General features: G+C 37.7%; 8 protein-coding genes, 2 long non-coding RNA genes and 1 other non-coding gene across 11 annotated transcripts; 5 read left to right on the top strand and 6 right to left on the bottom strand.

Annotated features, from left to right (window-relative positions):
* Nucleotides 1–173: 173 nt before the first annotated feature.
* Nucleotides 174–3,011, bottom strand: LOC110922300 (zinc finger CCCH domain-containing protein 34). Its single transcript, XM_022166619.2, has 7 exons — nt 2,612–3,011; nt 2,362–2,510; nt 2,116–2,181; nt 1,888–2,010; nt 1,317–1,616; nt 950–1,234; nt 174–881 (listed from the first exon to the last, which is right to left on the bottom strand). Exons 1-7 carry the CDS (start codon nt 2,634–2,636, stop codon nt 579–581), a joined length of 1,251 nt encoding a protein of 416 aa, XP_022022311.1. The 5' UTR covers nt 2,637–3,011; the 3' UTR covers nt 174–578.
* Nucleotides 3,012–34,774: 31,763 nt separating this feature from the next.
* Nucleotides 34,775–34,880, top strand: LOC118489580. Its single transcript, XR_004887602.1, has one exon. It is a non-coding gene; the product is annotated as a U6 spliceosomal RNA (small nuclear RNA).
* Nucleotides 34,881–41,057: 6,177 nt separating this feature from the next.
* Nucleotides 41,058–44,436, bottom strand: LOC110922471 (dynein light chain 1, cytoplasmic). Its single transcript, XM_022166764.2, has 3 exons — nt 44,191–44,436; nt 43,960–44,065; nt 41,058–41,282 (listed from the first exon to the last, which is right to left on the bottom strand). The coding sequence occupies exons 1-3, from the start codon at nt 44,368–44,370 to the stop codon at nt 41,200–41,202; spliced, it is 369 nt and encodes a 122-aa protein (XP_022022456.1). The 5' UTR covers nt 44,371–44,436; the 3' UTR covers nt 41,058–41,199.
* Nucleotides 44,437–57,310: 12,874 nt separating this feature from the next.
* On the top strand, nt 57,311–63,099 carry LOC110925672 (lipoamide acyltransferase component of branched-chain alpha-keto acid dehydrogenase complex, mitochondrial). Its single transcript, XM_022169557.2, has 9 exons — nt 57,311–57,402; nt 57,539–57,703; nt 58,874–59,020; nt 59,139–59,264; nt 59,769–60,151; nt 60,822–61,069; nt 61,876–61,964; nt 62,049–62,276; nt 62,761–63,099. The coding sequence occupies exons 2-9, from the start codon at nt 57,551–57,553 to the stop codon at nt 62,872–62,874; spliced, it is 1,488 nt and encodes a 495-aa protein (XP_022025249.1). The 5' UTR covers nt 57,311–57,402; nt 57,539–57,550; the 3' UTR covers nt 62,875–63,099.
* A 2,766-nt stretch (nt 63,100–65,865) lies between these two features.
* LOC110921971 (epoxide hydrolase A) lies at nt 65,866–68,422 on the top strand. Its single transcript, XM_022166294.2, has 3 exons — nt 65,866–66,427; nt 67,229–67,470; nt 68,075–68,422. The coding sequence occupies exons 1-3, from the start codon at nt 65,957–65,959 to the stop codon at nt 68,319–68,321; spliced, it is 960 nt and encodes a 319-aa protein (XP_022021986.1). The 5' UTR covers nt 65,866–65,956; the 3' UTR covers nt 68,322–68,422.
* A 597-nt stretch (nt 68,423–69,019) lies between these two features.
* On the bottom strand, nt 69,020–71,003 carry LOC110922520 (epoxide hydrolase A). Its single transcript, XM_022166810.2, has 3 exons — nt 70,466–71,003; nt 69,467–69,711; nt 69,020–69,374 (listed from the first exon to the last, which is right to left on the bottom strand). Exons 1-3 carry the CDS (start codon nt 70,988–70,990, stop codon nt 69,128–69,130), a joined length of 1,017 nt encoding a protein of 338 aa, XP_022022502.1. The 5' UTR covers nt 70,991–71,003; the 3' UTR covers nt 69,020–69,127.
* A 6,025-nt stretch (nt 71,004–77,028) lies between these two features.
* Nucleotides 77,029–79,150, bottom strand: LOC110921195 (epoxide hydrolase A). Its single transcript, XM_022165481.2, has 3 exons — nt 78,564–79,150; nt 77,566–77,807; nt 77,029–77,493 (listed from the first exon to the last, which is right to left on the bottom strand). The coding sequence occupies exons 1-3, from the start codon at nt 79,110–79,112 to the stop codon at nt 77,247–77,249; spliced, it is 1,038 nt and encodes a 345-aa protein (XP_022021173.1). The 5' UTR covers nt 79,113–79,150; the 3' UTR covers nt 77,029–77,246.
* A 4,190-nt stretch (nt 79,151–83,340) lies between these two features.
* LOC110926181 lies at nt 83,341–83,731 on the top strand. The gene is made up of 2 exons (XR_002585024.2): nt 83,341–83,425; nt 83,560–83,731. It is a non-coding gene; the product is annotated as an uncharacterized LOC110926181 (long non-coding RNA).
* A 12,686-nt stretch (nt 83,732–96,417) lies between these two features.
* Nucleotides 96,418–101,203, bottom strand: LOC110922919. Its single transcript, XM_035986126.1, has 4 exons — nt 100,269–101,203; nt 98,189–99,245; nt 97,666–98,106; nt 96,418–97,583 (listed from the first exon to the last, which is right to left on the bottom strand). Exons 1-4 carry the CDS (start codon nt 100,893–100,895, stop codon nt 96,418–96,420), a joined length of 3,291 nt encoding a protein of 1,096 aa, XP_035842019.1. The 5' UTR covers nt 100,896–101,203.
* Nucleotides 101,204–109,544: 8,341 nt separating this feature from the next.
* Nucleotides 109,545–111,453, bottom strand: LOC110922368. Its single transcript, XM_022166689.2, has 2 exons — nt 110,319–111,453; nt 109,545–110,239 (listed from the first exon to the last, which is right to left on the bottom strand). The coding sequence occupies exons 1-2, from the start codon at nt 110,406–110,408 to the stop codon at nt 109,787–109,789; spliced, it is 543 nt and encodes a 180-aa protein (XP_022022381.1). The 5' UTR covers nt 110,409–111,453; the 3' UTR covers nt 109,545–109,786.
* A 1,510-nt stretch (nt 111,454–112,963) lies between these two features.
* Nucleotides 112,964–114,761, top strand: LOC110926098. Its single transcript, XR_002584978.2, has 3 exons — nt 112,964–113,110; nt 113,735–113,821; nt 114,529–114,761. It is a non-coding gene; the product is annotated as an uncharacterized LOC110926098 (long non-coding RNA).
* Nucleotides 114,762–123,131: the final 8,370 nt, after the last annotated feature.

A 123,131-nucleotide genomic window follows, 5' to 3' on the forward strand; every position in this document is an offset into this window, starting at 1 on the left:
AAGAGCCTCGTTAAGAGGTAAACAGCCCCTAAATGTGTTACAATGTGTTCTATGATCATATATGATATTCGAGTAGAAAACGGCTATAACACCATAAACACTTTTTAATGATATCATTTGTCACACAAGAGAAGTAATAGAAACAAAAGGTAATAAATAATAATGGACAAAGGAGAGAAAATCCAATGTGTAGTATTCATTGTTTTGTTGTAATGTATGTGTAATGTATATGGTAGACAAAATTATTCAAATAATCCTTACAAATCATATCATATCTACCACTTTTTGATTGTAAGACAAAATTATTCAAATTCCATTCCATTCCTTTCAGTTTCTCCACTTGACACACCCCCATATAAAAAACAGGGATGAGAATATGGGATCAACACTTTCACTTTGTACTAGGAACCACAACATAAACAAAAACAAAAGAGGCAACGCGACAAACACGTGGCGGTTTCCCATTTGTCTTTTTTTTTTCCTTCAAAGCTAACGCGAGTAAAAATAATGGATGCCGTGTAAAAAAGATTGCTTGTTAGGTTTCATAAAATGTGACGTTTGAGAATCGGTAGCACTCGCTATGTGGAGTGACCACGTGTGGTGCTAGTGCCGCCAGTCGAGTCAGAAACCGGCATGTTTTTGGACGAACTTGAACCATCTTTGTTGGCTGTAGAAATAAGGTCGGGCCTTAAGTTGGACGAAGAAGATGACGGTGCTAGGGTGGCGATAGATAAGCCAACCGGATACGGTGCAACTGGCATTTCAGCTAGTGAAGATGCAGATGAACTGTAGCTTAACATGCCCATTGGGTGATCGAATTTGCATGATGGCCCGAACCTACACGCCCCTTTTTGACTATAATGTGTACAAACAGGTGCACCCTGAAATGTAGAAACAAATGGTAAACTTAAACGAGAACAATAAAAAAGCGATGTGTAAAGATGCTTACGGGGCGGAGGGGAAGGCCCATTGGGCTTAGTACAAAGTTCGGACTCGGTGCAGTCCACTCTGGCGGATGATGGTATCTACACGAAGAACCAAATTTACAATCCCCTGTTTTCAAGTAATATTGGCATTCGGGTTCACCGGGTCTTTGAGGAAGCGAATGTTCATTTTTACTAGAAGAAGACGGCACAGAGAGGTACGATCCAGTGTAGGAAGGAACAGGGGGAGACAAGTGAGGAGCTATCGCGTAAAACGGGCCCGCTCCAATGGTATTAGGAGAGGCTGGTGCCTGAATCAAAACTATTTAGCAATTTCATAAAAATACAACTTTAAATTCATTAAAAAAAAAAAATAAAGAAGAATTGTTTTACCTGATAAGGATTCCAATTTGGAAATGGGACCATTGCTGGTGGTGGAAGTAGCAACGGACCGTAAGGCCCGGGAAAATACGGGCCGGGAGGAAGAGACGGTCTTGCAAATACTCCATATGGTTGGGAAGAGGCAACTGGAGATGGGTATAGAGCGGAAGGCAAAGATTCGGGTGGCAGTCGTGGTGCCTGTTGTGGTGGCGGCGGCGGCATTATGATCGTAGGCCGGGGATGATGATATTTACAGGTGGGCCCGAACTTACACTGCCCGGTTTTGACGTAGTATGAACACTCCTTTTCCCCCTGTGAGGAAGGATTTTACATTATGTGACAATGTGCCAAAACTTACAATATGAAGTATGTGGCAATTTCAGCTCATGTCGATTTGGGTTACATTATATCGCTAATCTTTATCAAAGAAAAGTGCGTTATTTTTCGATAACATAATCTAATCATATTTAGCACACCCCATTAAATAATTTTCGATAAAAAGTGTTTCTTGGTCTCACCAACCCGTTTTGACCTGTTACCCAACCGACCAATGTTGCCACCTCTAGAAAGAACAAGAACTCACAGGACGGAGAGGGTATCCCGATACATTCAGTGGCACCGTGCTCGACGATCCAACAACACCATGTCTCGGATGATGATACTTGCAAGAAGCACCAAATTTACACATCCCGGTTCGCATATAATACTACCAACAAAAAAAGATACACATAAATTAACACAAGATACATTAAAAACAGAATCACTGAACAGACACAATCTATAACCAAAATCCCCAAATTAAAACAAGTACCTGACACACGGGTTCGCCGATACGTTCCGGGTACTCCCCTCCACCAGACCTCACACCTCCAAAAACCTGGGAAAACTCATCAAAGGTTCAAAACTACCTTAATCTAACTCAATGCATGTCGTTTCAACAAATCATACAAACCCAAACCCAAACCCAAACCCAAACCCGGATCCAATTATTCATCAAATAATAACCAAACCAATTATTGATCAACAAACATAATGTAAAATCTGGAAAAATATTTACCGAACCACCACGATCAACCGGATGGTTAAACCGACAGCGAGAACCGTACCCACAAAACCCGGTTCGAAGATAATAAATACAGTCAGCTTCATCTGGCCGTTGAGGTAATGAATCCGAACCACCTCCCAACCCTAACTGCCACGTAGGCTCTGCATTAACAAAACCATTAACAACAATCAATAAACAGAAACCCCAATTTACATATGAATCGGAATCGAAATGTGTTTAAGGTAAAGTGTAAATTACAAACCTGTTTGGTCACCTGGTGACGACATCTTAATTATTATAAGATTATATGTATGAATGATGTTTAATAACTATACACACTATATACTGAAACCCTCAAAAAGATTGTGTGATGTTTGAAAAACAGAACAAATGTTGATGATCAAGAAGAGGTTTTTTGAGGGTTTCTCCTCCTCCTCACTCACACTCACACACACACAAGGTGTGTTTCTCTCTCTACATATATATGTGTATGTATGTATCTTTCTTGAAAAAAACACCCTCAGTGTGTGTGTGTGTGTTTCTGGGATAATTTTTTTTTTCTCTCTCTTGTTGGCTTGGCTTTTTGTTGATGGGTTCGTAATCTGTGCTTAATGTATGTTAGTTTACCAACGCGCAATACATAGTTTCTCTCTCTTGAGTGTTGTACAAGAGAGTTGTTGTTACGTTTCTCTCTCTCTATAAACTAGGGTGATAGTGTTCGGGTTTGAGACGGGTTTTGGTAATTATAGGTTCTTGATTATGATCTTAGGACAAATCTGTTTTTAGGGTGTGAGGTGAGGGGCGGTCCACTTGAGGGCGAGTAGTCCCCTTATCACCCCAACCAATTATTATACGTGTCTCTGTTAACTCCTCTCTTAACTTCTTATTTTACACTCAAATATAAGGGTTGTTTCACGCAAACAATTTTTTCTTTAAAAAAAACAAAAAAAAATAAATAAATATAAAGTATGATTGGTTGGAAGAGAATGGGGCCACCATTTACCCCCCCCCCCCCCCCCAATCCTTGCATAGTGACTAGTCCCCGATTGTATCCATTTACCACGTGGTGAAACGTGTACGTCCCTTTACCGAGTACACCACTCACACCCTTAATTGTATTTGGTTAAAGTCAACGAGTCAATATTCGGTGTTGATTGGAACCGCTTTAGGTATGAAACCGGTTTTGGTGAGAGAAGTGATTGGTTTGGTTTCAGGGTGGTTTTTTTTTTTTTTTTTTTTTTTTTTTTTTTGAGTTTTGACTAATTCGGGTGGAGTATGGAACTGGTTTCTAATCATGGGATACGACACTGATGAATAACTGACGAGTAGGCTCAAGTATGGATTGGTTCCTAGCAATACCAGGATTTTGGTTTTTTTGTGTTCTGGTTACGGAGCCGCCTACTTTTTTTTTTCATGCCTCTATACATCACGTATAAAAATCTCATCATAAAAACCAACTTGATATTCATAAATAATAATATATAAGAATAACTGTTCATTCAGTTTTCTTATTATCATATATGAATATGAATTATATCAATTTTTAATATATTTTTGTATATAGAATTTTCAACAAACTTAATATAGTTTTAAATATAAAAAATAAATACCACATAAATATCATTATCTTTCTTCAGTTTGTATATAATATAGGGTTTTCAACAAATTTAATAAAGTTTATAGTAGAATAAATACCACATAAATATAATGTTTCTTCAATAGTTTGTCCATACTTTTAAAATATAGAGTTTACAACAAATTTTAAAAATATAGAGTTTACAACAAATTAAATATAAGCTTTAAAGTATAATAAAGACCACATAAATATCATTTATCTTCATTCAGTTTGTCATAAAAGTATAAATAACAATACAGTGATTATAGCCATACTTAGAGTGTATATTATTTAAAATCATATGATACATTACAATAAATAAAATAAATAAATTGAGACGCCGACGCAAATAAACAAGTTTGGTACCCATTTTTGAGGATTTCTTCATACTTGAACTCATACCCAAACTCATACCCATCAAAATATTTGTGATTTTATCACATGTCATGTTACATCCAAAAACTTGGAGTAGACCCGATCTGTTGGTTTGTATTGTCTGATTCAGTTTTTTTTCATCACTAAATCCGGTCGAAATTAAACAAACTAGTCGAAAATAATTAAACAAATAGATACCAAAATCGATAATTCGGTTTAAGTTTTGATTACTGAACTTAATGATTCGGTTACAATTGACCATAATTAGCAAACTAGACCAGTTTTTTATTTAAAATATTATATTAACAAAGTAATATACAATACTATATTGATCTATGTTTCAATTATTCTTGTGAGCCCCTTTTTTCTTCATTTTTACACCTAACCCGTCATGCTTTAATGGAATATGTGGTTTCTGTGTTGAAATGGTGTGTATGGTTGGGTGTGAACTTGGGTACATATGCTTGAACATAGCAGGGCATGACCATTATTTAATGGCTAAAAAACACAAACTTGGGCCATGCCCATAGACCGTGGTTAACCGATGATTTATTGAACGAGGGTTTTATTTAAAGTAAACTGCCATTTTGGTCCCTGTGATTTGGGCACTTTTGCCATTTTAGTCCAAATCTCAAACTTTTTACATCTGGGTCCCTGTGGTTTGCCTTTTGTTGTCATTTTAGTCCAAAACTCAAAATCTCTGATTTTTTACTGTTTTAATGTCCCTTTTTTGTCATTATCTGAAGGGGTAGTTTGGTCATTTAATTTTCATTAAAGCAATTCATTTATTAAAAAACCCCAAATATAAAAACCCACTCATCATCATCATCTTCAACTTCACCCCCCTGATCATCATCATCTTCAACCTCATCATCTTCAACCTCTGCACCTCAAAAAACTCAAACACCACCAACTCCTCCACCATCACAACCCACCACAACCTGCAACTACCTCCACCACCATGAGCTTCCAACAGATTCAACAGTGTCGAGTCAACATTCAGCGACAAACCTTGTTGTGTCGATTGCCAAGCACCACCACCTGCCACCACCACCACCCCTCTCTCGCCGCCAAGCACCACCACCTGCCACCACCTACTCGCACCCCATGCAACCACCGCCCAACTACCAAACCCCACCCCCACCCCTTTTCTTAACAGTTTCCATCATTATTCAAACAGTTTCAAGAATTTAAACCACGCGAAATCTAACCTGGATTGAGGGTCGTATCAGAGTAGATCGAAGCGGTGTTTCTAGTACCGGAGACGCGAGCTGCCGTTAAGTGAACGGAGTGGGGATGAGGTCGCCAGAGACTCGTTCGGAAAGAAGAGAGGTAATCGGAGGTGTAGTCGGAGTGTCATCGGAGGTTTCTATGAATCGGAGCTGGTGAGTTGCAGGGTCTTGGAGAGAAGGGTTATGGTTTTTATAATACGCCCATGTTGGATCGCACAATTGACTGATCAAGCATTCCTCCACTGTGCGATTAAGGGTAATATGGAGAGGGGCTTGGGTTGGACAAAAGAACTCAGGTGCGACCAGAGGTGTGGTGGATGTGGTTTCCAGAGAAAACAAAGGGGTTAGGGTTATATATGATGTGAGAGAGAGTTATATATATATATACATATATATATATATATATATATGTCACACCCCTATTTTCCACGTGTCACCGGTGGGCCCGCTGGGGAGTATCGTGACGTCATTGATATCATCATAGTCAAACAACACAACATATAAAATGCACAGCGGAAGCAAAAGATATAGATTTATTTCAACTTAACAAAATGTAATGTTTAAGTATTACAACACAGTTGAAACAGATCCACAGGCGGATCAAAATAAAAAGGAAAATTGTTCAACAGACTTTGACATCTAAAGCTTGCGAGACTTGAGTAATGATGCCTGGAGTAGCCAGCCTATTTCGTCTAGTACCTGCACTTAGCCTTTTTGGAAAATACGTCAGTTTGCACTGGTAAATACAACTTAACTGGCTCATTTTGAAAAGAGTTTGAAAATTGATTTAAATGCACTTCGGCAAAATATTTTATAACTTGGGACAATTATTCAAAATAATCTTGTATACAGTTTTACTCATTTGTCGTCCATTAGGGCCGGTTTGTAGGGCCGGACTTAAGTTAACTGACACGCCACAGGTATAATGCCCACAAGGTCAATTCCTTATAGTGGGATACCAGTTTTTACATAATGCAACTGTCAGGTGTACGCCTACACCCCGTGCTTAGGTCGTGGCCATTTCATGAATGATGCCAAGGATATCCGGGACATGGTCATTTAACCCCCAAGGGCCATACACCAAATAATACATATCAAACAGGTTATGTAAATACATCAATCACAATACGATTTAAATGACTACATACACCCGACCAAGCGGTACTTTTATAGTACCGTATCCCAAGCCCGTATAGGGAAAATAAGTTAAGGGTATTTACCTGAGCAATAGTATAATTCAAATACAGCAAGTGCACGTAGCTTTTACTGGGCTCCTAATCTGGAACGAAGGTTTTAATAACCTATTAGAATCCTAACGGGTCTTTAATTAAGTTTATACTTAGACCGGTTAGTTTTCAAAAGGAAAACACGGTTCAAACGCACGATAAGGCGAAGACCGGTTTAGAATGTGGTTTTGACCCGACAAGCTTGTAAGCTCGGTTAACATGGGTAACTTAAACACATTCTGGGTTTTGAGACAAAAACGATATGGTTTGACCCATTTCGGCTAATATATGTAAACTAGTTACATAGACCGATCCGAACGCGAAACATGCGTAACGGGTAACCATAAGAGTCATGAACATGTTCCACAAGTTAATATGCCTTAAATATATTGTGACATCAGTAGGATGTCTTCTATTATGCCCAACACGAATTTAAAACCAATTTATGCCTCGCAGGGGCATTTTGGTCATTTAAAAGGTTATAAAAGGGTTTAAATATGTTTCTGAGTTTCGGGTCTGATGTAATCAGTAAAAATACTCATTTTACTAAGTTATATCAGTAAGGTATAACTTATATGTGAAATCTATCCTTTATAACCAAACTATGCATCTTAAGGGCATCTTGGTAATTTCACATAAGCCTAAAAGGTCAAAATCGGAAATCTGAGCTTAAGACCTTTGCTTACTGTTAGAATGTAAATATTTACTAAGAATATCAGTAAGCATCAAACCTTATATTTATAAAATGGTTTTAACACATACTATGCGTTAAAAACGCTTAAAAAGACGATTTGGAGCCATTTCCGGGTTTTCAAAGGAAGGCCGATAATTTTATTATTCCAGAAGGCTCAAAATACTTTATTTATCATATTAGATTAGTAGAAAAAGGTTTGGGGTCAAAAGAATTTGTAAAACCCATTTTATAGCCCAAAAGGGCAAAACCGGCAATTACCGAGTCAAGCTTAGAACTCTAAGTTATGTTCAGCCTAAAAATAAATAAAAATCTCTAAAAATCTCAAAATATTATATTACATCAGTGGGTAAAAAGTTTGGTATCAAAATTGGGTTTAGATAGGCTATATGCTAATCATACGGTTTATTTACCAAAAAGCTTCTTAATTACGCTAATGAGCATAACTCCTAATCTAGACCTCAAACTGATGCGAAATTTTATGGACATGCTTATAGATCAGTAATAAAGGTTTTAGTCCTTTCACATCTTCAAAAATCTTGTTTTAACACTAAAGGGCGTTATGGTCACATTTAGGCATTATGGAAACATGCGATGGTCTTTAATTCTAAAGAACCAAGTAGTATAACTTTGGGAGGTTATACTATCCTATAACATGATCACAAAGGACCCTAAGGCATAAATAAACTCAAGCTAATTCGGGTCAGAACTGAAAGTCAAAGCAAAGGTCAAACTTTGCGACTTTCGGTTGCGAACCGAGCCTATACTTAGAATTGTCGGGTTGAATCATGCTTAGACATGTTCAACTAATATTTACCAAGTCATTAAGTGACAAAACTGATTTTTATAACTTTTATATCATTAGTTATGAATTTTATTTGAACTAACCCATTTGACTTTAATTTGACCCGACAATTAAACTAAGTAAACGTGGTAATTAGGAGGTGCCCTTTAGAGGGTTAAATACCTACCTAATTACGATCACGTAGCCATGTTTGATGCGAACAATGGCTCAACCGATTAAAAGTCAAAGTGTTTATCGATAACGCTTGACTTTTCGGTTTAAACGCTAAACAAATAACTAAGCATGAAAGGAATCACTTACAAAAGTCCAAAGGACTTGAAAGAGGTTCTCAAGAAGCTCAAGACCCTCAAGAATGCAGAGAATTCAGAAAGGAATGAATGGTGCAAGTGAAACCCAAAACAAGGGGGGTATATATAGGTTTTCGAGAGCCGTTAGGATCGTTCATCGATAATCGTGCTTCAATCTCAGCCCTACACTTCATACCCATGGTATACAAAACAATGGGCAGCCCCTAGATTCGAATATGAGAGCGTGAGAGCAAAACCAAAGCTGGTTTCAAAAATCTGGTTGCTGGCACCCCTATACGGACCGTAAGGTCCTTCATACGGTCCGTAAGGACCTGACCTGCACATGGGGTCTTTCAACAATTGACAGTTTTGGCCCCTGCACTCCCAACTGACATTTCTGGCACGATTAAGGCCCGTTAAACCATTTTTAAGGCTCTACAATGATGCCTAAGCATAGGGAACATGAAACATGCTCAAAAATATGCCGGATGTCGGTTCGTTTGGTCGTAGGTCCCGTTGTTCGGCTAATTACGACGAAACACGGACGGACGCTAAAAACGAACCAAATTGCGCGACGAATGGAATTTTATCAAGCCAAACACTAAAATAAAATATTTTAGTGCTTACATAAATTTTTGGGTGTCCGGGGATATTCAGAATGCAAGATATGCGCGGAAATGCAAACTTGTGCACTTTTTTGACACTTTTAGTCCCTGCATGACATAAAAGTTTATTTTTGCGCACCAAACACCTCTAAGCCTATATCTAAGCTATATTAAGGTTAAATCGAGTATTCTAAACTCATGGTCATATTCCGGAAGGTCCGATACCTTACGAATTGACATACTTTTGCGGTTTGACGCTTTTAACCCCTCGCATACGAATATTGTCATAACTTTCTCATACTTCATCGAAACCTTGTGAAATTTTTATCACACATTCTTGTGAGTATAGTTAACCATTACAAAGCTTTGGGTTTGCTAAAAGATTACTCAGAGGTATACTTTAAACATGTTGACACATTTAGCCCCTGTAGTTTGTAATTCCTCACTTTCTTTTACAATTAGCTTCGTATGATCCATGATTTATTCGTTTAAGGGTCTAAACATCATGTAGGGTTAGTGAAAGATATATTTACTCATTGTTGACATTTTGAATCTCTTTACGCACATAGATTTCTTGTTTGTCAACTTTCGTCCTTCTAAATCAACCCTTTGCACGTTTTAAGTCCATGACACGTGTCGATACATTATTAGACATAAATTTTCGAGTTGTTACATCCTCACCCCCTTAAAAGAAATCTCGACCTCGAGATTTACTGAAATAAATGAGGGTACTTTTCCTTCATTGTGGATTCTACCTCCTACGTGTACTCGGGACCTCTACGGGCATCCCATTTAACCTTTACAATAGGCACATGCTTCCTCCGAAGCTTCTTAACCTGTCGATCCTCAATCGACAAAGGTTTCTCCACAAATTTCAAGCTCTCATCTATATGCACATCTGTATGTGGGATGACTAGTGATTCATCAGCTAGGCATTTCTTTAGATTGCAGATGTGGAATACATTATGAATACCACTGAGCTCTTCAGGTAAGTTTAACTTGTAAGCCACTGACCCAACACATTCGATGATCTCGAATGGTCCTATATACCTCGGGCTTAGCTTACCTTTCTTACCAAATCGTATCACTCCCTTCCAGGGTGATACTTTAAGTAGGACCTTATCACCAACCTCAAACTTGAGAGGTTTTCGCCTCTTATCAGCATAACTTTTCTGCCTATCCCTGGCAGCTTTCAGGCGATCACGAATCTGGACAATCTTGTCCGTCGTCTCGAAAACTATTTCAGGTCCTGATAATTGAGTGTCTCCTATTTCTGCCCAACAGATGGGCATTCTGCATTTCCTACCATATAATGCCTCAAAAGGCGCAGCCTGAATGCTTGTATGGTAGCTATTATTGTAGGAGAACTCGACCAATGGCAGGTGCTTATCCTAGCTACTGCCTAAATCAATCACACACGCACGTAGCATGTCTTCCAGTGTTTGAATGGTACGCTCACTTTGCCCATCCGTCTGAGGATGGTAAGCCGTACTGAAATTTAAATGCGTGCCCAAAGACTGTTGGAAACTTTTCCAAAAATGTGACGTGTATCTGGTATCTCTGTCAGAGATAATAGCCACTGGTACTCCATGCAGAGATACAATCTTATCAACATACAACTGGGCTAACATGTCAGAACTGTAGGTTTCCTTAATGGGTAGGAAATGTGCTGACTTAGTCAGTCTATCTACTATCACCCAAATAGTATCATTTCCTTTATTAGTCCTTGGCAACTTGGTGATGAAATCCATTGTCACCATTTCCCATTTCCAAGTGGGAATTTCAGGCTGTTGTAGCAAACCTGACGGTTTCTGATGTTCAGCTTTGACTTGAGCACACGTCAAGCATTTAGCTACGTAGGCAGCTATAGACTTCTTCAAGCCTATCCACCAATAATTCGCCTTTAAATCCTGGTATATCTTATCAGCTCCAGGATGAACGGAATATTTGGAACTATGGGCTTCCTGGAGGATAACATCCCGAAGTCCTCCATAAATTGGAACCCATATTCGTCCATTCAACCTTAGGATTCCGTCCTTGCCGTAGGATAACTGCTCCTCAGTTACTCCTAGCTTCTCATCAGGATAGTTAGCTTCCAGCACTGCTTCCTTCTGTGCTGCTAACAATCTTTCATTCAAATTATTCTTTATCTCAATGCTCTTGGCATTGATTCTTATAGGCCTTATCCTTTCCTTTCGACTTAAAGCATCAGCAACCACATTTGCCTTGCCTGGATGGTATCTTATTTCACAATCATAGTCATTTAAAGTTTCCATCCAACGTCGCTGCCTCATATTTAAGTCCTTCTGATTAAACAAATGTTGAAGGCTCTTGTGATCAGAGTAGATTACACACTTCGTTCCATACAGGTAATGCCTCCAAAGCTTTAGTGCAAATACAACGGCACCTAGCTCCAAGTCATGGGTGGTGTAATTCCTTTCGTGCACCTTTAACTGACGTGAAGCATAGGCAATGACCTTGCCTTTCTGCATAAGCACACACCCCATCCTGGTGTGTGATGCATCACAATATACTACAAACTCATCAATTCCATCAGGCAACGTCAAAACAGGAGCGTTGCTCAACTTTTGCTTCACTATATCGAAGGATTCTTGCTGCTTAGGCCCCCAATTGAACTTACTATTCTTGCGAGTTAGCAAAGTCAGGGGTGCTGCAATTCTTGAGAAGTTCTCGATAAATCGTCTGTAGTACCCGGCCAATCCTAAGAAACTGCGAATCTCCGTGGGCGTCTTTGGCTCTTGCCAGTTCATGACAGCTTCAACTTTAGCTGGATCTACTTGGATACCACGCTCACTCACAACATGTCCAAGGAATTGGATTTCGCGAAGCCAAAATTCACATTTTGAAAATTTGGCATAGAGCTTTTCCTGTTGAAGCAGTTTCAAAATACAACGGAGATGCTTCTCGTGGTCAGCTTGACTCTTTGAGTAGATGAGGATGTCATCGATGAAAACAATGACAAATTTGTCTAAATAAGGCTTGCATACATGATTCATGAGATCCATGAATGAGGCTGGTGCGTTAGTGAGCCCAAAAGGCATCACTAAGAACTTATAATGACCGTAGCGAGTCCTAAACGCAGTCTTGTGTACGTCTTCATCTTTAACCTTCAATTGATGGTAGCCTGACCTCAAATCAATCTTGGAGAAGTAGCTTGCCCCTTGAAGCTGATCGAATAGATCATCGATCCTGGGCAAAGGGTACCTATTCTTGATAGTAACCTTATTAAGCTCACGGTAATCAATGCATAGACGCATTGATCCATCCTTCTTCTTGACGAATAAAATTGGCGCTCCCCATGGAGACGAACTAGGTCTTATAAAACCCTTGGCTAGCAATTCATCTAGCTGCGTCCTTAATTCCTTCATCTCTATTGGTGCCAACATATAAGGTGCTCTCGCAACAGGCGCTGCTCCGGGGATGATATCAATTCTGAATTCCACTTGCCTATCCGGTGGCAAGCCAGGTAGTTCCTCAGGGAAAACTTCAGGGTATTCAGAAATGACTGGAATATCTTCAACCTTGGGCTTCTGCTCATCAATAGTCACTTGTGCCATGTAAATGACACAACCTTTCTTCAAGCATCTAGATGCCTTGAGCATAGACACTTGCCCAGGTAATCCATACCGGGTATCTCCCTGAATGGTAAGTGACTCACCAGACGGAGTCTTAACCACCACTTGCTTCTTGTTGCAGATGATCTGGGCTTGGTTATGCGATAACCAATCCATGCCCAATACTATATCAAATCCGGCTAACTTCAAAGGAAGCAAAGACATAGGAAAAGAGTGGTTCCTAATGGATATAAAACATCCATCTAAAATGGTTGAGGCGGTTTCTAAGGTACCATCAGCTAATTCTACCTCATATTTCACACTTAAGGTTTTAACAGGTAAATTCAGCAACTTACAAAACTTATTATCTATGAACGACTTATCAGCGCCAGAATCAAACAGTACTCTAGCATATACATCATTTATGAGGAAGGTACCTGTAATCACATTGTCGTCCTGAATAGCCTCATGTGCATTCATCTGGAAGACCCTAGCATTGGTCTTCTTGGCTTCCTCAGGCTTCTTGGCATATTTAGGGCAGTTAGTCTTAATGTGCCCTTTCTCGTTACAGCCGTAGCAGGTAGCATCTTTGATCCTTTTGCAATCAATAGTCTTATGCTCCTTAGACTTGCATAACCCACATGCAGGTGATCCTGATTGAGACTTGGTCTCAAGCCTGCATTTTCCAAAGTGGCGTTTTTGGCAAGTTGAGCACTTTGGCTTTTCCTCTGCTCGCTGACTACCTTTCCCAGACCCAAACTTCTTGGACTCAGGGTTTCCCTTGTGCTTCTTCTCCGACCCTCGTGAGTTATCCTCCTCACGCTTCCTCTTACTCTCTTCAGAGTTCTTGAGCGATCTTAACCTGACCGCATCCAAGGTGAGGGATAGAGATAGATCAGCAACTGATCTAAAAGTAGCAGGTCTCGAAGCCTTAACACTGGCTTTGATTTCTGGGGCTAATCCCCCAATGAAGCGAGCAATCCTCTTGGGCTCTGGTGTCACAAGGTAAGGGACCAGTCTAGACATGGTGTTGAAACTTGTGAGATAAGCTTGGCAATCTAAATTTTGCATCACCAATGATAAGAAATCTGATTCAATCCTTTCCACCTCATGTTGTGGACAATAGTTCTCCTTAATGAGAACAACAAACTGCTCCCATGACATATTATAGAGTGGGATCTTCCCAGCAGCTTGAATGAGAGACTTCCACCATGCCAGTGCCTCTCCCTTGAATGATTGGGATACATACTTCACTATATCCCTTTCAGCACAACCGCTGATATCAACAACAGTGTCCATTTCATCTAACCAGGTCATACAATCAATTGCTCCTTTCTCCCAAGTGAAATCCCGGGGTTTGCAGGAAACAAAGTACTTATAAGTACAAGACTTGGTACGTGGCTCATCATCGAACACTATTCTCTTGGATGGAACACTATGTTGGTTTGAGGAATGTTCGACATCCTCTTTCTTAGGTCCATCCTTCTTCGAGGGTGGCTTGCTATGAGCTTCTGAATGGGTTTTAGGAACAGATTTAGAGTGGGGTACCGAAGAGGTTCTACTATGAGTTCCACTATACTCCTTGAATTGCTCCTCTACAGCTTTAGATACAGCTGTATTAACTAGGTTACGAAGCTCCCCCTTGGTTATATTAATCCTATCATCATCATCATCATCGTGATTTTCCAGGGAATGACTGTTCACTTCCTCTGACCTCGCCATGTAGCTTTAATTGCTACATAAAAGAAAACAAGGGCAAGGTTTATATAGAAGCTTATACAGTTTCTATTGTTTTAAACGATTTATTAACTATGGTTTATAATACCCATTTTAGTTAATTATCCAGGATAACCCTAAATTATATATAATAGCACAAAAGGCCTAGTCACGTAGACAGATTTAATTATTAAACCAGGATTTTACAGAATCGAGGTATTAAGGTTGGAATCAAAGTTCATTACCTTTTCTTGACAGGGAGTTGCAGACTACCACTGTCTTTAGTCCCAGAGGACGTTAATTATAGCCCGTGGGCACTTCATCCTTAAGGGATGATTATATAAATAAGGAAATTCAGAATAACCCTTTTTAATAATGACTTATGTGATTTTATCGGATCACACTTTGTCAAGCATATTAACATGCTTTCTGATGTTAACAAGGTTTGAATCTTTTGAATAGGTTGTACCATCTTGGCCATGTCTGCAATGACATTTAGGCTAGGTTTTACCTTTAAGATTGTTTTAATATTAATCGCAGAGCAATCCTAATTTGAGATGTTAACAAGGATCTGAATCTAATTGAGGAACTACCATCTTGGCCCTGTCTTAAGGTGACACATGGCTAGGTCTTGTCCTTTTAGATTTTGCCATTTTATCATAATGGTAGATCTTATAAAAGAAAAATATTATAATAGGAATGGTTGCCCTAAATGGGACTTCTAACTGAAATGACTTGCCCATGCAAGGACTAATCAGAAAAAAATAAGAAAGGAAACAAATAAGGAGAAATAAAACGAATTAGGATTATTCCTATGTTCTTGTCTAGACTCGAGAATGTGCAATTGTGTAACTGAGATTAAACACAAAAGGCTAGTGTTTAATTCACTCAGTGTTGGCTCTGATACCAACCTGTCACACCCCTATTTTCCACGTGTCACCGGTGGGCCCGGTGGGGAGTATCGTGACGTCATTGATATCATCATAGTCAAACAACACAACATATAAAATGCACAGCGGAAGCAAAAGATATAGATTTATTTCAACTTAACAAAATGTAATGTTTAAGTATTACAACACAGTTGAAACAGATCCACAGGCGGATCAAAATAAAAAGGAAAATTGTTCAACAGACTTTGACATCTAAAGCTTGCGAGACTTGAGTAATGATGCCTGGAGTAGCCAGCCTATTTCGTCTAGTACCTGCACTTAGCCTTTTTGGAAAATACGTCAGTTTGCACTGGTAAATACAACTTAACTGACTCATTTTGAAAAGAGTTTGAAAATTGATTTAAATGCACTTCGGCAAAATATTTTATAACTTTGGACAATTATTCAAAATAATCTTGTATACAGTTTTACTCATTTGTCGTCCATTAGGGCCGGTTTGTAGGGCCGGACTTAAGTTAACTGACACGCCACAGGTATAATGCCCACAAGGTCAATTCCTTATAGTGGGATACCAGTTTTTACATAATGCAACTGTCAGGTGTACGCCTACACCCCGTGCTTAGGTCGTGGCCATTTCATGAATGATGCCAAGGATATCCGGGACATGGTCATTTAACCCCCAAGGGCCATACACCAAATATATATATCAAACAGGTTATGTAAATACATCAATCACAATACGATTTAAATGACTACATACACCCGACCAAGCGGTACTTTTATAGTACCGTATCCCAAGCCCGTATAGGGAAAATAAGTTAAGGGTATTTACCTGAGCAATAGTATAATTCAAATACAGCAAGTGCACGTAGCTTTTACTGGGCTCCTAATCTGGAACGAAGGTTTTAATAACCTATTAGAATCCTAACGGGTCTTTAATTAAGTTTATACTTAGACCGGTTAGTTTTCAAAAGGAAAACACGGTTCAAACGCACGATAAGGCGAAGACCGGTTTAGAATGTGGTTTTGACCCGACAAGCTTGTAAGCTTGGTTAACATGGGTAACTTAAACACATTCTGGGTTGTGAGACAAAAACGATATGGTTTGACCCATTTCGGCTAATATATGTAAACTAGTTACATAGACCGATCCGAACGCGAAACATGCGTAACGGGTAACCATAAGATTCATGAACATGTTCCACAAGTTAATATGCCTTAAATATATTGTGACATCAGTAGGATGTCTTCTATTATGCCCAACACGAATTTAAAACCAATTTATGCCTCGCAGGGGCATTTTGGTCATTTAAAAGGTTATAAAAGGGTTTAAATATGTTTCTGAGTTTCGGGTCTGATGTAATCAGTAAAAATACTCATTTTACTAAGTTATATCAGTAAGATATAACTTATATGTGAAATCTATCCTTTATAACCAAACTATGCATCTTAAGGGCATCTTGGTAATTTCACATAAGCCTAAAAGGTCAAAATCGGAAATCTGAGCTTAAGACCTTTGCTTACTGTTAGAATGTAAATATTTACTAAGAATATCAGTAAGCATCAAACCTTATATTTATAAAATGGTTTTAACACATACTATGCGAAAAACGCTTAAAAAGACGATTTGGAGCCATTTCCGGGTTTTCAAAGGAAGGCCGATAATTTTATTATTCCAGAAGGCTCAAAATACTTTATTTATCATATTAGATTTGTAGAAAAAGGTTTGGGGTCAAAAGAATTTGTAAAACCCATTTTATAGCCCAAAAGGGCAAAACCGGCAATTACCGAGTCAAGCTTAGAACTCTAAGTTATGCTCAGCCTAAATATAAATAAAAATCTCTAAAAATCTCAAAATATTATATTACATCAGTGGGTAAAAAGTTTGGTATCAAAATTGGGTTTAGATAGGCTATATGCTAATCATACGGTTTATTTACCAAAAAGCTTCTTAATTACGCTAATGAGCATAACTCCTAATCTAGACCTCAAACTGATGCGAAATTTTATGGACATGCTTATAGATCAGTAATAAAGGTTTTAGTCCTTTCACATCTTCAAAAATCTTGTCTTAACACTAAAGGGCATTATGGTCACATTTAGGCATTATGGAAACATGCGATAGTCTTTAATTCTAAAGAACCAAGTAGTATAACTTTGGGAAGTTATACTATGATATAACATGATCACAAAGGACCCTAAGGCATAAATAAACTCAAGCTAATTCGGGTCAGAACTGAAAGTCAAAGCAAAGGCGACTTTCGGTTGCGAACCGAGCCTATACTTAGAATTGTCGGGTTGAATCATGCTTAGACATGTTCAACTAATATTTACCAAGTCATTAAGTGACAAAACTGATTTTTATAACTTTTATATCATTAGTTATGAATTTTATTTGAACTAACCCATTTGACTTTAATTTGACCCGACAATTAAACTAAGTAAACGTGGTAATTAGGAGGTGCCCTTTAGAGGGTTAAATACCTTCCTAATTATGATCACGTAGCCATGTTTGATGCGAACAATGGCTCAACCGATTAAAAGTCAAAGTGTTTATCGATAACGCTTGACTTTTCGGTTTAAACGCTAAACAAATAACTAAGCATGAAAGGAATCACTTACAAAAGTCTAAAGGACTTGAAAGAGGTTCTCAAGAAGCTCAAGACCCTCAAGAATGCAGAGAATTCAGAAAGGAATGAATGGTGCAAGTGAAACCCAAAACAAGGGGGGTATATATAGGTTTTCGAGAGCCGTTAGGATCGTTCATCGATAATCGTGCTTCAATCTCAGCCCTACACTTCATACCCATGGTATACAAAACAATGGGCAGCCCCTAGATTCGAATATGAGAGCGTGAGAGCAAAACCAAAGCTGGTTTCAAAAATCTGGTTGCTGGCACCCCTATACGGACCGTAAGGTCCTTCATACGGTCCGTAAGGACCTGACCTGCACATGGGGTCTTTCAACAATTGACAGTTTTGGCCCCTGCACTCCCAAATGACATTTCTGGCACGATTAAGGCCCGTTAAACCATTTTTAAGGCTCTACAATGATGCCTAAGCATAGGGAACATGAAACATGCTCAAAAATATGCTGGATGTCGGTTCGTTTGGTCGTACGGTCCCGTTGTTCGGCTAATTACGACGAAACACGGACGGACGCTAAAAACGAACCAAATTGCGCGACGAATGGAATTTTATCAAGCCAAACACTAAAATAAAATATTTTAGTGCTTACATAAATTTTTGGGTGTCCGGGGATATTCAGAATGCAAGATATGCGCGGAAATGCAAATTTGTGCACTTTTTTGACACTTTTAGTCCCTGCATGACATAAAAGTTTATTTTTGCGCACCAAACACCTCTAAGCCTATATCTAAGCTATATTAAGGTTAAATCGAGTATTCTAAACTCATGGTCATATTCCGGAAGGTCCGATACCTTACGAATTGACATACTTTTGCGGTTTGACGCTTTTAACCCCTCGCATACGAATATTGTCATAACTTTCTCATACTTCATCGAAACCTTGTGAAATTTTTATCACACATTCTTGTGAGTATAATTAACCATCACAAAGCTTTGGGTTTGCTAAAAGATCACTCAGAGGTATACTTTAAACATGTTGACACATTTAGCCCCTGTAGTTTGTAATTCCTCACTTTCTTTTACAATTAGCTTCGTATGATCCATGATTTATTCGTTTAAGGGTGTAAACATCATGTAGGGTTATTGAAAGATATATTACTCATTGTTGACATTTTGAATCCTTTTACGCACATAGATTTCTTATTTTTTTTGGCTTCGAAAAGTAGCGATTTTTATATAGAAAAATATTAAAAAAAATTGTGTGATTTTTAGCTATTTTTAGGCATTTTTGGTTGTGTTCACATTGGTTCTCGCAATAAGAGGTGGTTCTCGCATGATCTTCTCTTTCTCTCTCTCTCTATATATATATAAGTAATTTTGTTTTAATTTATTAGAAGAGTAAATCAGAATTACCAAAATGTCCCTGCACAAAAGGACAAAACAATCACCTTTCAATAGTTAAAATAGTGAGTTTTTGGATTTTGGACTAAAATGACAATAAAAGTGAAACCACAGAGATCCAGATGTAAAAAGTTTAAGATTTGAACTAAAATGGCAAAAATGACCAAACCACAAAGACCAAAATGACAGTTTACTCTATATTTAATTAATTAACCTATAAACTATAACTCATCCCAACCCTAACTAATTTGTGTCATCATGCTAATTTAAGTATATAGAGTGTACTCATCCCAAAATCGAATAAATTCGCAACAAGGAGATGCACTAACTTGATATTTTATTAATGTTATTTTATTTGACTTTTAACTGAGTTCAAATTATACGTATTTATTTATTATATTTATATATTATATACAAATATAACTTTAAATTAGGCTAATATATAAATTTTAATCTATAAAATTTATTTAAGTCCAGGGTAAGATCAAATAAAAAAATTATTTTGCCCAAATAGGATGCGAAGTAATCTTAATCATGCATTTTTCAAATCAATGGTTAAAGTGTAGAAGAAAGAAGGTGTGCAACGGTATCTTGAGAAAATTCTTTTTATGAACTTTCTCTTTACACATGCAAGGCACAAGCATATTTCACCCCCTATTTTTTAAACGTTCATAACTTTTTATACTACATTATTTTTTCATAAAAAATTCACCGTAAAATCGAGCGTTTTTTATCTTTAATTTGAATACAATATTCCTATATAAAATATGAAGATTAAAAAACCCACTAAAATGTGTTGTATTTTTATGTTGTATAACATTTTTTTTTTGCTCAATTTTTGTACTATATTTTTTTGCTAAATTTTTTGTGCTGAAATTTTTTGTCTTAATTTTTTTTATCAAGTTTTTGTGCTAGATTTTTTTTGTACTACATTTTTTTGTGCTATATTTTTTTGTAATACATTTTTTGTGCTATATTTTTTGTGCTATATTTTTTTGTACTACATTTTTTTATGCTACCTTTTTTTGTGCTATATTTTTTTGTGCTAGATTTTTTTGTTGTATTTTTAAAAAACAAAAGGGGTGTCAAATGTCATTTTCACTCCTATTTATAAGGACCAAAACGTTCTGCATTCCTACTTATTAGGAGTGGCACATGTTATCATCACAATCATTTTTAGGCTACTTAGAAAAAATCTACTTTTTAGTGGATCCTTCCCCTTTAAGTCCAAATAGCCCATAACTTAAACATATCTTCAATATATCACTTCTCATTTTGATTTTTTTACTATTGGTACTTTGTTTGAAACTTTTTAATGTGATATTGTGATATGTGGCTACTTTAAATCTATGTTTGGTGTTAAAGTTATGATTTTGATAGTTTTTATATATTCTAAAGGAATTTGAATCAAAACAAATTTATCCGAATTCAATTCAAATTCAAGTCGAATTGACTAGTTTTTAATCGAATTCGAATTGAATTCAAATTCAAGCAAAAAAAAATATTCAAAAGTTTTCTTTCGGGTAATTCAAAAAATCATTATTTGATTCGATGAACATCCCAAAGTACCCAACTTTGAAAGACGTCTTCACAATTCACATGATAAATTCAGTTTAACCCGTCCTAACTTTGCATATGTTCTCTGTAATCTTTTTTATTCCTCAAAATTTATACTTTATGCCCATCAATCACACATTGATATCACATTGATGATAAGTATCATGCAAATTTATTTATATTATTTTGTAGATATAGTTAAGAAACTTATAACATCTCAAATTCTTTAAAACTCAAATATATTTTTTAAATAGTCACAAAATTTCATAAATAATATGCTTAAAGAAAAATCTGGATTTACATTTACAACAAACCTAATATATTTAGTAACCCTTAAATGGTATTTAGTTATAAAAACATAAATAATAAATGTAAATTTAAAGTATTACAAATAAGATAGTACTTAATGTAGTGAATATAATAATTATGTACATTTACAACAAGCCTTACAATTTTACTTTTAATTTATTTAAAAATAATTTTATTATCATTATCCTTATTATTATTTACTATAAGTTATCACAATTTTAATTTTTTAATCTTTCCGTCTAACTTTAATTAATCTTATATATTAAAACATCTTCCTAATATTATAAAATGATATTAGAAAATTATGATTTATTTAACCTCTTATAAAGAAAAATAAGAGTTAAATGCCATTTTAGTATATGTGGTTTGGGTCATTTTGGCAGTTTAGTCCAAATGTTTCCTTTCTCGTCTATGGGTCCAAAAAAGATTTCACTGTTGACATTTTAGTCCACTTGGTTAATTTCATCCATTTTTTTTGTTAATGAGAAGGACAAGTCAGTCATTTTATATGACTGAGTTGCCCTTCTAGTTAACAGAATTACATATAAAATGACTGAATTGTCTTTCTCGTTAACATAAAAATGGATGAAATTAACCTAGTGGACTAAAATGACAACGGTAAAACCTTTTTGGACCTACAGACGAAAAAGAGAAACCTTTGTACTAAACTAGCAAAATGGCTCAAACCACATGGACTAAAATGGCATTTAACTCTAAAAATAATTAAGCTTTTCACTAACATTGAAAGTCTTTTGATAAATGGTGAATTTTGATTATGTATGCTTACTCATAGTCAAGTATGGTTATGTTTGACGAATTTCAGTTGTGTCTAATTAATTGAGGCTATTACTGATCAAGTATCGTTATGTGATCAATTATAACTAATCAATAATATATAAAGATTAAGAAATAAGAAATCTTTATAAATATGTTACGTGAAATATACATATAATATATAGAGACTAAAAAACAAGATGTTTTAAAACTAAAATCATAAATTATTTTTAACTTTATAATATTATTACATTTAGAGTTTACATTTATTAACGCTATTACACAGTTTTATAATTAGTTTATATTCCTTCAACATGTGTGATAAAAATCAATGTTTTAAAAACCGGGTTTTAAACCAAACCGGATTAAACTAAAAAATGGTTCAACCGGTTGAACCAGGTTGTACTGAGCGGTTCAACCGGGTTGACTAGGTAACTCTATAATTTCATAAATTATAACATCAACGCAAAAGTTAATTCAAAAATGTATGATTACATATTAAAAGATGATCTAAAAGTAAATCTATAATAAAAAATAATCCAAAAGATATGTCACACGCCGATTTCCACACGTCTCACCGGTGGGCCCGGTGGGGGATTACCGTGACGTGGTTGGCAACAATATAGTCAAACAACACAATATTTACATGCACAGCGGAAGCATAAAGATAGATATATTTCAACCAACAAAATGTAATATCCAAGTATCACAAGTAGTCGAAATAATCCACAGGGGATCAGAATAAAATAGGAAAAATGTTCAACAGATAGTGGCATCCAAGCTTGCGAGACTCGATGCTAAGGAGTGGCCAGCCTATTTCGTGTAGAACCTGCATTTAATCTTTTTGGGAAAATACGTCAGTTTACACTGGTAAATACATTCAACCGACACATCTTGAAAAATAGTTTAATAAACATTGATTTGAATGCACGTGGCACAAACTTTTATAACTTGGGATAATTAATCAAATCAAATCTTGTAAAATAATTACATGCTCGTTATGCGTTCAGTAGCCCGGTTCGTGTCGGGTTTAAGATTAATTGACACACCACATAGTATAAAACCGCGGCGGGAAAACCAACGGTTATACCTTATTATATATGGACACATTGTCGGGTGTACGCCTACACCCGCGTGTCAAGGTCGTGGCCATTTCGTAAAATGATGCCAACGATATCCGGGACATGGTCATTAAACTCCCAAAGGCGTAAAACAAACAAAACCAATTTTTTAAACAGGTCACATTGATAATACTCAACTACTAATGAGTTCAGGTCAATTTCCCGACCAAGCGGTATTTTATATACCATACCCCAAGCCCGTATAAGGGAAAATAAGTTAAAGGTATTTACCTGAGCAAGTAATAACCACAAGAAGCAAATGCAAGTATCTTTTACTGGTCTCCTATTCTGGAACGAAGGTTTATAATAACCTATTAGAATCCTAACGGGTCTTTAATTTAGCCTAAGCTTAGACCAGTCAGTTTCAAAGGATAAATACGGTTTAATCGCATGAAAGGCGAAAACCGGAAATGGAATGTGATTTAGACCCAACAAGTTCGGAGACTTGTATAAGGTAAACTAAACACATTCTGGATTTTGAGATAGAAACGACAAGGTTTGACCCGTTTCGGCTAATTTATGTAAACTAGTTACATAAACCGGACCGAACGCGTAAAAGGCGTAACGGGTAACCGTAAGAGTCCTACATAGGTTTCCTAAGTCAATATGCTCTAAAGAGGTTGTGATATCAGTGGGATATCTTCCATTATGCCCACAACAAGTTTAATCCCAATATACGCCCCGTAGGGGTACTTTAGTCATTTTAAAGATTTATAAAAGTGATTTCCGGGTTATACAAGAAATATGAGTTTTCTGACCAGGTTATAAAGTTCAAAATACTTTATTTATTATTTAAAATCAGTAGCAACTGGATTCGTGTCAAAATACCATGTAGAACTCATTTTATATCCGAAAAGGGTATATTTGGTATTTACCGAATCAAGGCCATAACCGCAGGTTATGAGCAGGTTAAAAATAATTAAAATCTTTAAAAATCTCAAAATATTATATTACATCAGTGTGAAAAAGGTTTGGTGTCGAATTTGGGTTTAGATAGGCTTTATGCTAATTGCGCCGTTTTAATTTTAAAAGTTTTCTTAATTGCGCTATTTAGTATAACTCCTATTCTGGACCTCGGATTGACATGAAATTTTAGGGACATGTTTATAAATCAGTAACTAAGGTTTCTGTCCTTTCACATATCCAAAATTCTTGTTTTAAGACCAAGAGGGCATTATGGTTAACATTTAAGCATATAACGGAAATGTGCAAAAGACACGGACAAACAACGAACCAGTCACAGAGGTTATACCATCATGTGACCTGGTCCTAAGAGAGTCCTAAGGCATATCTAAAACATACCAAATCGGGTCAGAACTTAAGTCAAAGCAAAAGTCAAAGTTTTGCGACTTTCGGTTCCGAACCGGGTCAAAACAGTAAATGGTCGGATCAAACAAGCTTAGACCAGTTATAATACTTATTATTAAGTTATATGAGTGATAAAACAGGTTATACGCCATCTACATTGTTAATTATGCGTTAAATCGAAAATTAGCATTCTGTTGACTTTTTCTAAGCAACTTTGACCCGACATTTGGACTAGTTAGAGTGGGAATCAGAGGGTGCCTTTTTAAGGGTTTAATGCCCACATAATTACCAACATATACTGGACCATTAGTGACTAATCGTTAAGTCAACCGTTAATTACGACGGTTTGACTTCTAAGCTATAACTAAGCAAAAACTTAACTAAGAAAGGCTAAGCATACTTACAGAAGTCTAGTACACGACCAGAGATGCTAAGAGAGAATTCTTGTGCTCCAGAAGTGATCAAGAATGCTGAATGAAGGTGTAGTTACAATGGTTGCATCTCATGGCCTTTTATAGTGAACTTGGATGCATTAGATCATGACAACAAGGTCTACAAGTGTAACCAGATCACCAACAAGTGTCCCTGGGTCCTAGGGGTTGTTTAGGGGGCGCCCATGCTGATAATAATGGCTGAGAGTCGGTTAAAACAGCAAACAGTGCTTCTGTCCACGCTTTCTGCATCTGGGCGTTTGACGCGGCCCGCGTAAAAGTCCTCTAACTTTTACGTGGCCCGTCTGAACCGTCGCGGCCCACGTAAATGTTCTCCTCAACTTTTACGCGGCCCGCCTGAGACCTGCTGTAAGATTTTTCAAATATTTTTCAATAATTGCAGTTGGCTCTTGGATTTACGGAGGGGTAACTTTGCATTTTGGGCCTTTCTTATTTACGTATGAGGGCCTCGTGACATTTACCCAGCTTATTAATCCTTGGTTAGTTTATTACCACCCGAAAAGTCATAACTTTCAATGTTTGACGCTTTTAACCCTTCTTAAACGAATTTGGTCATAACCTTCTCATTTTATAACGGAACTTGGTGAAATTTATATTGTGCATTCTGGTGAGCATATCTTTACCGTTACAAAGCCTCGGGTTTGATAAAGGGTCACTCAGAGGTATAACTTAAACATGTTGACACATTTGACCCCTGTAGCTTGTAATCTCTCACTTTCTCCCACATTTCGTTCCGTATGATCCATGATTCATTCGTTTGAAGGTACGAGCATCATGCCGGGTTACTGTAAAGTACATTTATCCCTTGTTGACGTTTTGAACCCTTGAATTCACATACTTTATATGTTTGTCAACTTTAGTCCCTCCATAGTATTCTTTAACACGTCCAAGCTTATGACACGTGTCAATACATTATAGGACGCAAATTTCCGAGGTGTTACATCCTCACCCCTTAAAAGAAATCTCGACCTCGAGATTTATTGAAACAAATGAGGGTACTTTTCTTTCATTGTGGATTCCACCTCCCACGTGTACTCGGGACCTCTACGGGCATCCCATTTTACCTTTACAATCGGTATATACTTCCTTCGATGCTTTTTGACCTGTCGATCCTCGATCGACACTGGTTTTTCAACAAACTTTAAGCTCTCGTCGATGTGTACATCTATATGTGATATAACTAGTGATTCATCAGCGAAACACTTCTTTAGATTGCAGATGTGGAACACATTGTGGATACCACTTAGCTCTTCCGGTAAGTTTAACTTATAGGCAACCGATCCGACACGTTCGATTATCTCGAAGGGTCCAACGTATCACGGGCTTAACTTGCCTTTTTTTCCGAATCGCATCACTCCCTTCCAGGGTGATACTTTTAGCAATACCTTGTCACCTACTTCGAAGTTAAAAGGTTTACGCTTCAAATCTGCGTAGCTTTTCTGCCTATCTCGGGCAGCTTTCAATCGGTCATGAATCTGGGCAATCTTGTCCGTCGTTTCAAAAATTATTTCAGGTCCTGTCATCTGGACATCTCCAACTTCTGCCCAACAAACGGGCGTTCTACACTTTCTACCATACAAGGCTTCGAAAGGAGCAACCTTAATGCTCATATGATAGCTATTGTTATATGAGAACTCGACTAGTGGTAGGTGGTTATCCCAATTACCACCTAAATCGATCACACATGCACGAAGCATGTCTTCCAACGTTTGGATTGTACGCTCACTCTGTCCGTCCGTCTGAGGGTGGTAAGCCGTACTGAAGTTTAAGCGCGTGCCCAAAGATTGTTGGAAACTTTTCCAAAATTGTGACGTGTATCTGGTATCTCTTTCAGAGATAATAGACACAGGCACGCCATGAAGAGATACAATCTTATCTACGAACAACTGGGCTAACATATCGGAGCTATAAGTCTCCTTAATGGGTAGGAAATGGGCTGACTTAGTCAGTCTATCAACTATTACCCATATCGTATCGTTTCCCTTCCTTGTCTTTCGCAACTTGGTGATAAAATCCATCGTCACCATTTCCCACTTCCACTCGGGAAGTTCAGGCTGTTGCAGCAAGCCTGACGGCTTTTGATGTTCAGCTTTTACTTGCGCACAAGTCAAACATTTTGCTACATAGGTGGCTATAGACTTCTTCAAGCCTATCCACCAAAAGTTTGCCTTCACATCCTGGTACATCTTATCCACTCCAGGATGAACGGAATATCTGGAACTGTGGGCTTCCTGAAGGATAACGTCCCGAAGACCTCCATAAACAGGAACCCATATCCTTCCATTTAATCTCAGAATTCCGTCTTTGCCATAGGATAACTGTTCTTCAGTTACTCCCAGCTTTTCGTTAGGGTAGTTAGCTTCTGACACAGCTTCCTTCTGTGCAGCTAACAATCTTTCATTCAGACTGTTCTTGATTTCAATGCTATTGGCATTGATCCTTATTGGTTTTACTCTTTCCTTTCTGCTCAAGGCATCTGCGACTACGTTGGCCTTGCCTGGATGGTATCTTATTTCACAGTCATAATCGTTCAGAGTTTCCATCCAGCGTCGCTGCCTCATATTCAAATCTTTCTGATTGAACAGATGCTGAAGGCTTTTGTGATCAGAATAGATCACACACTTAGTTCCATATAAATAATGCCTCCATAGCTTTAGTGCAAATACAACGGCACCCAACTCCAAGTCATGGGTGGTGTAGTTCTTCTCGTGCACCTTTAGTTGTCGCGAAGCGTAGGCAATGACCTTCCCTTTTGCATTAACACACAACCCATCCCAGTGTGTGATGCAGCACACACTGGCTACGAATTCATCAATTCATTCAGGTAATATCAACACTGGGGCGTTACACAACTTTTGCTTTAAAGTATCGAATGACTCTTGCTGTTTAGGTCCCCAATTGAACTTGCTATTCTTGCGAGTCAGCAAAGTTAAGGGTGCTGCAATTCTTGAGAAATTTTCGATGAAGCGCCTGTAGTATCCTGCTAGACCTAGGAAACTGCGAATTTCCGTAGGCGTCTTCGGCTCCTGCCAATTCATGACGGCTTCAACCTTGGCGGGATCCACTTGAATACCACGCTCACTGACTACATGTCCAAGGAATTGGACTTCTCATAGCCAAAATTCACATTTAGAAAATTTGGCATAAAGCTTTTCTTGATGAAGCAGTTGGAGAATACATCGAAGATGCTTCTCGTGGTCAGCTTGGCTTTTTGAGTATATGAGGATGTCATCGATGAAGACAATGACAAATTTATCAAAATAAGGCTTACAAACGCGATTCATGAGATCCATGAATGCGGCAGGTGCATTAGTGAGCCCAAAAGGCATCACTAGGAACTCGAAATGACCATAACGAGTCCTGAATGCAGTCTTGTGCACATCTTCGTCTTTGACCTTCAACTGATGGTAGCCTGACCTTAGATCAATCTTGGAAAAGTAGCTTACTCCTTGCAACTGATCGAACAGATCGTCAATCCTGGGCAGAGGATACCTATTTTTGATAGTAACCTTATTAAGCTCACGGTAATCGATGCATAGATGCATCGAGCCATCTTTCTTTTTGACAAACAAGATTGGTGCTCCCCATGGAGATGAACTAGGTCTAACAAAACCTTTGGCTAGCAGATCATCTAACTGCGTTCTTAATTCCTTCATTTCTATTGGTGCCAATCTATAAGGTGCTCTTGCGATAGGCGCTGCTCCTGGAATGATGTCGATACTGAATTCCACTTGCCTATCTGGTGGCAAACCAGGTAGTTCTTCCGGGAAAACTTCAGGGTAGTCAGAGATGACTGGGATGTCTGCAATCTTGGGTTTCTCCTCACCAATGGTCACCTGTGCCATATAAATGACACATCCCTTCTTCAAACATCTGGATGCCTTTAGCATAGACACTTGCGCAGGCAATCCGTGCCGAGTGTCTCCCTGAATGGTAAGTGGTTCTCCAGACGGAGTCTTGATCACCACTTGTTTCTTGCTGCACACAATCTGAGCTTGGTTATGCGATAACCAATCCATACCCAACACTATGTCGAAACCAGCTAGCTTAAAGGGTAACAGGGATAAAGGAAATGAGTGGTTCCTAATGGATATGACACATCCATCTAACACAGTGGAGACTGTTTCCATAGTCCCATCAGCTAACTCTACCTCGTAATTCACACTCAAAGCTTTAATAGGTAATTTTAACAACTCACAAAACTTACTATCCACAAAGGATTTATCTGCTCCAGAATCAAATAATACTCTTGCGAATACATCATTAATGAGAAACGTACCGGTTATGACGTTGTCGTTCTGGATAGCCTCTTGAACATTCATCTGAAAGACCCTGGCATTGGTCTTTTTCCCTTCTTCAGCCTTCTTCACCAGCTTTGGGCAGTTAGTCTTCATGTGCCCTTTTTCATTGCAACTATAACAAGTTGCATCCTTTAGTTTCTTGCACTCAAGAGTCCTATGCTCAGAGGACTTACAGATCCCACATGCCTTCGGCTGGGATTTCTGTTCATACCTGCACCTCCCGAAATGGTGCTTCTTGCAAACCTTGCACTTGGGCCTATCGTCCGACTGTGGGTCATTTTTCTTGGTCTCAGATCCCTTTTTGTGGTCACGGTTCCCCTTATGCTTCTTGCTTGACCGACATGAATTATCATCTTCACGTTTCCTTTTCTAAGTGTCAGCATTTCTCAATGATCTCTGTCTCACTGCATCCAATGTGAGAGACAGAGATATATTTGCTACGGATCTAAATGTAGCGGGCTGAGAGGCCTTCACGCTAGCTTTGATTTCTGGGGCCAGAGCCCCAATGAAGCGCGCGATTCTTTTGGGTCCCGGGGTCACAAGGTACGGAACCAATCTGAACAGGGTGTTGAAACTTGTAAGATATGCCTGGCAATCCAAGTTCTTCATGACCAGTGACAAGAAATCAGATTCTATATTCTCAACCTCGTGTTGAGGGCAGTAGTTTTCTTTGATGAGAGTAACAAATTGCTCCCATGTCATGCTGTACAAAGCAACCTTCCCAGAGGCTTGAACCAATGACCTCCACCATGCTAGGGCTTCACCCTTAAATGATTGAGATACAAACTTCACTATATCCTTCTCCGCACAACCACTAATGTCCACAACAGTGTCCATTTCGTCCAGCCAGGTCATGCAATCCACAATGCCTTTTTACCCGTAAAATCTCGGGGCTTGCAGGAAACAAAATACTTGAATGCACGTGGCACAAACTTTTATAACTTGGGATAATTAATCAAATCAAAACTTGTAAAAGAATTACATGTTTGTTATGCGTTCAGTCACCCGGTTTGTGCCGGGTTTAAGATTAATTGACACACCACATAGTATAAAACCGCGGCGGGAAGACCAACGGTTATACCTTATTAAATATGGACACATTTTCGGGTGTACGCCTACACCCGCGTGTCAAGGTTGTGGCCATTTCGTAAAATGATGCCAAGGATATCCGGGACATGGTCATTAAACTCCCAAAGGCGTAAAACAAACAAAACCAATTTTTTAAACGGGTCACATTGATAATACTCAACTACTAATGAGTTAAGGTCAATTGCCCGACCAAGCGGTATTTTATATATCATACCCCAAGCCCGTATAAGGAAAATAAGTTAAAGGTATTTACCTGAGCAAGTAATAACCACAACAAGCAAATGCAAGTATCTTTTACTGGTCTCCTATTCTGGAACGAAGGTTTATAATAACCTATTAGAATCCTAACGGGTCTTTAATTTAGCCTAAGCTTAGACCGGTCAGTTTCAAAGGATAAATACGGTTTAATCGCATGAAAGGCGAAAACCGAAAATGGAATGTGATTTAGACCCAAAAAGTTCGGAGACTTGTATATGGGTAAACTAAACACATTCTGGATTTTGAGATAGAAACGACAAGGTTTGACCCGTTTCGGCTAATTTATGTAAACTAGTTACATAAACCGGATCGAACGCGTAAAAGGCGTAACGGGTAACCGCAAGAGTCTTACACAGGTTTCCTGAGTCAATATGCTCTAAATAGGTTGTGATATCAGTGGGATATCTTCCATTATGCCCACAACGAGTTTAATCCCAATATACGCCCCGTAGGGGTACTTTAGTCATTTTAAAGATTTATAAAAGAGATTTCCGGGTTATACAGGAAATCTGAGTTTTCTGACTAGGTTATAAAGTTCAAAATACTTTATTTATTATTTAAAATCAGTAGCAACTGGATTCGTGTCAAAATACCATGTAGAACTCATTTTATGTTCGAAAAGGGTATATTCGGTATTTACCGAATCAAGGCCATAACCGCAGGTTATGAGCAGGTTAAAAATAATTAAAATCTTTAAAAATCTCAAAATATTATATTACATCAGTGTGAAAAAGGTTTGGTGTCGAATTTGGGTTTAGATAGGCTTTATGCTAATTGCGCCGTTTTAATTTCAAAAGTTTTCTTAATTGCGCTATTTAGCATAACTCCTATTCTGGACCTCGGATTGACATGAAATTTTAGGGACATGTTTATAAATCAGTAACTAAGGTTTCTGTCCTTTCACATATCCAAAATTCTCGTTTTAAGACCAAGAGGGCATTATGGTCAACATTTAAGCATATAACGGAAATGTGCAAAAGACACGGACAAACAACGAACCAGTCACAGAGGTTATACCATCATGTGACCTGGTCCTAAGAGAGTCCTAAGGCATATCTAAAACATACCAATTCAGGTCAGAACTGAATTCAAAGCAAAAGTCAAAGTTTTGCGACTTTCGGTTCCGAACCGGGTCAAAACAGTAAATGGTCGGATCAAACAAGCTTAGACCAGTTATAATACTTATTATTAAGTTATATGAGTGATAAAACAGGTTATACGCCATCTACATTGTTAATTATGTGTTAAATCGAAAATTAGCATATCTGGTTGACTTTTTCTAAGCAACTTTGACCCGACATTTGGACTAGTTAGAGTGGGAATCAGAGGGTGCCCTTTTAAGGATTTAATGCCCACATAATTACCAACATATAACTAGCTTTGATTCGACTAATCACTGGACCATTAGTGACTAATCGTTAAGTCAACCGTTAATTACGACGGTTTGACTTCTAAGCTATAACTAAGCAAAAACTTAACTAAGAAAGGCTAAGCATACTTACAGAAGTCTAGTACACGACCAGAGATGCTAAGAGAGGATTCTTGAGCTCCAGAAGTGATCAAGAATGCTGAATGAAGGTGTGGTTACAATGGTTGCATCTCATGGCCTTTTATAGTGAACTTGGATGCATTAGATCATGACAACAAGGTCTACAAGTGTAACCAGATCACCAAAAAGTGTCTCTGGGTCCTAGGGGTCATTTAATGGCTGAGAGTCGGTTAAAACAGCAAACAGTGCTTCTGTCCACGCTTTCTGCATCTGGGCGTCTGACGCGGCCCGCGTAAAAGTCCTCTAACTTTTACGCGGCCCGTCTGAACCGTCGCGGCCCGCGTAAATGTTCTCCTCAACTTTTACGCGGCCCGCCTGAGACCTACTGTAAGATTTTTCAAATCTTTTTCAATAATTGCAGTTGGCTCTTGGATTTACGGAGGGGTAACTTTGCATTTTGGGCCTTTCTTATTTACGTATGAGGGCCTCGTGACATTTACCCAGCTTATTAATCCTCGGTTAGTTTATTACCACCCGAAAAGTCATAACTTTCAATGTTTGACGCTTTTAACCCTTCTTAAACGAATTTGGTCATAACCTTCTCATTTTATAACGGAACTTGGTGAAATTTATATTGTGCATTCTAGTGAGCATATCTTTACCGTTACAAAGCCTCGGGTTTGATAAAGGGTCACTCAGAGGTATAACTTAAACATGTTGACACATTTGACCCCTGTAGCTTGTAATCTCTCACTTTCTCCCACATTTCGTTCCGTATGATCCATGATTTATTCGTTTGAAGGTACGAGCATCATGCCGGATTACTGTAAAGTACATTTATCCCTTGTTGATGTTTTGAACCCTTGAATTCACATACTTTCTATGTTTGTCAACTTTAGTCCCTCCATAGTATTCTTTAACACGTCCAAGCTTATGACACGTGTCAATACATTATAGGACACAAATTTCCGAGGTGTTACAAGATAATCGAAAATTATTCAGTTTTCCAACAAGCTATTTTAAATGAAATTGTACGATATGTTTAAGCCATTTGAGTGTTGAATACATCAACTATTTTCGTTTCATACAATATTAAGTAAGAACTTTTAGTTACGAATAATCATAATATATAAAAATTATGTAAGATAAGTAACATATATAATAAAAATAAGTAACAACCCAAACTAAAATAACCCTGGGCCGGTACCGGTATTACGTTTCAAACCGGTATACCGAATTTTACCGCCGGTACAAACCTTATGCCGTTTCACTTATTTACCAGGGTGTTTCGTACCGGATTTACATTTGAAAATGGTAATACCGGTATAACCGGCCGGTATTTACCGGTTTTTAAAACATTGATAAAAATCGTTAATCATGAATGTATAAGGTTATAATATAATATTCTTTAAACATGTGATAATGATTATATAAAAGTTTATGATTTATATTTTTTATATACATGGTTTATAACACCTATAAATTGAATAAAATATATAGTTAATCAAGATTCTTTTTATATTTAACCCATGTAATACACGAGCTTATACCATGTAACATTTTTTTTAATATAGGTCTTTAATTATTAATTATTATTATTAATATAATACGATAACACAAAGGGTATTTTCTAATAATTCTAATATTAAGGTTGAATTATGAGATACACTACACAAGTGAAAATACCAATGCTAGAGTTTTGTGAATTGGGTCTATGTGTACCATAAAATATGTAATTGTATGTAAATTACATGTAGACGTACATGTGTGAATGACTTATGTGATACACATGTGTAAATTGAGTTTACATAGCCATGTGACCCATTGTCATAACTTTGGTTTAAATTGAGTTTACATAACCATGTGTGAATCACTTGTGTGGTACACACATGCATTGTCGCCCATGCCTGATGATTGTATGTAAATTAGTTTTACCTAGTCACATTGATTGTATGTAAATTAGTTCTACCTAGTCACATTGATGATAAGTCACGGATCGACCATCCAAGGGTTACTCAAAACTACGAGATCTGAAACAACAAGAGCTCTACATTTAATGCCACAATTCAATTGTGGATCCCCCTTGCTACACTCTAGACAAACCTTTGCCAATCCAAGTTAAAAGAAAATTTCAAATACACTTCAACAATGACTAATCCTCAAACATAGTGTTGAAGGAAAATATAATTACTCATGATTGTGTATTCATAAAAATATATTTGATCATAAATTAATCAAGTTACTTTTGTATATGACATTAGATTCTTACAAAACCAAACTTCAGAAAATTGAAGTATACTTTTTTTAAGGAATCATTTCGAAGGAGAATTTGTTTAAATTAAAACCAAGTAAAAAAAGTTAGTCTGAATATATGTGAAAGTGTCCATCTAATTTAAAATGAAACAAAATATCTCCCTTAGGTGGGAGGATAAAAGCTTAGTAATTTGAGCATTTGTCCAAAAGGTTTGTTTAGTGTTTTAAGTAAGCAATAAAAGAACACAATCGTTGTTTTCATAAGAAAAGAACGTACTTGTTTGTTAAATTATGGTGCATTTCATTACCTATCTATTGAATTGTCCACATTCAAAATGTAAAGTTTGTTAGAGATTTACGTACACAATAAGGACTAAAAGAAATGCTTATTATGTGATTTATTGAAGTAGTTAGATTGCGGTTGGCTATGAAAGTAATACATATAATGAATACACATTGATGAGAATTTTAAGAGGCGACATAAAAGATGGGTAGTTAGTTCATAGTTGTCCCCCCATTGTGGCCATCTAATAAAATTGGAACGATATAGAGAAGATTAACATGATCCGCGTGTAAGAATGACAAGTACAAAGCCAGAATAGTTAAAAGAAATAAAATGAGGGATAGTTTTTCTGTATATATAAAAAAATAAGACTCAATTACACAGATAAACCCTGTGGTTTATAGCTAGCTTTACCTTTTGGTACTTAATTTTTTTTTAACAAGTTCGAGGCTTGTGATTATCGGTTTGTGACTAACATACCCTTTTGTAACTACAAGACCATTTGTATACAATATATGGTATATGCAAGGGCGGATCTTAGAAGGCTTGTGCCCGGGCCACGGCCCTGGCACGTTTTTCGGCCAGAAGTGCTAATTTTCGCGGTTCGATCGAAATTTTTTATACCTACTATGTTCGGCACGGGCATGTTTTTAGTGCCCATGGCTTTCGGCCCAGGGACGTTCAACGGGCAAGATCCGCCACTGGGTATATATTCTTTATTTATCAGAATTAATCATTTATAAGGTTAAATAAATACATATTATAATTATAGATTTTGCGTGTACGGAGGTTGTTTATTGTTTGTACTTCATAGTTATATTCTTAAAAATGTGCTTTCCCTTTAGTATCCTTTTTTGTTCCCTTTAATTGTCTTCACATTTTTTTTTCTTAAAAGATATAATATAAGATGCGAACTTTTAGATGTATGTAAGTGGATTGATTGAGAACCAAGAAGGATGATCACATCAAGCATTTATTGGTTTGAAATTCGATCAATTATTTGTGTACTTAAAAGTGAAACCGACAAAAAAAAAAAAAAAAAACTTTTGATACGTGTGTTTTGTGGGTATATCCAAAAGTTTAAGATTATCAAATGTTAAATCCAATCGTGTAACAACAAAACCTAAGTAATTTTACCTTTCATTATATGTCTAATGGTTATGTTGAATGTAATTCTAGGAATGGGATCAAATACAAACACTTAAGTTTGTAAGAACCATAAGAACCAATACATAATTGACAAGTGTCCATCAATAAAAAATTAGTTTAGGGGTAATTTAGACTTTTTGACCATATTTATTTATAACTAATTAAAAATAATTACAAAAAATATAATCAGCACAACACTATATAATTAGCACAACATCATTAATCGTTCTTCATTATCAGCACATCGTCCTCGAATCGTTCTCCATTATCAACATAAACGACATTAGCACAACATCTTCAATCGTTCTCCATTATCAGCACACCAGATGTGCTGATTATATCTACTTTTGGTGTTTGTTTGTATTATTTTGTAATTAACACATAATCAGCACCTTATTAGCACAAATATAAAACACCTTTTGTTAACTTTTTTTAAAAAACACTTTTATAAATACAAAAAGGTATAGCAATATGGTACTCATATTAAAGATAAAAAAATACTTGATTTTATGGTATATATTTTTAAAAAAAATAATGAAGTATATAAAAGTTATTTTAGTTTAAAAAACCTTGGTGGAATTTGTATTTAATAGAAAATGGTCAAATGACTAGCAATTTTACAAAATTACCCCTAATTTGTTAGTAGTAATTTTTAATTATAAGAGTTTTATTTATAATCAATATCAACCCTTGATTTAAATTAACAATGGTTCAGATCTGTTCTTACGGTTCTTATAATTAGCACTGTTTGTACAGGATCTCAACCCTGTAATTCTATATGAGAGGTGCTTATTTGTATTTAGTTCAATTGTATTCACAGTGACGGATCTAGGATCGTTAGATAGTGAAGACAGAAAATGACCCGAGTCTTTGTTTAGCCCAACTCGGCCCAAGTTGCTAAAGAAGTTGAACCTCGGGGGTGGTCCTGCATAAATAAGTAGTCAAAGAGTACTAAAAATTAGAATTTAGATGTGAACTTATTATGATTATGTTAATACCCAACTCACAACTACCATATAACAATCATTTTGATAAAAAAGAAATACCAAAGAGATAAAAACTGAAACCAAAACTCCTAAGTTACTATTGTTGATTGTAGTCTCACTTGGTGTAATTGTTGACTGATGACAATTTATGACCTCCGTTTAGGTAGAAGGCCTAAAAAACTACATAACCTAAAACTTAATTTTTTTTTGAAAGGTAAATTTCAATAAAAAACAAACGCCCCTAATAGTCCTCAAAACGGAGACCATCGGGCTAAAACAAAATTACATCGAGTTCATAGGATTATTACACCAAGCATTCCAATCTATACCTTTCAATCTAGATCTATGACGAAACCAAAAAAACGACACGGACTTAATATATTGCATGACTTCAATAGTTCTCTGGGGCTTTCCACCAAACACTCCAGAATTCCTTTCGTTCCAAATGGTCCACATAGTAGTGAATATGATGCCTCGCAAAATGTACCTCTCCTGTTTCGTCTTCGTTTGAGTCTCTGCCAAAGACAAAAGATCTTTCACGTCAAAAACAAACAAGCGAGATAACTTACACCACGATGCGACCCGAGCCCAAATTTCCAAGGAGAAGATGCAGCCAGTAAACAAGTGTATAACCTAAAACTTAATTTAATAATTATAAAATCTACAAGTTAAAGACTCGTATACTTAATATAAAAGATAATAGTCATTTATTTTAGGAAAAAAAAAACTAGTGAGATTCCCATGCCGGTGCGGTGGGAATTTCGTTTCGGTTTGTTATGGTGCTGACACTCAACATAGCAACTGAAAGAGAAAACCAAAAAATAAAGTTGCGATATGCCCAAAGGGATATCAACACGTTTTATATCTATCAAAATCCATATAAACAAATAAATTTGTGATGTGGCCAAATGGTATCGACACGTATGTTACATGGATTGAAAACCATAAAAAAGAATGGCGATATCTCCACCTTCAACCCCCTTACGCCCAGATCACACCCAAAAAGGGCGGTGTTACGCGCCCCATGCCTACGTGGCAAGGCATCACGCCCCGTCACCCTTCTCAACACATACTCTTAGTATTATAGTGTTTTTATCAGTTTCACCCATCTATTCTTCTTTTAATTCCATTTCAAATGTTGTGACTTTTTATTCTTTCAAGTTTTAAAGAGCTAATTAACTAATCTTTAAATGTTTTTTTTAGCAATGTCCTTGTGGGGCCCCGGGGGAGCCCATTCTCACCCCTCCCCGCCCGGCTTTACTGGGCGTGAGTGAAGGTTGGGAAACTCCAAGCGTTATGAAGCTAATAGAAAAGTGGAATGGAGTTGAAATTTGGATTGGCCATCCGGGAAAAAAACATGTGGCAACCACTTTTTACACACCCAATCACAATTTTACACAAAACTCCATTCTCTTTTTTATGCATTTAAATTTATATAATTTACGTATTATTTTAATGAGTGATGGATAGTGAAAATCAATGTAACCATTACGTTGTATAGTGAAAACAAATGAAAGGAGAGTGATATGATGATGTGACAATCAATTTACGATATGTCAGTGAAAACAGGTGAACACATTACACATAGCCTAAGAAGGTAGTCGAATTTGTGTCTGTTTAGTTTTTTGAGTATAGAACATAATCATTAAAGATCAATATTAAAACATGATTTTGTAAAGAAACCATTCTTATAGAAAACAAAAAAAAGTGCAGATAAGGAATCATTGGAAACATCCTATTTTGAAGAAATGTATCTAACAAGGTTGAGACTCTTGATTGTATGATGGAAACAAAGGACAAAAAGATGGATGACCATCAATGACCAAGTACCCAAAGTAGGTAATACTAGACAATAATCGGTTGTTGATGCATGTGAAGGATAAATGTGTCTGTCAAGTCGTCAATGCAATCTTTTTTAGTTGGATCATTGTCTCATTGGCTATTGATCATGTAGATAGGATGTTACATTACAACGGTGGCGGCCAATTAAACATGACTAAGTGTCAACATCAAAACTATTTTGAGTTAAAGAGTATTACCTTTATGTCACTCTTTGAAAATGTTTGCCGTATCAACCAATTTCGGATGCTTAAATAACACATGAAAAACGAATATCAAGAACTATATATAACACACTTTTTTTTTACTATTTGGGTGCCACCCATAGAGATACGGGTAGGTGAAAAACTTATTTGACATCTCTATATATCGAGACAACATTTAATACGAAAAAATAAATGGACCTTTAATGCTCTAATAAACCACTCTTAGACCACCCGTAGTGGGGCGTTATTTTTAAAAAAAATTGAAAAAAAAACGCCCGGAAACGCCTCCCCCACCATTACATGGGGCGTTATTTTGTAATTTTTTTGAAAAAAAAAGCGTCCGGCGTTTTATATAAAACGCTCAACAAATATTGTGTCCAATTTGACTGACCAATGGGAAGGGGGATTAGTGGTCCAAGTGGGATGACATGTACTGACATGTTTGACTGGAAGGGGCATTACTTGTTTTTTAGTCTGACATTTTTTGACAAGTGTAAGTTTTTTTTTTTTAATCCTTTTTAATGATTGGAAGGGGCATTATTAGGCATTATTCCCATTACGCCACTTTTGCAATAACGCCCCATGCTGACTGGACCGACACGTGTCGAATAATGCCCCATGGTGGGGGCATTATTTTGTTCCACCACTACACATGGTCTTAGAACGAGTCAAACTATGCACATCTAATTATGAAGAAAGCAAAAATAGTTTTTTTTTTTTTGAACGGCCAACAAATGAATTTTATTAATACAAGATTAACATCAGTTAACCAACATTACATCCAACATTACACCCACCATTACACTAAAGCCACCATTGATTAATTTTACACATTCATACAAGTTAAATCAAATGTGCACCAACTCTCCCATGTAAGCGTGATTGCCTTTGCCCGATGTTTTAACCATAAAAAACCCATCACCTTAACTTCTTCCACCAGATTATCCACCGTCACCTTCTTATTGTTAAAAACCGCCTCATTTCATGCACGCCATATAAACCGCTTTCTGCCATCTTCTAGATCTGCGGCAATGGTTGTTAAATTCCAATACATCCTTTGCACAAAAAAAGAAAGGTGTAGGGATACGACACCAACTGAATATCTTCTCCCATACCGTTTGCACAAAACTGCACCCAGCAAATAAGTGATCGCCGGACTCCTCGTAGTCTTCACAGAACACACAGTAAGTATTACTTAATTAGACATTACGTCTCGCGAGGGCTGCCTTTGTCAGAAGTCGATTCAAAAATAACCTCCATGTCAAGAAGTTTACCTTAATCGGACACCATTTATTCCAACAATGATACTACCTCACAACTCCGTCCGATCTGGGCCTCATTCGGTGTCTTATTCCACGGATTGAAAATGTACCGGAATCATCCATGGCCCATTTCCACGTATCCTCGTCACCCGTTATAATAATATTGTCCAAAATTTTCGCCAGATCATTCATCTCTTTAATCTCTTGCTGCTGATACGGACACCGAACCCAACTGAAGGCCACGTACCTCACCCCGGCTTGAACCTTTACCCGATCCGCAACCCGAGCTATTTTATTACTCTCTAACTGGAACAAAGTTGGGGAATGAGACACACAAAGAAAGCAAAAATAGTGACCTACTAAAACACTCAACGTATGTCCCTTAGTTTTATGTAACCGCCTCTGTTTCTCTTTCTTTTAACTGCATTACGTGATTCTCCTAGTTTGGTCTGAAATGAGCGTGTCTCTTGCTGGTTCTAAAATGGGCGTGCGCTACATATCTATGTGAGTTAATAGCCAAAATGGTCCCTGAGGTTTGCTCATTTTTGCCACTTTAGTCCAAAATCCAAAATTTTTAAATCTGGGTCCCTGAGGTTTGCATTTTGTTGTCATTTTAGTCCAAATTTTAAAAACTCTCTTTTTTGACTGTTGCAACCAACCTATTTTGTCCTTTTGTGCAAGGGTATTTTGGTCATTTTTATGAGTTATTATAACAAACTCAGATCAAGAACCTAGAATACCCCTATGCAAAAGAACAAAATAGGCTGGTTGCAACAGTAAAAAAAGAGGGTTTTTAAAATTTGGACTAAAATGGCAACAAAATGCAAACCCCAGGGACCCAGATTTAAAAATTTTAGATTTTGGACTAAAGTAGCAAAAGTGAGCAAACCTCAGGGACCATTTTGGCTATTAACTCTATCTATGTGATTAGAGTGATGTTTGTGCGATTTAGTTTGTGTAGCAAAGTAACAGCGCGAAAAAACACACGTACACACAAAATTGTAGAACCAACAATAGCAAACTTTGGCAGGCCGCCCGACCAATCCATTGCGACAAACATTATGCATTTTAGTAGGATGAAGTATAGGTATTATTAAGCATAAAGAAAGTTAATCAAGAAAAGAACAATTAATATTTTTAAAAACATTCATGATTACATGTCTGTTGCTAAATTAAAATTTACAAAGATGACAGTATTAGCATCATGGTCAACCAGATTTGAACAGCAACACTGCTTTTGAATCCAAGTAGAAGTAGACAAAGTGGTTTGTCTCATGAGTCACATAAGAACCTGCACAAACAATCCTTAGTTAAAACATTAACCAACTTTCATCTCAATCAGATCACTACAATCTTTCATTTCTCCCATTTTTTTCATTTGCAGATTACCATTTTACCCCTTGTAATCATGAGTTAGACACGTTCCAGACGGTTTAATATATTGATTCAATATATCTAATGTATGTTTGTAATTAGGGTTGTTCACGAGCCGAACCGAACCGATCAGACCTTTGCTCGTGCTCGGTTCGTTTACAAACCGATCCGAACCGAACCGAGTGTTTTTTCAACCGAGCCAAAGTCGAGCGAGCGTCTTTCGATCCGAGCATTTTTCGAACGAACGTCGAGCGATTATCGAGCGTCGTAGAACAAACAAGGAAAGTGACGATGGGAGTGCTAGTTATTAGAATAAAGTGCAGTTTTCGTCCCTTATGTTTCGTCCAATAGAACACAAGTAAAAATTTAAGTATTAGACAATGGACTATTGGTATTGGGTTTCAATTCTAATTATTTAAATGAGCTCTATTGGATCTTGGACCAAACATTGTTGATGTTGGTCTATAGTCATTTCATTAAAAATGATACACACACAAATATATATACATATTAAAAAATAAATTGAGCCAACCGAGCAGAACCGAACTGAGCGGACCTTTGCTCGTGCTCGGTTCGTTTACAAACCGAACCGATCCGAACCGAACATTTTTTCAATCAAGCTGAATCGAACGAGCAAATTCCGAGCATTTTTCGAGCGAGCATCGAACGAGCGCCGAGCAATTTGAACAGCCCTATTTGTAATATATATATGCACCTCACTACATCCACAATAGCACAATATCAAGCAAGTTGGTTCAAATAACGATGCCTTATGTCTTCAAGTTAACCAATAAACATCCACATTTCATGTGATTCAATGTAAATTGTGAAATGCAGATCTATACGATTGCAGAAAGATGCCGGTTAATCTGAGAATCTTGACAAAGATCATTGGTCACAGACAAAAACTGTTGATCTTTGTCAATAAAGAGATATGGTAACCAAACCCGGTAATCCGGGTCGAATTCAACCCATGGCATTCGGATTCATTAGATCCCAACTGTGCCGGGTTGACGGGTTCACCCATGGTGCTTCGCCTACATGGCAAGCTGTGTGAAGTGCATGTTGACGTGACCACCAATCAGATTCAATATGTCAACTTCAATGCGGTTATATCCATGATAGCGATAACTAGTAGTACCTAGTATGTATTTGTGTGTGTCTCTCTGTCTATATATAAATATATCATGCCAAACAAATCAGGTCATTCACTACTCTCTCTCTCTCTACCATACCCATTATTTTTCGATGATATTCTGATCCTTTTTTGCACACCGGAGGGTAGTCACAAGTGTGGCGTGGCTAACAGCATTCTGTTTGCAAATTCAATCATGAAGTGCTCGGAATTCTCTCATGTGGAAGTTGGTATCCCAAATTCCTAATCCTCACAGTCTGGGCATTTACTTCTACAGTCGAGACTCTCATAATAACAGGTGTATGCCTACAACTGTACAATTTTTTATTTATGACCAATTTCTTTCTTTTCTATTGCACCTACACATAGTAAAGATAAACCAATTGACCAATAAAAGGCACTAATCAGATATATACTATTCTATGTAGTTAAGATCCCGTTATATCACCAATATATAATTGATATATCGGTTATCGGTCCTCTGCCTAGATATTGGTGCAAAATATCGGTACCGATAATATCGGCGATATTGACTGATATTGGACCGATATATCACAGATTTTCCCGATCTCGGTACCTTTCTTCTTAGTTCTACTATTCGTCTTCTTCTTATTACTGCTATTAGTGTTTTAAGTCTTAATTCTTAGTTTTAGTGTTAAATGTTAGTGTTTTAAGTAATGGTTAAGTGCTGAACCAGTAAGAGGTCTGAACCATCAAGTGCTGAACCAATAAGAAGTCTGAACCATTAAGAGCCAGTATAATGCTTAACCCTTCAGAGGCAAATGTCTGACCATTTCAGACTAGATGTCTTAAACATTCAGACTCTGTATAATATTTAACCATTCAGAGGCAAATGTCTGAACCATTCAGACATCTGCTCACGAAACAAACAGTCTGAACCATTAAGTGCTGAACCTGTAAGAGGTCTGAACCATTAAGAGCCTCATTAAGAGGTAAACAAACAACCCCTTAGTCAGTTCCTACTTGCTACAATTGTTAGTGTTTTGCAAGTTGCAAAAGGTTAATTTGTTAATGGTAGGAGAGTATACTGAATTGTTAGTGTTAAATTGCTATATATATAAATTTAGCATGATATTAAAACTACCGATATCCGACCGTGATAAACGATATCTCAAATATCAGTCCTTGACCGATATCCGATACTTTACCGGATTAACTACTTCGATACTATTCCAATCAAATGTTACTAATACTATCCTACTAATCACAACCAGATGCACACATTTCATGCCCTAATTTACCAAATCTCCATCAAAAGCAAAATCACCTAACTAAACATTTCAACCTCTACAACCAGATCTACTTCACTAAATCCAACAATCATTACAAAACTAACCTAAAATTCACATCAATTCAAAACAATAAACCTGATATGATCACGATCTCAACTATTCAAACACTAAAACAAAAAGTCAGTAAACACAAATTAGTCAATTACCGAAGTTTTTTCCGACGATACAGTGCCACGTAGGACCGTGATTCTTATCAAACACCTTCTTAATCTGCTCCGCAGCATCCTTCTCAACGCTAAGCTCCTCAAACGCCTGTGCATGCGTCATCAAACGCCGATCAGAACAAGCGATTACGTAAGCAATTTGAAAATATACAGAACGTAATTTTAGTTTTAGGTTTTATGAATCAAAACAACAGAGGAATAATAGATTATTACGGAAATGGCGATATTGACGGCTTCTGTTTGCATTTCTTCTTTCATATCGGCGCTTTTGATGATGACCTTACGGTTGGTGGAAGTGGAGGAGATTGACGGTGGCGATGCGGTGGTTTTACGGTCATCGGTGGACGGCATCGGTTTAACTCCGATCAAGGATCTGTTTGGGTTTTCACTCATCTGGTTGCTGTTGCCGACACCTTATTTTAGTGCATCATATTCATACCCCGTTCGGTAACGTTTGCAATGTTTTAAAAACCGGTAAATACCGGCCGGTTATACCGGTATTACCGTTTTCAGATGTAAATCCGGTACGAAACACCCCGGTAAATAAGTGAAACGGCATAAGGTTTGTACCGGCGGTAAAATCCGGTATACCGGTTCGAAACGTAATACCGGTACTGGTCCAGTGTTATTTTAGTTTGGGTTGTTGCTTATTTTTATTATATATGCTACTTATCTTACGTAATTTTTATATATTATGATTATTCGTAACTAAAAGTTCTTATTTAATATTGTATGAAACGAAAATAGTTCATGTATTCAACACTTAAATGACTTAAACATATCGTACACTTTCATTTAAAAGAGTTTGTTGGAAAATTAAATGGTTTTCGATTATCTTTTGGATTATTTTTTATTATAATTTTCTTTTGGATCATCTTTTAATATGTAATCATGCATTTTTGGATTAACTTTTGAGTTGATGTTGTAATTTATGAAATTATAGAATTAACTAGTCAACCCGATTGAACCGCTCGGTACAATCTGGTTCAACCGGTTGAACCATTTTTTAGCCTAATCCGGTTTGATTTAAAAACCGGTTTTTAAAACATTGAACGTTTGAGCCTTTTATTTTGGCAATTGTAAGTTGTAACTAAGTATTGAACAAAAGCAAGATGTGTATTTATTGATTTGGATGTAACATACAAATGGTTATTGACGACGGGGGTAGCCCAAGGATAAATAAAATGATTAATATGCAAAGAGCTTAAAAGGTTGAAAGGTTCATCGGATGAAAAGCTGTAAAATGAGGAAATCGAGAAACAGTAATCAGTCATGTCCAAGGACTCGTCTCACCAACTCATGCTCACCAACTCACAAAGTCAGAGCAGGTCTGCACAGGCACACTCTATTAACCAGGGGTCCAAAGCCTTCAACCCCAAAAGGGGAAACCCTCCATTGCAAACAGGTTTCGCTAGTCTTGTTTATACCATTTCAGGAGATGTCTTCCCCTATAAGAAGACAGCTCATGTTCACTTCTAAGACATTCCGAAAAGGCAGAGATTCATTAATCTCTAGTCATTCAAAGAGTTCTTTGTCACTTCCAAACAACTCTTCATTACTTTCATTCTATTTGCTTTCTTTTCTGGATTCGAGCTGGCCTCGGAGAAAGAACCTCAAAGCGAATAACGAGTACATACTAGTGAACCTCCTTCCACGTTTTGCAAACGTGGAGGGACCCCGCGACCTGCGTTAGGCAAAACTGAACCCTTCAGCCTTTTTGCCTAACCAGCTTAGCTACCATCCTTGGTCTCGTGTTTGTTGCATCAACAAGTTGGCGCCCACCGTGGGGCTACGCCGCTGTTTCTCCTCAAAAGAGACCTGGTAAGTGTAGCTCCTTTCGCTCAAAACCACCATGTCAGAAAGTGGATCTCCGGGAGAGGTAAACCAGATCCCTAACACCTCTACCCCGGGAAGTGGTCAAGCTCACACAACAATAACAACGCCTTTTTCAACTCCGGGGAGTACACCCGAGTTCCTTACCTTCAACACACCAACCCCATCCAGATCTGAAGCTCCGTCTCCCAACGTTGGTGTGTCAGACACTCCGGCACGTGTTGAACTTACCCCCGAGGGGGTCGCTAATAACTTCCTTGAGCTAAGGTCACTTCTTAACCAACATGTGAACAGAGAAAGGGAAAAAGGGATAAGGATTCGTCTAGATTACGACGAACCTGAGCCAACGTTGTCTCCTGGGCCACCTCTACCACCCTTTGTTACAAGAGGCGAGGCTGGTCCCAGCAACCCTTCAAACCCTCATCCTTATCTATCCACTATGACAAACCCCACTGTTCATCCTATTCTCTCTTCCCAACCAACTGCTAGTGGCACTCCTCTGGGACACGAGTTAACACTCGACCAACTCCTACAGTCCCCGGTGACCAGTTGTCCCACTTCTCTAACTACCACATGGGAGCAAGCCCTGTCCGTGCTCCCTTTAGCACGAAGTGCTGTTGCTAGCACCCCTCTCGGGGTAAGTTGCTCAGTTGGTCCGGGAAGCCTTCAAGGTTTCAATTTCATACCCAACATGATGTCTCAGATGATGGCCAACTTCCCCTGGCAACACTTCATCAACCAAGTGCTTGCCACCCAGGGAAACCATGGCAATAACAACAACGTAGGTACGAGACCTGAAGAAGACTTGGCTAAACCTTACAAGCCAAGTAACCTTTCATGCTTTTCAAGACAGATAGCTGATTATGATTTTCAGTCTAAAATCAAAATGCCAGCTCACATCAGAACGTATGATGGGACCGAAGATCCCGAAGATCATCTTCAGATCTTCACTGGTGCTGCTCGAATAGAAAAATGGTCAAATGCTGAATGCTGCCTAATGTTCATGCAGACTCTTATTGGGTCCGCTAGAATCTGGTTCAACGACCTACCTGCTCAAAGCATTCGAAGCTTTGATGATCTCAGCAGAGGTTTTCTGGCAAACTTCTCCCAACAAAGGAGGTACGTTAAAGACGCAACAGTAATCTTCCAGATAAAACAACGCGATGATGAAAGCCTACGGGCATTCATTGAACGATACAAGAAAGAAGGGCTAACCTATGTGAGGGCTGATGAGAAAATGAGAGTGGCCGGTTTTATGAACTCCATAACCTCCAAGTATCTCACACGAGATTTCAACAAATCTCTGCTCAAAACCTTGGAAGAAGCCCTTGAAAGAGCCGAGGCTCACATTCGGGGAGAGGAAGCTGTGGACATCAAAGAACAAAGAAAAAGGGGTCCTGGCTGGCGAAGCAGTAGCCCAGCCAGAAAGAGATGAAACTTTAACTCTTACGACAGACGCTCAAAGGGTTCAGACCCTCGAAGGGTTGAAGGGCGAAACCCTTCAAGCAGAGATAAAGGCATGAGTTTCACTCCCCTCACCAAAACCCCTCAAGAAATCCTGGCAACGGAAGAAGTCAAGCAAAACTTTAGACCTCCCAGACCTCTCCCAAGAGTCGAAAAAATGAGAACTCCACTCAGTTCTGTGAATTCCATGAAGAAAAGGGACATCACACCAACGACTGCTTCCAACTGAAAAAGAGAATTGAAGAGGCTGTTAAGTCAGGAGAACTCGCCCATTTGGTAAAAGGGGTTCGAGACAAGATGGCTGAAGGCAAAGGGAAAGAAGTAAACATGGTGTATTCTGATGAAAAGGTCCCTTACAAGAAGCGACGGTTGGAAGATTGGGAGCTTCAGTGTGTCTGCTTCCCCCCAACAAGGAAGGACCCACTTCCTGGTCCCCTTGTGGTTGAAGCCACCGTGGGCACCTTACAAACGTGTAAAGCATACATAGACACGGGAGCAGCCACTGAAATCATGTTTGAGAAATTTTCAACCAATTAAGTGATGAGGAACGTTCAAGGCTTCAACCCTCCGGGACCTCCATAAAAGGTATCGCCGATATAACCCTGAAGCCTTTGGGGCAAATAACCCTTGATGTCTGTTTTAAGGAGGGATCAAAGGAAAGAACCCGATCACTAACCTTCGTGGTTATCAACATCCCTTCCAACTATGACGTAATCATAGGGAGGCCCGGACAATGTGCATTCTACATGGCAGTGTCCGTTGGCCATGGCACTGTCAAATTTCCCACTGAAAGAGGAATTGCAACCCTTCAACCCTCTCAGGAAGCTTATCTAATCGAAGGGGAAAGTTCGAATGGTGAGAAGGACAAGCAAGGGTTAGTCATCAACCATAAATACCCTGAGCAACGAATAAGGGTCAACCCCAACCTTTCCCAAGAGACCCTTTCATACCTTGAAAAGCTGCTGAAGCATCACAGTGATGTGTTCGCCTGGTCTCCTGAAGATATGACTGGGATCCCTCGAAACATTGCTGAACACGAGTTAAGGATACCACCCAATGTCAAGCCGGTGGTTCAAAAGAAAAGAAGCCTGGCACCCGAGAGAAGCCTGGCAGCTTGCCAAGAGGTTGAAAAGCTTGTATCAGCTGGCATTCTCCGAGAGGTCAAGTACCAATCATGGATTGCAAATCCTGTTATGGTCAGAAAACCCGACAACTCTTGGAGAATGTGCATAGATTTTAAAGATCTTAACAAGGCTTGTCCCAAGGATTGCTACCCGCTCCCAGAAATTGATCTCAAGATTGATTCTCTCACAGGGTACCCGTTTAAATGCTTTCTCGATGCATACAAAGGTTATCACCAAATCCTCATGAAGAAGGAGGATGAAGAAAAGACAGCTTTCCACACAGACAAGGGCATTTTTTGTTACCAAAAGATGCCTTTTGGCCTCAAGAATGCGGGTGCCACCTACCAACGACTCGTCGATAAGGCCTTTGAAAACCAAATTGGTAGAAATATGGAGGCATATGTCGATGACCTGGTGATCAAAAGCAAAACGGAATACCAAATGCTTGACGATATCCAAGAAACCTTCAAAAACCTTAGAAAGATCAACATGAAGCTTAACCCGGAAAAATGCTCGTTTGGATTTGATGAAGGAAAAATCCTGGGTCACATCGTTGGAAAGCAAAATATCAAAGCCAACCCTAACAAGGTAAAAGCTGTCCTTGAAGCTAAACCACCGAGAACCAAGAAGGAGGTTGAAAGCTTGAACGGGAAGCTTGCAGCCTTGAAGCGTTTTACCTCAAAGCTGGCCGAAAGGTCTCTACCATTCTACAAAACGTTCAAGAACTGCTCAGATAAAAAAGATTTCAGATGGACCGATGAAGCTGAAGAAGCTTTCAATCAAATGAAGCAGCACTTAGCTTCCCTACCTGATATCGCAGCACCAGAAACTGGGGAGCTCATATCGGTGTACCTTTCAGTTGCCGACGAAGCCATCAGTGCAGTTCTCACTATTGAAAGAGACAAGGCTCAGGTACCCGTTTACTTTTTCAGCAAAACTCTAAAACTAGCCGAAACCAAATATCCTCCCCTTGAAAAACTCGCTCTAGCCCTGGTCCAAACAGCCAGAAGGCTTAGAAGATACTTCCAAGCACATCCTATACAAGTGGTCACTGACCAACCTGTCAAGAATGTGCTTGGAAAACCTGAGAACTCAGGAAGGTTGGCAAAATGGGCAGTGGAACTAGGTGAACATAACATCACCTACGTCCCACGAAAAGCCATCAAAGCTCAGGTCCTGGCTGATTTCCTAGTCGAAATCCCAAGCCAAACAATTGAAGAAGTAAACACCACAACCGCTGAACCCTCCAACCCTGAAGCCTGGAAATTATTCACTGACGGGGCTTCAAGCGTTGAAGGGTCAGGAGCTGGTTTAGTCCTAATCAACCCTGAGGGGCTAGAATTCACGTATGCTCTCCGTTTTAATTTTCAGACCACCAATAACGAGGCTGAATACGAAGCACTGATCGCCGGTCTACGACTGGCCAAAGAAATGAAAGTCAAAAAGCTTGAAGTGTTCACTGATTCACTACTAGTATCAAGCCAAGTTAATGACAGCTATGTCGCCAAGGAGCCCAACATGAGAAAGTACAAAGAAAAATCTAAGGAGTTAATGAACACCTTCCAGGCATGCAACATCAAACAGATTCCAAGATTCCAAAACAAAAAGGCCGATGCCTTGAGCAAATTGGCATCTCTCACGTTCGCCCACCTCACGAAAAAGGTGTTGGTTGAAGTGTTAAAGGCCCGGTCGATTGATGAATTGGAAGTGCAAGATGTGGTCACCGAGGAAGATCCAAATTGGATGACTCCTATCAAAAAATTCCTTCAAGACAATGAACTGCCTAATGATCAAACGGAAGCTGAAAGGGTAAAGATCAAAGCAAGACAATATGTGTTGCAAGGAGAAACTCTCTATAAAAAAGGTTACCTTGCACCATTGCTAAGGTGTGTGGGCCCTGAACAAAGCAAATATTTGGTTAAGGAAGTGCATGAAGGAATATGCGGAGCTCATTTTGGAGCTAGGTCGGTGGTTGCAAAGCTCATGAACCTGGGATATTTCTGGCCTTCAATGCATCGTGACACCGTCGAGCAATTGAAGAAATGTGATGCCTGTCAAATCCACTCCCCAATACCAAAAAGTCCCAAACATGACTTGGTCCCCATAACCTCAGCATGGCCATTCCATAAATGGGGAATGGACATTGTTGGACCATTCCCTCCAAGCAAAGGGGGAGTAAAATTCTTGTTGGTAGCAATTGACTACTTCAGCAAATGGCCAGAGGTTAAACCCCTTGCCAAGATCACAGGAAAGCAAGTCATAGACTTTGTTTGGGAAAATATCATCTGCCGCTATGGGCTGCCAGGGGTAATTGTCACCGATAATGGGAAACAATTCGCCGAGAAACCCTTCAGCCTTTGGTGCAAGGAGTACAGGATCAACCAAATCTTCAGTTCAGTGGCTTACCCGCAGTCAAACGGCCAGGTTGAAAGGACCAACAGAAGCATAGTGGAAGGCATCAAAACAAGATTGGGGAGGTATGAAAGTAATTGGCTGGAGGAATTGCCTAGCGTTCTATGGGCAATCAGAACAACAGAAAAAGCAAGTCACAAAAAGACACCTTACAGCTTAGTATTTGGATCCGAAGCTGTAATCCCCGCTGAAATAGGAGTTGTAACCCAACGAATTGTCAACATGGATCCCGAGGTAAACACACAAGAGACCATGTTGAACTTACAACTCCTAGAGGAGGCCCGGGATCAAGCAGCAATACAAGAAGCCAAATACAAGCAAAGGATGGAAAGCTACTACAACAAGAAGGTCAAGAACGAACGATTCAGGCCAGGGGATCTAGTCCTCAGAAACAATGAAGCAAGCAAAAAAGAAAATCAAGGGAAACTAGGCCCAAAATGGGAAGGTCCATACACCATCCTCGAAGCACACAAAAGAGGGTCCTACAAGCTGGGAGATCTAGAAGGCAAAAGGCTCCCAAGGCACTGGAACGGAAAAACCTTGAGAAAGTTCTATGTTTAGAAAGTTTGGTTTGTATCAAAAGAAAAACCTTTTGTAAAAGCGGATATTGCTTGAATGAATGAAGTCATTTTATCAAACTTGTCTTTCTATCCTAATATCAGGTTGAGAACCTAGCAAAAAACTCCATGGCAAGGGCCATGTAAGGGGATGAGCTCCCAGGCCATATCGCTCAATAGGTTCAAGGGTTGAATGGACCTATATAAGGGGTGAGTTCCTAGATCAATACAACTCCATGAGATTTGTTAAGAAAAAACAAAAATGTCTCATAGACAGGTTTGAACAGCCTACACCAATCGTTCCTTAAGTCTAAAAAACATACTCAATAAATAGACTTACGAAATCAAACAAACTACAACGAAATAAAGAAAAGGATAGATACTACGTCTTGATGATAAACACTAAGGTAAAGTGACTGCAGCACTGAACCCTTTAAAGTGTAAAAAACATAAAGACAAAGTAAACAAAGACAAGGCAAGAAAATAAAAATAAGGGACAAAGATAAACGAACTTATCAACTAAACATACAAACCAAACCAAAAGCTACCCAAATTTCAAGCCAACAGAAAATAAGCTTGAAAGGTTAAAGGCTTCAACCCATTAACATCTACACAAAAAGCCTGAAGGGTTGAAACCTCGCAAGGCAAACCAAGCAAATGGAGCAAACAAAAATAACACCAACAACATAGCAACCATCATATCATAGTTAGGAAGGCCATAAAAGACCTTCAGAAGGTAGTCAAAGCAAGCCCTAGTGACTTGCAAATAAAACTAGTGTTCAATGGCCATACAGGCCTAACCAACCACAGGAACCTTAAGGGTTCCCAAAAACCTAACATTGTTTAAAACATTACAGACATTAAGTGTTTGCTAAGAAAGCTACGACTAAATATCAGTTAACAGAAGGCTTGGAACCTTCAGCCTTAGACTTTTTGGCTTTCTTAGTCTTCTTCATCTTAGCACCTTCTTCACCACCAACCGCAGAGGTCTCTAAACCAGCATCCTTTGAAGCTTCAGGCAAACTCGAGAGGGTATCATCACTATCCCCAGAGTAGGACCTCTTCCTTGACAAGGAACCCAAAACCTCAGCACAAACTTTCTCATTCAACCCCTCAGGCTTCAATTCCTGTAAAACAGACAAAGGCTTACCAAAGCAAGATGATACTTCATGAATGAAAGGGTAAGTTAGCCTCTCCATCTGCTCAACAGAAGCCTTGAAGATATCAGAAGCCTCGGGGCGAAACATGGGTGACTTCTCCAAGGGTTGTCCAGACTCATGAAGTTTGTAGCCAGCAGTAAGGCCTTGATGCTTCCCCAAGTTCAAAAGCTTGGTGTAAACATCACCAAGGGCAGAGTTAAATTCCTTGGAATGCAAAAGATAAGTCACAACCTGCTGGAAACCATGCTCGATCAACCATTGATTGTCCGCAGTCACTTGACCAAATGAAGCTTTCAACCCTTCCTTTTCTTCACGAAAAGCCTGCTGCTGGACAGCTAAGGCCTCTCGATCAGCCTTCAACTTCAACAAGTTAGCTTCAAAGCTCTTCCTCAGGTCACCCATCTCAATATCATGCATCTTTTTCAAACCATCAACCTCCTTCTTCCACGCTGCTTCCTTCTCTGCAAACCCAGCTATTTCCTTCTTCATTGATGCTAGGGAGGATTTCATCTTATCCTTCTTCTTAGAGAAATCCTCATACTCCCGCATCCTTTGGCGAAACCGAGTAATCCCTTGGGGAAGCATGGCAGGAAGGTTACAGGTGGTTAAAACCATGCGAGATAACATAAAGTCATCGTCCATCTCAGAAATGGTTTCACGAACAGAGGGAGGAGCAAGATGACTAAGAGCATCCTCACAAACAGCAGCATCCTTGAAGGTATCATCATTCTTCACTTGCCAAGCAGGCACATAAATACCTTCAGGGTCCAACCCTTCAGCGTCCCTGCTTGAAGATTCCTGAACAGGAACAACCTTCTTGCCTCGAACCTTCTTGCCATGAACAACCAACTCCTTGTCCTGTTCAACACCCGCTTCAACTTGATCCTCCGAAACTTCAATATCATCAGTCAAATCCACTGGCTCAGTAGAAGTGGATTGAGGACCAGCTTTCAGCAAACGACGAGAAGATCGGCGACTTGAAGACTTGGGGGCATTAGACTTGGTAAAACCCTTAACGTTGGCAACACTAACATAACCCGTGCCCTCAAACCTTAGCTCGGAAGTCCTAACCACAATATTCTCACCCGGAACAGACGGGGCATCCTCAAACACAACATCGGACGTGTCGTCACTCTTGATAAAGTCCAAAGCAGACATAACTGGTAAAAACAAAACAAAAGAAAATAAGGCATAAGCAAAGTCAAATAAGAAAAGGCATAAGGGAAAAAATGCATACCAATGCCACTTCTCATTAACACCGGATCCCGATCGGCTTTTCCCCAAATATTACTAACCCCTAAAAGCACTAACAAATGTTCGGGAAAGGGACGAACCCTCGAAGGGCACCCCCGAATGGCTGAAAGAAAAGCATCGTTCAACTCTGATTCAGAAGGCTCCGGATCATTAAGAACAGCATCCGGACGCCTCCACACCATTTTGAAAGGAACGATAGAGTCAGAAACCCAGAAAAACCGATCCTTCCAGGACCCAAGCGTTGTAACCATGGATGAAATAAGACAAGTATCAACCTTTGATGTCTCAAAGGTGAACCAATCACCATTTTTGGCTAAACGAAAAAATCTCCGAAAAAGCAACAAAGAGGGATCATACCCAAGAGCACGACACAACATTTCAAAGTGCAAAACCCTAGCCATCCCCTTCGGATGAACTTGCCCAAAAGAAACACGATAATACTCAAGCAAGTTCAAAACGAAAAACGAAAAAGGGTAACGAAGATTAGACCACTGAAAGTGACGACAATACAAAGCAATCGAACCAGGATTTGGTTTGTCAACAGAAACATCGCAAGCAGGGGCAGTTGGATTAAATTTTTTATCAATACCATATTCAAGACAAAACAGGTCTACTTCCTCTTGTGTCATTCGAGAGAATGACCTCGCTAAATCCTTAAGGGCACCCATGATTGAACAAAGTAAAAACGAAAATGGAGAAGAGAAACTAACCTGAGGAAGGAAACTGTGAATGATTGTAAGTAAAATGAAGAAATTTTACAACTTTAAAATAAATAAGATATTAAAGCAGGGGTAATAAAGGTAAATAAATGGTTCCTGCAAAACCGCCGCCTGACACATGTCAATCAAATCAACTGTCAAATCGTTTCAAATTCAAAATTCAAAAAAGTAACTGCCTCAAACCTTTCAAGCCTCCAAGCAACGAATCCTTGAAACCTTTAAAAGACATGCATAAAAGTCAGAAGTCTTTGAGCATACTACCCCAAAAACCTCTGACTTGGGGGGCTGACGACGGGGGTAGCCCAAGGATAAATAAAATGATTAATATGCAAAGAGCTTAAAAGGTTGAAAGGTTCATCGGATGAAAAGCTGTAAAATGAGGAAATCGAGAAACAGTAATCAGTCATGTCCAAGGACTCGTCTCACCAACTCATGCTCACCAACTCACAAAGTCAGAGCAGGTCTGCACAGGCACACTCTATTAACCAGGGGTCCAAAGCCTTCAACCCCAAAAGGGGAAACCCTCCATTGCAAACAGGTTTCGCTAGTCTTGTTTATACCATTTCAGGAGATGTCTTCCCCTATAAGAAGACAGCTCATGTTCACTTCTAAGACATTCCGAAAAGGCAGAGATTCCTTAATCTCTAGTCATTCAAAGAGTTCTTTGTCACTTCCAAACAACTCTTCATCACTTTCATTCTATTTGCTTTCTTTTCTGGATTCGAGCTGGCCTCGGAGAAAGAACCTCAAAGCGAATAACGAGTACATACTAGTGAACCTCCTTCCACGTTTTGCAAACGTGGAGGGACCCCGCGACCTGCGTTAGGCAAAACTGAACCCTTCAGCCTTTTTGCCTAACCAGCTTAGCTACCATCCTTGGTCCCGTGTTTGTTGCATCAACAGTTATGTTTTTTTATTAAAGAAAAATTTCTTTTATTCCTGTCGTCTGTAAGACTTAAACCAAGATCTTTCCTTCCAAGGTATTTAAAAACTGTCTTTGCCAAAACCACCACCCTATTGATACAAATGGTTAATGGATATAAGATTTCTTTTACATAGTTGGTAATCGGGTGGTTTAAGATGTGTTTAAACAAACCAAATGTATTCAACTTGCTAATCCCTTTCACATTGGGTTTGATTTTTTTTCTTGAGTTTAAATTGACCAAAAATAAAAACATGAGTAAACTGTCAAAATGATCCCTAAGGTTTGGTCACTTTTGCTATTTTATTCTAAAACCCAAACCTTTTGAATCTAGGTCTCTGTGGTTTCAATTTTGTTGTCATTTTCATCCAAAATCAAAAGCTGGTCAGATTTTTCAGTTAACATCCAACTTTTTTTTTTGTCTTTTTCCTCCATTTTAATGAAGGGCAAAATGGTATTTTAACGTTTTATTATTAACAAATTTAAAAAATCTGACAATTTTGCTTTTCATTAACAGGGAGGAAAAAGATAAAAAAGTTAGATGTTAGCTATAAATCTGACCAGATTTTGATTTTGAATGAAAATAACAACAAAATTGAAACCACAACCTAGATTCAAAAGGATTAAGTTTTGGACTAAAATGGTAAAAGTGATCAAAACTCAGGAATCATTTTGGCAGTTTACTCTACAAAAATTTAATATTTTTATCTTTTAACACTAACTCTCAGTTCTCACTTTATAAATGTATCAACCTAGTTCTCAAAAATATCAACAAATGGTGTATATAACTAGAGGTGAGCACATTACATTCAAGACCAATCTCATCAACACCAGACCGAATACCATTAAACAATTTGGTTGTCGATTTGGATTCATAGGAGTTTTGATCTCAAGTTTTTTATTTGTTTTTGGTCTAACACACCTCTATATATAACAACCTTGTCTAAACAAATCAAATGTAATCAACTTGTCAATCCTCTGATTCCTCTCCACATTGGGTATGACTTTTTCATGATACTTTAGTTGTTGGGTCAGACACAAATCTTTTTCTTGATTTTAAGTTGACTAATAATAACAATACAAATGAACCTTTTTATGTTTTTATGTTTGATTTCTTGAAATAAAACTTTATTGTTTTACATTTTAAAAAAAATCTCCATTTTTAACAAAATTAACCTGTTTACCTTCATTTTTTTATATTAAAACGACAGATAAACGAGCAACAAGTTTCGTCGTAACCCTCTTTTAAATAGCAAATCCAATCCTTCCAAAACTCTAGTTTCTCGGTGTCGAGAAATTGTTGTGCACGACCCTCTACACTCTCTCTAAGAAACCGACAACTTTAGGGGCAAGTGAATCAAAAGTATCAAAGGCAAAGGGAAGGAAAATATGTTGATTCTCAACACAAGTTTTTTCATGCTTACTAACTTTCCCTTATTTTGCCTCACAAAACGGTTTTCCCTAAGCCCGAGAAGAGAATACTTCACTAAGGGGCTGTTTGTTTACCTCTTAACGAGACTCTTAATGGTTCAGACCTCTTACTGGTTCAGCACTTAATGGTTCAGACTGTTTATTTCACGAGCAGATGTCTGAATGGTTCAGACATTTGCCTCTGAATGGTTAAACATTATAAAGAGTCTGAATAGTTAAGACCTCTAATCTGAATTTGTCAGACATTTGTCTCTGAACGATTAAACATTATACAAGCCCTTAATGGTTCAGACCTTTTTTACTGGTTCAACACTTAATAGTTCAAACCTCTTACTGGTTCAGCACTTAACCATTCAGATGTTGCCAAAACCTTACAAACCTTATAAAACTGAGTGTTATATAATTCCAAATCCGAACCTACAAAGTATATTAAAAATAAAAAAAATATAAAATAATAAAAACGTTAAAAACAATGGAGTTTAAGAAAAGAAGTCGTGCGAAACGGACTATCTTGGTGCATCCGTGTCATTAAACAAATGACGGAGTTGGGTGAGTATGAGCTCTTTGACTATCTTACTATCCAACCCATGACTCAGATTCATCATCATCCATAAATCTTCATTCGCTTACAAATACATCCCAATTGATTCAATTCCTGACCAATTTTGACTTTCCATCCAATCAGATCACCCACAAGATGATGTTATCTCGCCGGATTCTTCGTGGCCGGAGCTGCTTGTGTTACCTCACGTCGGCGACTTCAAAGACGGTGGTTGCCACTGAGCTAAAGCCTCCTGTATTCACACAGTTCTCAACTTCTTCAAAGTCAAAGTTTGACTTTTCTTATAAGGTTAATTGTTTTGAATTTTTTACCCTTTTTAAATTATGTTATAGATTATTGGTTATTAGTCACATCTATGATCTATTTTCTGGTTGACTGTTTTTGATCTATTTTTTATACTTATAAATATTTGTAGTTTAATGATATGAAAAATTGCATGAATAACGAAACACCCTAGGTAAATCTCAAATACTTATAAATATTTGATCTATTTTTTATACTTATAAATATTTGTAAATCTCACATGCCTTGCCTCTTAAATTCACCAACGCGATTTGGGTGCATTGGATGTGGAGTAGATGAAAACTCCGGAGTTGTTACCGGGCCTTCCGAATTACCGGTGTCAAATAGTGGTCCGGAACCGCTATTTTCGGCGTTATCGACCACTGTTTGACCAATATTGACCGTTATTTTAGATGCCTTGGTTGATGTGGACTCAGAGGAAGATTTCATGGCTTACGATTAGATCATGTTTCAAATATTGGCACTTTTACTTTTGGTATTACTATTAATATAATATATATGTTTTACGTTTTATATATGTATATATGTAAATTCTGCATGATATAAAATTACCGATATCCCACCAATATTCCACCGTGATAAGATAACCTTATCTCAAATATCGGCTCTTGACCACTATTTTTTGGACCGCTATAACTGCATAAAGGAGTAGTACGAGGATGGGACCTTCTGGGAAGTCTCCACGGAGGCAACAAAAAACAAATCCGTGAGTTCCTGGACAAGGGCGTAGCTTTACGGGGGCAGGAGAGGGCGGCCGACCCCCCGAACTTTTCGCTTGTTAGTGGAGAGTATGTAGTTTTCTTATAGAAATTTTTGGGTATATACGTTTTTGACGACCCCCCCCCCCCCCCCCCCCCCCCCGGTTTTATAGAAATTTTTGGTATATACGTTTTCGACCCCTCGGTCGGAAATCTCAAGTTTCGCCACTGTTCCTGGATGAGCAACCCATCGGGTGCAAAGCAGACAATATTGGTGGTACGAGAGGCCGGATGTTAACGCTAGCGTTTGGATTAGTATTGGTCTGGATGGTAGAATAGGTTTTGCGCAGGGCCATCGTTGGTCCGGATGAAAAAAACAAGTTTCATCCGGACCGACATTTGACTCATGTACACAAAATTTGTGTTGACTTAAGTTTTATGTGATTTTGCTATGTAGTTGAACAATCTGTATACTATCAAGGGGCATTACTTTTCAACTAATGCATTAGAAAGTCAACCGGTCAACGGCATTGTAGACATACCTTTAGCACAAACTGGTGAAGGTATTGCAGAGTGTGAACTTCTCAAGTGGTTTGTTCAAGAGGTGAGTTATCTAGACTTTTATGTTAAACACGTCATCTTTTCATCGACGTTACGATGACGGATGGTTCTATGATTGCATGATTAAGTTGAGTTTATCGGAAATGAATTTATCTTGTTAGGGAGATCAAGTTGAAGAATATCAACGTCTTTGTGAAGTTCAAAGCGATAAAGCAACCATAGAAATAACAAGTCGATATAACGGGAAAGTTGCTAAAGTGTTGCATATTCCTGGTGACATGATAAAGGTACTTAATACTTTTAGTAGTAACTTTTTTATTATTTTTTTAGAGTAAATTACAAAAATCGTCCTTTATGTATGCCACTTATTGCAAACTGTGTCCTTTATCTTCAATACTTACAGAACACGTACTCGATGTTTGCAAACCCTTGCAAGTTATGTCCTTTACCCTAAGTTAACTTTTTTGTGGTTAAATCCGACCAAATGGACCCCACATGAGGGTATCTTGGTCATTTTACTCTCATGTGGTGTCCATTTGGTCAGATTTAACCACAAAAATACCCTCATGTGGGGTCCATTTGGTCAGATTTAACCACAAAAATTAGCTGAGTTAGGGCTAAAGGACATAACTTGCAAGGGTTTGCAAACATCAAGTACGTTTTCTGTAATTGTTGAAGACAAAGGACACAGTTTGCAATAAGTGACATACATAAAGGACGATTTTTGTAATTTACTCTTTTTTTTATATTATGTCTTAAAAGTAAGTATGTAACATTTTGTATTATCCAAGGTTGGTGAAACTCTGTTGAAACTATTAGTCGATGATTCATCACTTGCACACGACGGTGCTGAGTCATCACTAGGTTCCGATACACCTGATTCCGACGACAACAAGGCAGGGGTTAAAAAGAGTCAAAAAGGTGAAGCTTTATGCACCCCTGCTGTTAGAAGCCTCGCAAAAGAGCATAATATTGATATCAATGATGTCACCGGGACCGGTAAACATGGAAGAATATCAAAAGAAGATGTTCTCAAATACGCCTTAGAAAAAGGAATTATTGACGATAAACCCGCATTGTTTAATCCTGGTTCTATCGAACCCATGGAGGGACCCGAAGAAAAACTACACGAGATAGCTGACTCGCTTTATCATGATAAGATACTCACCCTGAGGTATTTGTAATTACTTTTTTAACCATTTTATGAGTTTGGTTAAATTACGAAGAGTTAAATGCCATTTTCGACTTCGTCCCTGAGGTTTGGCCAATTTTGCGACTTTTGCCCAAAGGTTTGTTTTTCCGCAACTGGATCCAAAAGGTTTGAAATCTTGCTATTTTCATCTAGCACGTTAACGCCATCCATTTTTCTCCGTTAAGTCAGAGGTATTTCACTATTTCGTCTTTTATGCTAACTTAAAGGGCAATTCGGTCTTTTTCACTTTATTAGAAAGACTGAATACCCCTTCAAAAGACCGAATTGCCCTTTAAGTTAACAAAAGTGACGGAAATACCCCTGACTTAACAGAGAAAAATGAATGAAGTTAACGAGCTGGATGAAAATGGCAAGATTTCAAACCTTTTGGATCCTGATGCGGATAAAGAAACCTTTGGACGGAAGTCGCAAAACTGGCCAAATCTCAGGGACGAAAATGACATTTTACTCATCATCGTCATCATCATACTCAGTAAATCCCACCAATAGCAAAGCTAAGGTAGGGTCTGAGGAGGGTAAGATGTAGACAGCCTTACCTCTACTCCGTAGGAATAGAGAGGCTGCTTCCAGTGAGACCCCGGACTCGATTTTACTCAATTAAGAATAATGAGATTTATATATGTATTTGCAGGGCGTATCAACGCGCCATGGTTAAATCAATGACTGCGGCTGCTAGTGTACCTCATTTTCACTATGTGGAAGAAATAAATTGCGATTCACTTATCGAGCTTAAATCAGCTTTCCAAAAAGAGAATACGGATCCGGAAGTTAAATTCACATTCCTCCCCGTTCTAATAAAAGCACTTTCCATGGCGTTGACCACACATCCGTTAGTCAACAGCACATTCAACTTGGAAACATATGAAGTCACACTAAAAGGTCCATATACTTTATTACTTGTACTTTAGTAAACTTTTTTCCAATCCTTTTTTCGTGACCACAAGAATCCTAAGGGAAATCTCACGGGCCCCACCAATACCTGGTTAGCAGTTCACACTGCGCACCCCTTGAAGGTTCCCTTCTCACCAGTGGCGAAGCTTGAATTTTTCGGCTGGGGGGGGGGGCGAAAACGTATATACCAAAAAATTTCTACAGAACCGGGGGGCGAAAACGTATATACCCACAAATTTCTATACGAAAACTACATATATAACACTACTGAGCGAAAAATTCGGGGGGGCGGGCGCCCCTCCCCGCCCCTCTTATCCTTCGCCAATGCTTCTCACTATGGGTGCAAACGAGCCGAGCCCGAGCTCGGCTCGATTCGAGCTTTATTTCTGAAGCTCGAGCTCGGCTTGAAGGTAACTTTTCAAGCTCGAGCTCGACTCGGGCTCGACTCGTTTAGTATTTCTTAATTAATTTATATTAATTATAACTATTATTATACATATAATTTAGTTATTTTTTATATTTATATAAATGGTAATTATTATTATATAAATATATGTTTAATATATTAATAAAAATATATAAATAGAAAGCTCGATTAGGCTCGCGAGCCGGCTCGATAAGCAAAGCTCGGGCTCGTTTACTAAACGAGCTTGTTTTTAGGCTTGGGCTCGAGCTCGAGCTCGTTTAAGCTCGGCTTGTTTGAGCTTTTTTTTCGAGCCGAGCTCGAGTAGCTCTCGAGTTTGCACCCTGTTCTCACCAATTTTCATGCTCATAATATTTATTAATCAATATAGGATCTCACAACATCGGAATTGCGATGGCTACACCATCTGGACTAGTAGTACCGAACATAAAAAATGTTCAATCACTTTCCATATTCGAGGTCGGTACTCAGTATTTAATCTTTCATTATTTTTAGCGCACACCGTGCAAGTAGTTAATGTAACACTTTTAAATAATAATGTAGATAGCTAAGGAATTATCGCGCCTCCAAAAATTGGCAATGGCAAACAAGCTCCCGCCTGCAGATATATCTGGCGGGACCATAACGCTGAGCAATATCGGATCGATTGGTGGGAAATTTGGTTCACCTCTCATTAATGTTCCGGAAGTTGCTATCATCGCCCTTGGAAAAATTCAGAAAGTTGCTCATTTTGCGGATGATGGAACTGTTTATCCCGTCTCTCTTATGACGGTAATTTTGTATAAACTTTTGTATAAAATGAAACTAGATTATCATATAAAGCTGTACATATCCCGCCCCCTAGCTCACTTGGCAATTCCCATGTGGTTTGGGTTGGACCGGCTTCCTCCTTGGAGGTCGCCGGTTCGATCCCCGGGTGTTGCATACGGGGGGTGGGACGTCCCAATGATAGATCGTATCCTACCGAGGCATGGTGCGGTCTTGAGGGCAACCCGGTTTTACCCAGCTGTTACCCCAGCGAGTCTCTCGTGTGGGGGCAGTATGGTTTCCGGGCGGAAGTCAGCTTGCGCGGCGGCCGGGGCCCGGTCGAACATCGCGTCCGAGAGTGCGGGGCTGACGGGGGATTGTCTTCGACATGAACCCGGTGACCAATAGGTCCAGTACATAGAAAGTCACCTTCCAAAAAAAATATAAAGCTGTACGGTTTTAGTTTTTTTTTTTTTTTATTAACTTCTTTTGATTGAAATAAATTCAGGTAAATATAGCAGCTGATCACAGAATTCTTGATGGAGCAAATGTTGCATTTTTCTGCAAAGAATGGAAGGAGTACATTGAAAAACCGGAGTTGTTGTTGCTGCGTACGAGATGATCTTTAATTATGTCAAGAAAATGAATATTTCTCACAAGCGGTTAAGGGTCATACGCTTGTGACGAGTTTCTAGGATCATCTAAGAGATGTTAACTGTTGTTGTCAGGAACTGTAATGGCGATTCGGTGAATAAAGTGTGTCTTGTTAACCTGTTTTTACAAATAATTTAGTTCAGTTACTCTGTTTGTTTTTAAGATATTATTATTACCAATCATTTCATGAGCATCTCTTGATTAATTGATAGAAACTGCCTTCATTTGTTGTGTTCAAGATTTCTAACCTGACCTGATCAATCCACCCGACCCGATCAACCCGAAAATAATAATTAGATAGTCAAACAAGTGTTTATTACTTTATTTATATATCAAGGTCACCAGATCATCTTAAGTATTCCTATTTCCAAATAGTGATAGAACAAGATGGAAGGGATAGATCACATGATAACCGAGCAACAAAGAAGGGATCGGGCTTGGCTCTTTTAAAAACCGAGCAAGTTGTCTCGTTAATCTTAATGAGCTGAAATGTTGGGCTCGACTCATCAAAAGCTCGAGACAGCTTGTTTTACTTAAAAATATATATAATTTTTAAATTTTTGTTTATTACATATAATAATATACATGAAACCAAAAAACTATAAATAAAAAAAATATTTATTTATACCATCTTAAAAGACAAAGTCAGTATGGTTTCTCACCGACTTTGTCTCCCCCCACACTTTCATATTTTAGTCCCTTGCTTTTGCTAATATTAAAGTTTCAGAAATAACTATATTAGCACCTAAACTACTACTCCATTCTCTAATCCCTCATGTTTCTAGTATTTCAACTTTACCGGTGTACCATATATAATAGACGTCTCTAACCTATTAATTTCTTAAATAATTTTTGTTCACTAATTTCTTTTTTAAAGAAATAATTTGTCATTGATCATCCATTAAGTAATTAAGGGCTTAGATTAAATGGATTGAATTGATCAAAATAGGAGGAGCGTGAGTTTTATCAAAGGAATTCTAGTCATTCCAACTCAACATTTTATCTCTCTTCAAATTCCCCCTCGTTTTTAAAACATTAAAGACTCTTGCATACGACATTATTTTTTAATAAAAGTTGCACCATAAAAACGAGCTTTTTTTTTATCTTTGCTAATTATGGCTATACTGTTGCTATACTTTTGAAAAAAAAAATCGGAAACACAGATGCGTAAAACGTTATGGACAAAAAAACACAAAAAATTAACTTTTTTCTTAAAAACGCAATGGACTAAAAAACACAAAAGAAAACGTTCTTTAAAAAATGTAATGAACTAATTTGTCGTTGATCATCCATTAAGTAATTAAGTCCTTAGTATAAAGACTAATAAGAATCAAACTCTTAAATCATCCTATTAGTTTGTTAATTCCAATCAGAACATACCCACATTTTTTCCAAAACATAATGATAAATAAATGCTGTACTACAGGGCCGTCTCTGAAAATCCGTAAAAAAATTTTGGCCCTGTGCGAATAGAAGAAAACGGGCCCCTATAATATAAAGTCAATAACTCAAATTTAAAGAAAGAGAAGATAAATATATAATTGAATAAGTACATATGTATAAAGAGAAGATAAATATATAATTGAATCAGTACATATGTATATACTAACTAGAAAACATAAGACTAAATGAAAAAAATGGCCGCAAAAATATAACTTTTTAAAAAAAATTATATGTATATATAAAAAGTTAGAAATATATAAGGGGGACTTTTTCTTTTTTGATGCACTCGTTATAACAAACAAAATAAAAAATCCAAAAAATTTAATCGTAATACGTGTTCGTGTTATTCGTTTTTGTAAAATGAAAGGAAAAAACCATTTAAAAAAATTGTTTTGTTGTATTTAATTTAAATAAAAATAATAAAAGATTTCGGTTTCTAATTGAAAAAGAAAAGTTTCCAATAGAAAAAGAAAATCTAGATTTAAAAACAGGGAGAAGAAAACGAAAAAAAAAACAGTAAAAAAAAACAAAAAGAAAAATGAAAATATTAGATGGGAAAGAAATGGGAAGAAAAAAGAAATAAAATAGGCTAAAATGCATTATGCACTATTCAAACTTGAGCAGTTTGATGCAACTCTTTTAAATAGATCACAAAGACCACCAGAGCAAGTTTTAGATTGTTAACTGATTTAAAACAGAATGTTTATATACACACTTAGTGTATAATTAAAAAACAAATTTGGGCCCTCGGAGGGACTGGGCCCTGTGCGGTGGCCCACCCTGCACCCCCTCCGGGCCGGCCCTGCTGTACTAATTTCAGGAGAGCAAGCAAGCAAATAAAGCCATCCCGAATTAATCAACCACGTGATTCACACGTTTTGATAAGATGGGGACGGTTACAAAATGATAAGGGGTAGCCATCCTATTTTTTTTTAAACGACAAATTTGAATCACTGACGTATCATTTGAGTATCCATCTCCACTAGGCAAAATGCCTATACACCAATTCAGGAGAAAAGGAAACCTAATAAATATGACCAGTGGCGAAGTATTGTGGTTGCCCGGGGGTGCACTCGCCCACCCCAATATTTCGGTTAGAAGTGTATAAGTTTCGGTTTCTCGTCCAAAAGTTTTAAAATTATATAGGATCGCCCCCCGATTATTTTTTCTAAATTGTATATCCTAAATATTTATAAACTTTGTATATAAATGATGGGTAGTTTGGTAAATATACACTTTGTTTTATTTAGAACTATTATTATTTGACCCGACTTGAATCGAATAGCCAACCCGACCTGACCCTTAACATAACGATAGGAAAAAAAAATTTGGGTCCCACCACTTTACGCCCCCTCAAAACTTTTGGTCAAGCTCCGCCACTGAATATGACCAATTCAGGAGGAACCTATTAAATATGAGAAAACCCCCGTTGTAGAAATCGAACCGAAGAGATATTGATCCCAAAGTCTTGTCCCACCTCAAGATCCCTCTAAGCCATGTGCTGTAGCCATCCCAATTAATTGAACAATCACATGATGAATGATAAATGACAGCGTACTGTTATACTTGTCTTGAGTGTTCCAATTTCCAAATTCTGAGACAAGAACATGGAGGGGATAAACCACAAGATGATCACCATCAACAACATCAACATGCACGTTGCAGAGATGGGCGAAGGCCCAATTGTGTTACTACTTCACGGTTTCCCCGAGCTCTGGTACTCGTGGCGCCACCAGATTCTCTTCCTGGCAGCCCACGGGTACCACGCGGTGGCCCCTGACCTCCGCGGCTACGGGGACACCACTGGCGCACCTCTACATGATCATTCCAAGTTTACTACACTGCACGTTGTTGGTGATCTGGTTGCGCTCATTGATACAATGGGTGTAGATAAGGTTTTTGTTGTTGGGCATGACTGGGGTGCCATGATTGCTTGGAAGCTGTGTTTGTTTCGACCCGACAAAGTCAAAGCTTTGGTCAACTTGAGTGTTCACTTTGCTCCAAGAAATCCTCAACGCAAAGTTGTTGAGAATTTTCGTGCACTATTTGGAGATGATCATTATATTTGTAGATTTCAGGTGACATTGTTCTTCATTAGTTTAATTACTCTTGTAATTTAGATCATTAAAATTTTTTGGAATATTGGATTTAAATTCGCTGTTGCCGCTCAACTTTAAAAATAAACACCGGCGGTCCCAATTATTAACATATTGGTCTCCAATGGACCCTGACTAACAGAACCCTAACACTGTTAGTCTCCGGTCGCCAGAAAACCGTTTTTCCGGAAAACTTATTTTTGGTTATTGGAAAACTCAAAATTTTCATCCCTAACCTCTTTGTAACCTTATTTCGGACCTTTAGGAACCTTATTCTAGTAAAAGCCTCAATTATTAAAGTCGCCAGAAAACTTCTTTTTGGCCGGAAAGCTCAACTTTTTGGCCGGAAAATTCAACATTTTTGTCCCAGACCTCTTTGTAACATTAGATCGGACCTTTATAAACCTTTTTCTAGACAAAAACGGTTTTCCGGCGACTGGAAACTAACAGCGTTGGTAAAAGCCTCAGTTATTAAAGTCGCCGGAAAACTTCTTTTTGGCCGAAAAACTCAACTTTTTGGCCGGAAAAATCAACATTTTTGTCCCAAACCTCTTTGTAACCTTAGATGGGACCTTTCAAAACCTTTTTGTAGACAAAAACGGTTTTTCCGCGACCGAAGACTAACGTCGTTAGGGTTCTGTTAGCCAGGGTCTATGGCCAATATGTCAATAGTTGGGACTGTCAGTGGTTATTTTTTAAGTTGTGACAGTTGTTGGCGGCCAACGGCGAATATAATCCAATATTCCAAAAATTTTAGTTAACAAGCAATGAAAAATTTTGTAGGAGCCAGGGGAAATAGAAGCTGTGTTTGCAAGTGTTGGAACTAAGCAAGTGCTCAAGAAATTCTTGACACACCGTGATCCTGATCCTTTTTATTTCCCTAAAGATAAACCCTTTGGAGATGAACATGATACTCCAATCGTCTTGCCATCGTGGCTAACCGAAGAAGATGTTGATTATTATACTAAAAAGTTCGAGCAAACGGGCTTCACAGGAGGGATAAACTACTACCGTTGTTTTGATCTGTAAGTTCCCCTTTTATTCTCCAGAATCTTGAATATTATTGGTCAAACATGGGAATGTTTCATAATCATAGCTGTCAATAGCAATCGCTATGGTTGCTATAGCGAATAGCGTAGCGTATAGGTCGAAAGTCGCGTCGAAAGTCGCTACTGGGTATGTAACCATTAATAGCGGGTTTTCAGTTTTTTTTTTTTTTAATATAAATAGCGAATAAATATAGTTGGATTTTAAGTTTTTGTTAAATATACATGTAAAATAGCGTATATACCAGGGTATTTTGATATAATATACATATATTTTTTTTAATTTTTTTTTCTGGTGTATTGCTATTTATAAAATAGTGCCCGTTATTTATCTCAATTCGCTATATAGCATATAGGTATATTATCGTTATTTTTCACTATTCGCCGTTAACAACTATGTTCATAATAACGCACCAACATGGGAATCCTACATAAAACTGTTCGCTAATCGGGAGTCTTAAATTATTAGTTATAATGCTTGCTCGCTGGGGCAATCCATGTGACGTAACTAATAGCTATCCCTTTGATGTTCATAACAATGGTTTTGTATTGAGACTAAATCTTAAATCGATCTTACCCGCAGAAACTGGGAACTAGAAGCACCTTGGACAAATGCTAAAGTAATGGTACCAGTGAAGTTTGTTGTTGGGGAGTTAGATTTGGTGTATAATATCCCACATGCTAAAGAATACATACACAATGGTGGATTTCATAAATATGTGCCTCTATTAGAGGAAGTTGTTGTGATTGAAGGTGCAGCTCATTTCATCACTCAAGAAGTCCCTCATAAAGTCAACCAACACATCTTTGACTTTCTCCAGAAGTTCTAGATTTGCTCTTGTAATGCTCCTTTCAATCCCCCATAATTTGATAAAGTCAATAATCACATTTTATTCGCGAGTAATATCGATTGTCTTAAGTTTTCCGTCCATTGATTTATTCGAGATCCCACCAACAAATCTATAACGTGGCAATTCAGGTAGTGCTGACGTGTCACTTATACAAAATTAAAAGAGAAAATTACGAAAATAGCCAAGACCAGGGTTGAATTACGAAAATAGCCACCTCATGCGTCCTTGGAGTGGCGCATCACGGATTCAAATGCACGGGATGCGTCTGGAAACAATGGGATGCGTATTTGGAGCGAAACCCAATAGAAAATGGACACGTGGCGGCAGACTCCTCCAAGGGGTCAGGCAGACTCTTCCAAAGGGTCATGCAGACTCTTCCAAGGGGTCAGGCCTGACGCCTTGGATCTCACACTCGGAGGAGTCTGCCTGACTCATTGGAGGAGTCTGCCTGACCACTTGGAGGAGTCTGTCTGACCCCTTGGAGGATTCTGCCGCCATGTGTCCATTTTCTATTGGGTTTCGCTCCAAAGACGCATCCCATTGTTTCCAGACGCATCCCGCGCATTTGAATCCGTGATGCGCCACTCCAAGAACGCATGAGGTGGCTATTTTCGTAATTCAACCCTGGTCTTTGGCTATTTTCGTAATTTACTCAAATTAAAATATAGAACCAAAGATCAAGTCATAAATGATTAAACCGTTACGATAGAAACACAAAGTAACTTGTATTACATTTGTCTTGAACCAAACCAACTTGTGGATACACAAAACTTTAAAAATTAACATTAAAACTTCTGTAGAAAATCTATTAGGTGTTTGTTTACTTGGTCAGGCTTCTCTTGGTTAACGAAGTGAGCAACACCTTCCATGACAACCACTTCCTCCAACAATGGAACATCTTTCTTAAACTCATCACCAACAATATAATCCTTCAATCCCGGCATATGATAAGTCAAATCAAGGTCTCCGATGATGAACTTTGTCGGCACCATCACTTTCGCACCCTTCCATGCCGCTGTCAGTTCCCAACTCCTATAACCAAAATATAAAAAATGTAATAGACTTGGTTAAACTTGAACAAATTTAGTTAATTATTCATTGTACATAGAGTTGTAGTTACTTACAAACGAAAAGCGCGATAATAGTTGACTGCACCGGTAATACCAGTCTTTTGAAGGGAGCTAGCAAAGTATTGAACGTCTTCTTCGGATAGCCAAGATGGCAAAGTGACAGGGGTGTCACCGGGTGAATATCGAAATCCTTTACCTTTAGGAAAATAAATTTGATCCGGATCTCGGTACGCCAAGAACTTTTTCATGACTGTTTCAGCACTCATTTTACCCAACTCTGCTTCAATATCTCCCGGTTCCTACACCAATATTAAATATTTATGTACAATTTTATTTAAAAAAAAGACTAACTTGTTTAACTATTAGGCAAATTGGAAAATAATAATCCAATCTTTCTAAAATTGGCTGATAATAATCCCAAGTCAGTTATTAGTCAATAATAATCCGACCTTGTCCAATTTTTTTTGTAAAATAGACCGCTGTTTAAGTAAGCTTAACGGAGTTAAGTTTTTTTTTTCTGAATTACAAACCGATGTTTTAGGGCTTTTGATCAGAACGAGGATACGAGTCGATTGATGTAAAACTTACATCGAAATTGTGTTCGAAATGACTTGAATTTTGTTAATTGGAAGTTAAACACCCGAATTGAGGGCACTATTTTGAGGTAAGTTTTAATCAATCGACTCGTATCCTCGTTCTGATCAAAAGCCCAAAAACATCGGTTTGTAATTCGGAAAAAAAAAAACTTAACTCCGTTAAGCTATTTTAACGGCGGACTATTTTACAAAAAAATTGGACGAGGTCGGATTATTATTGGCTAATAACTAACTTGAGATTATTATCGCCCAATTTCAGAAAGATAGGATTATTATTTTCCAATTTACCTAACTATTATCAAACTGAAATGATTTTCAAAGGTAAATTGTTATTGTCTTAATGGTCTACTGTTGATATCACATAGACGTCTTATTATACAACATATGTAATGATGTTAGCATTAAACTTATATATAAAAAAATTAGTAACAAAATTCGGATGAAAACAAAAATTAACCTGAAATCTACTCATGTAGTGATCCTCTCCATAAGCATTTTTAAGCATGGTAGCCATGTCCCCATTTGGGTTCCACGGAAGAAACGGCACGCTCATGTTCACCAAACCCATCACCCTATCGGGCCTAAACAAGCACAAGTGCCAAGCAATGATGGCACCCCAATCATGACCCACAACAAACACCTTTTCCCCATCCTTCGTTATGGCATCTAGGACCCCAATCATGTCACCCACCAGATGGTGAATGGTGAACTTGGTGGGGTCATTGAGCGGTGCGCCTGTCGTGTCACCATAGCCACGAAGGTCTGGTGCCACGGCTCGGTAGCCATGATCCGCCAAAAATAAGATTTGGTGGCGCCAGGAGTACCATAGCTCCGGGAAACCGTGGATAAAGAGGACTATTGGGCCTTCACCCTTTTGTGCTATGTGGATGTTGAGCCCATTTGCAGTTATAGTCTTGTGTTCTATCCCCTCCATGTTGATCTTGGTTTCTTCTGATAGATTTAGCTGCCGCTTTGAAAACATGCATTGTTATATATATAATAATATATACACGGACGTATATGCACATGTGAGAAAGAGATAAGGCTCTAGAGGTGTTCAAAGTCAAGTGGCTGCTGAGTCGGGTTGACATTCTATTCAAAAGGGATGGCGGCATCACTTGTTACCCGACTACCTGCCATTGCTTTGTAATTACTTTTTTCATGTGGAATGATATTTCCTGTCAAAAAAATAAAAAAATAAATAAATTATACAATAACAAGTTTGACTTTTCTATCTCTTTAAACAAAGTGTAGAGGAGTCAAGCGAATTCATCATATTATTATAAATTATGCAAGAACAAGTTTGACTTTTCTATCTCACTAAACAAACTGTAGCTCATACGGCTCTCATTATCTCCAGCAAAAATAAATTTACCTCAATATATTTGAATGGAGCCTTGGTTTTGTTTTGTAATTGAGATTGAAAATGCGTACCAGGTTTAAAATGAAAAGCGATGAAGGAAAAATATAAGTAAAATTACGAAAATAGACAATGTTAACTAATACTTTTTTTAAAATAAACACATTTTTTTTTAACTTTTTAAAGTATTTAGACTGATCAGAAAACGACACGGTATTTTTTGGTTGAAAAATGAATCAAGGCAACGTATTTTATACTAATATCGTTGCATTTATATATATATAAGTGGTACGAAACTTGTGTAATACACTGCTTAAATAAATAAAACATTAGTTAATAATTGAGATTTAGGAATTATAAAATGATATTTTGAGATAAGATATGATTGAAGTTATGTATAAGGGGTTAGGGGTGGTCATCACTTAACACTCACTCATCACTCGCAACACCCAATCAAGTTCCGTCATGTCATCAACCATTATTCCATCACTCACAACCTTTTTTAGTGGAAATGGTTATCACAACACCCAACAATAATAAACCCTCACAACCCAACAAATCAACAACACGTACCATTCTTCACGTGTGATAATTTTCACGCGTTATAAAATCCACGCGTGATAGTCGATGGTGGCGGCAGTGTTTTGTTTATTTTCACGCGTTAAATATGTTCATCACGGGCTACAAATCCACCGTCCCGGGTGGCCTAACTAAGTACTTTAAGTAAAGACAATAACATTGAAAGGAAAAAAATGTCCGGATAGTCTTTGTGGTTTCCCCATTTTTCACCTTTAGTCTCTAATATTCTAAAATTACAGCTATTGTAACACCCCAAAACCCGAATGTTAAATTTTGAGCATGTTTTGTTTTACACGATGTGACATGGTAACTAAGTTAGTTAACTTAGCTATAGTTACAAGTTAAATATTAGGAATGGAATTTTTGTGACTAACAATTAACAATTTCAAGGGTTAAAAGAGGATAAATGGAAAGTGTTTTATTTAAAGGAATGAAGTTGTGGCAAGTATGGGAATATGGTGAATCTTGAGAGACTTAGGGTGCCAAAATGGAAACTAAAATTTATTAAACAAAATATCACACACACACAGGTGTGTGTGCGTGACTTCGATCAGGAGAAAGAGTAGAAGGATGAACCCTAGCTCTCAAGAACATCAACACAAATTCAGCCCAATCAAAGCTAAAATCGAATGGAAAATCATGCATGAATGAAGAATTAGCATCACCCAACATTAACAAACATGTGGTAAGTTGTAGATTGTTATTTGGTGAACTTTTAAGAAATGGGTTATGAGCAAATCCATGAAATTGTATGAAACTAAGCATGAATGGGTGTTAGAATCATTAAATAGAACATGTGTTATGCAAGATTTTGAGTAATTTGATGTTTTGGGGTGAAACCCACTTGTAGTAGTAGAGATGATGATATGGATGATTATGCATGTTCAATACTTGTGTGATGTTGATATTTGATGTTGTATGTAATGAGTAATTGTTAGATAATGGTATAAAAGTTATATGATTCTAGTTGAAATTGATGATCTATGTTATGAACTAGGAAGAATATGCATAAAATACTTGTACTATAGGCTTAAATGATGGCATGCACACCAAGTGTTTGATGAAATTTATAGGTGGGATTATTAGATGAGATTGGATGTAAACAATGAATGAATGTGTATATGAAGTGGTAATGGTGTGTTGAATAGTGAATTAACATAAGAAGTGTGCTTTAGATAAGATTCATGTAGAAGATTTGATTTGCTAGTATCATGTGGTAGTAGTATGCTTTAGGAGTGGTACCTTATGCTTAAATGATACAATGGACACCATGTGTTGCTAGACTTTCTAAACATGGCTATGAATTAATTGTGAAGAACGTGAATGTATAAGGAAGAAGAAATATTAGAGTGATGATTTAGGTTGGCGAATCATGGGTTATGATGCTACATGTAGGATTACATAAATACTAGTATGAATGGAAGTTGTTTATGTACATATGTGAAATCTAGGTGAATGTGGTTGTATGTGTCTTACTACATGAGTGTGAAGCGTATTTAGTATAATGGTTATGTTCTAACATGCCACGATCTGATGTATGTGTGTGTTTAGATTGGAATTTAGGTTGCTTGATAGTTGACTTTCTGAAAGTCAATGAATGTAGAAATGTTGTGACTAGGCTTATCCAACATGATTGTAAGATTAGGAAGATAATGTGATGCCTAATAGATCACCATGTGTTATTTTGATGATATGTTAAATTGTGTGGAATTGGAATGAAATAATTGTTAAAGTAGGACTTGTGTATGTTATAATGGACTAGTGAAAGTCATTGTGACCCATGTGTTGGAAATGGATGTTATTACGTATGAGCATATATGCTAACAATGTTGTAAATATGATAGCTTGAAAGAATAAGAACCATGTCAAGATGGACCATGTCATGGGAGGCAAACGGGTCAAAGAGGAGGCAAAGAAACCAGCATAAACATGGCGAGCAAAAGGTAAGTGACTTCCGACTCACTTCTTAGTATGCATATAGAGTTTTTATGTTTATGAATGTGAGGGAAATTATGTAAGGTTATGAAATAATGGAAGTTTTAAGATAAATTATTGATCTAGTTAGACGAGGGTAGTTATGTAAGTCGAAGGTAATTTGATGTGATTAAACGGGTTGAATAAGCATGTATAAGTAAGGTAGCGGTAATGAAATTTGTAAGGATTAAGGACCCGGGGCAAGGATTCTTAGTCTAATATGTAGGGAAATGTTTTACGGACAATTAGAAATAAGTTTCAAGTGAAACAGATGCAAAACGAGCAAGTTATGCGAGTTTTAGTTTCTAAATGGTAGGCTGAACTGGGCTCTACCGTAGCTTACGGTAGCCACCGTAAGCTACGGTAGGTACAAGGCCTTTCTTCCTGCCGTAAGGCAGTAGAAATGTACCGTAAGGGTTTATGGCCACCGTAAGCTACGGTAGCCTCCGTAGCTTACGGTGGAAGTCAGGTGCAACTTATGGTTTACGTAATCATTCGTTTTCCTTCGATTTCGGGCCCCGTGAACCCATTCCAAGCCTTGATAAGTTTTTATAATGCACCTCAATCCTACCAAAGGGCTTGGTAAGTTACGGGTGAGAATGGAACTCATTCTCAAAGATCCGAAACATACCCGAAAGATATTTAAAAGTGTTACTGATGTGTGAGTAGGAACTGGATACGTGAGTGAGTATGTGGGGTGATGAATTAAGTACGTGGGTACGTATGTATGTATGTATGTATGTATGTATGTATGTATGTATGTATGTATGTATGTATGTATGTATGTATGTATGTATGTATGTATGTATGTATGTATGTATGTATGTATGTATGTATGTATAGTTTTCACTAGTGAGAGTATGCACGGGTATAGTTATGATTCGTTTTATATGTGGATGCAAGTATGTATGTATAAATGTATGTCAGTAGGCATGTAAGTATGTTCGTATGTTTTCAATATGATTGAGTATTGATGCTATTAACAGTGTACCTTGAGGATAAAGTATAATGCAGGTACAATGTTGAAGTCTCATCAGGAAATGGATACTCAGACGGAAACGCCTTACGTAGAGGAATAACGGAATGGAAAGTAAAAGAGTATGAATCTTGATACGTTCATAATGTGAACTAACGTGTGAATTGGTATGGTGAGTGTAGGTTGTGCGAGGCACGGAGGATCACCGAGGAGTGAAGATCAAGGATCGAGTCACAAGTTAGATTGTACGGGATGCTTGAATAAGTAATTTAGCAAACATAGTTTATGTTTCTATTTCGCAAATGAGTTCTATTGATGTATTTATTGTAAAATTGTCACCTCTAAATGGATTTCGAGTAAATTAAGACGTTTTTAATGGAAGAAATTTTATGGTACGAATTTCCGCTGCGTCTTTTCTGTAAAAGCGTGTTAGGGCGTTACAGCTATAGTCCCCAACTTTTGCAATTTCGTTCCCGTATAGTCATTAATGCTAATGGAGGTTAGTTTTTAATGTTAAGTGGATGTGAAATTACAAAATTACCCTTACTATTCAAAATCACAATAAAATATTAAAAGTTGGCCCCACCTTTTTTCTATTCCTATCCCTATCCCACCCCACCCCCTCTCCCCTTCCTCTCTTCCTCTTTTCTTTGTCTGAAACAATCAAACCTCCACCACAAGTACATTTCTTTTTTAATATTATAACTAGTTTTATAAACTGCGCGCGTTGCGCACGCTAAACCGAAGATTTGTAGGTGTGATAACATGTACATTTTACGTTACAACTCATAATGCGATGGCGCTAAACCAAATTATTACATTACAACTGTTAACCAGATTCATTTTTGACCCAACATCGGATTTGGGTTTTTATCATAATCATTGCGTATTTGCCATCATAAATAAAGTTAGCTACATTAAGTTTTTTCTTCGTATCAGGTGAAAGAAGTGCACGTTTCATTACAACAACACCATCTTTCAATATCCCTTTAAAAACACATGAAAACCACCTTTTCCTACTTGTGATTATTCTTTAAACCCCAGTTCACTGTAGCTGAAAACCCTCTTAGTGTCGTGTAACACAAAATGTTTAGGTTGTGTGTAGTGGGGCACCATGTGTGCCTATAAAGCCCCAATGGCGCCTAGCACACCACGACGGTGGGCGTTATGGGGCAAAAAAAGGGGTAGCGCTATCTCCATAGCGGCGTGATGGAGGGAAGTTTTAAAATTTTGACCAATCATTAGTTAAGGGTTTTTATAATTAATTAATAAATTTGAAAATTAATAATTAGGTAATGATGGGTAGGTTCTTTATGACTACGGACTCTATTGATATAACACCCCATGAAATCTCTGCGTAAGGTGGCACGACACGTGTCGCATAACACCCACAAAGGGACTTTATAACTACGAATCACTTTATAAACAAACTCCTTCAATTCCTTTTACTTATTTCTCACATAAACAAAGGCCAATTATTTGATTGAATCAAACTTTACGTACTTTAAATCCTTTTAAACTTTAAACATAAAGAGATGAAAATCTTTTTTTTTTATTCCAATTGTTCTCCTTGTGCAATCAACTTTATCCAGATAAGTAGGAATCAGAAACCACTAATCTTATAAAATAAAAGTATTGAATTTTAATAATCGTAAGTATTCATCGTTGGTTGCCTATAGTTGTAACTTCAAAAATAATTACTGACAGCTCTAACTATTAACATATTGGCCTCTAATGGACCCTGACTAACAGAACCCTAACGCCGTTAATTTCTGGTTGCCGGAAAAACGTTTTTGGCCGGAAAATCCCAAACCTCTTTATAACCTTATTACAGACCTTTAGGAACCATTTTCTAGCAAAAGCCTCAATTATTGAAGTCGCCGGAAAACTCCTTTTTTGCCGGAAAACTTATTTTAGCCGGAAAACATAACTTTTTGGCCGGAAAACTCAACATTTTTGTCTCAAACCTCTTTGTAACCTTCGATCGGACCTTTAGTAACATTTTTCTGGCCCAAAACGTTTTTCCAGTAACCGGAGACTAACAGCGTTAGGGTTCTGTTAGTCAGGGTCCATTAGTGGCCAATATGTCAATAGTTGGGACTTCCAATGGTTATTTTCGAAGTTCGGACTGTTAGCGACCAACGACGAATAGTTATGATTATTAAAATCCAATATTCCTATAAAACATATAAATATTCACACCATACACGCATCAAACCACTAACAATCATAATTAAAATATAGACACAAATGCAAAGACTTGAATGCAACTGGCTAAACAACGTCAACAGTCTTTAATCACATGCATGAAGTTCACAAAAGAAAAGTAGTCACTCACGGATGATGAGTTCAAAACTTCTTAAAAAACTGGTGGATATATTGGTTGATTTCATCAGGTTTTTCTTCATGAAGAAAATGGCATACATCTTTCAGTATGATCACATCTTCTAAAAGAGGCACATCTTTCTTAAATCCGCCTTTTTCGATATAATCTTTAGCACCCATTGTGTTGTAGGTTAAATCAAGATCACCCACAATGAACTTAACCGGAACTTTCACTTGTGCTCCAGTCCATGGTGCGGTTAACTCCCAGTTTCTGTAAATTCATAGTTTTTAATCATCCATTTCTTGCTACGTTAACTAAGCTTTAGTTTGTTAATAAACTTACATGTTTAAGGCGCGATAGTAGTTTAAACCTCCGGTGAAGCCGGTTTTCTCAAACTTGCTGGTGTAGTATGCGAGATCTTCTTTCGACAACCATGATGGCAAGACTAGAGGATCATTAGGTGAAGTTCCGAATCCAATACCCTTGGGTAGTAACAGTGCTTCAGGTTTTCGATAATTGAAGAGATCGTTTAGAAATCTTTCTGTACCCCATACGGCTAATTCGCCTTCAATTTCCCCGGGTTCCTGAAACATATTGACATAAATAACCCAATTAACGAAATCATACATGGATCGATAGATCGAGTATGGTATACGCAGGGCTGTCTCCGAAAATCCTAAAAAAAAATTTGGTCCTGGGCGAGTAAAAGTAATACAAGAATCTAGTTTTAAATTGAAAAAAGATAGGAAGAAAACAGTAACAATGAAACAAAAAGAAAAAAAGAAAAAGGAAAAATTGAGTAGAACCCTTCGGGCCGGCCCTGGGTATACGCGTTAAAAAATAGAATAAATCTGAAATTTAATTTGAAGATTTACTTGAATTTTTATTTAATAATAAGATTGTGAGTTATTACAAACTCATTTAATTTATTGGTGACGCACTAATTTACTGATTGTCGTATTTAATTTCTTAGTTGTGACCAACAAATGTTAGAATTCTCCATATAATTGAAACGCCTTAAGCATTCAACAACACATCAATTTTCCCCTGAGGGGGGATGGGGCAACCTCACGGGTACCCTCCCTGGGTTCAACCTTGTGCCACAACACCGCCGCCACCTCCCCACCCACAAGGGTAGGCAACGGGTTCTGAACCCGTGGTTATTTGGTGGCATTTTGGGGTACACATAATTTTTTTTTTTTACCCGGCCCCAAACTACCTAAACCTATCTGCTCCTATTAACCAAACCAATACCGTTTGAATACTCGAAGACTCCTTACCACCCCACCATCTCCCGTTTAATGTAAACTAGTGGAAAAACAAAAGGAAAAAAAAAAAACCTGAAATCTGATGATGTAGTAATCATTCCCATAAAGAGCACGAAGTGCATCAACAGGCTTGAACTTAGGGTTTCTTGGACTAAAAGGCACACTCAAGTTCACCACAGCCTTAACTTTATCAGGCCGATAAAGACACAAAGCCCAAGCCATAAACGCACCCCAATCATGTCCCACAACAAACACCTTCTCCTCACCAGGTGCCACCACAGCCTCTATGAGCGCCACCAGGTCTCCCACCACATGTAGGGTGGTGAACTTGGTGGGGTCATTGGTGGGTGCACCTGTGGTGTCACCATAGCCACGGAGATCAGGGGCCACCGCACGGTAGCCGTGCGATGCAAGGTAGAGCATCTGGTGCCGCCACGTGTACCAGAGCTCCGGGAAGCCGTGGATGAAGAGAATGGTTGGGCCTTTGCCGAGCTCGGCCACGTGCATGTTTATGCCGTTGACTGCCACCATCTTGTGTTGGATGTCTTCCATTTTATGTGGTTGTATGTGTGTTGTGTTGTGCTTGTGTTTGAAAAAGAATAGGGTGAGAAAATTTCCCATGAGTAAATAAATATGTGAAATAAATAATTGTGTGGTGTCGAGTGTTTGTTGCTCGCCAGCTTAGTTTCATTTAAAGATGAGGGTGACGTGAAGATGCCAATCTCATTTAACACGTTTTTACACAGGGAAAATCCCGAGAATGTCCCTTTTAGACCCGTGACAGACCAGTTCACTTTATTCTATACGGATCGTATAACCTTATACGGCCTGTATATATCATGTGAGAATAAGATTTTACCAATTGGGATTATTAATTCCCTTCAGAAAATATCTTTTTGACCTTCGTTGACACCAATGTCCCCCTTGAACAGGATGGCGCGACGGCGCCATGTATTAAGGTCGGGCGCCATGTATTGGAGAATGAGATAGAATTACATGACAAAATCGCCGGTATATTTATAAAAGTCGATGCCTCGGACGGTGTTTTTGTCGTCGATGTCACGAGCAGCGACGTTGGTCTTACACTTCATGACGTCCCACCGGAGTTTGTTTTACCCTTTTTAAAAAAGATAATAATAGCCAATGAGGTAGTGGTGGAGTTGTTAGGGAAAGACTTGGTTTTCCTTGTGACCTAGGTTCGACTCACACACTCCTCATTAGTTGGTGAAGGGATTACGGGTGGCGGTGGTTCGTCTTGGATGGGAGGCGAGGTTTTACCACTTGTTCTACTGTTGTGCCTTCGGGCGGGTGGAGGTCGGGTTTCCACGCATCTGAGAGAGCTAAGGGACTGGCGGCGGTCGAGTAATCGACCTTGGCAACAGCGCCCGATATCACGATGATTGGCACGTCGTTCCTTGCCGTTCAAAAAAAATAATAATAGTAATAATGAACACTCTTTCAATGCTTTTAATGGTGAGCCTTTTAAAAAAATATCAATGCTTGGTAATAACTAATAAATGCAATCCTTTGAATAAATTTATAATAGAGTTAAATGCTTGGTTGGTCGCTGTGGTTTTCAAAAATTTCAGACTTGGTCCTAGTGGTTTTCTAATTACACGCTTGGTCCCAAAAGTTGTCAAAAATGCACTCGGTTGGTCCTCAGCCCTAACATCAGTTAAATTTCTCAGTTAACTATGTGTGAAATGACTATATTATCCTTGAACAATTAAAAACCTAAAACTATATTACCCTCTGCATCATCTTCATCACCAACATCATACCCATTTCCCTCTGCTCTCTCTCGAATTCACACCGGTGACCGGCCGGTTTTCCGACGTCTCCGTTCTCCGGTAGCACCACACCCACCTCCGACAAACCCCCAACAACCACCTGCCATCCCCCCTTGTTTCCTTCGAGCTGGTGACCAGTGCACCTCTGGCCGGTTGCCGGTCGACTGTCTTACCAATCGAACACCCAACCCCCACACCAGTTTATACCCTCTGCAACATACCAACCTGTTGCATCCCTCAAACGATGATGATGCTGATGGGTGGTTATGGGGTTGGGTTGTTCTGTGTGGAGATCAGAGGTTGAAGAAGAAATGGGTGTTGTGGTCAACTACTTAACTGGAATAAAAGATAAAAGGGGCGATGATGATGAGTTTCTAATTGTCTGAGTGAATCGGTGGTTGAGATATACCAAGTCTTGGCAGGGCAATTCTCCGGCGGTATATATATTTGATGCCACCGTTAGTTTTGCAGCCATGGAGGTTTTATCCAATCTGTACCGATTGTTGTTTACAGATCTGAGCCTCATTCTATTCAACGAAATTGCTTTTATTTATTCACGGAATTGAGTCTTGGAACTGTCATTCAGTTGATTTAGGCTGAATTTTTTATTGGAACTGTCATGTGGTTTTTATTTATTTATGAGTTAAATGCTTTGTTGACATCTTTTGGCTCTGGCTGATGAAGATGATGATGGTGTGGGTTTGTGATGAAGATGGTGATGGTGATGAAGATGATGCAGTGGATGGATGTAGATGATGAAGATGATGTAGATGATGATGGAGATGAAGATGATGATGGTGATGGTGATGAAGATGATGCAGTGGGTTTTGTTAATAAGCAAGGGTATTTTGGTCATTTAATATGGATTTAACTGAGATATTTAACTGATGTTAGGGCTGGGGACCAACCGAGTGCATTTTTGACAACTTTTGGGACCAAACGTGTAATTAGTAAACCACTAGGATCAAGTTTGAAATTTTTGAAAACCACAGAGACCAACCAAGCATTTAACTCTTTATAATATAATGTATATTATTATCTAAAACAAATACGAATGCTTTAAATAAATGCAATCCTAGGAATCGAGCTTGGAATTAAGCATTTAAAAATATTACCAATGTGTTAATTCAGAATAACCGTTATGTGTTGTACAATCGGGAAAGGGGTCGTGGGATGTTACCTAGGATCGGGACGAAGAGAAACATCGCCCTCCCCATCGTTTATCGATCTGTATTTGTGGAGTTTATGGCATCCGTCCGATCACCATCAGCCAATTTCCCTATCTCTCTTCTTTCTCTCTCTTATCTCTCTATTAATTATATTAAAAAATATATAGAAAATGGGATAAATTGAAGGGATGGAAGGGATGGCTTATGTTGTGTTGATGTGGCAGTTGAGGATGAAGAGGACCATAAGGCATAACCTTAATATGTAACTTTCAGACGCTAGAATCATGCATTAATATTTATTAGCAATTCGTCCAAGGACATCAAAACCCAAGCGCCCAACCACAATACTAATGTGCCTAACAACAAAGCCCAGGCGGCCGACCACAATACCTAGGTGCCCGAAAAAACGTCGGCGCCCGATGGCAATACATGACTGATCGACAGAAACTATTGTATGTTTAGTTTAAAAACAAACGCTGGTAGACTTGTGACAAGTGCGTAAGACTGGAGGCAGCACCTTTGATATCGACGGCGGAAACACCATCAGAGACGTCAATTTTTATAAATATACCATCTTTTTGGACACGTGGGTCGATCTCATAGGACCTAAACACCGATGTCACCACCCATATTTGATGGTACATTTGTGGCAACAAAAAGTCAAAGACATATTCTCTTGAAACACGGTCTAATAGGGACATTTTCAAAAATTTTCCTTAGATTTATAACCATACAAGCATGTAAACAGTTTTTAAGTTTATGTATACACAACTTAATTTAACCAATTATATTTCATATGTCGTATTGTCACCAATCAAATACTTAGGTTAAAAAAAATACCCATATACATTAAAAGGGTGGGATATAGATTTCTATTGATCTTCCCTTTGTATATTGCGCGTTTATACAACAAAGCCGTCATTGTCTTATGTTAAGTTTTGTTTGAATTTTAATTATACTTTGTTAAAAAGGGTGGGGTATAGATTTCTATTTATCTTCCCTTTTTAGACTGCGGGGTATGGGGCGGGGGTTTGGGCGTGGGTGGGCTGAAAACGCCCAAGCCACCACCCCGGGTGGGCATGGGTTTGGGCGTGGCCCCTTTTTCGTGGGTTTGAAGCCGGGCGTGGGGCGGTCTGGCCAAGCTGACATGGCGGGCTCTAATTGGACAAACCAAAGAAGCCGTTGGGCTAGCCGTTGATTTAACTATCAATGGCTCAGATCTAGCAAAGCCCACCAAACCCACGCCCCCAACCCCCGCCTCAGCATACCCTGTTTAAATGTGGGTCACCCTATGTCTGCCTCAACAAATGCCCCAACCCAAACCCAACCCCCGCCCCACCATACCCCGCAGTCTTATATGTAATTTCTAGAACATATAGGAGCATCTTATCTTATGTATACTTTTTACCAAAATTATTGATGAATTTCACCCATATGTTTTCTGATCGAATAATAATTTTCCTGACAAGTAACCCACATGGTTATTTTTTAAGTTATTATATTTCTTTACAATAAAGAAACAATATTCTATTTTTTAACGATCAATGTAATCAATTTCGAGTACTCTCGAACACTCACTGGATCAAACGGAGTACTCCAAGAGTAACCCAAGTCCCTGGTAACCCACCCGCTCGCACAAACGATGGTGAAATTACCGGTAAAACACGTTTGGCTCAAGAATCAAACTCAGTTTTCCCTAGGTCTTCTATCATTGTCTATCAGTACCTCACTCTGTAACAAGTGAAATTTAAACTTGCATCTCCTAAAAGAAACACAAGCCTTCCACCATTTGCGTCAAACTTTAATATATTTCTTTTTGAAGTATCAAAATTTAGGATTGTTTTTTTAACTGCCGTAGGGATAACATACAAACAAAAAAATAATAATAATAACCGCTGTAGGGAAATACGGAATGATGGATGCTAGGTTTAGGCGATGCAGATGGAAATGAGAGAAATTACAGCGCCAATTTTAGGTATAACGTCTATTTCTTGATATTGAGTTTATTATATATATGCTTTAATCTGAGATTTGTTCATCTACAATGGAAGTTGATTTTGCGAATTTGTGTAATACTCATTTGTTCGATATTAATTGTTATGGTTGTAGGTATCAAATGATTCCATTCTGGCTGCATCTTTTTTGTAATGGAAACCACAATGAAGGTAAGCATCTTTGATTACATTAATCCTTGTATTCGGTTAAAACTTTCTCGCATATCAATATTGTCAAAACCTAAAATCCCCTCAAACAAATAAAGAATATAGCAGCATTCCAGTTACCAATTTGAATTTGTGATCTTTTGTGTAGACATACTTTATGATTTTTTTTCTGGGTCACGGTCACATTTATTATATATTAGCATTTATTTTTACACTCTGGAAGACTTCACATAGCCTTTGTCCTTCTACTAGATTAGATAATAGCTAATCCCTCCTATTACAGAATCTTATTACTTTAGAGCCCAGGTTTACATGCCATGATATATTAGGAATAAGAACAATGAGACTTATGAAAAGAAGTAGTTACATAATTGATGTCGTAACCAGTTGGTACATTATTGAATTGAGAATAAAGAGACTTGTTGGATGGCTTTCTAGCGATATAATGTAAGGATTTTGATATTTTAATAAATATCGAAAGGTTATCCTTATCATGTAGTCGAAAGGCCACAAAATTTTGTTTCACTTTAGGCCTCCGAAACGGTTGAGCCGGCCCTGATGGAAACACAAGAGTATGTTCGAAAGCATTGATCGAGAAACAAAAAAGCTAGGAAAAACGTACGTATAAAAATCTATTATGTTAAAATAATACGCAAAAGTTGACATTCTTTCTAGGAGGAGATGTGGTTTTGACTCGATACAGGAAACGTTGCCGTTTAAAGAATTGAACTATTGTTATTACTGGATTTTTAGAATTGAACTATTACTTGTTATTACTGGATTTTTTTTTTGTTTTTTTTTCATATAAATAAAGATACATTATCCCAAAAGTAATATGTTAAATTTTATATATTAACTAGTATTAAACACCCCCCCGCGTTGCGGCGGGGGCGAGCACTAGTGCCACACTACTATCAGCGATCACCGACACTGAAGTTGCGGTGTTAAGGCGAAGAAACTAAACCGAAACGTAAAACATAGAATAAAATAACTAAGTTGATTTAGGACTCGCGCGTTACGATGAACCCGCGTCTATTTTATCCCGTTTGACAGGTTCATCGTAATCTATATATAATATATATCATTACCACTATACAAACCATAATGCATACATTACAACATCCATTGCATCAATATGCTGCAAATTATATTTATACAAGATTTTGGTTAAATTAAGTATATTATTATAAATAATAGTAATTTACAAATAAAACAACACAACTTTGAATGGATCAAACCAATTGAATATAGTAAGATAATGAAACCATTATTTGATTAGGGTACAACCACTTAAGCACAATTTACAACCATACATACATACAAAACATATTGAATTTGGTAAGGTAATGAAACCATTATTATTTGATTAAGGTACAACCACTTAAACACAACTTACAACCTATATTTGACTAAGGTACAACCACTTAGGCACATGTTACAACCAATGATGTTGTGATTAAGTTGTAAAATTATTAAAGTATTTGGGTTAAAAGTAAAATAATAACTAAAGACAAAATAAAAATTAAAGACAAAAAAAAAATCAAGTGGATACAACCATTTTTGCTAAAATTACAACTAATAATGCAACAAAAAAAATCAAGTGGGTACAACCATTTTTACTAAAATTACAACTAATAATGCAACAAAATGTTATAAATTAATATATAGTTATTAGTTAATTATTCAAATCCAAATTAAGGAAGACATAACCAACCACCAACACTTTACAAGGATATATCGTGTGAGATTATTCAAATGCAAATTAAGGAAGACATAACCAACCACTAACACTTTATAAGGATATATCGTGTGAGATAAAACTCTCAGAGGTTTTATCACGCTACAAAAGCAACATGTAAACTGAGAACTTATTGTTAGTTTGCACGGTACTAAATAAACCTTTAGTTATGCAAGTGGGCCCCTCCTTTTCTTCCTCTCGTTCCTGCTAAAAGGCTGGCGAAGACAACAATGATGCCTAGGAGATTGTGCTTGGGGCACCATTGGGGTGATGTGGCTACGGGCTTTATTTCATACTAAGCAGTCTAAGAAAGATGATAATTTGATTTTTCTCATTTACTCTTATTTTACTTTTTTTTTTTTTAAAAAAAAACTAGTTTTATCATATATTAGTAAAAAAAATGTTTGCTTGAAAAGTCTTTGGAAAATAAAATGAAAATGAAGCTTTGAATTCAAATATTCGTGTCACAGTTCTTTTTCATAGAGGTGGGGATTTTCACGATTCTTTTTTCTTTGTGTTACGAATTCCTTTTACTTTTAAATGAAGTTGTTGCACTTAACTTTACGAAAGCAAACAAGCAAGAAACATGTGGTTGCGTGCACTAGTGTTCCCACAAACAACTCATTGATATTCCTAAACACCAAATCTCACGTCTCTCTTAGACGTATGGGTGTTCAAAAAACTCATGGCTCACTACTCGTTTGAAACTTACTCGAAAAAAGCTTGAAGAAAGCTCGACTCGAAATTGGCTTGGTTGTGAACGAGCCGAGCTCGAGCTTGGCCTGGCTCGACTCGTGAGCTAGCTCGATAAGGTTTACATCCTTCATTTTTATGTCCCACATCGCTTAGAAAATAAAAACTACTCCAAAAGAAGGTAAAGACAATGTACTAAGTGAATTAACTATTTATACTTGCATATTTAGCCATATGGTTAAATTAAATGGCAATTATGGCCCTTAGTCTATGAGGAAATTCATTTTAATGGCTTTTTAAGTAGCAAATTTTGTTGTTCGTTGTTAGTTCGAGCTAGATCGAGCCAAGCCGAGCTAGCTCGAATTCTAATCGAGTCGAGCTCGAGCCGAGCCAACTTAAATCAAATAATGCCCTACTTAGACACCATGCGTAGTCGTTGTGGTGAATAATGCCCCACCCTATGGCGTTTTGCGTCATGTGACAGCCCGTCAACAATGTGGCATTATTGGCGTTTTTACAAAAGGGGTGTAGTGGGGATGTGGAGAATTATGTTAAATGAGATGTAATATAATTAAATAAAACAAAAACCATCAAAAAAATCTTATTGGATAAAGAATGAGAAGATGGAGGATGATTGGACAAACAAATGGGGGGCAAGGCGTGTTTTAAATCATACCAAAACAAAAAAACTGACCAATCACGCCCAGAGAGCGGTGGTAGGGCGATATTGGGCGTTTTTTGGTGGCTTTTTTTTAAAAATACTACACCCATTACGGGTGGTCTTAGCGTGTAAGTGACACTCCAAACCTAAATTGTAAAAGGGACCCCAAAAAGGAACTCCATAGACATAAATTTCCATTTCACCATTTTCTAAATTAAATTATATTAGGTGATGCCCCGCCCGCGTTGCGGGGCGATCGCCGAATAATTCTCAACCAATTTAAAAAACATTGCCATAGTTTTGCTACAAAGAAAAAGTAAAAAAAGTGTTAAACAGCTCTTTGACACGATTTTTAGCTGAAGGACAAAGTCATATTTTTATTTTTACTTGGGAGAAAAATCAATTTTTTTTCCCCGAAGGTAAAATCCTAATTTTTAACTAGGGAAAACCATATTTTTATTTTGCACTGGGAGCAAAAACGTAATTTTGAATTGAGGGTGATATCGTAATTTTGAACCAAGGGGAAATTCGTAAATTTTAGCTGGGGGTAAAAGCATAAATTTATTTTTAACTGGGGGCAAATGCGTAATTTTAAATTGTGGCTAAAACCGTAATAAATTTGAACCGAGGGCAAAATTGAGAAATTTAGCTGGGAGTAAAAGCGTCATTTTGTTTTGAATTGGGGGCAAATACATAATTTTAAACCGATGACAAAATCGTAACTTTTAAGCGGATATAAAATCATAAATTAATTAGGCCAATAGGGGAGTGCCAGGCAGCTGCCTGGCACTGTTCTCTTGCCGCCCATGTCAACCAATAAAGGCCAACAACTATTGCCGCCGACACTGTTGTTTGTAGATGTTGAAAATATGTTACTCTCTTTTTATAGGTGAAGACAAAAACTTTTGTTACTGTTCATTTCATTCAAATTTTAATATATGTATAATATAATGTATAATATCTAACACAATTTTTTAAAATAAATAAATATCTAAAAACATAAAACTATTAAACTAAAAAAATAATTATAATTGATAAAATACATAAAATTTCGACCAAAATAATAAAATATTAAGTTTAACCAGTTTAGACTAGGATTTTGACCCGCCGCGCGTTGCGGCGGTGTCAAAAGTTAAAGTAACTCGTATTTATACTTTATATTTAACCCGACTCTTTACTAAAAAATATTACGTCGCCGTCGAATGAAAACGTATTATATTTGACCCAACTCGCTTTCGAATACAGTTTACGAACGTAGATAAAATAAGTATAAAACGTATTATTTTTTACCAGACTCACTTGAGAAAAAAAATTATGTCAAAACGTGAATTTAAGATGACAGGTACGTTAAAACTGCGATACGCAACACATTACGTTGACGACACCTTAGTTGTTTATAGCGGACGTCACATTATGTGATGCGTTGACCATATAAAACACGTGTTTGATGTATTCGATCAAACTCAGTGTAACCTATATAAGTATTGTGGTTACAATGTACAATGATGACAATAACGTATGATGCCCGCATGTGACATTACACGTTTTTGACTTTGTTACACACGATACTTTCGTGACATTAACGTCATTATGTATATATAAGGTATGGCTCGATCCTTGTGGTGTAAAGTTGTAACATTATTTTAGAAAATCGTGTAAAGTCGTAAAAATAATCTAGAAATTAACATGTTTATACATAGATAAAAAAAATAGTATAATAATGTGTGGCGCTATGGTCTAAAGTCGTAAAGGCAATTCAAATAAAATGAGACGTCAAGTTATTAAGTAGAAAAAGTTGGCGGATCAAAGTTGTCAATTACCAAAAGTTAAAAGTGAATGCGTAACTTACTTAGTTTGAAAGTGTGAAGTGAAAGAAATAAAAGTATAAAGGGTTAGAAAGTAAAAGTATTGGAGTTAGAATTCTAATAGGGTGCTACTTTCTACACCCCCCCTATTTACTTTTTTCACCCCCCTCCTCTCACATACTTACAGGTGGGGCCTGCGTAGGACCGACAGTTTTCCTCTCACAAGGGGGGGTGTAATCAGGAAGGAGGGGGGGTGTGTATAGAATGGGCCTTCTAATATATGAAAATTGAAAGGAGATAAATGTTTAGAGGCTAAATGTGTATTTATGTAAAAGTTAAGAACTTAAAAGACAAAAATCCACGGACTTTGCCTTTTAAGATGTTATAAAATTTAGTTAACAAAATACAGGTGTCAAAATGGAAAATGTCACATAGAAGGGGCCAAAAAAAAATGTGTTACAAAATATAAGGGGTCAAAAAGGAAATAACACTGATACAGTAAATAAGGCAGAACATTAAGGGGTGAAAGTGATTCTTTTTCAAAGTTTAGGGGTGTGTTTAGGTCGGTGGCAAAAACCACCGACCTTTGTTTTTAAGATATAGGTAATTTATAATGTGTTCCACAAGTCACATTGGAGTCCGAAACTCTTTTTCATAGAGTGTGCCTATTGGCACACTAAAGTGCCTATTGGCACACCAAACCCTAGCAAAAGTTAGGGTTTATCTACGCTGCGTATTGGTCAATACGCAGCCTATAAGGTTAACCCTAGACGCTGCGTATTGACCAATACGCAGCGTAGATAAACCATAGATCTCAGTGCCTGATTACCAATCATTGCACAGAAAACAAGGGCCCTATACGCTGCGTATTGACCAATACGCAGCGTATAGAAAACTGATGCACATTTGGGGTCATTTTGGTAGGTTTGAAGTGTCAAATGTTTGCCAGGTTTCTATACGCTGCGTATTGGTCAATACGCAGCGTATATAAACTTGGTAAAATTTGACACTTCATACCTGGAAACATTTTGTGTCAATTTCAGAAACATAAGGGACCATTATTGTAAATCCTGGAATCATCAGGGACCATTTATCTAAATTATGAAACAACAGGGACCATTTTTGTATATTCATGAAACTTCAGGGACCATTTTTATAAAAAATGAAACACCAGGGACCAAAATGTAAATATATATAAAATCAGTATAAAAGGGGGTCTTCTTTAAAGAACCGGCCCTTATCAAGAATCGAACTCGTGACCTATCATTTAGAACCGTAAAGCCTTAACCAGTTTATCCTCCGTTCCGGAGCTGTTAGAACATGGAACTTAATTCATATATGCAGTAACTGCTAATAGGCTGCGTATTGGCCTATACGCAGCGTATACTGACACCTTGTATACGCTGCGTATTGGTCAATACGAGGCGTATAAAGCCTTCTGAACTTTAAATTCACACAGAACTTGTTGTATTCCAGATACAATCGTTAGGCCCGTACGCGCCTTACGGACGACGTCGACTAAATAATAAAAAAAATATTATTTAGTCGACGTCGTCCGTAAGGCGCGTACGGGCCTAACGAGCGTCGAAACTAAGTCCGTCGTTGCCCGTTAGGCCCGTACGCGCCTTACGGACGACGTCGACTAAATAATAAAAAAAATATTATTTAGTCGACGTCGTCCGTAAGGCGTGTACGGGCCTAACGAGCGTCGAAACTAAACCCGTCGTTAAAATTTTAACGACGGGCTTAGTTTCGACGCTCGTTAGGCCCGTACGCGCCTTACGGACGACGTCGACTAAATAATAAAAAAAATATTATTTAGTCGACGTCGTCCGTAAGGCGCGTACGGGCCTAACGAGCGTCGAAACTAAGTCCGTCGTTGCCCGTTAGGCCCGTACGCGCCTTACGGCTGATAAATTTACAAAAATGGTCCCTGAGGTTTGATGTGTTTACAAAATCGGTCCCTGAGATTTGATGACTTTACAAAAATGGTCCCTGGTGTTTCCAGGATTTACAAAAATGGTCCCTGGTCAATTTCTGAAACACAAGGGACCATTTTTGTAAATCCTGGAAACACCAGGGACCATTTTTGTAAATTCATCAAACCTCAGGGACCAATTTTGTAAACACATCAAACCTCAGGGACCATTTTTTTAAACATAAACTTAAATTGTTTTTTTTTTAACGACGTCGGGCCTTACGGGCAACGACGGACTTAGTTTCGACGCTCGTTAGGCCCGTACGCGCCTTACGGACGACGTCGACTAAATAATAAAAAAAATATTATTTAGTCGACGTCGTCCGTAAGGCGCGTACGGGCCTAACGAGCGTCGAAACTAAGTCCGTCGTTGCCCGTTAGGCCCGTACGCGCCTTACGGACGACGTCGACTAAATAATAAAAAAAATATTATTTAGTCGACGTCGTCCGTAAGGCGCGTACGGGCCTAACGAGCGTCGAAACTAAGTCCGTCGTTGCCCGTTAGGCCCGTACGCGCCTTACGGCTGATAAATTTACAAAAATGGTCCCTGAGGTTTGATGTGTTTACAAAATCGGTCCCTGAGATTTGATGACTTTACAAAAATGGTCCCTGGTGTTTCCAGGATTTACAAAAATGGTCCCTGGTCAATTTCTGAAACACAAGGGACCATTTTTGTAAATCCTGGAAACACCAGGGACCATTTTTGTAAATTCATCAAACCTCAGGGACCAATTTTGTAAACACATCAAACCTCAGGGACCATTTTTTTAAACATAAACTTAAATTGTTTTTTTTTTAACGACGTCGGGCCTTACGGGCAACGACGGACTTAGTTTCGACGCTCGTTAGGCCCGTACGCGCCTTACGGACGACGTCGACTAAATAATAAAAAAAATATTATTTAGTCGACGTCGTCCGTAAGGCGCGTACGGGCCTAACGAGCGTCGAAACTAAGTCCGTCGTTGCCCGTTAGGCCCGTACGCGCCTTACGGACGACGTCGACTAAATAATAAAAAAAATATTATTTAGTCGACGTCGTCCGTAAGGCGCGTACGGGCCTAACGAGCGTCGAAACTAAACCCGTCGTTAAAATTTTAACGACGGGCTTAGTTTCGACGCTCGTTAGGCCCGTACGCGCCTTACGGACGACGTCGACTAAATAATAAAAAAAATATTATTTAGTCGACGTCGTCCGTAAGGCGCGTACGGGCCTAACGAGCGTCGAAACTAAGTCCGTCGTTGCCCGTTAGGCCCGTACGCGCCTTACGGACGACGTCGACTAAATAATAAAAAAAATATTATTTAGTCGACGTCGTCCGTAAGGCGCGTACGGGCCTAACGAGCGTCGAAACTAAACCCGTCGTTAAAATTTTAACGACGGGCTTAGTTTCGACGCTCGTTAGGCCCGTACGCGCCTTACGGACGACGTCGACTAAATAATAAAAAAAAATATTATTTAGTCGACGTCGTCCGTAAGGCGCGTACGGGCCTAACGAGCGTCGAAACTAAGTCCGTCGTTGCCCGTAAGGCCCGACGTCGTTAAAAAAAAAACAATTTAAGTTTATGTTTAAAAAAATGGTCCCTGAGGTTTGATGTGTTTACAAAATTGGTCCCTGAGGTTTGATGAATTTACAAAAATGGTCCCTGGTGTTTCCAGGATTTACAAAAATGGTCCCTTGTGTTTCAGAAATTGACCAGGGACCATTTTTGTAAATCCTGGAAACACCAGGGACCATTTTTGTAAAGTCATCAAATCTCAGGGACCGATTTTGTAAACACATCAAACCTCAGGGACCATTTTTGTAAATTTATCAGCCGTAAGGCGCGTACGGGCCTAACGGGCAACGACGGACTTAGTTTCAACGCTCGTTAGGCCCGTACGCGCCTTACGGACGACGTCGACTAAATAATATTTTTTTTATTATTTAGTCGACGTCGTCCGTAAGGCGCGTACGGGCCTAACGAGCGTCGAAACTAAGCCCGTCGTTAAAATTTTAACGACGGGTTTAGTTTCGACGCTCGTTAGGCCCGTACGCGCCTTACGGACGACGTCGACTAAATAATATTTTTTTTATTATTTAGTCGACGTCCTCCGTAAGGCGCGTACGGGCCTAACGGGCAACGACGGACTTAGTTTCGACGCTCGTTAGGCCCGTACGCGCCTTACGGACGACGTCGACTAAATAATATTTTTTTTATTATTTAGTCAACGTCGTCCGTAAGGCGCGTACGGGCCTAACGAGCGTCGAAACTAAGCCCGTCGTTAAAATTTTAACGACGGGTTTAGTTTCGACGCTCGTTAGGCCCGTACGAGCCTTACGGACGACGTCGACTAAATAATATTTTTTTTATTATTTAGTCGACGTCCTCCGTAAGGCGCGTACGGGCCTAACGGGCAACGACGGACATAGTTTCGACGCTCGTTAGGCCCGTACGCGCCTTACGGACGACGTCGACTAAATAATATTTTTTTATTATTTAGTCGACGTCGTCCGTAAGGCGCGTACGGGCCTAACGGGCAACGACGGACTTAGTTTCGACGCTCGTTAGGCCCGTACGCGCCTTACGGACGACGTCGACTAAATAATATTTTTTTTATTATTTAGTCGACGTCGTCCGTAAGGCGCGTACGGGCCTAACGAGCGTCGAAACTAAGCCCGTCGTTAAAATTTTAACGACGGGTTTAGTTTCGACGCTCGTTAGGCCCGTACGCGCCTTACGGACGACGTCGACTAAATAATATTTTTTTTATTATTTAGTCGACGTCCTCCGTAAGGCGCGTACGGGCCTAACGGGCAACGACGGACTTAGTTTCGACGCTCGTTAGGCCCGTACGCGCCTTACGGACGACGTCGACTAAATAATATTTTTTTATTATTTAGTCGACGTCGTCCGTAAGGCGCGTACGGGCCTAACGAGCGTCGAAACTAAGCCCGTCTTATATGTAGTAACTGCGTACAGGCCTAACGAGTGTCTCTGGAATATAACAGGTTCTGTGTGAATTTAAAGTTCAGAAGGCTTTATACGCTGCGTATTGGTCAATACGCAGCGTATAGAAAACTGATGCACATTTGGGGTCATTTTGGTAGGTTTGAAGTGTCAAATTTTTGCCAGGTTTCTATACGCTGCGTATTGACCAATACGAAGCGTATATAAACTTGGTAAAATTTGACACTTTGTGTCAATTTCAGAAACATAAGGGACCATTATTGTAAATCCTGGAATCATCAGGGACCATTTATCTAAATTATCAAACAACAGGGACCATTTTTGTATATTCATGAAACTTCAGGGACCATTTTTATAAAAAATGAAACACCAGGGACCAAAATGTAAATATATATAAAATCAGTATAAAAGGGGGTCTTCTTTAAAGAACCGGCCCTTATCATGAATCGAACTCGTGACTTATCATTTAGAACCGTAAAGCCTTAACCAGTTTATCCTCCGTTCCGGAGCTGTTAGAACATAGAACTTAATTCATATATGCAGTAACTGTTAATAGGCTGCGTATTGGCCTATACGCAGCGTATATTGACACCTTGTATACGCTGCGTATTGGTCAATACGAGGCGTATAAAGCCTTCTGAACTTTAAATTCACACAGAACCTGTTGTATTCCAGATACAATCGTTAGGCCCGTACGCGCCTTACGGACGACGTCGACTAAATAATAAAAAAAATATTATTTAGTCGACGTCGTCCGTAAGGCGCGTACGGGCCTAACGAGCGTCGAAACTAAGTCCGTCGTTGCCCGTAAGGCCCGACGTCGTTAAAAAAAAAAACAATTTAAGTTTATGTTTAAAAAAATGGTCCCTGAGGTTTGATGTGTTTACAAAATTGGTCCCTGAGGTTTGATGAATTTACAAAAATGGTCCCTGGTGTTTCCAGGATTTACAAAAATGGTCCCTTGTGTAAATTTATCATCCGTAAGGCGCGTACGGGCCTAACGGGCAACGACGGACTTAGTTTCGACGCTCGTTAGGCCCGTACGCGCCTTACGGACGACGTCGACTAAATAATATTTTTTTTATTATTTAGTCGACGTCGTACGTAAGGCGCGTACGGGCCTAACGAGCGTCGAAACTAAGCCCGTCGTTAAAATTTTAACGACGGGTTTAGTTTCGACGCTCGTTAGGCCCGTACGCGCCTTACGTACGACGTCGACTAAAGAATATTTTTTTTATTATTTAGTCGACGTCCTCCGTAAGGCGCGTACGGGCCTAACGGGCAACGACGGACTTAGTTTCGACGCTCGTTAGGCCCGTACGCGCCTTACGGACGACGTCGACTAAATAATATTTTTTTTTATTATTTAGTCGACGTCGTCCGTAAGGCGCGTACGGGCCTAACGAGCGTCGAAACTAAACCCGTCGTTAAAATTTTAACGACGGGTTTAGTTTCGACGCTCGTTAGGCCCGTACGCGCCTTACGGACGATGTCGAGTAAATAATATTTTTTTTATTATTTAGTCGACGTCGTCCGTAAGGCGCGTACGGGCCTAACGGGCAACGACGGACTTAGTTTCGACGCTCGTTAGGCCCGTACGCGCCTTACGGACGACGTCGACTACATAATAAAAAAAATATTATTTAGTCGACGTCGTCCGTAAGGCGCGTACGGGCCTAACGGGCGTCGAAACTAAGCCCGTCGTTGCCCGTAGGCCCATACGCGCCTTACGGATGATAAATTTACAAAAATGGTCCCTGAGGTTTGATGTGTTTACAAAATTGGTCCCTGAGGTTTGATAAGTTTACAAAAAATGGTCCCTGAGGTTTGATAAATTTACAAAAATGGTCACTGTAAACCCTAATCAAACAAATCAAAAAAACACCCCTAATTTACTGTAAACCCTAATCAAACACATCAAACAAACACCCCTAATTCACTGTAAACCCTAATTTACCTATGATACAGCCCTAATTTACGGATAAAATAGCAAAAAAATCAAAATTACTTAAATAGGTTGAGTATATACCTCGATTATACTTCGAATTCGCGTGTATACGGTCGGAAATACGTAGTCGCCTTCGTAGGGGTTCGTAGTGGGTTTTTTTTGTAATTTGGGGAAGAACATACGCTGCGTAGGGGTTTTCCTGATTTATATCAGAAGCTATACGCAGCGTAGTGACCAATACGAAGCGTATGTGGGTGTCTAAAATTACGATTTAGCCCTTCTATCAGTGCTATACGAGGCTTAATATAAGGGCAAAAACGTCATTGTGCACCTTTATATACGCGTCGTATTGATCTCTACGATACGTATATAAGATGTCATCACAATGACCTTTATACCCTTCTGTTTAGCCTATACGAAGCATCTGTAGAAGGGCATAAAGGTCATTATGAAGACAACTACATACGCATCGTAGAGACCCATACGAAGCGTATTTAAAGGTCCAAAAATGACATTTTTGCCCTTATATTTAGCCTCGTATAGCCCAAAAAGAGGGGCAAAATAGTAATTTAACATGTTTATATTTTCAAACTTCAATTTGGGGGGAAAATTGTCCGCCTTTGACATAGGCTGCGTATTGATCAATACGCTGCCTGGGTTTTCTCATTTTACCTTTTTGCCCTTGTTATGAGGCTAAAGGAAGCCAAAAAGAGGGGCTTTATTGTAATTTGGATAACATACGATGCGTAGGGTTCCCTACGCACCTTAGAAGACCTTTTTTTTTTTTTTTTTTCTTGGTTTGTATTTAGAGAAAGTAAAAATAATCCAAAAATTATGTTTATAAAAATTATAAATTATAAATTATAAATTATAAATTATAAATTATAAATTATAAATGAATTAAAAATTATAAATTATAAATTATAAATTATAAATTATAAATTATAAATTATAAATTATAAATGAATTAAAAATGATAAAAACTTTATAAATTAAAAAATTTCTACAATTTACAAAATTACAAGTTTCCGCTTAATCTTCGATAACATTTAAACTCGGTTCTCTGTCTTTGTCTCGGTCTGATTTAGGATGCATTAACTCGTAGTAGTGCTCTAACTGCGGTGTATACATTTCTTCCCACCGTTTCGCAGCTATTGATCGATGTGCCGACCACATCGGGTTCACTAAAGGCATGGGGTAGTCTCCTTCCAACTTAGCATGTATGAAGTGTCCCCCGTGAACATGTACAAGCGTTATCGCTTGAGGTCGTGGATCTAGTGGGGCATCCGTTAATGGGAAGATGGTAGAGCTCCATTCAATGCTTAGCACGTGGAGGACAATATTATACCTTTGCGCTATGAGAAGCCCTACGTGGGGCATTTCCATCCAGTGACTTTCATCGCACCCTTTCACTGAATGCCATTCGATGCTCTTACGTATTCGTTTAAAGTCTCCTTCGTTATATGTTTCGAATACATGCTTCCAACGCGGTTTGTTATGGTCAATCTCCAGTAGTAAATCTCTACGAATATTGGGCCATGCGTGTTCCGTAAAACCTAACCCGACAGCCACAGACCTGTACCCACAATGACCGTCTGGGGTCACATCTTGTATACGCGATATGTAAGAGCGAAACTCTGATGGAATTTGATTCTTAAACCTCTTAATGCATAACAAGTGCTCGTCCCCTTTTATTAATGGAAAAACCTTATCATCCCTCGTCTCCTTCTTTTTAGAACTTGTTGAACTGTTTGGTTGCATTTTAGGTTTTTCAGACTTCACAAACGAACCAGTTCGACGAGAGCCCTCTGACGGTACGTATGAGCTGTGTCGGGGTAAATCGTACTTATGCTTGGGGGAAGCGGTAATTACGTTGCTGTCATCGCCATAGGAGCTGTATCTCGCAGCTTGGTCTAACCTCGCAGCTTCATCTAGCCTTTCTTGTACTTTCTTTGATGTAGGCCGACCGCGAGTGTTTTGCTGGACGATCGGTGGTTTCTTGGTTGACGATTTTGGGGTGAAAACCGCTTTTATCTTTGAAAGCATACTCTTTTGTTGAACGGGGGACTGCGCCTCTAAATGTTGCCGCACATTATTGAGCTCTGCTACAATATCGACCTCCTCGTCTACCAGTTTACAAGGGAGCAAGTCAAGCTTGCGCCAGAATACATCTATCTCGTCGAGTTGTATTATACGCCCTGCACAGTTAAGTTAATACGGTGTGAGAAACAGCTAAATCGTACAAAATAACAAAAGGTTTGTTGTTTTAATATTTTTTACCTGTACGGTTGTAGTTTTCCAGTCTACAAGCACACGGCAATCCTTTGCTAAGCCACATATGGCAACCACATGATGCGTTAAGTTTCCGCAACACATCCATCTTCCTCAGTAGCTCTTTTTCCAGCAAATCAAGTGCTTCATGGGAAACCTTTCCACGTAGGTTGTCCAACATTCGGTGTCTATGGTGGTTCATCGTTTTTTCGATGCTCTCAGTGAAACTTTTTTGTATTTCATCATACTGAGTTTCAACTATATCAATGATGCATCTTGCTATTCGCTCCAATGAACTCCCGCGCGTAATGTATCTTTTTAAATTTGCGTGCTGGCTCTCAACTCTGTTGGTGGTGCGCTGACCAAAGTTGCGACACTTATCGGTCCACGCATAAACGAACATTTCTTTATAGTCTTTGAGCCAGTTTTCGTAGACGTAATCATAGACACCTGTAAAAATAAAATAATGAAATGTAAAAGCGTGTGTGAAATATAATAGATTGGGTGAGTCGTTTGTTGAAGGAACACTTACTTTCTCGGTTGGCAACCACGAGTCGGTTATACATTTTCTCCAAGTTGTACTTGTACATGGGCTCTGATGAAGATTCGCACAATGTCCGCCAGTACGACATAAATTTCCCCCAATCTTCTTTATCGAACCCTTCCTTGCACTTTCTAGCTATATTTTGTTGGATGTGAAAGTGGCATAGAAGCCTTTTTGCGTTCGGGAATACTTTAGAACACGCGTTTATCAGGGCAAGCTCCCTATCCGTGACTATCACACGCGGCATCATACATTCATGCAATATTGACTTGATCCGCTCAAGCACCCACACGTAGTTACCCCTTCGTTCCTTACAAATAACGGCATGTGCGATACAAAAAGACTTCCCAGTCGACGTCATACCCACAACCTGGACAAATGGCATGTTGTAGAGGTTTGTTTTGTAGGTCGCGTCGATCAACATCACGTGCGGGAATGCACGCCACATAGTGATTGAATAAGGATGAACAAAGAAAATCTCTGTTACGACATCTGTTTTGGGATCTTGTCGGGTGTCGTAAATGAATCGGCGGTCATGCAGCAGGCTTTCCAGTGCCTGAATAGGATTCTTTCCGTCCATTATTGTCGCTCTAATTTTTTGTACCGCATTTTGCACGTCTTTCTGAACGTGCAGGCTGTCGGGGAACTGCTTTCTTAGGGTTTGAAATATGATACGTGGCTCCATGTTTTGAGCAGTTAGCTGCTCCACTAGCTTGTATTCGGCTTTAGTGAATCTTCGCACAAAAGCGTGGCCCAACAGACTCGTCGTAGGTTCGTGGTTATGGTTCGCACAGTCCACTTTTAACTCCCACGTGTCGTTCGTCACGTCCCGGATGGCGAGTAATGAAAACGGGCAGCCGATTTTTTTGCTACCAGCTTTCCTAACTGTTGCTTTACTACGGTGTTCACCACTACGGTCGCACACAAGCCATACCATCCCAGTAGTACCGCCAATATTTTTTGATCGGCGGGTAACAATTACGTAACCATTATCCTTTCCCGTTTCTTGTACCCAATTCTTCAAATCAGTTAGAGACATGAAACGCTAAAAAAGGTTACGTTAATAATAATAATAATAATAATAATAATAATAATAATAATAATATAATCGAAACTCATACTTCAGGTACTAATTTTTGTCAATTTTCGAAACTTTAGGGACCATTTTTTTCAATTTTAGAAACTTTAGGGACCATTTTTTTCAATTTTAGAAACTTTAGGGACCATTTTTTCAATTTTAGAAACTTTAGGGACCATTTTTTTCAATTTTAGAAACTTTAGGGACCATTTTTGTCAATTTCAGAAACTTTAGGGACCATTTTTTTCAATTTTAGAAACTTCAGGGACCATTTTTGTCAATTTTCGAAAGTTCAGGGACCATTTTTGCCAATTTTTGAAAGTTTAGGGACCATTTTTGTCCATTTTCGAAAGTTCAGGGACCATTTTTGTAATTTCCGAAAGTTCAGGGACCATTTTTGTCAATTTTCGAAAGTTCAGGGACTGTTTTGTCAATTTTTGGAAACTTCAGGGACTATTTTCGTAAAATTTGAAACTTCAGGGACTTTTTTTTGTTTTTGGCACTTAACTGGACTAACTGAGTTCTCTAACTCAGTTAGTGGTCCCTTGTATTAAATGCTAACCTAGTTAGGATATAACTATGATTTAACTAACTAAGTTAGGTTTAAACTAACCATTTTAACTATGATTTAACTAACTAAGTTAGGTTTAAACTAACCATTTTAACTAAAAATCAATTTCATGATTCTTTTATTTATTTACAATACTAATTTATTTAAAATATTTTTTATTAATTTATTTATTTAGAGAAGAAAAATAAATTGTTTATTAACTTAACTTTCTTAACTTGTTTATTTACTAAATCTTATAATTATTTTGTTAATTAATTATAATATTTTTAACAACAACAACAACAACAACAATAATAATAATAATAATAATAATAATAATAATAATAATAATATTTATAATTATATTTATAATTAAAGTATTTTAACAATAATAATAATTATTATAATTATATCATTTTTAACTATAATAATAATGATACCTCATTTACTTGAAATGGATTGCTCGGGGTAGATGGTTCATAAAGTGATGTGTTACGGGACTCATAACCATATCCAACTTCATCCCTATATCTATCGTATACACTGTCGTATACACTGTAGCCCCCATATCCACTGTAACCACCTTCACCCCCGTATCCACCATCACCACCGTATCCACTGTAACTTCCGTATCCACCTTCGTCCCCGTATACCCCATAACCCGGATACGATGGCTGCGACGGGTAATATGGTTCATCAACAGGTGCATTCTCAGCACCGTATCCACTTTGTTGCACGTACGGAGATTCATACCCGTATCCGTAATCTGGACACACTTGATGCACCGGATAATTTGGTTCATCAACAGGTGCATTCTCAGCACCGTATCCACTTTGTTGCACGTACGAAGATTCATACCCGTATCCGTAATCTGGACACACTTGATGCACCGGGTAATTTGGTTCATCAACAGGTGGAGTGGGAGTCTTGTTCAAGTCTGGCAACTGTGTTTCTTGATCAACAGGGACTCCAGACACAACCTCCTCCTCCTCATTGGCAGCATTTGATCCCCATGTGTCGTTAGAATAGCGATTACCGAAATAATTATCCTTCCAAAATGATGACATTTTAACAAGGTTGAACAAAAAACAAACAATTTACTTAAGAAGAAGATGAAGGAAAGCAAAGTATATGAAAAGGAAAGCAAAGTATATGTCGGATGATGGGTAACAGACATGAATGGAGGGATAAATAGACTTTCATCTGGCATGTCAATACGCAGCGTATTGATCCCTACTCACCGTATTACTTTATTCACGTGCCCTGGACAACATCGTATCAGGTCAAATCAGTCTGTCAATACGCTGCGTATTGATCAATACGCACCCTATTTAAGACTGATTTGACATGGTACTAGGTTTGACTGTCTGGTCGTGTACCTACCACTTATATACGCTGCGTATTGGTCAATACGCAGCGTATTCAGGTAACCCTATACGCTGCGTATTGGTCAATACGCAGCGTATCTAAACCCTAAATGTGCAGATAGCCTGGCTTGGTGTGCAGATAGTGAGAGCCTTTTCATACCCTAGCCTATCCCTTCTTGTAACCATTGAAATTTGGTGTTTATATCCGCTAACAATTTTTAAAAATAACCCCTGGGTCATCCAAAATCTTGCTCGAAACATACTTCCATCGTGTAGTTTCTATAATTTATTATAAGTTATTAATGAGTAAGTGTAGTTTCTATATTTTATTATAAGTTATTAATGAGTAAATTACACAAATACTCAATGTGGTGGTTAATACATAAAGGATTAGGATCAAATACAAAAAATTCTAATTGTAAGAAGGGTACAAATGTTTCTAAAAAAACCCAGTAAAAAAAAAAAAAAAAAAAACTTAAATATCTACTACCACCAAAAACCTAAACCCCCCCCCCCCAATCACCCACCCCGAATTTTTTTTAACCGAGGGGTGGTAGGTTAGGTTTTTGGGTGGTAGTGGGGGGTAGGGGGTTAGGTTTGGGGGGGGGGGGATTTTTTTTTTAGGTTTTTTGGGGGTGGGGGGTTAGGTTTTTTTTAGGGTTTTGGTGAGTGGGGGTGGGGCGTTAGGTTTTTTTGGTGAGGTATAGTTTTTTTTTTTTTTTTTTTTTTTTTTTTTTTTTTGCCGAGTGGGGTGGGGGAAGGGGTAGGTTTTTGGGTGGAGGGGGGTGGGGGGTTTAAGTTTTTGGGTGGTGGTGGGGTGGGGTGGGGTGGGTGCTTAGGGTGGAGGGTATAGTCAAACACCTTAGGGTGTTTGAGTGAAATCCTAGCCAATAATATTATGCCATATTAACTCCCCATTCCACTCCCCATTTTGCACTCAATCAGAGGGTATAGTCAAACACCTTAGGGTGTTTAAGTTATATATTTTTTATTTTTTAGAAATTATTCATAAATAAACAAAACATATTAAAAAATATAAAAACAAAGGTACTTTTAATTAAAAAAAACGCATTACATAAAAAAACCTAACTTAAAATATAAAAATAAATTAAAAAAAACCTAATTAAAAATATAAAAATAAATTTAAAAAAACTAATTTAAAATATAAATAAAAATAAAAAAAAACCTAATTTAACTATTCGTCGTCGGAATCCGCTAAAAGGTGGGTAAATCTTGTTCTCCAAGATGCTCCACAAGATCATATTTTAGTCTATAATGCGTATCTTCATCAATGAGCTCGTTATAAGCAGTGTCTTCGAAAACGGGCTCGACTGGAGGATCCCGAATATGTACCGGTGCAATCGCGTTTCCGTCGTCTTTAGAATCATATTATGCATAATAATGCACGCATATACGACCATCCTAATTTTTTTAACACTCGTAGAACGCATAACGACCATCCTAATTTTCTTTTCTTGCCGCCTCGTGTTGCCTCTTGAACTTCTTTCTTTCACAATGTGAGGATACGGAAATGATTTCACAAACACGGACCAAGTAGGTTAGATTCCATCAGTAAGATAGTATCCACGCTTGTACAAGTGGTTGTTCACGTAAAATGGGCATTTTGGTGCAGTTCCATTTCGCTCAGTAAGAAATAACGGAGATTGTTGGAGCACGTTGATGTCGTTTTGTGAACCTGCTGGACCACAAAAAGCATGCCAAATCCATAAATCCTGAGAGGCCACCGCCTCTAGCATAACTGTCGGGTGACTGTGATCCCCCCTCATATATTGACCCCGCAACTCCGTTGGACACATTCTCCAAACAAAATGTGTACAATCAAGACTACCCAACATCCCAGGAAGGTGATGTTTCTCCTCATGAGCTTGGTACAAGAGCGCAACGTCGTGGCTAGTAGGTCTACGTAAAAACTAAGAAGCGTATAAATTACATACCGTTTCGCAAAAATATTCTAGACTTTCTCGGGAAGTCCTTGTGGACATATTTAAATACTCGTCGAACTCGTCTGGAGCGTTACCGGTTGCTAGTTGCTTAATCGTCGAAGTAACTTTTTGAATCGATGTAAAACTCTTCCTACCACTAGCATCCGCGGCGTCTTGAAACCACGAGTTATTCGCTTGCACGTCACTCAAAATTTTTAAAAACAACCTTTTGGACATACGAAACCTTTGACGAAAAACATCTTCGTTGAATACGGGCTCCTCGACAAAATAATCTCTCGTAAGGTTGTCGTGACATTTCACTCGATCTCGATGGACAGTTTTCCTTTTTCTAGAAGTGCCCGTGTCTTCCAGTTGAGCGGCTTCGTTAATAAGATTTTGGAAAAAAAAAATTAAACTATTATCGCTCGAGGAAGAATCATCGTCTTCACTAATATCAATTGGAAGGAATAGCGGTGGTATATCATCCATTGAAAAAATAGGAGTGATTTTTTTTTTAAAAATAAAGTTGGATGGAGAAGAGTTGTGTATTTTAAATTGATTGAAATTATGGGTATTTATATACAAAATTCAAACGGTCGAAAAAAATACAAAACGGTCAAAAATAACGTTCAAATAATTAAAAAAACGGTCAAAAATCAATCACCTCAATCGGTGAACACTCACCGAAATTCACATCATCACTCCTCCTCACCGAATGCCCCCAAACCGAGGGTATAGTCACCGATTCGGTGACTCTACTCACCGCACAAGTCCCCGAGGGTTATACCCTCCACTCTTAGGTTTTGGGTGGTGATGTAGTGTGTTTAATTTTAGGTTATTGGACACTTGTCACTCTATAAATCCTTCTTACACTTCTTACAATTAGGAGTATTTGTAGAATAACTTAACCCAATACACAAATACTCAATGTGGTGGTTAAAAGTGACACATTTGGGTGCTTGGGTAATTGTTGTAGAACATTTACATACTTGATAGCACCACGATAATATGGCATAACTCAAAGACAAAGAGATGCCATGATAGTCAAAAAAATGATTGAAGGTTGGCTTTATAAGGGCCAGATGACGGATGTCGTTCCAAAATATATACAAAAGTTTCACGAATCATACAGGAAGCGTTTAAAGGAATGAATGATACAAGAGTTAAACCAAACTGGCCACACATAGAGTGTTGGACTCTCTTATATGCTTTACTCAGGTTTTTTACGGGGATTTTACTTGAGACAGTTTTAACTCATCTCAAAAAGTTATACAAGCCGGTTGGCTAAAACCAAATCAATTCGTAGCACTTTTACTAAAGTTAATTCGAGCACATTTTAGTTGAGTTTTTTCTTGATAATTCCGCAATCTGAAATTAAAAACAAATAACTAACGGTACTATGAGTAAGGTTGTTCAAAAATATCCGTATCCGAAAATCCGATCCGAACTATCCGAAATTCGGGTATCTGAATTTCGGATTCTGATAGTGATTTTAAAAATTTTTGGATTTCGATCTGAAAATATCCAAAGTATTCGAAAATATCCGAAAATTGATATTCGGATATCCGAAATATCCGGTTCCAAATATTATAAATAATAAAAAATATTAAAAAATGGATATTCGGCTATCCGATCGTCCGAATTTTGGTTATCCGAAATTTCATTTTGAAAGTTAGAACCATAGCATTAATATAATGTATCTCATATCATCCGAATTTTGGATATCCGAAATTTCATTTTGAAAGTTAGAACCATACATTAATATAATGTATCTCATATTTATAATTTTGACGCAGGGGATGAAAATATGAAATGCTATATGATACAACTATAAAGCCCAAGAATATTTTGGGCTTTTAAAAGTCCACCTTAAAAACTTTTTTCTAGCTGCTATGGTAGATATTATCTTTTTTTTGACCTGCTATGGTAGATATTATCTACTGGATACCAGATAGTAGTTGTCTCAATTTTTTTATTTGATTATACATTATATTAATGCTATGGTTCTAACTTTCAAAATGACAATAATATATTTTAAAAACAAACTAAATTGAATGTTGAAATATGTAAGGAATACAGTAGAATGAGGGATTGTGAAATGTAATGTATTCACTTGATATGATTCTATCTTTCTTTCACTTTATTATGTTTATACAAATTAACAAGTACCAAAAACAAAATAAACTGTCTACGATATGGTACCTGTATAGTAACAAATAAACCTTATAATGACACGATAAAATATAAGTTACGTCGAGTTGAAAATTAATATATACATATACAACACGACTGTAGCATGTAGGTTCTAAATGTAAAATGTAAAATTTAATGGCTTTAATTCACTAAACACTCAAATGTAAACTTAATCTTGGAGTTGTGCTTTGATCCCCAACATTTTTAAAGCAGTGTCTCATGTTAAGGAATATGTGATATAATTAACTCCGAAAAGGGAGTAAGAGCTTTTGTTATACTGTGTTAGCGTGAGTGAGGTGAGGGCCACGTAAAGTTGTAAGCTCGCGCGAACACCACGCCACCCCTGGGTGAGTGTTCCACGAGCCGTGATGGAAGTCACGTCATGACCACTTGAATATATTTAAATTAAATATGTTAATTATGTACATGTCAAGTATATTAATTGTGTTAAAATCAATTAAAAAAATCACTTAGGCTGGAGGGTGTGGGATGGAGCCCCTAGGGGCTTTATCAAGACACGTATGATCCACGTCAGCTAGGGGGCTTTATAACGTCTTCCCTTAACTTGCAGGGTGTGGAATAAAGCCCCTTATTAAACAAAATTAAAAAAAAATGTATTGGTTGAAATGCATGTGGCCCCACCGGAACACTTCTTCCTCCTCGTTACCATGATGGAGCCATGCCCATAACGCCTAGTTAATTTGCTGGGTGTGGGCCGATGGCGCCGGGTGGCGCTATAGGGGCTGAGGTGGCCATGGTGGCGCCTCCACACCCTCCGGCCTTACTCTTAGACCATATGTAGTTGTCCACGCCAAGGGGTGTGAATCGCAACGACGTGGCATGGCTTTTGTAGGTTTCCGATTTGGGTGCAGCGTGAACACTGCGCCAATGGTGTGTGGAGGGTTGGGTGTGGTAGTTGCACACTTGAAGGGGCGTTTTGTGTGGCGTGGGCGTATTTCTCCGAGCTGGCTCCAACATGAGGTGTGGGCCACGCCCTAGATGTAGCCCACTAAAGACGATATTTCAATCACTAACCATAACACATGTCTTGCTTACATAATGCATACATGTCTCACACTCAGAATGTATAACTCATTCACTTAGTTAAGCTTTTGGTGTCCCTTGGGGGCCCTTCTTTGAACAACCAAATAAAATGGATTTTAAAAAAATATATTATTATTTAATGTTATTGATAGTGGATTTAAAGAATGACGTACGCTGCCAAAGGGCCCCAATCTAATGAAGTAGGACAAAACCAACAATATTTGACCAACACTGGTATCAAAGGTAACATGTGGTGTTTGTTCATATTACTATAGCATCGGTTGTCGGTTATACCCATTGTATTTCGTTCATTTCTGTATTTTTTTTCTTTTTTATTACCATCAAAGCATATTACATGCATATAGAGGCGATTGACTGTGGAAGCGACTCGAGTTTAAGCCTGCAATAACAGGCGGCTCAGATAATGGTTTGTTATTTTTTTTCTTGTTGCCGTTTGTCTGTTTGCCTGTCATTTTTATCTAATTTTTCTATCGAGTATAAAGTAGTAACTTTATTGTAAAAAAAAATATGTACGTTTGGGTTAAACGGTTTGTATTAAAACTAAACAGTTTGGTAAATAAGCTCTAACGAAAATGGGTTCGTCTCTAAGTTGTTTTTTTATAAAAAGAAAGGGAAATAAAAAATGAAATGAGTTCACCCATTTTATTTGTAATTTTCTAACACTTAAGTTTCTAATATATAATACATAATGTACAATGCTTTGTGTGCATGACTTGAAGAAAAATGATATGATTCAACTTGGAATTGCTCCTAAAATAATTGAAGATAATGATATTTCTACATGATACAAATTTGAATTTTTTTTTTTGTGCCAAGCAAACGGCATTCAAAAAGTTATAACATATACAAAATAAGGGTGAGGTTCGGCTATAAAGTCCATTTTTTCTACAAAGTGTATAAAGTCATAAAACACCACAATTTCAGCCATAAAACACACTCAAAACCCACAAATAACATAGTGAAGATCACTAAAACACAATATCCAAACCCCAACACTCTTTAAAAACTTCAAACACATCATCGTACAACTATGAATATAAAACACGACATGATAATCAACATAAAACACACTAATGTTAGTCATTTGATAATCAAAGCCTTATCATCCAAAACACAACACAAAACCCGCAAATATGGTATTTTAGTAATCTTCACTATGTTATTTGTGTGTTTTGAGTGTGTTTTATGATTGACATTATGATGTTTTATAACTTTTTACACTTTGTAGGAAAAATGGTAGGCATGAGACTATCAAATATGATTTTTTGCTTACGAGTCAAAACTTGTTGGATCTGTATTTCATTTTAAGGTTTTATTAGAGTTTTGTTAATTACTAACAGAAAATAAAAAGGTAGAAAAATACTAAAGAAATAAAATAAAACAAAGAGCATAAAATAATAAGTAGTGCATTAAAATGACTTTAAAGTTAAATCATTACAATAACAATACAAGCTTTCAAACAAAATCGACGTAAATGAATGTATAACTAAAAATATACATTGTAGACAATTTTCAAGAAGTTAGCCTTGGTCCATTTTTATCTCTTCTTACTAACTTAGCTCATTAAAATACAAAATAACCAGAGTTATCATTATGCCTATGTCACATCTTTGTTTAGTGAAGGGAGTTCTCAACAAATTGTATTCCATTTCTTAATCCTATTTCAGTAATAGATACCGACATGTTCTTGAATATTGGTTAACACAATGTCACAATGTATCGGTTTAGACGATTCACTACATGTATACACCCAGTGGCGGAACTAGTCTATTAAATTAGAGGTATTCAAAAAATTTTTTTTACCGTGCAATCATACAATATTAAAAGACAGGCAATAAATAAATAAAATAAAACAAATAGCTAATAGATTTGTCATTTTCTTTTTTTCATAGCTTAAAATCATTCCATCACGTCGTCCACTTTTACTTTATGAAAAAAAAAATCATTTTCGACTACATAAACCATGGCATTGTTCAAAAATTCCGGGCCCATTCGATTGCGTATAAAACAGGCCCATTGGCGCCCCCATAATCAACAATTAAATGGACCTCTTTTATTATTATTTTTGGTCTTGGACTAATGGGCTAGCTTAATAGGCTATTAACAATTATGTTTGAGCTTGTAAAAAGAATTAGATTTACACTGTTATACTATCCTATTTTTATGGTTAGTGGCATCCTTGTATTTTTTAGGGATATTCTTTGTATAAAAACGAAAAAAAAATAACACTGTAAATACGGGGTTGAGCCGTAGCCCGTGTTATGGCTGCTTATATTGTGGTTCCGCCCCTGTATACACCTACATCGTTAATGTATAACATAATTATTTACATGGTTGTAAAAGTCCCGCCTAGGCTCCGAGTACTCCCCGAGTACTCGCTACAAGGTAGGCTGCCGAGGCACGAGTACTGGTCTCCCAGGCCAATTACTCCCCGAGTAATCTCCGCCTAAGCCGAGTACTTCCCGAGTACTCTCGAATCCGACTAGGGAGCGCCTAGCGACTTTTTGCAACCATGATTATTTATAAAGATTTTTTTAAATAGCTAATTAACCTACTTCTAAATACTTCATTTTACACAAAGTGGGACATAAAGCATAAGGAAATATACCTTAGACTACATGTTGTGGAAGCCGTGATCGGCGGCGCTAGCCACGTCGAAGGCCACCTGACTCGCGAACACCACAACAGTGCCCCACGATGGCCGGCACGAGCGAGCCAAGGTGAGTATGGTAGCGGGGTTTTTCGACCTTTGGAGGTGTGGGATTCCGAGCCATTGTTTTGAATAAAAAAATTACAAAAATTTTACAAATAAAGCCCGAAAGTCACACATTTCTCCCATATTTAAAAAAAAAAAACTCTATTGCTCTCACAAAAAATGGAATGGAATGTATTTTCTTCATCTGATTCTTTCGAAGAAGACGATCTCATTATTGAAGCGGGTATGGTAACACTAAACTACTTGGTTGAATGGTCTCAAAGGCGACGAGGGCTAACGAGACAACTACCACTTGATCGTGACCAAGAGGGAACTACAAATTTAGAAATAATAAAGATAAAAAAAAAAAAACTGAAAACTCGCTCAAGCCACTGCTCACCTAAACCACAATATTACAGGATAAATCCAAGTACTCACCTAGAAGACAACAAGTAATCTTAATAAACACCTTGATGCTATAATATAAATATTGTCATAACCGAACTACAATCATCACTTCTCCAAAAAATATATCCCAAACAAGAAATTGGTCAACATGACTATAGTCAAAGCATGAGTTCAGTTAACAATAAAGCGAACCTCTGCCAAAAGACAGAAAGAAACACATATTTCCCACCAATCTCCACTTTCCTCATTCTTTTAACACATAAAAAAGTAAGTGCACACTAACGGCGTCAAGTGACCAAGTAAATAGGCATGGGAGATGCCGAGATCTTGCAACTTTGATCAACGTTGACTTCAGTCAAACTAACGTACGGTATATCCAAATCACCTTTCCGGACCGGTGTAATTGTTCCAGCTAGTGGTCCAGACGACGGCCTACTAGTGGACAAACGGTGGTAAGTAGGAGTGGAATTTCCACTCCTACTTTCCGCTAAATACACCGGTCCAGACACCGCCCGAACTCCCCCACCGTCTCCATACACAACGTTGGATGACGGTGGGGAGGCAGTTCGTTTGCGTTTGAAAAAATGCAAGGCGTGTTTCCACCAACGTTTACGACTCTTTTTAATCTTCTTGCTATTGTCGTCTTTAGTAACGGGTTTTTGGAGCTTGAAATGGAGGGTGTCGATGTTGGATCTGGATGAACATGTTTCACGTTTGTGTTTTCTTGCTTCTTCTAACACCTGTAGAAGTAAAGAGATATTGATTATTATTATTATATTTATGACTATTAGTCAGATGTTGTGAAGGGAGAAATGGGACCTGGAAATAGTCGAATTGAGAGTCGAAGCCGTAGTCGCTGAAATGTTGAGGCTCATGAAGAGAGAAAATGGGGGATTGGGTGGTGTTCATGATTTTGCAATCACAGTGTCAGTAAGTGAGATACAGGTACGAATGGGTAGGTTTGAGTATTGGGATAAATAGAGGGGGGTTGAGGTGTTAACCACAGCTAAATATAATAATAATAATAATAATAATAATAATAATAATAATAATAATAATAATAATAATAATAATTATTGGGCAAAATATATTGAAAATTTCACTTTTCTTTTGTTTGTTAGGTGATGTTTGTTTTTTTTAGATAAAGACTGTCTGCAGTCTTATTTCAGCTGATTTTATGTCTGCAACTGAAGATGTGGTCTGAAGGTCTGTAAGCTGAAAATATAATACTGTTTGTTTTATAAGCTGGATATAAGCTGAAAAAAAACCATAATACAACCACCACCACCACCACTACACTGCCCAAACCACCACCACCACTCAAACCCGTCACAAAAAATAAAAAAAAAAACGAATCTGGCTAGAAAAAAAGTAACAACTTCAATATCCACTAATCTTCTAAACCCACAAAAAAAAAAAAAAATCAAACAAATTTCTAAACTTTAACCTATCAAACTCAAACACAGATCCAATATCAATAAACCTAACTTTTGAAATCAAACAACTTCAAAACCCACCGTAACCTTCAGACCACTTAACTTCAAAATCATAAAAAACGACCACTTAACTTTTGAAATCAAACAACTTCAAAACCCACCGTCACCTTCAGACCAAATACCTTTTTCCGGCCAAATTCGTCAGTCGTCACCATAAATTTCAGGATCTTCTCGAATCTTGATCATCACTATAAATTTCAAGATCCCAATTTCAAACAACCCATCTGAAAATTTCCAACTGAAATCGAAAACAACAACAAAAACCCACAAATTTTCTGTAAAAAAGATACAACCTTTGAACCTTTCAACTAATCTTGATCTGAATTCGAACCTTTTTCAGTTCTTTAATGGCTGCTAAACAAGATAAAGCAATCGGAATCGATCAGATGAGTCGACGAGAGAGAGAGAAGCTGGAGAGAAAGAGGTGGAGGTGGTGGTGGCGGTGTAATTGTGGATGTGGTGGTGGGTTGAAGGTGACGGTGGAGGAGGGTTGAAGGTGAAGGTGGAGGTGGTGGTGGTGGTGGTGGTGGTGGGTTTTAAGGAGGGAGAGAGAGAGAGGAGGAAGATTTGAAGATCTGATGGGTTAAGAAGATGTTAGATATTAGCTTTTTTTAAGCTAATAAAAGCACTTTACAGATCTTCTTAAAAAAAACAAACAGTATTCAAGGCCTTATGTCTGCCCGCCTGTAGACATAAGCTCCTTTCAGACATTTTAAGCAAAAACAAACAGCCTCTTAGACATGTATTTAAAGAAAAGTTAATGAACTTTAGCATATTTCATTTGGGTTAAATTAATATATTTGGGTAAATATAATTTTTTTAACGGCTTAATTTTTGTCACGAATGAGATTTGAACTCTCATCATATAAAAAGACAAATACTTATCTGACACCTTGATACCGCTAAATCAAAGGCCTTTTGGTATTTGGTTAAATCTAATTAACTTTCAATTATCTCTATTTAAAGGCGTATAATTTTTTTATCCTTTTAAAACAAGAGTTATATAACTCTCATCTTCTATGCAAGATGCATCAACATTAATCCAATTAATTGAATTGTTTGAGTGGTTCTCATAGTCTTGTACAAAATGTTGGTGATAGATACGACGTCCTTTTTATTATATAATATATTTATAATCAACTCGATACTTGTCAATTTATGGTTATATGCTTCGATGTAGTATTGAATTTGGTACATTTTATTTAGAGTAAATTCCTTTTTGAGCTTTTGTGTTTTAATAATTTTATTTATCTGAGTTCAAAATCAAAATTTTTAACTACCTGATTTTGAATTTGAACTATTTGACTCCAAATGTGTAACGTCGTTAACCAAATCTATTAACTTTGTATGAAAACACTAAAAAACCCTTGTCGTTTACAAAATAAAAAACATAATAAACAATATATAAACCTTCTCTCTTCCACACGTACACACTACTCAACCCCCCCACCCCCCCCCCCCCCGCCCTAAAGACAACCACAACCACCACCAAACCCACCATCGAACACCACCAACAAAGTCTCTTTTTCTCTCTCTGTCACTTTACAGACTCTCTCTCTCTAAAGTCTTTCTCACTCTCAAAACATGTGACCGTTGATGTTGTTGCTTTAACTCCCCTTGGAAACCATAGCAATGATGGGTAGGAGTTCAAATTTGGTTAAAGCACGTTTAGTTATTTATATGGGTTATGTTGAAATTAGGGGGTTTTGTGTAACACCCTAAAATGGGTTTGATAATTTAAACTCGGTTAATATAAAGGAACCGGGTAAAATACCGTTTAGGGTAAAAAACGGAACCGTAAATAAAAGTTGACTAGAAATATTTAACCAAGTGGTGACATGTATATAAGTAACAAGATAACGAGTGTAAGTCTCATTATTAATTGAAACGAAGTTTAAGGGACCAAAACCGTTAAAAAGGGAAACATGATCTATTAAATAAAGGAAAACACACACACACACACACACACTTGGTGTGTGCGTGGAACGAGCAGGAAGAAGAAGAACAAGGGTTCAAACCCTTGTTCTTGATAAATCTTCAAATTGAAGGGTGGAATGAGGTCCAAATTCACAACTGAACATGAATTAACGATCACCTTCACAAGGGGATCATAAGGTATGTCTTAAAATTTAGATTTGATGATCTTGTTCGAAGTGGGTTATGATCAATCCATGAATTTGTATGAAATTAAGCATGTAGAGGTGTTAGAAACATCAAGTAGAACTTATGTTATGAGTAAATTCAAGTAATTGGGTGATTTAGAATAAAACCCATTGCATGAGTGTGAAGATGATGATCATGATGAACTTGAAGATGTTATAGTGTAATTTTGTGATATATAGGGTGTAGTATGATAGGCTTAGATAGATAAACTTGATGTGGAATTTGTGATTATGAGATTTTGCTTGAATGTAAAGGTTCATAAGATGAAATAAGGAAGAACATGCTTAAAGCACTTGTACATTATGCTTAGAAAATGATACGCGCACCAGGTGTTTGATGAAATGTCTAAAAGACAATAATAAGTGAAATTGTATGCAAGTAGTGGGTAAATGGATATAGTTCATGTGAGTATTATGTAGGGATGATGTCGAGTATGTTTTATGCCTGTTTGAATGGATTAATAATGTTAAGTATGCTTTATGTAGGTCGTATATTAGATGTGAATTTGATATGGTTGTTCACATGTATAAGCATATATGCTAATAAGAATGTGAATGTAATGACATAAGTGTATAGGAATCATGTCAAGATGGATGGAGCGTTGAAGGCTAACGGACTAAGAAGACTCAACCAAGTAAGCGAACGCAAATACGGACGCGCAAGGTAAGTGTATCCCGGACTTACACTTTAGATGTAAATTGTAATGTAGTACAATGACCATTGTGAATCATGTGAGAAAGTATGAAACGATGGAAGTAACAAGGTAAGCTTACGGTAAATAAGTCGAAAGTGGTTAAGAAATAGTTTCTATTAATTATAGGTAAGAAGGAAGCTTACATGATGATATTATTCATAAAGATGAAATAAGTAGTTATACGCATATGCATGAGTTTGATTGTAAGTAAGTAATTGGAACTCATAGGAGAGTATGACTAAGAACGCGTAAATGTGGAGAATTATGTGTATACGATTTACATACATAGACGTGTGTATTTAGGACTTGTAAGTAATACTGTGTAGAAAGTAAATTGTAAGTACTTGTATGGATAGAAGGGGTATGTATGCATGATTTGGAATTTAGTTATATGCACAAATGAATAAGACTTGTTATGCGTATACATGAATATGTTCGTATGAATGAAATCTAATGATGCTAACCGTTTTCCTATTGAGAATGAAATGCGGATGCAGATATACTTGTAATGGAGGTTAAAGGTAGTCACCGAAATCCAATGCGGGTGGTTTGAATGGATGAAGGGATGGATTAACATGAGCGAAAGCATGATATGTTGACACCTAATTACGCATGTTTAAATTTTATGTATGATGACACCAGTTACTAATGATGTGATTGTACGTGATGTCTACAGGTTGTACAGAGCTGTGGATTCTCATCATGGAGTGTAAGCGGTCGAAGATCGAGTCAAGTCATGGATTGTACGTGTGGGCGCGTGGTCACGTAAATTAATATAAGTATGTCAGAATTTTATAAATCTACAGAATGCGTTAATGTATTTGATGTAAAAGAGTGATTTAATGTATTTCTAAGTATGTTAGAATGAATATAATGAAAGAGAATTTTTAAGTTCGTATTTCCGCTGCGACTTTTGGCTAAAACGTGTTAGGGCGTTACATTTTGGTAGTGTGAAGAAGTGTTTAATTATGGCCAGGTAAGGGACGGTGGTGGGTTTGGTATGGAGGTGCAGTGCAATGGTGTGGTCGTGCGATGGTAGTAGTGTGGAGGACTTTGTGCGATGGTGGAGGTTAGGTGGTGGTTGTGAAGCGGTGATGAAGGAGAGTAAAGAGAAAAAGTGGTTTGTGTGTATGAGTGAATGTGTGTATATATTAATAAATGGGCAAAAATATTTTGTATGTGCCTTATGTATTAAAAGGTTATACATAGGTGTAAAATGATTTAAATACCCTTGTATTTAACTGACTTAGTTAACGGCGTTACAAATTTGGATTCAGACAGTCATAAATTGAAAAACACAAGTACGTAGGTTGTTAAGAATTTTGATTTTAAAGTAAGGTAGTTAAAACCATGAAGACACCAAAACCCAAAATAGAATTTACTCTTTTGATTTACCATAGATTAAAAAAATAGTACACTCTTTTGACTTACTAAAATGTCCTTTCATTTAATATTTTGAAATTAAAAGATATGGTGAGGTTCTTGTAAAAAGAACGTTTTTCATAAAAAGTGTGAGAAGGCATAGAAGTTGACATGTAGGCATCATGTTTTAAACTTAGACATGATATTTTGGGTTGTTTTGTCAAGAAAAACACCAAACATAACAATTTAAAGAGTTAATTACTGTTTTCGTCCCTATGGTTTGTCAAAAATCACTATTTCAGTCCACTAGTTTAAAAATTGCGATTTCAGTCCCTGTGGTTTCACTTTCGTAACCATTTCAGTCCCTGTGGTTTCACTTTCGTAACCATTTCAATCCATTATTCTGTTAAGTACAGGGACTGAAATGGTTACGAGGTGGACTGAAATGGTTACGAAAGTGAAACCACAGGGACCGAAATCGCAATTTTTAAACTAATGGACTGAAATAGTGATTTTTGACAAACCACAGGGACGAAAACACTAATTAACTCCAATTTAAAACACAATGCAACGTATTATGTGTGTGAAATTTAAAACACACTTCTTAACACTTAAAACAACTACTTAACGTTCTTGGCATGGTGTTTTACGTTTTAAGTCTAGAATTCATTACATTGTGTCTTAAATTATTATGTTTAGTGTATTTTTTGCCAAAAAAACTCAAAACATTATGTCCAACTTCAAAACATGATGTCTACATATGAATTTTTATGTCTTCTCACACTTCTCATAAAATATGTCCTTTTTCTCACACTTCTAATAAAATATGTGCTTTTTACAGGATCTTAAGACACTATATTAGAAAAAAAAAAAAAAAAAGCAATAGAATTACTAGTCCACACATGAACACATGCGTGTATTATATTTGAAAAAAAAGAAACATTTTTTTGATTACTTGCTACCTCGTACAGTATAACATTTAACTTGTTTAACATTAGACTAAAGTTTTAAAAATTGCACCTTCAAAGTTCAAGCACTATATTTTAACAAACATTATATATATTTTACAATACTAAGTAATTAAATATGAGTTGGGTATTGGGAGTTAAATGCGGGGATGCGTGTTCGGGGGTCGTGAACGAAATAAATGGCCCTCACGTTTGGCCTACAAATTACCCCTTTCACGGATAACCTCAACGCTCATAATTTCAAAAATAAATAATAATTTATTTGAATGTCTTTTATACGATTTTATTATTTCATAAACTATGACTTAATTGTCTTTTATACGTTATTATTTAATAGATTATGACTTAACTCGATTTGGAGGAAAAGATTGTTAACTTCCGAAGAACTCCTAGATCTGTCGTTACATCGTATTTATTGAGCATGTTGGGAAGTTTCAATTTTCAGCTTGTATACGACAAGTGAAAATTGGTTGGAGATCTTTAATGTCAATTTTATCACTTTTCGTGTGGAAACTCTACGATTGATATTACGTCTCAGGTATCTTTGATAAAATTTAATGGAGACACATAATTCTATTCAGGGTGGGAAAAAATAAGAAAATTATTTGTGGGTTGTTTATTATTTCGTGTTGGTGTATTTGGAAAGACAGGAACAAGTTAGTTTTCAATCAGATCAGGAGAAGTCCGCAAGATATTTTAATAGAGATTAAGTCGAGAGGTTTTGGTTGGTTTAAAAATAGATCGTCGTGTAAATATATTAATTGGAAGGAGTGATGTAAATATCCTATGTATATGTTATAATTTTGTCATTTACCCGTTTGGGTCGGGGGTGGTGTTTTGTATTGGCCTTTTACCCATTTGGGTTGGAGGTTTGTTTTAATGAAGTTTTATTTTTAAAAAAAGACAAATTGGATTTTGATTAAGTTGAGAGGTTTTGGTTGGTTTAAAAATAGATCGTCATGTAAATCCCAGCTTTCTCAGTTTGTCCAATAATAATCCCAACTCAGTTATTGGCCGATAATAATCCGAACCAGTCCAATTTTGGCCGATAATAATCCGTCGTTAAAAATAGCTTAACTGAGTTAAGCTTTTTCCGAATTACAAACTGATGTTTTATGGATTTTGATCAGAACGAGGATACGAGTCGATTTATGTAAAACTTACATCGAAACGATTTTTCAAACGGCTTGATTTTTGTTAATTAGAAGTTTAAACACCGTTTTCGTCGTTTGAGGTTGTATTTCGAAATAAATTTTGCATCAATCAACTCGTATCCTCATTCTAATTAAAAGCTCTAAAACATCTGTTTGTAATTCGGAAAAAAACTTTACTCGGTTAAGCTATATTTAACGCAGACTGTTATCGGCCATAAGTGGACCAGTTCGGATTATTATCGACCAATAACTGAGTTGAGATTGTTATCGGCCTAATTAAGAAAGCTGAGATTATTTAAATCCAATTTGCAAAAAAAAAATGTATCTTTGATAAAAAAAGGGTGTTAATACTTAATAAAGTCACAACTCAAAATCTTCTTTTCACACCCACGGGTCGTATAGGGTTATACGTGTATAGAATAATCTGACATGACAAATATTTGGTCGTGTAATGCCATGCGCCTCGTATACATAGAGAAAAAATATTAGGTCGTATAACATTGTATACAAGCCGTATAACGTGGTATGAGGTTTAGGTCGTATAACATTATATATGAATCATATAATGTTACACGACTCGTATACATGGAAAAAAAACGTTCTCTAACATTTTAATAATAGCTTTCGTTCAAAAAAGAAGGTTCTTAAACCAGTCTTAAACAATGAATCAGGGGCGGACCTTATGTTGTCCGAGCCGTAGCACGGGCTACAGCTCAACTTTTTATTGGTAGTGTAAATTTTTTTTCCGGTTTTTATATCAAGGATACCCCTGAACAACTACGGGACACCCCTAAAAAAGAGTCTGTAAGCCCAAATCAATTGAAAATAATAAGCCCAAATCCCAATTGCCCAATATGTTAGCCCAAATCCCAATTGCCCAATATGTTAGCCCAAATCCCAATTGCCCAATATGTTAGCCCAAATCAATTGAAGATTGTAAATAATAAGCTCAGTTGCCCAATATGTTAGCCCAAAATAATAAAAGATTGTAATAATTGCCCAATTGCCTTGAAGTTTTAATGTATGGCACGACACAACTACGGGGATACCAATCAGTTGAAAATAATAAGCCCAATTCCAAATTGCCCATTTCGTCACACTATAAGTGATGGTGATAAATTTGTAAACTTGAATAAAATAAGTGATCTTGTGCGAGTTATGGTTGAAACAGGAACGCATAGTTCTTTTCCTTCAGTTTATCGGGTAGTGAAGCTAGCTTTGCTTTTACCGGTTGTAACCACAACAGTTGAAAGAAGTTTTTCGAAATTGAAGCTTGTCAAGACGGATTTACGCAATCGAATGGGCCCAGAATTTTTGAACAATGCTATGGTTTGTGCGGTCGAAAATGATTTTTTACGTGAAGTAAAAGACGACGATGTGATAGAACGATTTCAAGCTATGAAAAAAAGAAGAGGACAAATCTATTAGATATTTGTTTTACTTTATTTATTTATTGTCGTTTTTTTTTAATATTGTATGATTGCACGGTGAAACTTTTTTTTTTTTAGGATACCCCTGAGTTAATGTTCTAGTTCCGCCACTGCAATGAATGATAGTATCAAATGCTACTTGATTCAACGAGCTATTAAAAATAATATAATTGTGCCATATGTCAACGTATTTTTCTTCTTCCTTTTTCGTATTGTTTGATTTACTTACGAGTTACTATCATATTTTTAAAAGGATCGCTAGACAAGGTAACTAGGAAATGTATTAGCCAAAACTTGAAAGAAAGAAAAAAAACAAAATATTTTTGCACGCTAGTACTTACCTTATGGGACCCTACAATATTACAAAGTGGCTGTTTGATAGCCTCTGAATGGTCACTAAGAGGCTACCTCTTAATGGAACCATTAAGAATTTTACCAATGAGAAGGTAGAAGAATGTGACATGTGATGATTTACCATTCAGAGGTTACCTCTTAACCATTCAGACTTGAGGTTACCTCTTATTCATTCAGAGGTTTTAAACCATTAAGAGGTAGCATCTGAATGGTCATTAAGAGGCTACCAAACAGCCCCAAAGTCTCGTTTAAAATATTTCTTACATCCATGAGCGGATCCATGTGGTCCAACATGTGCCAATTTTTTTAACACATACATTAAAATGATTAAATGATATTGGCCATAAACATAGTCTCACAAGTCACACCCACACTTGATATAACATCTAACTTCTAATTGTGTTAGTTTGTGCCTGATTTAAATTTGTCTTCGAAATTCCAGTTATCTTATCTAGAGTCTCGGTCAAATAGCTCTCGTATGGTCACTTCCTTCAGGCATCCGCATCTTATTCCAACAATCGTTTATGTTCCGTCTTCAACAACGTGTCTTAAGCTAATAAGCTTCTTCTTTTATCCCTATATCACTCTTAGTCTAACAACTTTTAGCTTATATTTCAATCAACAATTTTGTCACTTAATCAATTAACCATAAAAAAAGACTTTCACCTTTACCTACATAGCTCTTGTTACTAATGTACATGCATTTATGGTTGTTTTTACTTGATAGTGTTTGTATCCAATGTTGTCAGACCACCAATTGTTAAATAAAATGGTTGTACTATGACTACTATAAACAAACCAGATTTTATAAATATCAGACAGATATAGAGGTAGTTCTAAATAAATAAGTATTGATGATATTATATGTACATATAATATAGACAAAGGAATATGCAAATTAAGGGGTAGGGGTGATCATCACTCATCACTCACTCACAACTTTCAATCAAGTTCGGTCACGTCATTGAGCTTTATTCCATTATTGGTGATAAATTTTAGTGGAAATGCCATCACTCACAACACCCAACAATAAACCCTCACATTCCCTCACATTCTTCCATTCTTCACGCGTGATATTCTTAATGCGTTATCAAATTTACGCGTGAAAAAACTAAGTGGCGGTGGTGTTTGGGATTCTTTCACGCGTTATATGGTTCCATCACAGGGGAAATGTGCTCCACCCCGGGTCCCCTAAATATAACAATTCCCCTAAATATAACAATTCAAAAAAAGGAGCAATACTATAGCGCGAAGGTTAATCAATTTTTTTTTTTGTCTTTTAGTTGTGTTTTTGCTATTTTTTTTCTTTACCTTTTAGCAGACACTTGCACTCGCTCAACTTTTTAAAAGCGTTGTAAATGTTAACTTGACACACTCGAGTTTTACATACTTATTTTTTATGTACGTGGTAAAATATAATACTTGGTCTACTTTTTCAATAGGGGTAAAAGTTCGAGCTACTTTACGTTTTGATGTTGCCGCAACACACGGTACCATTATTTAACATAAAAACATTCTTTTCTTGTGTGCTTATTTTTAAGTATGTTCGTATAAATCAAAGTTGGTTTACGTTTTAATATAAAATTTTATCGGTAATGAGTCAGATCCAATATTATAAGTTTCCATGCCTATGTTTATGTGTGATTTCAGTTAGTATACGTTTTGACGTAAATTTTATTTGGAAACAAGGTAGGTCATATATCCGACGGTATGACAGTATGAATTTGGGGTTAAAATACTGGTTCATACAAGGGCGTAGGATAGTGGGGGCGGGAGGGGGCGGCCGACCCCCCGAACTTTTCGCTCAGTAGTGGAGAGTATGTAGTTTTCGTATAGAAATTTTTGGGTATATACGTTTTCGACCCCCCGTTTTATAGAAATTTTTAGGTGTGTACGTTTTCGACCCCCGGGTCAGAAATCTCAAGTTTCGCCACTGAGTTCATATATATTTGTAAAATATGTGTAAAATATACGATATATAGAGAGAAGGGGAAGAATGTGACATTTGAGACTCACATCACATGGGTTCAATTAGAGCAACCGTTTGTCCGTTTCAATATGGCCACAAGAGTTGCAAATACAATGATACAAAGTACTCAAATCCTGTTTACTTGGAAAATGCTACATGTATTGGAATGATTGGTCAATAAACTTATAAATAATTTTTAATATTGAATATGACTAGAAACTATATTATGATGATAATAATATATTTTTTTGTTTATATTAAGTTTGTTTCTATCACGATATTTATCATTTATTTCATGAATTTGGTTATACATACAATTTTTTTTCTTACCAAAGATACAATAATTGGTGGTAAAAAAAGTTACAATAATTAAATATGTTTGCAATAAGGGGAAAAATAAATTTGAAGTAATTCAAAAATATAAAAATTACATTGATATAAGTTGTCAGTAACTACTACACAGTACACTATATCAAACACCCAATACAAAGAATTTCAGCAGCTGTAGACCTAGTCATGTCACCCTTCGCTCAATTCAAGCCACCAGTGTTGACCAGAGTCTCCTTTTGCCTTCCGGGGAGCACCTAATTTCACTGTTTTCCTAGCTTTTACAACATATACATCTAGTGGCTAGCCCATGGTTCTTCTTGGGGTGGCTAAACATGACCAAACGTACTCCTGTGTTTGAGAGATATTACCTTTTAACGGGAAGGGAATTATCAAGTGTGTGAGACGAGGGGTACTGATATAGCGTGTGTCAAGATAACAAAGAAAGGATCACGTTGATTCTGTGAATACCCGTGATAATCTTTCCAAACCCCCAAAATTCGACTCAAAGGGTAGAGAATTTGAAGTGAAATGTGATTAAACTCAAAATTCAATTATGATCTTTGAATTACAAGAGCAATACATAAATAGAGACCTAATTCGAAATGGGCCACCAAAAGGCCATGGGCCAAACACAAGCCGAAAAACAAAAAGCATAAAACACCAAAAAAACATAAAAAGTGTCCAAAACTCCCACTAGAATGCGTTTTCTAGGCCAAAAGCTCCTCGTTTCAAGCTTCGATTTGACTGGTCAAACGCCTAAAACGGAGACCCGTAGCCAAAGTTATGCTCGTTTTCATGAATCACCCTTGAAAGCTCGATCATTGGCCTCCAGAAATGTTATGGCCCGATCCTCTACACTTGGGCCTCCATCAGATACCTTTAGGCTTTCAAATTACAACACCCTTCTTTATAAATCTTTTCAATTGAGCCTTTAGTTGATACTTAATAATCGAAGGATGTAATGCACCCATGCTCAAATCACCGAAATGAACATGATGACCGAAAATTACCTAAATGAATACTGACTTTTAGTTCTAACCAAAATAAACATAAGCGATAGTTAAGGCAGATAAAGAATTTAGTCCTTGCTTTACGTGTGATATCTCTACATTAGCCTTAAAAGGAAAATACAGACTATGACTGAAATTTAGCCTGCTTTTTTATTTGTCGACTAAAATTTAGCCTGCTTTATTTATTATTTTTTTTTTTTTTGTGTTGGCTAAAATGTAGTCCATGCCTTACCATCTTAGCCGGTTATGCTATCCTGATTAGTTTTTTTTATGTCTATTTGTGTAAAGGCTAAAGTTCAATACTTATTTTGATAATTTTTGACCAAAATGTTTGTTTTATTGTTTTTTCCTTTAATATATGGTGGACTAAGGGGGTACGGGGCACCTTCGGGATGCTTGATCGGGGAGGGGTTTCGCCGGATCGGGGGGTGCCGCCATTGATGCGGTGGGTGAAATCGGGGAAGAGAGAGGAGGGAGGGTAGGTGGCGGCTCACCGATGAGAGGGGAGGAGAGAGAGAGGAGAGAGGAGAGAGGGGACCAATCACAGTTTTTCTTTATTTTTTTTTTTTTTTTTTTAAAAAAATCAATTCACCTAATAGGGGAGTGGCGCCATCAAATGGGGGTGTTAGGGGAGTTTAAGAGGGGAGTTGACGTGGCACACGGGGATTGGTTTGGCGTAAGAGAGGGCACTCACCTATTAGG

Source organism: Helianthus annuus, chromosome 17 (assembly GCF_002127325.2).
Source record: "Helianthus annuus cultivar XRQ/B chromosome 17, HanXRQr2.0-SUNRISE, whole genome shotgun sequence".
NCBI classification, from domain to species: Eukaryota; Viridiplantae; Streptophyta; class Magnoliopsida; order Asterales; family Asteraceae; genus Helianthus; species Helianthus annuus.

What these genes read in the sequence shown, in the direction of transcription:
- LOC110922300 (XM_022166619.2), bottom strand. Translation starts at nt 2,636, where the DNA reads ATGTCGTCACCAGGTGACCAAACAG. An exon ending in TCGGCGAACCCGTGTGTCAG is followed by an intron (nt 2,011 to 2,115) that starts GTACTTGTTTTA and finishes TTTTGTTGGTAG; the next exon opens with TATTATATGCGAACCGGGAT. An exon ending in CAAATTGGAATCCTTATCAG is followed by an intron (nt 1,235 to 1,316) that starts GTAAAACAATTC and finishes GTTTTGATTCAG; the next exon opens with GCACCAGCCTCTCCTAATAC.
- LOC110922471 (XM_022166764.2), bottom strand. Translation starts at nt 44,370, where the DNA reads ATGAGTGAAAACCCAAACAGATCCTTGATCGGAGTTAAACCGATGCCG. An exon ending in CCGTCAATATCGCCATTTCC is followed by an intron (nt 44,066 to 44,190) that starts GTAATAATCTAT and finishes ACGCATGCACAG; the next exon opens with GCGTTTGAGGAGCTTAGCGT. An exon ending in TATCGTCGGAAAAAACTTCG is followed by an intron (nt 41,283 to 43,959) that starts GTAATTGACTAA and finishes TTGTTTGTGCAG; the next exon opens with GTTCTTATGTGACTCATGAG.
- LOC110925672 (XM_022169557.2), top strand. Translation starts at nt 57,551, where the DNA reads ATGATGTTATCTCGCCGGATTCTTCGTGGCCGGAGCTGCTTGTGTTAC. An exon ending in TTCCTGGTGACATGATAAAG is followed by an intron (nt 59,265 to 59,768) that starts GTACTTAATACT and finishes GTATTATCCAAG; the next exon opens with GTTGGTGAAACTCTGTTGAA. An exon ending in ATCCCGTCTCTCTTATGACG is followed by an intron (nt 62,277 to 62,760) that starts GTAATTTTGTAT and finishes AAATAAATTCAG; the next exon opens with GTAAATATAGCAGCTGATCA.
- LOC110921971 (XM_022166294.2), top strand. Translation starts at nt 65,957, where the DNA reads ATGGAGGGGATAAACCACAAGATGATCACCATCAACAACATCAACATG. An exon ending in ATTATATTTGTAGATTTCAG is followed by an intron (nt 66,428 to 67,228) that starts GTGACATTGTTC and finishes AAAATTTTGTAG; the next exon opens with GAGCCAGGGGAAATAGAAGC. An exon ending in TACTACCGTTGTTTTGATCT is followed by an intron (nt 67,471 to 68,074) that starts GTAAGTTCCCCT and finishes TCTTACCCGCAG; the next exon opens with AAACTGGGAACTAGAAGCAC.
- LOC110922520 (XM_022166810.2), bottom strand. Translation starts at nt 70,990, where the DNA reads ATGTTTTCAAAGCGGCAGCTAAATCTATCAGAAGAAACCAAGATCAAC. An exon ending in ACTACATGAGTAGATTTCAG is followed by an intron (nt 69,712 to 70,465) that starts GTTAATTTTTGT and finishes ATATTGGTGTAG; the next exon opens with GAACCGGGAGATATTGAAGC. An exon ending in TATTATCGCGCTTTTCGTTT is followed by an intron (nt 69,375 to 69,466) that starts GTAAGTAACTAC and finishes TTTTGGTTATAG; the next exon opens with GAGTTGGGAACTGACAGCGG.
- LOC110921195 (XM_022165481.2), bottom strand. Translation starts at nt 79,112, where the DNA reads ATGGGAAATTTTCTCACCCTATTCTTTTTCAAACACAAGCACAACACA. An exon ending in ACTACATCATCAGATTTCAG is followed by an intron (nt 77,808 to 78,563) that starts GTTTTTTTTTTT and finishes AATATGTTTCAG; the next exon opens with GAACCCGGGGAAATTGAAGG. An exon ending in TACTATCGCGCCTTAAACAT is followed by an intron (nt 77,494 to 77,565) that starts GTAAGTTTATTA and finishes ATGAATTTACAG; the next exon opens with AAACTGGGAGTTAACCGCAC.
- LOC110922919 (XM_035986126.1), bottom strand. Translation starts at nt 100,895, where the DNA reads ATGTCATCATTTTGGAAGGATAATTATTTCGGTAATCGCTATTCTAAC. An exon ending in ATCCATTTCAAGTAAATGAG is followed by an intron (nt 99,246 to 100,268) that starts GTATCATTATTA and finishes AACCTTTTTTAG; the next exon opens with CGTTTCATGTCTCTAACTGA. An exon ending in GGAAAACTACAACCGTACAG is followed by an intron (nt 97,584 to 97,665) that starts GTAAAAAATATT and finishes TTAACTGTGCAG; the next exon opens with GGCGTATAATACAACTCGAC.
- LOC110922368 (XM_022166689.2), bottom strand. Translation starts at nt 110,408, where the DNA reads ATGAACACCACCCAATCCCCCATTTTCTCTCTTCATGAGCCTCAACAT. An exon ending in CTCAATTCGACTATTTCCAG is followed by an intron (nt 110,240 to 110,318) that starts GTCCCATTTCTC and finishes TTACTTCTACAG; the next exon opens with GTGTTAGAAGAAGCAAGAAA.